Source organism: Acomys minous (assembly GCF_964271855.1).
Source record: "Acomys minous genome assembly, chromosome: 1".
NCBI classification, from domain to species: domain Eukaryota; kingdom Metazoa; phylum Chordata; class Mammalia; order Rodentia; family Muridae; genus Acomys; species Acomys minous.
Window position 1 is genome coordinate 3,476,785 of NC_140483.1, and position 140,914 is coordinate 3,617,698.

Sequence of the window (140,914 nt, forward strand, 5' to 3'; positions counted from 1 at the left end):
GCCCCATCTCCAGGCAGTCCTGCCTTCCACTTCCTGTCCTTCTGCCAGCTGATTGGCTAAATAGTGCTTTATTGACAGTTGTTACATCCACTCAAGACATTCCTCTACAATTTTCCTTTTTAATCTAATAATAAAAAACCTTTTACTTATACATTTATACTATTATACCAATATACAATATACATGCACAAGAACCACAAAAAATTCGTTATATTCATGTTATACTCTTCAACCCCATCAAAGACTTAAGAAGGAATAAAAATAATTAGCTGAGTAAATAGGAAGTGTAGGTTAGCAGCTTCCAAAATGAAAAAAAAAAAAATGACAGAGATACCCCGCTGCCTGAACAGTCACCCAAAACTTTCTAACACATTGGAGCATCATCTTCAGCCTTCTGGTCCAGTATATCTGACAGACATGTTTGTGAAGCAGGGGCTATTGAGGACTTGCCTACCCTGTTTTGGAAGAATTTGGCTGTCAAGTACACCTGCATCCAAGCTTGCCCATTTCAGGCAGAATTCTGTCTGTGGCACAAATCAATGACATTTTTTTCCATTGGCTGGCTTGCCACATCTGAAGTCATCTCCATAAGGAGGTTTCTTGATGCTCATTACCTTCTTCAGACAGGCTGGGTGTTGCCAGGAGTCAACCTGTTTCATTTTCAAAGAATGCTCAAAACAATAAAATTTTCTTTAAATGCCATATTCTGTAGGTCTCTGAGGTTTTTGAAGACCTTATCTAAAGATTTTTACCTTATCTATCTATTGAACCTAGGATGTATATTCTTGTGATAAAATTGAATAGTACAATGAATTAAAAATAAACTTATTTTACACCAATATATAACATTCTAAACCAATGTCTATATCAAGGTTTTCACACTTATATAAACTCCCATTTTAGAGTTTATGCACACCCTAGGCATCTTGTATGTGGGTTTTTACATTTGTTGCAGGTGCTTTTGTCTCACCCTTCTCTCCATAGGGGGTGGACACTTCCACCTTTTAAACCAAATGTCCTTCTCTAGGCTCTATGGCACCTGATGGATAGGCTAGGCCGCTACCTGTCTCCCAAGAAAATGTATCCTGTTTTTAGAGCCAAGCCGGTTGCCCTGAGCAAATGAAAAGACATTAAGGTTGCCCTTTTAAGTATATGAATTTTAGCCTTGAGTTTTGGGGACATAATTAGGCTGATGTGTACTTTGTCACCTGTAAGTCTCAGCGTCTTTTTGCATCTGGTGTGACTGCCACCTGTCCCCCATGAAAATAACTCATGTTTAGAGGGATAAGCCACCTGCCAGAGCAATGACACCTCAACTCAGCATACAAAGGCTGTGCATGGGAGGCATGCAGTTTGCATGTATATTAAGGAAAAAATTGTCAGTTTAAATCCTAGGCTGTTTTTGCAAGTAATTTATCAGCAGGGGGGTCAAACCCTATGGAGACCAGGGTGGTCTAGAACTCGCAGAGATCCACCTGTCTTTTCCTCCATTCTGTTAAGATTAAGGGTGTACACCACCGCCGCCCTGCACAAATATTTCATGTCAATTCCAGTCAAAATCTAAAAAAAATCTCAAGTAATATTCAAGAGTTAACAAAAAAAATTCTAAGTCTTGGGTCAGTTGCACCAATTTAGGCTTCAGTAAGGGAAGCCCTGTCCACCATCCTTTTGAATTTAGTTATTGCTAATTCCCATAGGTGGCCCCTTTCCAGAGAGAGCTGACAAACACCTTGCAGCTAGTAAGTTCTGAATTTCAGCTATCAAATTCTATGAATAAGAGTTTGGTTCCTTCTTCCCTTCTCATTGTCGGTAACTTAGCCTGGCATCTCTCAGCTTTCTGCCTTTCTCCCTGAACAACAAAAGCCAAGAAAAGGCCAAAGAGGATCCAGGAGCCTTCAGCCATAATGAGTTGGAGGGGAACCATATGGTCAATTTCTCCCACCAAACTATAACAAAGTATCCTTTTTCAAGGGTGTGGATACACTAAATATATTGGGCACCAATTTGTTACATTAAATTGAATCAGTTCAGCCTAGGAGGCCAGTAACTGACACAGGGTCTGACACATACTTTAAGGCTGCCAGCACTACACCGGGCAGAATCTAAACTGATTCTAATCTATTGGTAAACTAACACAAACTACTCTAAACCTCCTAACATACATATATGCCAAGCACTTGTCAATCGGATCCTGGGGCAGCTTCTCTCCACCTTCCTCATCAACTGTCAACCATCTTCCTTCTTCCCTTCAACTGTCAATCTTGGCTCTGCCCCATCTCCAGGAAGTCCTGCCTTTCACTTCCTGTCCTTCTGCCCAGCTGATTGGCTAAACAGCCCTTTATTGACAGTTGTGACAACCACTCAAGACATTCCTCTATATAGGCCCAAAGTAGAAATGACCGTTTGCACCTGGAAGAAACTGAACTGACTCACAGAGAACTTCTGACTAAGGCAGTGGGCAGAATGAGAGATGGCGCCCAAGGCTGTGAAACAGATTGTGGCCTCTGTCTTTTTAGATCAGGCTGGCCTCAACTTCACTATGTAGTTGAGGATAACCTTAAACTGTGCCTGCCTCTATCACCGAGTGTTGGGGCTACAGGCACACACCTCCATGCCTGCTTCTGCGGTGCTAGCATGTGCAGGGCTTCATCATTCCACCTGCTGAGCTGCATCCCTAGCCAAGCATCCACCTGCTGAGCTGCCTCATTTGGTGATGGAGCCATTGCTGCTGAATGGGGGTGCTTGGAACCCGAGCAGAACACAGCTGAGACTGAGTCCACTTCTACCTCCCTCACTTCATAATAAAAGCCATGAGGATCCAGAGCAGTTTATGCCTTGGCAAAGTTGAGCGAGAGCCTAGGATGGCAGAAATGCTGTCTGCAGAGAGGTTTATGACTCTAATGTGGGTCCTTCCTCCCTTTTCTATTTTGTTTTTGTTTTGGGGTTTTTTGAGACAGGGTTTCTCTGTGTAGCCCTGGCTGTCCTGGACATGCTTTGTAGACCATGCTGGCCTTGAACTCACAATGATCCACCTGCCTCTGCCTCCCAAGTGCTGGGATTAAAGGTGTGTGCCACCACACCTGGCTCCTTTTCTAATAATCAGGGCAGACAATCTTAATCTTACTTACAAGTCTTATATTTCCCTCTATCCCCTATGTTTGTCTTTCTCCCCAACAAACCAGCGTGTTTTCATCTCTACGCTTTTTACATCATTGCCAGATGCAGGAAAGCTTGGCTGTAAGTTTCTGCTCTGGACTTCTAGTTTGGGTGAGGGAAATAACTAGAGGAGAAGGTATTGGTAGGGCTTTGGTGTTTCTTTTTGTTCGTTTGTTTTGTTTTGTTTTGTTTGTAGCTGGGCCTAAGCTGCCTCAAGGAACTTTTGAGAATGAACAGTTTGATATTCTCTCTCTCTCTCTCTCTCTCTCTCTCTCTCTCTCTCTCTCTCTCTTTCTCTCTCTCTCCCCCCCCCCCCCCCCCCGTGTCCTCAAGGGGATGCTCACACTCACTTTGGTCCCATGCTGACCTGGCAAAGAAGGCTATAGAGCTCAACGCCCATCCAGTGCAGAGTTTTAGCCTTTTATATTCCACATGGCAGTTCTAGTTTTAAGACTTGGACAGCCTGATGGAAGAGACTCATATCATCTCCAAACTAACTATAAGCCCTGAGGAGAGAGCCAGCCCCATGTCTTCCTGGGGGACATCGTACCCCATTGACTAGCAGTGTTGGAGGAGGGTCTTGCGCACTGTGTTTTCAGATGATGATTTCAGCGTCCTGAGATCTGGTTACTGTCCTGCCGTGGGCATTGTTATGACTGTTGCACTGTCTCCTGCACCCATGTCTTGTTCTTATAATGCAAGAGTTGCCACACAAACCACTCGAGCACCAATCTCAGTGAGATATTGATGGCTTACTAGAATGCCACACCCCAACACTGGCCATGGTCAGGGACACAGAAAGAACTTGGGAGCCTAACTGTGACATCAGGCTGCTTTCAAGGCAGGCTTTTAATATGAAAACCTGTAACCAGGTACAACCAGCTAACCAGGCGGAAGCAAAGGGGAGGGCAGAATTGCATCACTTTGACCAGTTAAACACAAGAAGCAATGATGTTCTGAGCACAATGTGACCAGGTAGCTAGACAAAGTATTTTAAGCTGATTGGCTAGGATTTAGGGTAGGAGAGCTCTTGAGGGCTTTCCAGCTCTCTGGGAGAAAAGAACACAGCAGGACATTGTGGCCTTAACTCTAATAAAACATCATTTATCTTTAACCCAAGCAGAACATGCATTTGTCACCTATTGTTTTATTCTAAGCAGCAAGCACTGACCCTTCCTGGCTTCAGGCATGTAGAGCCTGAGAACTTGAACTTAATTTTACCTTATAATCAAAATGGAGACTTGGAGTCACAATGGCTTTTGATAGCTAAGAGCCGGTGCTTAACAGAGGAGCCACAGTTATTCTAGGAACTAAAGTAGGGCTCAGTGGAGGGGCTATAGAGTTTAAGCACATCCAACAACATAAGGAATGTTCCCCTAATTATCCCTGATGACTAATGAAGATGCTGAAGCCTATGACTGGGCAGAAGAGAGGTAGGCGGGCTTTTAGGTCCCTGGAGTTGGGGTCAAGAGAGCTTGAGGACAAGGGAGAAGAGGCAGAAGAGGTAGCAGGAGGAGAGGAACCCAGAGAGAAAGGAGTGGCCTTTTGGTGGGAGGGAAGCGAGGAAGGGTGGCTTGAGGTAAGAATGTCATCTATAAAGGACAGGTGAGCGCTGACATCGGATGAACTGAGAGTTTTGGTTTCTTTTAAAACCCGGTTATGTTACATGAATATGTTCTTGTTTTAATCCAAAGTGTGGGATATGGGGCTGCTTCAGATCGTCCACAGCAGCTGACTATGACACACCTCGTGGTGTGGCTGGGGTGGGGTTTGTGGCAGCTGCAGATGGTTTAACTCTGGGGACTCCTGAGAGGGTATAAATGGGAGCACCCCAAAGGGCCTGTGGTGGCTGCCCCCTCTGCGGCTGGTCCCTGCCCTTCTTGGCTCCTGCTGCTGTGTCTGCTATTGCTGGATTGCTAGATATTCTGACAGAGAAGACTGGACTTTCCCCTAGGAACCCGACAACCCTCATCATCAGGAGTAGTCGACGGAGGTCTACGCTTCCCCCCCCCCTTCCTTCTCTCCTCCTAGTGTTGGGGGGATGGGAAGGATTGGGGTGGAATAAGGGTTGAGAGACATAGAGATATAAGACCCTCCTTCATCATGTGTGGCATTACCGACATGCTCCCCCAAAGGGCTGTCCACCTCCTCACCTCCCCCTTGCGGCTAATACCAACCACTGAGGGTGCTCAGTAGTGAGCTAGGAGTTCACAGAGCTAAAAATGAAAAGGCAATTTCCTGTGCCTGGAGCAAGGGCAGGAGAAGTAGAGAGAGCCATTTGCAGTGTTTGCGGCATAGCACAAAAGAGGCTGTGAGACTATAGAGACACAATTTGTTTTTGAGACAGGGTTTCTCTGTGTAGCCTTAGCTGTCCTGGAACTCACTGTGTAGACCAGGCTGGCCTCAAACGCAGAGATGCGCCTGCCTCTGCCTCCCAACTGCTGGGACTAAAGGCCTGTGACACACTGCCCAGCTTGTGGTACAATTTTATGTGTCTCCTTCACTGTACACAGGATCATGTGTCACACTGAGTGTGTGTGTGCTCTGGATGACATTAGCATTTGGGGCAGCAAGCTGAGTAGAACTGATTAGCTTTCGTTAAGAAAACAGGCTCATCCAGGACTTGAAGGTCTCAACAGAACAAAACAGCCGACCTTCCACCCAGTAAGAGCGGGTGTTTCGTGTGTAAAAGCCTCCACTCAACCCCCGGCACTGCTCTTCCTGCTTCAGGTTTGCCAGAGAGTAACACCACCATTTAGCTCTGGTGGTCCTCAGGCCTTCCCAGCCCATGGGCGTGACATCATCAAGTTACCTGAGAAGCAAGCTTGAAGACAGAGGCGCTTTCCAGCCTCTCAAAGGCAGTTCCTGACATATACACACATTGTTGGTCTGTTGCTTTGGGAAGTACGGTTTGATGAAAACAATTAGAAATAACCCTTTTCTCAGGGTTCTCATAAGTATTTGCTGATTTTAGAAAACAAAATTATAATCACTCTGTTCCCTAACTGGACTCCAAATTGAAATTGACCTAAATTTAAAATAAATTGTAGAATCCAAGTGATGGATAGATAAATCCTCACTGTGTAATTTCCACCACTTTTCTATTTGGTAATTTTTATGGCCCAATATTTGGAGAAATAAATTATTTTTAAGTGCATTGAGTGTAAAGGAAAATTTTACACTAAGTAAGAAAGATACTTTAAAATAAACAAAATAAATAGAATAAAGTATTACAACCTTATTGGATGTGACAGCTTGGACCTGAGTGTCCCTCAAAGGCCCATGTGTAAAGGTTTGCCAGACTGTGGCAGGATGGGGAGGACATGGAGCCTGTAGGAGGTGGGGCCTAGAAAGGAGAAGGGGGTCCCCGGAGAGGGCACACACTGAAGGACATACTAGCATCCCCGGCTCTTTCCTGCTCTCTTTTCCCCACAACCATGATAAAGGGAGCAGGTTCCTCTGTCACACACTCCCTCTGTAATGTTCTGCCCTGCCACAGGTCCAAAAATAGCAAATCAACTACCCAGGAAACGGGACCTCAGAAACTATAAACAAAAACGAAGCGTTCTTCCTTAAAGCTTAATCTGCTCGGACATTTTGTCATAGCAATAAAACCTAGCACATGAGAATTTTAGGTAAAGACTGGAGAGACGGCTCAGCAGCTAAGAATACTGGCTGCTTTTCCAGAGGACCCAGGTTCGATTCCTAGCACCACATGGTGACTTCCAACGTTCTATAGCTCCAGTTCCAAGGAATCTGACACCTTCTTCTGGCTTCCTAGGGCACTGGCACGCGCATGCGCGCGCGCGCGCACACACACACACACACACACATACACACACACACACACACACACCAGAGTGTAGCCATACACATAAAAATAAGTAAAATAGTTTAAAATTTTTAAAATAAGGTTAGTTTATTTCAGATGTTCCTAAGGAACAAAGGAGAGTGTCTTGGTTGGGGTTTTATTGCTGTGAAGAAACTGCATAACCACAGAAACTATTATAAAGAAAAACATTTAATTGGGGCTGGCTTACAGTCCAGAGTTTTAGTCCACTATTATCATGGCAGGATGCAGGCAGACATGGTGCTGGAGAAGGAGCTGAGCTCTGCATCTGGATCAGCAGGCAGAGAATGCCAACTGGGCGGCTTGAGCACCTGAGACTTCAAAGCTTGACCCCTAGTGACATGCCTCCTCCAACAAGGCCACACCTCCTAACAGCGTCACTCCCTATGGGCCTATGGGGGACATTTTTATTCAAACCACCGCCATAAGGTATGGCACTTTCTATAACTATATGCCCCTCTCAAAATTCTGCTCTAATCCTGACCCACCCTCTTTTCTCAGTTAATGGCCTTCTGTCATTCATCACTGACAAGGGGGGTGTCATCAGGAGGACCCTGACTGTAAACTTACTTGGAGACATCTCTTCAGCTTTGCCTGGTCGCAGGGATCAATCAGATAGCCTGCTTTTCAAGATCAATTCAGTGGCCATGACCTGGCGCCCTTCATTTTTCAATCTTGCTCGCTCTGTCACACTTTTCTTCCTCACAAAGTTTGTGAACTGATAACCATTTTTAAACTACCCTTTTGTCCCACATATTCGAGAGATTCCTGCTGCGGTGGTTGGTGGGGAGCCGCATCATCCTGTGGGCTGAGATCCCAGAATGAAAGTCATCAGAAAAACAGTTCACGTGACCAGCTGCCTCACTCTCCTGTCACCACCACTCATTGCCAGTTATGGGAGCTTTTGAAGTGGGACGAAAGACATATTATGATGTGGCCATGAGCCTATGGGGGCCAGAGAGCGGACTATGGTGGTTTGGATGAGAAATGTGTCCCACAAGGTCCTGGTATTTGAACACTTGGTCCCTGGTTGGTGGTGGTGGCACCACTTGCTGCAGTTATGGGAGGTGGTGCCTTCATGAGGAAGTGTGTCACTGGAGGCAGGCTCTGAGCATTAAAGCCTTACCCCACTTTCAGTTCACTTCCTGCTTTGTACGTAGTTAACGATGTGACCTCTCAGCTTCCTCCACGCTTGCCACTTGCTGCCCCTAGCCCTAGAATGACTCTATTCCCAGTGGAACTGTAAGCTGACACAGACTCTCCTCAACTTGCCTTTGGCAACAGTGTTTTATCAAAGCAAGAGAAATATAACATGCCACCATCATGGCTGCACCCTCTAGCTCTGAGCTGGAACACACTCTTCCCACAGCAGTGGGGAGAGTAACTAACACAGAGAATGGCACTGAGACGTGGGGCTACACTCCCATGAGAAACCCAGTGAGCTTCATGACCCTTGGGAATGTGTCTTTGGGAGGACATGAAAGATCTTGGAGCTGTTAGCCACAGAAGCCCTAGCAGAGCTTAATGGGCCATTATAGCGGGAGATCAGAAGACTGATGTGGCAATATAAAAAAAGTGGGTGCAGGCTGGCCTAGAGGCATCAATACGATGAGTGATACATGAGGAAAACCACGCATGCTAAACCACCCAACTAGGTGTGCAGGCCAATCACTGACCACCCTCAGGGCCATGGGCCAGCCCTGTGAAGGCCAACATACTGAGTCCACTACAGGTCAACTTGGCCCCAACCAACTCCCAACAATTTGGTGGAAATAAATGCATATTGTGCAGTTCTCCTGAGCTGTTCTGCATCTTCATTGGTGACCCTTGTCCTGGGTTGGCAACATGTACTATAATGAGTTACAACGATTTGAAAGCTATTGGTTAAAGCTCTGTGGTTCTCCCTCATTCCTTCCTGTTTCGTGAAGATGAAGTTACCGAGAAGGCTGCTCACAGTGGTGGACATTGCAGCATCTTAGGGTGTTTATGCCTCGACAAAACATCATGACCAAAAGCAAACTGGGGAGGAAAGGGTTTAATTCAGCTTACACTTCCACATCGCTGAGCACTTCTGAAGGAAGTCAGGACAGGAACTCAAGAAGAGCAGGAACCTGGAGGCAGGAGCTGAGGCAGAGGCCATGGAGGAGAACTGCCTACTTGCTTGCTTCTCATGGCTTGCTCAGCCATGAGAACCCAGGACCAGCAGCCCGGGGATGGCACCACCCACAACAGGCTGGGCCATCTGCATCAATAACTGAGAAGACGCCTCACAGCTGGATCTCATGGGGGCGTTTCCTCAGCTGAGGCTCCTCCTCTCCGATGACTCTAGCTAGTGTCAGGGTGACACACAGTTAGCCAGTAGCTGCGGCCACACAAAACACTGAAAGGAGGCGAGAGGGAGGATGTCAACGCACTCTGACTTTACATCGCTTCAGGCCATTTCAGGAAGATGTCTCACTTGAAACTTAGTGTCAAGTTCTTTATAAACAGTATTCAGGCCTGTTTTCTTCACTGGTAACTACATTCATACTCCATCTCCCTTAGGAATTCGAAAGAGTATGTAACATTTAATATTGGGGGCAAAAGTAGCAATTCTCCCCTATAACTTAGTTTACCTTAATTATTTCAAAAAAAAAAAAAGTATGTGTATGGGTGTTTTGCCTGCATATACATCTGTGCATCACCTGCATGTAGTGCCTTCGGAGGCCAGAAGAGGGCATTAGATCCTCTGGACCTGGAGTTACAAGTGGCTGTGAGCTGCCATGTGGGTGCTCAAAATTGAACCTGGATCCTCTGGCAGAGTGTCCAGTGCTCTTAACCTGAGCTATCTCTCCATTCCACAACCTAACACATTTGTATCTGTTGATATATAAAACGTGGGTTGCTCCAAAGAGGCTTTCAGTATCTTACAATTAAAAACTGAATTTTGAGGGCTGGAGAGATGGCTCAGAGGTTAAGAGCCAGAGGTCCTGAGTTCAATTCCCAGAACCACATGGTGGCTCACTGATGCCCTCTTCTGCCATGCAGGCAGAACACTGTACATAATAAGTAAGTAAATTAATTAATTAATTAACTTTCAAAATGAACTCATGGCTCAGATGCCATCATTTCTAATAACTATATCAATAACGTCACATATTACCCTCCTTATTTTTGTTTGTTTGCTTTTTAACACCTCGTTCTGGAGAACTGTCCTCTGGGTAATCACAGTGGCTGAGTGACCTACAGCTAAGTGACAGTGAGAGGGGTAAAGGCTGAGTCAGAGTTCCTGAACAGGCGCTGAACAGTCCATGTCTTTGGGCCTGCTACACCCAGCAAGAGCTGAGCAGCCTTGCTATGAGCAGTTTCTGATGACAATATCAAAGCTTTAAGGGCCTGAGACCAGGCTTTGACTCCCTTAAGGCAAATAAGCATTTTTTTTTTTTTAAGAACTGTAACTGCTGAGAGAAGGGGAAAGAAGGCTGGGGCATACATTCCAAGTTCTGAGAGCCACAAATTTGGCCTGGGTTGAAACAAAATAACATTTTTCTGATAATCAAAATTAATGGAATAAAGTCAAGACACGGCTGAAGAGTCCTGTATGTGGGGACATGGGTGGTGGTGGTGTGTCTGCATGGGCTCTGATGTCACAGCTGGAAGCAGCTCATTAGAAACAAAACCTTAATACATACCAATGAGATCTCCAGGGAAACTCTTTCTTGGTGTTATCACACAAGATACTTCTATTGGAGAGCAGAACACTGTACAGATTCAAAGTGCCATCTCCTCGGTTCCTTCTGAAGAGCGGGCTCAGTGTCCTGAGTTGGAACGGTCCATTCTACAGGATGCTCATTAAGACTCAGGAAGCTCAGTGGTCCTCAGCCTTCCTAAGGCTATGACCATCTACTACAGCTCCTTATGTTGTGGTAACCTCAGCCATAAAATTATTTCTTTGTGCTACTTCCTAACTGTAATTTTGCTACTGTTAAGAGTTGTAATTTAAGTATCTGTATTTTGTGGTGGTCTTAGGAGATGCCCGTGAAGGAGCTGTTCAGCACCCAAAGGGGTCACAACCCACAGTCTGAGAACCGTACCTGAGCCTGTACATTTTCTTGGCCATCCTTAACCTTTACATTTTTCCCTAGAATCAGCTTGTCACTTTATACACACAACCTAAGATTAGACTAAATCTACAGATCCCAATCGGGAGGAAATCTGATCACTGCGTATGAACTCGGTTGGTCTCCCCTTTCTCAACGGCATTACTTTCAGTACGGAGTTCTTGGCTGTCTGTCGTAAGACTTGTTTCTAGATATTACATGACAAGTCATCCCAAAAGATAGTGGCTCTTAATCCCTTGGCCTTCTCAATGTTGTCTTATTTGAAGCAAAGGCCTCCCTAATCCTTGTTTCTGGATCGGACACAGCAAGAACAAGCCCGGGCACTCATAGGTAAGCACCTACAGCTCAGCTAGTCCCCAGTCTTCACCTGATCTCTAGTCTTGGTAACTCTGAGAAAATGTTAAAACAGCCATCAGACCATGGGGTGTGTGTGGAGTGGGGGGTGTGGGGGTATGGAGGTGTGGGGGGCTATTAACCCTTAAAACTCTCTCTCTGCCCAGGGTTCCGCCTCCTAACCACTGAGAAGTCGGCATTCTCCAGACTTCCTCCCTAGGGCTTCTCTTCTCTAATGTCCTCACTACCTGTCAAGAAACCATTTTAAGGTCCATTATTTTCATCCTTCTGCTTAAGAAGTTTTCCTTTCCTTGAGAAGCAAAACAGGAATTTGCTTTCCTTAAATACTTACACACTTTCACCTCGGTTCCTTAAATACTTACACACTTTCACCCCGGGTTCCTTAAATACTTACACACTTTCACCCCGGGTTCCTTAAATACTTACACACTTTCACCTCGGTTCCTTAAATACTTACACACTTTCACCCCGGGTTCCTTAAATACTTACACACTTTCACCTCGGTTCCTTAAATACTTACACACTTTCACCTCGGTTCCTTAAATACTTACACACTTTCACCCCGGGTTCCTTAAATACTTACACACTTTCACCCCGGGTTCCTTAAATACTTACACACTTTCACCCCGGGTCCCTTAAATACTTACACACTTTCACCTCGGTTCCTTAAATACTTACACACTTTCACCTCGGTTCCTTAAATACTTACACACTTTCACCTCGGTTCCTTAAATACTTACACACTTTCACCCCGGGTTCCTTAAATACTTACACACTTTCACCTCGGTTCCTTAAATACTTACACACTTTCACCTCGGTTCCTTAAATACTTACACACTTTCACCCCGGGTTCCTTAAATACTTACACACTTTCACCCCGGGTTCCTTAAATACTTACACACTTTCACCCCGGGTCCCTTAAATACTTACACACTTTCACCTCGGTTCCTTAAATACTTACACACTTTCACCCCGGGTTCCTTAAATACTTACACACTTTCACCTCGGTTCCTTAAATACTTACACACTTTCACCCCGGGTTCCTTAAATACTTACACACTTTCACCTCGGTTCCTTAAATACTTACACACTTTCACCCCGGGTTCCTTAAATACTTACACACTTTCACCTCGGTTCCTTAAATACTTACACACTTTCACCCCAGTTCCTTCCCCAAGGGCGACTGTGGCTGTCTCTGCTCTGTCCCTTCCTACATTCCAGCAGAACCGTTTTACTCCCAAGGCTTTACTAACCAAAACTGTCACAAAGATCCTTGAATCTTCACAGTTTTTTATCTTTAATCTATATTCCGATTCCTTTCTACAAAAAAGTGCATGGCAGTGTTTAGGGTTAGGGTGTTGGGAAGCCAGCCTGTTAAGAGGCCTCAGTGGGTCTTTCTGGTTTTTTGGTTTTTCTTGGATTTCCTCTACATGGGGTCTAGCTTTTGTGTTCCCAGATCAAAGGAGCTGATGTTACCGGACTGAGATGAGTCACCTTCATTAGAAGCTGAAATATAAAAAAACAAAATATCAATGTGCAATTCACAATGAAAAGGTAACAGCCAAAGCTATTGTTGTTCACTTCGTTTGTCCGTAACATTTCCCTTTGCAGAAAATATAAATCATAGAATTAAAATATTCTTCGGGGATGTCTCTAAGAAATTGGCCGGGCGTGCTGGCACACGGGAGGCAGAGGCAGGTGGACCGCTGTGAGTTCGAGGCCAGCCTGGTCTACAAAGAGAGTCCAGGATAGCCAGGGCTACAGAGGAATCCTATCTCAAACACACACACACACACACACACACACACACACACACACAAGGCAGGTCACCTGTCTAAAGCGGAAGTATTTTGCCCAAGTGTAGATTCTGGTTCTGGTAATGGGAACGGTTGATTTTCTCCATCAAAGTCTTATGTGTCCATTTAATTATTTGAATCTTAACTCAACCCATTTCTGTCGTTTTCCCCTCCCCCCTCCCCACCCCCTCCCTTTTTTGTTTGTTTGTTTTTGTTTTTCTCTTTTGAGATAGGGTTTCTCTGCGTAGCCTTGGCTGTCCTTGACCTCACTCTGTAGACCAGGTTGGACTTGAGCTCTGAGGTCTGCCTGCCTCGGCCTCCCAAGTGCTGGGACTGACGGGTGCCTGGGCCACCATCCCTGGCTCAAGCGGTTGGATCCTAAAGAAAAGAGTGGAATGAGGGGCTGCAACAGGGTCTAAGTTACACGTGGAGAAGGACCCTCACCTCCCTGGGTGCGGCGCTGCAACTCAGTAACACAATTCAACAATCGTTTCAACCGTCAAGATGGTTTTTTTTTAACTGTTGCTACCAAATTCTGCAGGACACACACCTGCATGTAAAGGCCTCCCTCTTCCTCCTGAGACAGAAAGGCTAACAAAAAATAGCACTGCTAGGCCAGACAGCATGTCATAAAACAGATATCCTTAAATCTGGTGAGGGAATGGAGTTCGGCGGAGTACTACTACCCAGCCAACGGATGGAACCCAACGGAAGGCAGCAGCCTCACCTCCCCGCAGGACTCCAAGCCACCACCTCCGCCACAGACGACCCAGAAGGCGCTCGCTGGGGAGGGCAGGGTTCTGTCCTTTTATTTCCCCACTCTCAGCATTCATTCCTTAGACAGCAAAAGAGAAAGACCCAGGTGGAAAGACTGCGCCATTAGTCCCTCTCGGATGCGAGTGCAGAGGTGAGCTGCCTTGCCAGGTCCTTAGGGCTGGGTCTCCTTCCACCACTGTGGGGCTCGGATCCCAGGAACCCCGTGCAAGGCCACTACGAGGCGGGAGGGAGTGAACAGGTCCCACATCCAACCTGATGTTGCCACCCCAGGACGTACCTCACCGGAGAAGCTGCTGTCAGGGGCCGCCATCTCCACCTTCCACCCTACCCTACCCCACCCGACCCCACCCCATGCCACTGGACCCCAGCTCACCGGAGCACCCGGCGGTCTGAGGCCGCCATCCTCCGTCCGGCCTCACCTGTCTAAGGCCACCATACCCTGGCCCTCTCTCTGCCTGTCCGGCGCTGCCATACCCGGCCGCTCGCCACCGGGGCAGCTCCAGTCTGGGGCCGCCATCCGGTGACGAGCGGCTCCTGGCCACCACGCTCCTTCGGCTCGCACCGGACCGAGGGAGTCTGGCTCCCTGTCCTCCGTGCCGCACGCCCGGCAGCCAGGCCGGAGCCCCGGCCTCGCCTGGGCCGCGAGCTGCCGCGCGCTCGGGAACGCCGGGTCGGCCGGCCGAGGACGCACGGGGTTCCCGGCCCTCTTCTCTCCGCTCCGCGGCCGGAATCTCCCGAAGGGCGGAGTGATCCCGGCCGCCCAAAGAGGAGCGCGCGGCCGCGAGGGGCGCTCGGCCGGGTGGCGCGGGGCGGCGGCGGCGGCGGCGGGGGAGGGGAGAGAGGCGGGGCCGGGGCGGGTTGTTGTGGGGCGACTGCGCTACGGGCCGACCGGGGCGGTGATGGCGGCTCCATATTAACACCTCCCCCCCCCTCCTCCTCCGCGCTCCCGCCCGCGCCCGTCAGCCGTCTCCCCCTTCCCTGACGCCACCTCTCCCCCTCCTCTACCATGCCCGGCATGATGGAGAAAGGGCCCGAGTTACTGGGGAAGAACCGATCGGCCAACGGCGGCGCCAAGAGCCCTGCGGGCGGCGGCGGCGGCGGCTCCTCGGCCAACGGCGGGCTGCACTTCTCGGAGCCCGAGAGCGGCTGCAGCAGCGACGACGAGCACGGGGGTACCTCGCCGCGCTCCCCGCCCCGCCCGCCCGGCCCCCTCCCCGCGCCCTCCTCCCCTCGGAGCCGAGCCGTGGCCGCCGGAACTCCCGGTGCCGCCGCAGCCCGCGACCCGCGCCTCCCCGCCCCCACCCGGCCGCGGCCTCGCCCGCGCTCCCGCGGCTGGAGAGCCTCTGCCTTGCCTTTCCCCGCTCCTCTCCTTATTTATTATCATTTTACCATATTTCTTGGCATTGCTTTGCAGATGTTGGGATGAGAGTCGGAGCTGAATACCAAGCTCGGATCCCTGAATTCGATCCAGGTAGATATATTTGCTCACAGGAAAACCCCGTCTCTCTCTCTCTCTCTCTCTCTCTCTCTCTCTCTCTCTCTCTCTCTCTCTCTCTCTCTCTCTCTCTCTCTCTCTCTCCGGGGCTTGCTCTGGGGTGGCCGGCGTCCGGGTGTGAAGAGTTACGGGTGCGAGTGTGGGGAGTACCGGGAGAGGGCCGGTTAGGGCAGGGCATCGCGGGTGGGGAGGCTGGCTGGCTCGGCTGGGCAGTGACACAGGGCGTGGGGGTAGATGCGTGCATGGCAAGGTGAACATGGTTTCCTCCCGCGGCACTTGCACGCTGCTGGCATCGCACCGAGGTCGTGGGTCCGAGGCCTGGGGCGCGGGGGCTGCAGAGCCGAGGGCTGCAGGAGAGGGCTTACGGTCTGTGTGTGCATTAACCTACCCCAGGTCAGATGCCGTACCGACCCGCCCTGGGAACCCGGAGCTCCGCCGCGCTCCGCGGGGCCATGCTCGGCAGCGGGTTGCTGTCATCCGCCCCGGCAAAGGGCGAGCCCTGCGACCCCGGCGCACACACGCGGGATCTTGATTTTTCTTTCTGCCGTGGCGGTGTGGACCTGGGCGGGGAAACGCCCGTGGTCGACACCGAGCCCCCTTCCCCCCACTCGCCGACCCGGCCCAGGGGAGCCAGACCACAGGACAGCGGCCGTGGCTGCCAAGGAGACATTTTCTCCGGAACAGCCAGGTTCCAGCGCCCTCCGCCAGCGCAGCTTGCGGGCTCCCTCTCTACTTTTCTCCAAACAGGCTCCCCGGCTGTCACGGGATGTGAGGCTGCTCGGGGATTGGGCGAGAGTTCCGCATATGGAGGCGCCCTTGCTGGAGCCTCTGGGCCTGGAGTGCTTGGCTGCTTCCACCCAGCCAGACTCGCCACTGGGTGGGCTCTGCCCTGCCTGAACCACCCTCCTACTTTTCCTGCAGTCAGTTTTTATACAGAGCCTGTTCTTAACAGCTTTGCTGGAGTCAGACACTTGAGTTGTAGTTAGCTATGCACAGAGCTTACTTGTAATTTCACAAGGAAAACAGTGTCTGTTTAGTTGTTAGGGTATTCTAGAGGCCTTCCGTCCTTCTCCCTGTTAAAATAATACAATATATGATCTTTACCAACTAGATAGTAGCGCTCTCCCCCCCCCCCCCTTTTAGAGGGAGAAGGGTAATAGTTAAAAGCATGAACAGGACAGCGTGCTCACCTGATTGGGGTCCCCTTCCAAGTGACACAGCTGTTTGGCCATCCTGTTGGAAGACTATGGTGTGCTCCGCGGTGGGCCTTCAATAGTATTAAACGTTTGTGGAAATTATTTTTCTTGTTGGCATAGCTAGCTAGTCGGTGGGTTCTTCCACATTGCGACAGTTAGGCTTCAGGGCTTAGTTTGACATTGGATAGAAGTCATCTTCACTTTAAGGATAGGCTAGATTTAATTCTCAACTGTTGTTTTGTGCTCTGAGCAGGCCACTGGCCTTGCCTGGGCTTCAGTTTTCCTAGCTGTAAAAAGCCCTTGCGAGGAATTCTTGCCAGGATTAAATGACTAGGCATATGGCAGTTACTCAGTAAAGATTAGATTTCATAATTATGGAGAACGATTTGGAGCTTTCATTGGTACTCAATTTTTAAAAAAATATTGGTGAAGTCATTTCCAGATGGAACTCAGCACCTGAGTTATGTCAAAAACATACCTCTTTTTCTGCCCCACTGGGAGCAGCTCAGTCAATGTCGTCTCCTAGCTTAAGTGCAGTGGTGAGCTTCATATGCTTCAGTGCCGAAGCGTTTGTTGTTTTTAGATAGAATTTGTGCATCGAATTTCCAGCTAGGAAGGACAGTTGGTCTGTTTAGGTGGTCTCGCCTGTCACTGTTCAGACTAACTGACCTAATGGATCTTGCTTTGCTTGTTCCATGTACATAAAACATTTGTGAAAAATGACAGACTCCACTAAAGTGTTACTGTTTTTAAATTAGCGGGCTAAGGATAAACCTCACGTTACTTAAATTTATTGACTTTGTTTAACAATGTAAACCGAGGATACAGTTAGAAGCACTTACCATTTGTGTGCGTCACTAAGGTGTTTTTCTCAAGGAAACACTGTGCTTCTTGTGCCTCTTGCTGTTTTGTTCTAAGTATTGTACTATTTTTCGAAGGTTGTATTTCATGGTAACAGTATAATTAGATAAAATTTCAAGCATTGCTTTGGAAAAGCTAATAGAAGAAAAGGGAAATTTTCTAGCTAAGGATAGAAAGTGAGAAGTTGTAAGCCCTCCTTTTTTTCCTTCATAACTCCCCCACCACCACCTTTTGTTTGGTTTTTTCAAGACAAAGTCTCTACATAACCGTAGCTGTCCTAGAACTCACTCTGTAGACCAGGCTGGCCTCCCACTCAGATCCACCTGCCTCTGCCTCCTGAGTGCTGGGAAATTATTCACTGTAGCCTTAGATGTGGCCTTAGATGTAAGGCTGAGACTCATGAGAACATAGAAAGAGTAAGAGTTTTCAGAAGAGATAATGATGGTCATGGTAGAAATTACACACATGAACGAGTGAATGACTCACTCTTAGGGTTCAGAAACACGGGACAGATGGCTGAATATTATCCTGGGGCCGACAGAGTGGAGGTCTGTGTTGTGGAGCTCCTGAAGTTTGGCCGTTGGGGAAGGAAGGCTTACCTTAAGTGGCGATGCTCACATCTTTATGGCTTACTAACTGGATTCGATTGTTACCATTCCCTTGTAAATCAGTTGTTCACTAGTTCTGAAGGTTTTCTGTGCTCACTAGTCCTTGTGGTCGCTGCCTGACTATGCTGGCCCCTGAAGAGCATCTTTGCCTGTGACCTCATGCCCTTAGGCGTCTCTGGCAGTTAGTACCTGAGATGAACTCTGATTTCTCCAGCCCTGTTTCTTGTTCATAGAAAAGAGATACTGTTGAGTACACTCCAAGATTAGGTAAGAATATATATGACTCAGTGATTCACAGACCCATAAAAAACCTCAAAGAGACAAAGGCTTACATATTTTAAAGTTGACATCTCTCATTTGTTGTTGAGTTCAATAATTGATAAATAATGTAATCTTTGGTTGTTTAAATATTAATACTTTGAAATAAAATTATATTCTTTATTTCAAATTTATCATTTATATATAAACATTAATGTGGTAATATCCATTTTATAAAATACATGGATATTATTTTTGTTGTTGTTGAAGTCATTTTTGTGCATATTCCCCACAGAATCTCCCATGTCTTAAAAGTGCTCTGTTGTGGGCCAAGGAGATAGCTCAGTGCAGAATAACACTTGGTCTGCTGGCGAGAACACTTGGGTCTGAGTCACCAACATCTACATAAAAGCCAGACCTTACTGCACATGCCTGCAACCCCAGCCTTGGGAGGCTGAGACAAGTAGTTCCCAGAAGCCCCCTGGCCAGGCAGTCTAGCCATAATGGCGAGCTTCCAGTGCAGTGAGAAATGGTCTCAAGGCAATGAGGCAGGGAGACTCAGAGGTCCTTGATGTCTTCCTCTGGCCTTCACAGGGGCCCGTGCTCCCTGACAGACACATGAAGTGTGTTACTGACTGCCTGTCCGACTTTTCCTAACACATTATAGTGAAAATAAAGTTCTGAGTGTTAAATCTCTGGCTTAAGTTAGTGCATAACTGATTAAACCTGTAGTAGCTGTGGCTCCCTCAGTAAAGGAGAGCTTTAGTGAGAAGCCTGAGCCCTGGAAGTGTTAAGCGTGCGTGTTTAGCCTGGGAAGACAGTTGCCGTGGGGTGCTAGCTAGACTGCCCATGCTGGCCCCTCCGCGGGGACCGAGTGGAGCTGTGTCAGAGTTCATGGTGCTGTTCAGACTGCTGTGCAGCCGAAATCCACACAGCCTTCATTTCTGGCTTCGACCTTTTAGTATTTTCTAACTGCAGTTGATCAGAGGCGGTGAAACCTCAGATACAGGAAAGACCACAGTGTAGCTTAGGCCTCAGGTAAGTTTTCAGGCAGATTATACTGAGAAAGAAAGCAGGAGACTTACATCTGAAAATCGAATCCCTTGACCCTTATGGGGCTGGGAAGGTAGCTTAGTAGACAGCGTGCTCACCGGCTTTAAAAGCATGAGCACCTCGGTTCAGATTCTTGGCACCCACAGAGAAAGCCAGTGCTGTAGACCACTGTGGGAAGGGAGAACAGTTCCTGGTCCCGTTGGCCAGCCAGCCTGGCTGATGTAGTAAATTCTGGGTTCAACGAGAGATCTTGTCTTTAAAAAAAGAAAAAAGAAAAAAAATTAGTCAGTGTGGTGGTGTATGCTTTTGATACCAGTAGAAGCAAGCAAATCTCTTGTGAGTTTGAAGCCAACCAGGTCTGCACGGTGATAGGGAGTTCCAGAGCGCTTACAGCTACATGGAGAGACCCTCTGTTGACCTGCTTGCCACATGATTCATGCATACACACATAGGCATATGCATTTGCACACACATGCATATACCACACACAATTTATTCATGCAAGTCTTTACGCCCTATTTGAAGATACTGTACCAATAGTACAATACGGAACCCAGTTTATAAATAGTTTTTAAGTGTTTAGAGCATGTTAGTCTCAGGATCTAAATTCTTTCAGTTTAGTGTGTTTGTTCACCAAAGCCCCTGGTTTTAGTGCCTCAGAGGGAGTCTTTAAAGGTCACAGATGGCTGGTTTTGCACTTTGAACTTGGCTATTGCTGTAGAAATCCTACCTTACTCCTTACACTCTGTGTCTTAGCAGTTGATTGTCCTCTGTTTGTACATTTTCAACTCATCAATTTCATTTTTGAAAAGCTCTGAAGTAGATAACTCATATCATCTCAGTTGTTATAGATGAGGGAAACTGAGGCACAAGAAGGTTTCTTCAAGGTGGCATGCTTGCTGTGACTGGGAGTTTGAACTCTTTAATATCTGCCTGTAACCAGTACACTAAAATAACTCCTGTGAGCGCCGTCATTTCTTGGGTCTAGTTGACAGGTGATGTGTGATTGAAAAGGTTGGGGTCCATCGTTAGGGAAAGAACATTGTGAAATGACCCATTAAGCATGCTCTGTTGTTAGGCCACTTACATAAATACCTTTACCCACAGTAGAAAAGCAGTGAGTGGCCTCAACTTTGACACTGTTTTCCATCATATTGGACCCTTAGTTACACTGTTGAAAACTTTGAGGAGAATCATAACTGGTATTTTAAGTGAAGAAAAAAACAATACCTGTTTAAGAGGAGATGTCAAATGAGACACATCTGACTTTCCCTAACCCAAGAATGAGGTCCGTGGGCTGGAGGGATGGCTCAGTGGCGAGAGGGGTTTGCCACCAAATGTGGGTTCTATCCCAGGGGCTCACACCAACGCTGTCCTCTGATTGCATATATCGTCTGTGGCCTGTACTCAGCAACACACGTCTACTAGGGTGGAGTAGTGTTCTTAAAGAGCAGAGTGCAAAACTGCATTTATTTGTCCTGGAATGCAATCAAGTCAGGAGACTTAGTGGAAGCTGTGTCATGTTGTATTAAGAAAGATTTTAATGCTCTTATTGTCATAATTCATTGTGTAAAAATAATTGAAGTTATGATACTCACTAGAAACATTTGATTTTCTAAGTAAAGGCTTATGGCCAGCTAAGGTGAGATTTGTTTCATTCCCATTAAATAACTTGACTTTTGCATTTGTAAATTCTCTTTTACCTGCCAGGCCCATGACTAAAAATTAAATGTCTTAATATTGAAACTGTTTTGTTTTTTGGTTTGTTTGTTTAACCTTGCCGTTTGGCATTTTGTCTGCTTCCTTGTTTGGTTGAAAGATTTTTACTAAACACTCACTGCACAAGCCTGCTTCAAAGTCTGCGTCTTTCTGCCTCCCCCTCTGCTCCTGCGCGGACACACGCCCTGCTGACACTCCAGTGAAACTGTTTGAGGACAGCGTTCCTTTGTAACCCAGGCTGACCTTGCACTCCAGTCCTCCTGTGCTACCTCCCAAACAATCCCAAACAAAGAGGTGACAGTTATACACCAATTTTACAAGATTGTCTCAAAGTTTGTGTTTGTTGACTGTACATTTTAATAAAACTTCTGGCTCTGGTATTTTGTAAAGATTTTAAGTTCCTCTTTTTGTCACCTTTTTCTTAAAAAGATGCAATACAATATAAATGTTTTACTTTTAGATGTATTTTTGTACTTGTGGTTTTCTTGGTACTTAGATAACCTGCTCACCATCTTTAATTTTTTAGATCATAACACTTAGGTTTAAAATAATTTCAGCACACAGGAGGTCACAGGAGGTCAGATGAGACTGTCACCTATGCCAGGTGACAGGAGTGCTCCCTTCAGGAAGTCTTTAAAGTGGTAGCAAGAGCTTTACAACATTCCTTAGTCCTTCATTTCCCTAAGTGGGCAATTTAGTGTCTTTCATGTAAATCTTTCCTTTCTCTTTTCCTGTGTCTTCTTTGCAGGTATTGTACTAAAACAAATAAAATTTTGCTTGTGTTTACCTGGAATATAAGTAAAAAGCTATCCTATTCAAAATAATTAATTTTTCCTCAGGTGCTACCAAGTACACAGATAAAGACAATGGAGGGATGCTTGTGTGGTCCCCGTATCACAGTATCCCAGATGCCAAATGTAAGTTTTTTTTCTGAGATTGAATGTTAAGATTAGCAGGGAATCAGCCTGTTCAAAGTGTGATTTACATTTGCCTTTTAGTCTTTTAGAATCTCTTAAGAACTGAGTTACCTGTGTTTTCTTTTGTAATGGAAACCTCGGCTGTATTAGAACGTTTCTCCTTTTGAAAGACGGTGAATGTGATCATTTCAGCTTGTGTCAGGCCCGTGAAGAATGCAGAAACCTAGGATCTGATGGCTTTGCTGCTTAAATCTTCAAGCAGGCGAGGGGGTTACTATTTAAACATCTGCACAGGCTTTTCCTCGGCCTCCAGACCTCAGGGAGCCCACTCTCGTTCCCATTTTAAAGAGGGAAGGTGAGAGGAGTCACTTCAGCAGCCACCAGGTCACCTTGTGCTCTCCATCTCTGGACGGAGACCTTCTGGATCCCTGACCATGCACTTCTTGAATCATGGTGTGGCTTTAGACTTCAGTGTGATGTAGCGGACCCGAATCCTTTGCGGCACATCAGATATAGGAAACACACAGGTAACAACACTAAGATCCCTCCATGCAGCTATCAAGTTTATTAAATAACAACAGCAGCTACACTGGCCAGCCATGCTAGCAGACATAAAATAAGCTCTTCCTAGCATCTTATGAACTTATGTCTTGTTATGATTACTTAATCTTGAGGAAAATAGCCATGTCCTATCTGTCCTGTGCATAGAATCTAATCATGCTAATCGATGCAATTGGGAGCTAAAAATTGCAAAGGGGCATGAGCCTGCATAGCGTAAAAGCTGTAACGCGGTAGGTAAGGCTCCACCCGCGGCTAAGCTGGGGTCCTGCGCGCTGGAGGCCGTCCATAAGGAGCATGTAACAAGAGCCTCAGAGAGATTTGCCTCTTCCGGTTTGCTCATGGTTACATACAGAGGTTTCACTCATGAAACAAGCGTCAGAGTGTCGTAGAGTCTCGCTGTTTTGTACAATGGTACATCTTTATCAAAGTGAAAACAAAATATAGAAAGGTAACATCGGAGGGTGGAGGGTTCCGTGGGGGCTGTCCAGAGCATGCCTGAGTCGGGGGTGGTGGTGGTCCGTGGGGCTGTCCAGAGCATGCCTGAGTCGGGGGTGGTGGTGGTCCATGGGGCTGTCCAGAGCAGGTCTGAGGCCGTGACCAACCCAGCCGACGTTGTGTTAGATCCCTCAGGGAGCTTTGTCTCCAAGTTATCGGTGTCTGATGTGGCCCACATCTTAGAAGCAGCGCCTGGGCATCGTCTTACGGCTCCTGCCTGCCACGTTCTAACGCCCAGGCAGCACTGAGGCCGCTTTAGCTTAACTGGGGTTTCTTAATTTACTATCTAAATGTCTGTAGTCAATGTTTGTTACATTTAGTCAGCGTCTTTCTAGGTCTGTAGTGTACTTAAGTGGATTCTAAACAAAATATAATAATATGAGAGGCTGTATGGGCTTAATCATAAATTTAGAGCGGGAACCTAAGGTACGAAAGTTGAAACCGCTGCAGCAGAGCATGGCCGGAAAGGCAGGTTCAGGTAGACAGTAGCCATCCCAGGGTCAGACGGAGTCCTTACAATTCCTGCTTCCTGGAAATATGTTTAAAGAACTAATTACATATACATGTTGTAATAAGTAATTTTAAAAGGACAAAGGAGTGACTGTGGACACTACATAAGAGTGAATCCCGCATGTCGAGAGTGCGGGGTAACGAGGCCGTGGGATAGCCAGCACATCATCGTTAAAGCTGCGCGCTTGGCTTATTCTGCTCATGTAGTTGCATGTGGAAGATAAGTGAAAATAGAAAGCAAAGCACCGCAAAGCAAGCAGAAGCGCTGAAGAGAGCGTTCGGGCGTTGAGGCAGAGGGCCGTTCCTCTGTACAGCTGCAGAATTGTAGGCCCCATCCTTGTTTATAAATTTGAGAGAGGGTCTTACACAGCCAAGCATTTCAGGTAAAGGCTATAATTGAAAATCAAGGATTATCTCAGTATTTTACAGTGTAATTAGGTTCAGCATGCAAAAATAATTATAGCAATGTCACTTAATTTAGTAATAATTATGTCATAGATGATCATAGGGTTATCAGGTTAAATGAAATTTTAACCAGGCAAGGAGCCACTGATACTGTTTATATGTCTCTTTCGGTAGCATTTCATGCATAGCAGCTTTGGCTATTTTTTTTCCTCAGAGCAGTAAATTATTTTACCATGTTAAAAAAGAAAAATAAAAAAACTAGCTCTGAGAAATCGAAGTTTATGAAAGTAACGAAATACCATTGTTCCCTTGCAGTGGATGAATACATCGCCATCGCAAAAGAGAAACACGGCTACAATGTTGAACAGGTATGTAGAGAAATAGGCATGCGTGCGTGTCTGTGTGTGTGCTTACATGTGTGTGGTGGGCATGTACCCATGTGGGGCCAGACTGGCACCTTCGATTGCTCCTACCTTTTCTCCCCACAAAGAGACAGATCTCATGCTGTTGCCCAAGCCAGCAGCCCCCTGCCTCAGCTGTCCCGGTAGCTGGGGCGGTAGCTGAGCAGCACTACTTCCTGCTGTGAAGCAGAGATTTTTAAAGCTGAGTATGTCACCCTGAGTCAGAGTTATGAGCAGAGCAGGTGGGCTGGTGTGGAGAGAGCAGAGAGCAAGTCTGTGTACGCGGATCACGGGACTCACCCTCAGTGCGAACCTGAAAGTGATCTTTTTGAAAATGATGCACTTATCTATAGAGCTAAACACAAATTAACCACTTTGGGGTGTTTTTTAAAGCTTTTGGTGACCTGTTTTATGGTCTTAGTTTTTGTTTGGTTGTTTGGGGAGTAGTTTTTATTTGATTTTGAGACAGTGTCTTGCTGCATAGCCTTGACTGGCTTGGAATTTGGGGTGATCCTCCTGCCTCTGTCTCCCCAGTGGTGCGATTAGCTCCCTGCCCCTGTTCATTTTGTTTGTATTCCTTCTTTGTTGTCTGTTTGAGACAGGGTCTCTGTGTAGCTCTGGATGTCCTGGACTCACTCTGTAGATCAGGCTGGCCTCAAACTCACAGAGATCCTCCTGCCTCTGTCTCCCCAGTGCTGTGATTAAAGGTGTACGCCACCACACCTGGCATGCCTTCCTTATTAATCTTTGAGAAAGTTAATCTTTCAAAATATGAGTATATATTGGCTTACTTTTTTGTTTAGGTTGAAATTTTATTATCAAAATACAGAAATTTATTTTTCAGCTCACCACTAAAAATTCTGTGTCCTTTTGTTTCCAGAATAAATGTTTGCTCATTAAGTAATGCTTAATGCCTAATAGTAAAGAGAAAACCTTGCTACTCACAATAGATGGGAGTGGGTAATGACGTTTTTAGAAGTGACTTGCCAATCAGGCCCTTGAAGTTACCTAGATGACTTCCAGTAATTACGTGCATGCATGCATTATGGTAACAGCAGAGTAAATGTGCAAATAATTTATTAAATATGCGATACCATAATTAAATTGAATAGTTGCAATGGAAGTACCTTAAATCTTAGAATTACTCAGCCTATAGCATAATCCTAACAGGTTAACACTTGACGTTTCCCTGCTAAGTGGTAATTGATCCTTTTATTCGGTTGGATCACAGTCACTCACTCAGCAGCTTGCTTTTAGACTATTTCCCTGACATAACGACAACATGACGTAGGATGAGTAGAATCGTGCATGAGCCTGCAACCCTGCTTAGAGTCGGTCACTCAGCCTGCAACCCTGCTTAGAGTCGGTCACTCAGCCTGCAACCCTGCTTACAGTCGGTCACTCAGCCTGCAACCCTGCTTACAGTCGGTCACTCAGCCTGCAACCCTGCTTACAGTCGGTCACTCAGCCTGCAACCCTGCTTACAGTCGGTCACTCAGCCTGCAACCCTGCTTACAGTCGGTCACTCAGCCTGCAACCCTGCTTACAGTCGGTCACTCCAACTCACCTCTTATTCCATAGCAAATGCTATATACAAGTACTTGTTCTGAGGCCCAGATTTAAAATACATAAGTAGCCTGTTACCCTTTTAAAGGCCCCAGACTGAGTTTGTGGTAAGTCGAAGACATAGTCTAAAATGTTTTAATCTGACTTGTGTTTAACTCTTAAGTGTGGTGGAAATAAACCCATTAAAGCCACAAGGGGATGGTCTCTCTCCAAGGCACTCACAGGGGATGGTCTCTCTCCGGGGCACTCACAGGGGGATGGTCTCTCTCCAAGGCACTCACAGGGGGATGGTCTCTCTCCGAGGCACTCACAGGGGGATGGTCTCTCTCCAAGGCACTCACAGGGGGATGGTCTCTCTCCAAGGCACTCACAGGGGGGTGGTCTCTCTCCAAGGCACTCACAGGGGGGTGGTCTCTCTCCGAGGCACTCACAGGGGGGTGGTCTCTCTCCAAGGCACTCACAGGGGGATGGTCTCTCTCCGAGGCACTCACAGGAGGATGGTCTCTCTCCGAGGCACTCACAGGGGGATGGTCTCTCTCTGAGGCACTCACAGGAGGATGGTCTCTCTCCAAGGCACTCACAGGGGGATGGTCTCTCTCCAAGGCACTCACAGGGGGGTGGTCTCTCTCCGAGGCACTCACAGGGGGGTGGTCTCTCTCCAAGGCACTCACAGGGGGGTGGTCTCTCTCCGAGGCACTCACAGGGGGGTGGTCTCTCTCCGAGGCACTCACAGGGGGATGGTCTCTCTCCAAGGCACTCACAGGGGGATGGTCTCTCTCCAAGGCACTCACAGGGGGATGGTCTCTCTCCGAGGCACTCACAGGGGGATGGTCTCTCTCCAAAGGCACTCGGCATGTTGTTTTGGCATAAACACAACATTGAGAAGTCCCTCGCGGACCTCCCGAACTTCACGCCCTTCCCAGATGAGTGGACGGTGGAGGACAAAGTCCTGTTTGAGCAAGCCTTCAGTTTTCACGGGAAGAGCTTCCACAGGATTCAGCAAATGGTACGCTGGTTTTGATATTACCCGAATTATCATTATGATAACTTCCTTATGATACTGACTACTACCTACTTACTACACATAAAATGTTTTCACTTAGGTTTAACATTAAAAGTATCTGAGATGAGTGTATTTGCAGCTGTATTTTCTGCAGTGTCCGTGCATCACAGGTGTCTGCTATTTCATTAATGAATCATTTTTAGCTGGTCTCAAACGTGTGAGTAATAGTTATTAAATTAATTTGATGGTTTTTGTGGGGGAATAATTTAACTTTCTTTTTTAATGTTTTGATTTTTAACTTCAGGACTCTCTTTCATCGTGTATATGAAAGTCTTTCTTTGTTTAAGTTTTGAGAGAGTACATGAGCACCGCACCCAGGATGCTGCTTCCCCCCGCCAGCCCCCACAACTCCTTCCATGTTTCTCACCTCCCTTTCCAATTCACAAACACTTTAACTATTATTGTTACATTTATGTGTGTATACATGCACACACATGTACATGCAACTTACTGAGACCCCTTAGTATTGCTCATATCTACATGTGTCCTGAGCTGACTCCATGAAATAGGATAGACTAATTAAAAAGCAGGGTCTGGACAATACTAAAGTAACACGGAGAGTGAGAGGTGAACTTTGGTATAAAGACTGCCATAATTCCAACATGAAAGTCCGTCCTAAACTTCCATTATGCCAATGTTGTGTGTGTCCTGTGTGTCGTGCCAGTGTTGTCCTGTCCTGTGTGTCGTGACAGTGTTGTCCTGTCCTGTGTGTTGTGCCAGTGTTGTATGTGTCCTGTGTGTAGTGCCAGTGTTGTCCTGTCCTGTGTGTAGTGCCAGTGTTGTCTGTGTCCTGTGTGTAGTGCCAGTGTTGTCTGTGCCCTGTGTGTAGTACCAGTGTTGTCTGTGTCCTGTGTGTAGTGCCAGTGTTGTCTGTGCCCTGTGTGTCATGCCAGTGTTGTCTGTGCCCTGTGTGTCGTACCAGTGTTGTCCTGTCCTGTGTGTAGTGCCAGTGTTGTCCTGTCCTGTGTGTAGTGCCAGTGTTGTCAGTATCCTGTGTGCTGTGACAGTGTTGTCTGTGTCCTGTGTTTCATGCCAGTGTTGTCAGTGTCCTGTGTGTAGTGCCAGTGTTGTCTGTGTCCTGTGTTTCATGCCAGTGTTGTCAGTGTCCTGTGTGTAGTGCCAGTGTTGTGTGTGTCCTGTGTGCCGTGACAGTGTTGTCCTGTTCTGTGTGTTGTGACAGTGTTGTCCTGTCCTGTGTGTTGAGAGTGTGGTCTGGGTTCTGCTGGGGTTGTTGGTGCTTTTTGGCTTTTGTTTTTTCAAGGAAAAATGTCCATTTCGCTATCGCTGTCTGTATTGCCATATTGTCTAGATTGCTTGTTGTTAAATTTCTAGTGTTGCACCAAAACAATGTACAGTTCACACCTTTGTGTATTTTAAGCAATGTTTCTGTATCCACGTGACGTCTCTAATTGAAGGAACATTTTGGTAGGTAGTTCACATCCTTAGTTGGCAGTGTGACACACGATGCATGTGATGGTCAGCCACTGTAATATGCAAAGGCTGTTCAGTGGTTAAGATCTGTTGTGTTATTTACTAAGATGTAGATATAAAACTAAAGTGATTTTAGAAGCTCATCGTTAAAAAGTCCTGAGTAGTTGCTACCTGAGAGAGGACAGATCAGAAGACCTCACTGTACGGTCCATGGAGTTTACGCTGATTTCCTTTATGTACCAAAGGCTCTAAACTAGAGGAAGACAATTGAGTTATTCTAAGGAAACAAATGCTGAGTGCTAGCTTGGCCTTGCTGGTGACCTTGGTGGGCAGTCTCACTAGGTTAGTTTGTAACATTTTCCTCTCCCGAGAGCCAGCAGGAACGTGATTCAGCAGTGTCCGTGACACTAGAGCATCCTGCCTCTAATTCGCCTCCTTCACAGTGGTACCCAGGACCTCATTTTCGCTTACACCTTGACTATCAAAGAATAGGATAACGTTATCCATTTGTGATCAGAGTTTATGAATTAAAGTTTCCAATAGTAACAGATTTTTTTTTTAAGCTTCCAGATAAGACAATTGCAAGTCTCGTAAAGTATTACTATTCTTGGAAAAAAACTCGCTCAAGAACAAGTTTGATGGATCGCCAGGCTCGTAAACTAGCCAATAGACACAGTCAGGGTGACAGGTAGGTAGTGTGTACCTTCCCTCTGATGCACTGTATTGTGTACTTTTCATAAGACCAAAAACTGCTACTGCACCGTGTACTATGAGGAGCCGAGTGCTCAGAGCCTTCCCTGGGAACTTCCTCCTCCGAGGCTTCCCTCAGTGTTGCTTGTCCGGTGTAGTTAAGGACATCCAGGCGTGTAACTCAGTGGCAGATCACTGGAGCCTGCAAGGCCTGCACTCCATCCCAGCCCTCCACACACACATATAGTAAAGAGCATACTCTGTGTAAGATGGCCTTGACGTTTGCTGAAGTATAGTTCCCGGGCAGCTAAAGTCCCCATCGCTATAATTGTGTTGTCACTCTTTACACAAGTACAGAAGTAAAGTTACCAGCATTACCCCAAACTGCATGCATGCTGCCCAAAGGGTGCTTCAGATTTTTTCCCCACTGAATCTCTTATTTAGCTACAAATGTTGCCTGAATGATTCTGTAAGTCCCAAAGGATGAATGTTTCTCAGAACTGTAGGGATCCAGACTATAAGTGCTCTTCCTAGTGAGAACTCCCACGCATACACAGTAGTTGCTAGAAGGCCCACTAATCTTGTGTCTTTCAGTGATGATGACGTGGAAGAAACACACGCCATGGACGGGAATGACAGTGACTATGACCCAAAAAAAGAAGCCAAAAAAGAGGTGATGATCTAAGCCTTCGTACTTGTTATGCTAGCCTGCTCTGAATGCCTGACTTGACACTTCATGTTAAGGGGGTAAGAGGCCTAGAGGCAGGTGTGGCGGCACACATCCTTAATCCCAGTGCTTGGGCTGCAGAGGCAGGTAGGGCTGTGAGGTTGGGGCCAGCCTGGTCTACTTAGAGAGTTCCAGGCCAGTCAGGACTACACAAAGAGACCCTGTCCCAGAGTAGGTTGGAGCCATGGCTCGGGGGCTAGGAGCACTCTCTGCTTTTTCAGAGGACTAGGGTTTGGTTCCCAACACTGAGGTCTGGTCTCTAAGTGCCTGTAACTCCAGCTCTAGGAGGTCCAACATGTCTGGCCTCAGTGGGCACCTGTACTCACATGTATGCACACACACACACACGCACACACACACACACACATACACGTAATTAAAAATAAACATACCCACATATACACACACAATTAAAAATAAGCCTGCATGCACATGCACACACAAGTAATTAAAAATAAACCTGTACACACACATGCACACACACTTAGAAATACATCTTTGGGGAAAAGAGGAAAGACTTTGTATAATGATGGTTTAGGAAGTAGATTTCAGTGGGGATTTGAAGCTTGGAAACTACTGTAGTGCGTGGAACCTCTACTAGCCACCAAATAGCAGTATTGGTCACCTCTAGTCACAGGTGAGGCAGCTCGGCCGCGATATTAATCCTAAAGCATTAAAATAAACTTGTCTTCCCATGTTAACGGCTGTTAGGTAAAACTTTAGGGTTTCTGCTTTTGTTACCCAGTTTTCCTCAGAGCTGTTTTTCCCATGTTATAACAAATTAGATAGTGGCAGGTGTATGGAGAGCAGTGCACACTGAGTGGCCCAGGGGGAGGTGGGAGACTCCAGAGTGCTCAGCTGCCCCAGTGCGCTACCCCAGAGTGCTCAGCTGCCCCAGTGTGCTACCCCAGAGTGCTCAGTTGCCCCAGTGCGCTGGCCAGAAGGACACGTACAGTCATTAAGAAAAGCCTAACCTGGTATACAAGCTGTTCAATAAGGTAAGGAACTACGCGTTTGTAAAATGTTTAGAGTCCTGCCAGGTGAGGGCATGAGCTGAGGCAGCTGGCTGCAGTAGGAATAGCACTGAACTGGAGGCTGCTGAACCGCTGTTGTTCCAAGTGGGTGACGTGTTTTCCCCAGCAACTGCCACTGAGTAGAAAACTCTGCCCCTCTAGACCTTACTATCCTGTGAACTTTCTCCACTAATGACATTTTAAAATCTTATATTACTTCAACTTGATGTTTTCTAACTTTCCTAATTTTTAGATTTTAATAATTTTCAAGTACCAGCTACTTTGAGATTCCTAATTTCTTCATCTGCTTTGCTTTTGCTTCTGCTTAAGCCATGAGTATTGTGGTTTACTTTTTTTTTTTAATTAAAAAAATTTAATCACATACATGTATATGTGAGTATGTGCAGGCACCTGTAGAGGCCAAGAAAGGGCACAGGGTCTCCTGAAGCTGGAGCTGCGGGCAGCGTGAGCCACTCAGTGTCGGTGCTGGTGACAGGACTCAGGTCCTCTGCCAGAGCAGGACGTGCAATTAGCTCCAAGCCGTCTCTTCCAGCCCGTGGCTCACGTTTGGTGGGATTGTTTTCTTCCTGTTTCTTTAAATTCCCCTTTTCCCTCTTCTGCTGTTCCTACTATAGCCCTCTTAGAACCGGATTGCTTAGTCAGGTCTGTCTGTCTGTCTAGTGTACTCATACGTGTCTCCAGTGTAGAGGCCAGAGGTCAGTGTCAGGCATCTTCCTCCGTTTGTGTCCATCTTTCTCTCTTTCATTTTTTGAGGCAGGGTCTCTCACTGAGCTTGCTGCTTTGACTGGTCTGGCCAGCCAATGAGCTGCCAGGATCCCTGTCTCTCTGGAGTTGTGGACTTGTGCTTCCTGCTGTACCAGGGGTTCACCACCCGGGTCCTCACACAGGGTCCTCACACAGCGGCGCAGCGCGCACTTCCCTGCCTGAGCCCATCCCCCAGCCCTGCCTTTTGCTGTCCGTTTGCCTTGCCTACTATCCTGGCTTTTGAAGTGTGAACGTAAATATTCCATTCTTTCATTCCCGTGTTTTGCTCTTGTGTACTCAGGGGGGCTGTCTCCTGTATTGGGGCCACACTCTAGTGCAGTGACTTACCTTTACTTGCTTTGACTCCAAACCCTGCAGACGTGTGATTTTACCTACAGTTTTCATCACATCCTGTTTTTTGTTTGTTTGTTTGTTTGTTTAACTTATTCAAACTTAAATCCAGTGTTCTCTTTTTTCAATTTATGTGTAAATGTACTGATGATCGAGGTCGTCTTTCTTTCTTGACGGGACCTTCCTTTGTGCAGACTTCTCTTTTCCCTGAGGACTGTCCTTTAGAAGTTCACGTGTGTCTGTGCGACCGCTGAGACTGTAGTGTGTACCTCCCAACAGCATCCACACTTGCTTCTGCTGGGTTCATTGCCATCATTTTTAGAATAACTTTTTAAAAATTCTTGTGTGGCCTAAACTGATACCCAATACTTGGATGTGGAGTTGTACTATATACAAGCCACATACACACATTCGACATTATTTATACCATGGAAGACAAGGTCACCTTGTGTCCGCTCTAGAGGCAGACAGTGTTCTGAACTCCAAGTGAAATAAAACCCTGCTCTTTCCGCATGGTGGCAGTGCACACCTTTGATCCCGGCTCTTGAGAGGCAGAGGCAGGTGGATCTCTATGAGTCTGAAACCAGCCTGGTCTACAGAGCGAGTTCCAGGACAGCCAGAGCTGTTACACAGAGAAACCCTGAAAACAAAATAAAAAAAAAATTTAAATTCTCTTTTTACATGCTGCCGAATGTGCCACATGTAATTTCTAAGTTGTGGTTTTCTTGTTGCTCTTTGTGCAGACCTTTGTGTGATGGTTTGTAGTTTGGGGCAGGTTGTTTCTCTGCACTTCATTCATAAGCAAATGGGAAGAATTTACAGTAAAACTTTTTTTTTCTGTATTATAGTCCTCAGGATCTAGAAACCAAACATTTTTTATTGAATTAGTCACAAATATAATTTGTCATGGTGTCACACCCCAACTTGTGTGTCTCCTTTAGACTTGTACGTAATAAAACTGGTTGGGAGTATTTTTCAGTGCAGATTTTTCTGTTGGTGGTAGATTGTCCACTCTGTATTCATTTGTGAAAAACAAAGGCTGTGTTCTTCTGTTCTCTAGGGAAATGCTGAGCAAGCTGTCCCCACCAGCAGGGTCGGCCTGGGGAGGAGAGAGCACCAGAGCCTGCAGCACCGGCACCACTCTCAGCGCTCCAAGTGCCGCCCCCCTAAGGGCATGTACTTAACCCAGGAGGACGTGCTGGCTGTTTCCTGTAGCCCCAACGCAGCCAACACCATCCTGAGGCAACTGGACATGGAGCTGATCTCTCTAAAGCGCCAGGTATCCCGTAAATTCCATGATGCATTTGTTCATCTGCTGTTGTTTAGATTGAGCTCTGTAGTTCGCATATGTTTTTTTCTAGAAGTTGCGACCTGTGGGGTTTCAGGGAGTGGTGTTTGTTTTAGGGTGCATCAGCTGTGGTCCACTGCTCCTAAGCAAACTCTCTAGCCAGTGTTACTCCTTACAGTTTCTCACTTACAGCTTATGGATTTCCTCTGCCTGTAGATACACATCCAGCTCTGTGCCCTTCACACTGACCCTGAACACATCCTGTAGCTCACTGCCTGTAGATACACATCCAGCTCTGTACCCTTCACACTGATCCTGAGCACATCCTGTAGCTCACTGCCTGTAGATACACATCCAGCGCTGTACCCTTCACACTGACCCTGAACACATCCTGTAGCTCACTGCCTGTAGATACACATCGAGCACTGTACCCTTCACACTGACCCTGAGCACATCCTGTAGCTCACTGCCTGTAGATACACATCCAGCGCTGTGCCCTTCACACTGACCCTGAGCACATCCTGTAGCTCACTGCCTGTAGATACACATCCAGCGCTGTGCCCTTCACACTGACCCTGAGCACATCCTGTAGCTCACTGCCTGTAGATACACATCCAGCGCTGTGCCCTTCACACTGACCCTGAGCACATCCTGTAGCTCACTGCCTGTAGATACACATCCAGCGCTGTGCCCTTCACACTGACCCTGAGCTCATCCTGTAGCTCACTGCCTGTAGATACACATCGAGCACTGTACCCTTCACACTGACCCTGAGCTCATCCTGTAGCTCACTGCCTGTAGATACACATCCAGCGCTGTGCCCTTCACACTGACCCTGAGCACATCCTGTAGCTCACTGCCTGTAGATACACATCCAGCGCTGTGCCCTTCACACTGACCCTGAGCTCATCCTGTAGCTCACTGCCTGTAGATACACATCCAGCGCTGTGCCCTTCACACTGACCCTGAGCACATCCTGTAGTTCACTGCCTGTAGATACACATCCAGCGCTGTGCCCTTCACACTGACCCTGAACTCATCGTGTAGCTCACTGCCTGTAGATACACATCCAGTGCTGTGCCCTTCACACTGACCCTGAACACATCCTGTAGCTCACTGCCTGTAGATACACATCCAGCGCTGTGCCCTTCACACTGACCCTGAACCCATCCTGTAGCTCACTGCCTGTAGATACACATCCAGCGCTGTGCCCTTCACACTGACCCTGAGCTCATCCTGTAGCTCACTGCCTGTAGATACACATCCAGCGCTGTGCCCTTCACACTGACCCTGAGCACATCCTGTAGCTCACTGCCTGTAGATACACATCCAGCGCTGTGCCCTTCACACTGACCCTGAGCACATCCTGTAGCTCACTGCCTGTAGATACACATCCAGCGCTGTGCCCTGCACACTGACCCTGAGCACATCCTGTAGCTCACTGGGCTTCAGATATCCTGGGAAATAAGGCACAATAGCCACCCTGTTCTGCACAGTGTTGAAAGCTGTGTGCAGTGATGTGCGTAGGATGTTTGGCACCTTGTGAGCCCTTAGTGTGTCATCATAGCGACAACATTTTAAAATGTCCTCGTGGCTTTTTAATGCTAAGACCCTCGTATGTAGACTTGAATGATATGCCATAGTGCCCTGTGAAAATATACTGGTGATCTCTCCTGCTGCTGTTACAGTGACGTGGTTACAGTTAGGAACCACCGGGTTACAGTTTGTCACTCTGGCTTTGCCTTCGACTTGTCTTCCCTTGGGGGCTTTCTACCTTCTCTCAGCTTCTGTGTCATCCAGAAATGAGTTAGTGTTCAGGGTTGGAAACAAGATCACACATGGTGAGAACGTAGAGCCGTGTGTGACGTAGTAACTTGGTCACGTGGCCACATATGGTGAGAATGTAAAGCCGTGTCTGATGTAGTGACTTGGCCTCATGGCCACACACGGTGACTTGTCCACGTGGCTTTTGAGCATCTGACCTTTCTTAGTCCTCTTCCTGTGTTTTGTTTTTGCTATCAAGCACTCCATCTTTCAAACTGCAGCACTTCTCCATGGAAATCTTCTAGAGCAACAGTCCTCAACCCTCCTAACACTGCACCCCTTTTCTACAGTCCCCTGTGTTGTGCTGACCCCCAACCATAAAGTTATTTTCAGTGCTACTTCATAACTGTGTTTTTGCTACTGTTATGAATCATATTGTAAATGTCTGTGTTTTCTAATGGTCTTAGGCAATTCCCATGGAAGGTCATTTGACCTGCAAAGGGTTGTGCCCACAGCTGAGAACCGCTCTTCAGTACTTTGCCTGTGATCTTCTCAGAACTTGTAGGAGGGAGGGGAAGCCCATTATCTACATCTGCCACTCTGCTTCTCTTTCCTCACAATTTATTTTAGCACTTATTTATTTGTGCTTTTGCATGCCCACAGCACCCTTGGGGAGGTCAGGGGGCAATCTGTAGGACTCAGCTTTCTCCTTACATCTTCACTGAACCAAGGTCATCAGCCTTGGTGGCAAGCACTTAGCTGCTGAGCCATCTTGCCAGCCCCTCGCAGGCCATTTTAGGTTTCCTTCCTTGGTGATGCACTTGATGCATGACATAGTTAAGGTTTGTACCAGTAGCAACTCAGCTTACACTGAGCAAATGGCTGCTGGTCACACTTCCCCAGCATCTGCTTTTTGTTAGTTTGGGGTTTTTTGTTGTTGTTGGTGGTTTTGTTGTTGTTGTTTTCTTTTGAAGACAAAGTTTCTCTTTGCTGGCTGTCCTGGAACTTGCTGTAGCCCAGGCTGGCCTTGAACTCAGAGATCCACTTAGTCTGCCTCCTCAGTGCTGGGATTAAAGGCATGTGCTGCTACTGCCCAGCTTTTTTCTTTCTCTCTCTCTGTCTCTCTTAACTAATAAATATTTTATTTTATTTTATGTGTATGAATATTTTGCCTGTGTGTGTACATATTTACCACATGTTTAACTGGTGTCCAAAGCGATCATAAGATGCTGTCCAGTTCCCTGGAACTGGAACTGCAGACAGTTACGAGCTGCTGTGTGGGTTCTGGGAATCAAATCTTAGACGCTCTTCTCTCCTCCTCCTCTCTGGGTCTTCCCAACAGGGCCAGCTAACTCACTAGAAGCCATCCTTGCTTTATTCCAGATGAGCTGGCTAAAAAAGTGATGAGTGGCCTAATAGTATTTGTCTGTCCAAACTGGGGGCATACAGCCAAAAGGGAGGGGCTAGCAAGCACAGTCTACATGGACAGTGACGCTGCTCATAGAGTAATGGTTTGAGGCTTGGATTCCATCTAGATCACACCTCTTACATATATGACCTTGAAAGATTTTCTAACTTCTGGGCACCTTATATTTTATTTTTTATGTATGCTTCCAGCGGAGGCAGAGTCAGGCCTGCTCAGCTCCTGTTTGAAAGCATGTTTGTCCAGGGGCATCTGATAGACTGACAAACAATTTGAGCATAGTGTGAATTTTGTGTTGGCCAATATATGATTTTTCTGTCAGCGAAAAACTACACCTACTTGACTGAACACATTTGCACACCTCCACTGTGTAGCAGCTGTGTCAGTTCACTATGTGTTGGGAATCACACACATCTGATGTAAAACTTGGGCAGAATTACAAATAGCCCTCCTTGTACCATGCACAGTCGCTGTGAAGCTGCGGCCCGTTTGACATCTGTCTTCACACAAACCTGAATTATCTTTATAAGGTCAGGGGCCATCTTTATTGTAGCATTTATCCATTTCTTGGCCATTTAGAGTATATAAAATTATGTTCCCGTTTTTATTAGATCCTTGTCTTTTCATGTTTGAAAAAGGTTTTGAATATTCTGCCCAATAGGCATCCTTTCCCATAAGGTACAGGTTTTTATTAACTGCAGATTTTATATAATATGGTAACTTCTAAGAATATGTATGTCGTATTATGCAGAGCTAGTTGTATTTGCCACACAGAATGGTTGTGAGAATTGAGTGGTTTTGATGTATCAAGAATGATGTTTTATACCTGGCAAATACTAGTGACTATCATCATCATCATCATCATCATCATTACAGAAACACTTGCCACTTGGTCGGAACGTGACGGTGATAGGGTTGATCCATCTACAGAGCCTGTGTGTGACACTTAGGTCTATCCTCCTGAACTCACACCCAAGGTGGTTGTGCTGTGTGTGTGTGTCCTGATCGCCTGTATAAGGCGGTTGTGCTGTGTGTGCTGATCGCCTGTGTAAGGTGGTTGTGCTGTGTGTGTGTGTGTCCTGATCGCCTGTATAAGGTGGTTGTGCTGTGTGTGCTGATTGCCTGTGTAAGGCGGTTGTTCTGTGTGTGCTGATCGCCTGTGTAAGGTGGTTGTGCTGTGTGTGCTGATCGCCTGTGTAAGGTGGTTGTGCTGTGTGTGCTGATCGCCTGTGTAAGGTGGTTGTGCTGTGTGTGCTGATCGCCTGTGTAAGGTGGTTGTGCTGAGTGTGCTGATCGCCTGTGTAAGGTGGTTGTGCTGTGTGTGCTGATCGCCTGTGTAAGGTGGTTGTGCTGTGTGTGCTGATCGCCTGTGTAAGGTGGTTGTGCTGTGTGTGCTGATCGCCTGTGTAAGGTGGTTGTGCTGTGTGTGCTGATCGCCTGTGTAAGGTGGTTGTGCTGTGTGTGCTGATCGCCTGTGTAAGGTGGTTGTGCTGTGTGTGCTGATCGCCTGTGTAAGGTGGTTGTGCTGTGTGTGCTGATCGCCTGTGTAAGGTGGTTGTGCTGTGTGTGCTGAACACCTGTGTAAGGTGGTTGTGCTGTGTGTACTACCCACGAGGATTTCCTAAGTGCCTGACCTGACTCATGTTCTGTTTTTTTGTGAAGGTTCAGAATGCTAAGCAAGTAAACAGTGCACTTAAGCAGAAAATGGAAGGTGGAATTGAAGAGTTCAAACCTCCTGAGGTATGACGCTGAACACTTGTGACTAAGCGCCTGTTCTTCTGAGTTGCCCAGTGCCCAGGTTTTATTCAGGTCCCTTTTGAAGGTTTCACATAACGGACAGTTTATCATGCCTAACTTTTCATTTACATAGTTCATCTTTTGAGTCTTGACCGGCCTTTTTGTATTTAAATTAACTCATTTCCCATGCCCTCAGCAAGTCCTTAGGAAAAGCTGCAGTAAGAGCAAGCCTAGTGTCTAGGCCGCAGGAGGGCTGCTGTGCGCCGAGGCATAAGCAGGGTTTGCTCAGAGCCCTTTCTGCCTGTGTGAATTGGTAACACTGGAAGGATAAATCACAAGGGTTCTCTTACACAAAATCATATTTTAAGATACTTGCTTTGGCTCAAATTTCAATGGGGATTTTTTTTCTGTGTGTATTTTACACTCTGCCTGAAAATACAGAATCTCATATATAAAGATATATTACCCATTTTTCAGCCTTATTTGTGTTTTGTTTCTTTGTTCATGGTATTTATAGGAGAACGTAAATGCCCCTAAAATCCAATCAAGTCTTCATACAAAATTTTGGCCTTTCTGTGTATATAGTGATCACATAGTTGCATGTGTTCCTGTGGGGCCTGCCTATGCCTCCTGCGTTTGACTACATAGCTACAGATGAAAAGGAGGTGGGGCTAGGGAGGAAGCTGTAGAGCAGGGGTAAAGGAACATTGCTCCCCACATCAGCTTTAGGTTGTGAGGAGCAATGAGAAATTCGTAGATCAGATATAAATCTCATTCCAAGCCCCATAGGTAAACTGATATACTGTTGTGACACTGAATTAAGGGAGCTCTAGTATAAAACATTTTATTGTCCTGTATTATTACAAAAGGAAACTTTAAATTTTGAATTGATTATTTTAATTTGTATTTAATCATATATTAAATATATATAAAGCAAAAGTTTCAAATACTAATTTAAAAATTACACAAGTATAGCAGGTATTAAAAGCATGGCAGGGCTGGATGTGGTGGTGCAGCCTTTAATCCCAGCACTCAGGAGGCAGAGGCAGGTGGGTAACTGTGAGTTCAAGGCCAGCCTGGTCTACAGAGTGAGTCCAGGACAGCCAAGGCTACACAGAGAAACCCTGTCTCAAAAAACCAACCAACCAACAAACAAACAAAAGCATGGGGGTACACACCTTTAATATCAGTACCTGGGATGCAGAGGACAGAGGGACAGCCTGGGCTACACAGAGAGATCCTGTCTCAAAAAGAACTTGGCAAGGCGTGGTGGTGGGGTGCTGTAACGGGATGGTCAGCAAGTAAGGGCAGTGTAAGGGCAGTGCTGCCAACACTGACAACCACAGTGTGATGCCCAGAACCCACGTGTTGAAGGAGAGAACTGAGTCCTTAAAGTTGTCCTCTGACCTCTATCCATGCACTATGGCATGCGCATGCCCTCACTAAATAAATAAATATTATTGGGGCTGGAGAGATGGCTCAGTGGTTAAGAGTGCCACCTGCTCTTCCTGAGGCCCTGAGTTCAATTCCCAGCAACCACATGGTGGCTCACAACCATCTGTAATGTCATCTGATGCCCTCTTCTGCAGATAAAGCACTCATATGCAATAAACAAAATAAACAAATATTATTAAAAACAAACCATGGAACTACTAGGAAGAATTTTTATGCTGAAAGTTTGAAATTTTAGAGGCTAGAGAAATGGCTTGGCAGTTAAGAGCACTGACTGCTTTTTCAGAGGACCTACATTCAGTCCCCCGCACCCACGTAGTGCTACCCACCCATCTGTAACTCCAGTTCCGGAGGACTGGATGCTGTCTTCTGGCCTCCTCAGGCAGCAGGCATGCACTTAGTACACAGACACACATGCAGGCAAAACACCCACACACAGAAAATTTTAAAACAACAACAACAACAATAACAAAAAGGGTTGAAAATTTAAATGAAGTAAAGAATTTCTAGGAGCTCCCCTGCTAAAATTTCCAAATGATTAGGGAAAGGCTGAATAACTTACAGTCAACATTTTCTTTCACAAGAAAAAAAGCCCAGATTCTTTTACAGAAAAAGTACCAAATCTTCAAGAAAGAGTTAATCCTAACCTTAAATATTTAATAGTACCACAGGATAGTTTCACTCACTACCATGGCATAAAGACATGACAGTGCTGTGAGCAGTGACCCCTGTGCGCCTTCTGATCATTATAGACAGGCAACTGAGGCAGGTACAGCTGCTGTATGAGAAGGACAGGGCTCAGGGAGGTTGCCAAGGTGACCAGATAATAACCAGCAGCTCAGGGTTTTAGACCCTATTGGTCAGTGTACGTTACACTAATATAAACACTCAAAGTGTCACAGAATAGCAAAATTGTTTGGTAGGTTCACATTTTAGGCCAGCTACTGGAGTGCAAGTTGTCAAGCATTTATTATATCTTTTGATATAAGAATGAGCAAAATAAAACCACCGAAATCCGAGCCTTGAATATGAGCTCACTGAGGTCTGGGTGTCACTGGGTGACTTAATGATTTCATGTGACTCGAAGTGTGTGAAACACCAGAAAGTCTCCACAGTGTGTTTGTGTTATATTTTTGTTGCTGTCAGAACAGGGCAACTCGAATGGATCTATTCTGGAACACTGATCGTGTCACAGGAAAGACACTGAAGGGTGGTCCTTCCCCCGTGGGCTAGACCTCACCTCATACAGAATGTTGTAGCCTTTGCAGGGGTCAGGTCACTAAATGTAGTGCTCACCGTTGCTAAGGGCTTTGCTCACTCATTTGGTTTTAAGTTTTTATTTTATCTAGAGTAACATTTGAAGAAGAAAGCACATTCACCTCCACAACTACTTACTGTTTCATGTAATCAGCACACAGGCATTGTGGGAAGTGTTAGGGCAGTGAGAACACGGGGAGATAAGGTGAGGGGTTTTTTCCCCACCTGCTTAAAAAATACTTGTAGTCTGTTATATGATAAACTGGTGGAAGTGTAGACTTAGAAACAAATGCTCTAGGAAGGCAGCTGGGCGTTACTCACCCTGGCCGAGTGGTCAGGAGAGGGTTTTTCTGTGAGGACGGTAAATGGGGGTGGTGCACAGATTCAAAGTTCCAGCGAGAAGAGGGTGACCCCCGAGAAGAGCAAATGAGCATTCAGTGCAGAGCAGTAAAGCCAGCCAGAGCTGAGCTGACACTGAGACTCAGGGGAAATATGAAACACATCTTTTCTCAAGAGTCTTGTCCGCCTAGCAGTGAACACAGTGTGAGAGAGATAACCAAGGGTGTTAATAGGGATCGTTAGGCAGGAGCCAGGATGTAAACGGTTTTTGTGAAAGCTAGAACTAAGCTTTAAATTAGGTACAAGGAGGAAAGCCCTGCAGCAGCCTCTTTACCACAGAGAGTAGGCGATGGAATGGTGTCACAGGAAAAGTGTTTTGGCGGTATCAGAATAGGCAAACGTCCTTGCGCTAATACGCGGGGCGTGTGTAGGTTGTACAGTGAGGGGTGAGTGGGGTAGGCTAGCCACAGGGCTGAGAACAAGAGGCAAGTCCATTGCAGAGTTAAAATGCATGTGTCTCCCAGAGAGTGTGTGCGTGTAGGAGGCATTTGGTGTTAGCTGTGGCAGGGAGGCGGAGGCAGTGAGCTCCATGGTCCGAGAGGAGAGGAGAGCAGAGGCTGAGAAGGCAGACCTCGGGTTCCCAGGCCCTGCAGAGGCTGAGAAGGCAGACTTCGGGTTCCCAGGCCCTGCAGAGGCTGAGAAGGCAGACCTCGGGTTCCCAAGCCCTGCGTCTGCCCCTGTGATGGAGACAAGGTTCCAGCCTTGAGCAGAAAGCTTAACTTTGTAACTTTTCCAGCTCTTGTGAAATAGTATGAACTTACCACTGACAAAATGGAGAACAGATGAAGACAGACTGATTTAACAGGGAGCCCGCAGGGCAAGTGTCCCGTATTTAAACTGTCTGGGGAGACCTCTAGTGTTACTTTTATTGTCTTAGTTGGAATAGTTACTTTCAAAATGGAGTGTTTAGACTAGCGTCTGCTGAGACAACTGCAGAGTTTAGTTTTTGTTCACAAGTCATATTCTGGTTGTCTTTTCATTAAATTAAGCTCTCTGGTGTTTGTGAGAACTTAAAACCAGTAACTTACAAGACTGCTGTGTATCTAAAATTCCTTGTTCTATTTCTCTTCAGTCTCTCCCTCCTTCTCTGTCTCCATTTTGTCAAACAGTTTCCATATCCTCCTTCCTGCAATTTCCCACCAGAGCTACAGTTCAAAGGCTATTAACTTGTCGCTGAAGGCTGGACCCACAGCTGGAAACTCTGGGGTCCCGGCCCTGTCACTACGCCCCATTTTAGATGGTTGCCCTACTTGTCCTTCTCCTCAGCGGCTGAGATACTTCCTTCTCTTGTTACTACTTCATTCCCTCAGTGGCAGCTTTCACCCAGGCGTGATCTAAGTTCTACACTCAGAATTCCTGCTCCCTTCCCCTCCTGGATGTCCATGATCCCGCCCCTCCACAGTGTTGAAGTTCCATCACAGATACTTTAAAGCCAGCAGGCCTGGGTGGTAGCAGCACCCACAGCAGTGCTGCCGTTTCCTCCTGAGGACATTCCAGGAGCTACACCCAGGGCGAACATCGTGGCCTGGAAACCAAGTCCCATTCGTTCAGCTACTTTTCGGCTCTCACACAGCTTGCCCACGTATCCCTTGGGAGCCATTATTAGTGTTTAGCACGTCTTTATGCAACACGGTTCAAATCTGTTCAACAGCCCTATTTGGGTTCAGCTACAACCTAGTGCAGTGCTGGTGCTGTGTGTGAGAAGTGTCTGTCCACAGCTACCTCTGTGAGGACACAGCACTTTTTAAAAAAGCACTTTATATTTATGTAATGTACTCATGGCTCCATTGTCATAAAAGCTTCTCAACCCTTCCGTGATGGTTTGGGTACATGAATATTATGTTTTTGTCCGCACAGACCTGAGCTCTGCCTGAACGTCCCAGCGCCTGGTTTCTAGTGTAACCCATCCTCACTTTACCTTCCCGTCTTCCCTGCCTTCTGCCGCCTCTCCAGGCGTTAGCGGCTCCTTCTGGTTGAAGTCATGCTGCACTGCACATGCGCTGACTCCTCACCCCTTGACTCGGCTATTGCTTGTTAGCTTAGTGCAGACATGCCAGCCTTGGTCTGGTTTCCTTTTTTCAAATCCTGCAGAGTGGCTGGAGCACTTGGCCCTTCCTCTGCCCCCCCACAGACCTGGGGACTCTGCACATGGACTGTGCCCTTCAGACACTTCTAAGGTTTAAATGAAAATGCACACTTACAGCGTACACGTTTCTGTGTCATTTTTGTTCCCTTTTCATGGTATTTGTCCCTGAGTCCATCAGCTCTCACTGTCTCAGGCACCATCTCCAGGTTTAGTTCATCCTCAGAGCAGTTTGTGAAGTGTTGCTGTTTGCCTAGGAGAGCCCCAGAATCAAAACTCTGCAGGAGAAGCTGGCCAGCGAGCGCGTGCTCCCCTGTGGCTTCAGACGCTGCCTGCGCAGTCCCTCCTAGCTAGCACTGCGCCCATCACTGCAGTTAATAAAATGCAAACACAGCACAAACCAAGTGCAACCCTAGATGCCCAGGTGAGACCCTGGATGATGTCTGGGCAAGAGAACAGCTCCTGTCATCCACACATTGTTGACAGCTGAAGCGAAGTTGGGGAAACAAAGACAGCCAAGTTCTTCAAAAAGAGCTAAAGGGCTTGAGGGAAGTACTGAAGCCTTCAAAGAGCAAAGCCCCATGTTATAATCACACGGTTTTCAAAACCAAAGGATACTGTTTCACTCTTTAGTCAGAAGAGCAACACCAAAGGCGGTGGAAGCCTGGTGACCAAATCACTAACAGCCTCAGAGGATGAACCAGGCCCTCAGGAGGCCTCGTCCGGTGGAGGAGCTCGCTACACGGGCCTGGCAACCTGAGTTTGGTCCCTGGGCCCCACCTAAAGTTAGAAGGAGAGCGTCAACTCCACAAAGTCACCTCCACATATCCACATGTGTGCATGGCACAGACACGCATCTTACATATGATCAAAAACAAAAAACTTTGTTTCATACAGAGAATGGGCCAGTTTATAATGCTTGTGTTTTCCAGGTCAGATTAAATTAGAATAGGCCATTACCTATTCACCATTTGCTCTGAAGCATTTGGGTCCATTTAAAATGGTTCCAGTGCTGACCTCCAGGAGCCAGCAAGGGTGCCGCTGGACACCTGTCCAGTGTCTGCCGTTTCTTCATGTGCTCTTTTCTGTGCCCCTGCCTGAGTTCGGGGCTTGTTCTATTGATTTCTTTTCCTCTGAGGGGAGCATTCCGGGGACTGAAACACTCTCCGTCCCCTGCCCTCTTTGTGTACTTCGTTTTGGGATAGGGCCTCACTACATTGTCAAGGCTCTTCTTGACCATTAGTGTGGAACTTGACATCCTCCTGCCTCAGCCTCCCAAGTAGCTGGAACTACACCCCTCCATCTGAGGCCCCGCTGACGACCTCTTACTGCTGCTTCCGTGCGTCTCAGAGCCTGTGCTCTGCTGCCCCCCTCCCTTGGTGTCCTTTTAGCACGCTGTCCAGGCTGCCCATGGTCCCCTCTCATCTCCTGGGATTTAGTCATGTCGGTTTCCAATTTTTTTTTCCTTCCTTGCTCTAGATCTTTTAAAGTTTTTTCCTTTTGTCTTTTCAAGGTTTTGTTTCTGACTTTGAAGTTGCTTCTTCTTTCTGAATACCTGTTTATAAGGAGGTATAAACCTCTTTTCCTTGGTGTTCCCCAAAGGTGAGAGCTGATGTCCCTGGGGCCATCTGTGAACTGGGGCACCAGTCTCTCTCTCTCTCTCTCCCCCCTGATGTACTCAGTGGCTTGAACTGCTGAAGTCTGGCTTGTGTTGGACACTGTGGGAAGAATCATTTGGAAATTGTGGGGTTAAAAAAAAATTCCTATCAATGGATCATTTTTCTGCTTCAGAGATTTAAAGAAATGCCTTAGGACTTAGGCTTATCCTCCATTTGAGTCGAACTTGTACAACTATTGTAAGAGAAAGCATTATTCAATGTGAAGTGAGAAAATATTAGAGGCAGAGACTCTCTCTAAGGAAAATGATCTCTTAAATGTTAAAAACTGGGCTAACACCAGTCTCTGTGGTTTGTAATAGGAACATTGTAATTGAAAAGTGAGTGAAATATCTGTGTTGTTCAGCCTCCCAAATGGGTTCATTTTTCTTTCATTATCTTTCTGTGTGGATAAAAGGTAACTCAAGATGTATTTAATCCTTCTGAAATGAAACTCCACGAGTCGGCATATTAGTCTCATATCTATGATTTGGTGAAAAGTTTTTAAAAAGCAAGTTGGAAAAATGTCTGTCTTCATATCCTCATTAGGAAACTTCTTTTTAATTTTGTAGTCAAATCAGAAAATTAATGCCCGTTGGACCACAGAGGAGCAGCTTCTAGCAGTGCAAGGTATACTAAAGATAAGCAGTTATTGTCGTTCATCATTGTGACTGTCATGAGGGTGACTGCGCAGTTCTTCCTCCTGTGGAAGTGGCTCGAGACAGGGCTGCATTCCCCACAACCTCCCCGGGGACCAGGGACTGTGTGCTGTGTCTGTGGGTGTGGCGTACCGAAGCTGTACACTTAGGCCCATACGGACCACGGCAGGTCACCCAGTGCTCTGTGGCTCAGCTTCACGGTGTGTCCCTGTCACATCAATGAGTTGCTATGAACATAAACCATAAGTTTCTTATTTGTCCAATTGCTATTTGTTTCTCTCCTTGATAAGTGTGAGGTCATGCAAATATTAATGATGTGCCTTAGGTGTGTCGTTCCTTACAAAGAGATAGGTCACTGAGTGCCTTCAAGAGACCGCAGACACTGAAAGTGTGTGGCCGTGGCCAGTGCAGCTCGTGAGCGCTCACTGGCATACACCCATGGGCAAACGGGGAACATGGTAGACTTGGGTCTTCTTCTGTTTGATCTGCTTAAGGGCAAATTGTATATTTTTATTTAGGATAGATTTTGTTTCTCTTTAAGATGAACTATCTGCAGACTTTGTTGTGTAAATGAATGTGGTCTGCTTACTGTTTGGTGAGCCTCACTGTCTTGAGCAGAAGAGCTTTCTTATCAAGGTTAACTGCTGTGAGGCATGGGCACAGAGTTCCTAACATTTCCAAACACGCATCCTTCTCTTTGCTTAGAAGTTGCATCGTGTGCATTTAGAACTGTGGCTTGGAACTCTGGCAGGACTTGAGCGGGCCTTTCTTTTGTCTGCGCACAGCCTGGTTTTCTCCACTGCAGCGTTGCGTGATAAGAACTGACCCCGGGTTCCCAGGGTTTGTTAATATGCTAATTCTGTCCCATGGTATAAATTATCCCAGCGAAGGGTTTTCTCATGAGACTCCAAGGGAACCTTGAGGTGACCTTTCTTCACACAGCACTTGAAGTTTGACAGTGTTGTGCTGTCGGGGGCAGAGTCCACCAAACTGAACAGTTTGTTTGGACCATGCAAAGCTGCGTTCAAGGAAAGGGTGGCAGTGAGGTCCCTGTGTACAGCCTGAGCCGTGTGTGTGCAGCCAGCTTAGATGTATGGAAGCAACAGAAGAGAGCGTCGATGCTTCGAGTCAGACATTTCCTTCCTGCTGAGGCACGGGCGGTGCTCTCTGTGCATATCTAGAAAGTCACCTCTAAATAAATTACTCTAAGGACCGTTTGAGGGGAAGTATGCTTGTTCTCAGGGTTTTGAAGGTCCTTCTAAAATAATACATTAATACCTCATTTTTAGTTCTGTAGACTAGAAAGTATTTGGAATTTTTATTTGGCCATTTTGTTTCTTTTTTTTTTTTCTTTTTGGTTTTTTGTTTGTTTGTTTGTTTGTTTAGTTGGGGTGTTTGTTTGTTTGTTTGTTTGTTGAGACAGGATCTCTCTGTGTAGCCTTGGCTGTTCCTGGACTCGCTTTGTAGACCAGGCTGGCTTTGAACTCACAGAGATCCGCCTGCCTCTGCCTCCCGAGTGCTGGGATTAAAGGTGTAGGCCACTATGCCCTGCTTAGTTAGGCCTTTTGGTTTCCATTGTTAGTACATAAAGTAAAACAATATGTAGCGATTTGTGTCTAAAGTAGTTGTTTTAGAAAGGACTAAAAGGTGCCATTTTGTCCTGTATGCTCAGACATTTACATGGTTACCTAGAAGTAAGTCTTAGAAACAGTGTACAGGAGTGGTGCCCCGTGCCCAGGGTGTGTGTGTAACTGTAGCGTGCTTAGGGTGTGGATTTTCCTAGTATGCTACTTGTCAAGCACTGCTTTTCCTTAATGTTTTTGAGAGACCTTTACATGGTAAATCCTGTAACAGCTGCCTCAGTGTTGCAAAGCAGTCATCAATTTTGTTTGATATTAACGTGTTTCAGTTTGTATGACACACACGTGTCTACTGCTGTGATTCCCTTTGTAAAGCGCTTTGCTTTGCTCCTAATGACTGTCACAGTGACCTGGAGAACAGAGTGCTTCGTTGCTGGGATCAGGGAGTCTGTCTGAACACACTCTGCAACTCTTTTAAAGCCTACAAGAATACCAAGATCGGTCTCATTCTAAACCGTATCTCGCACCGTCCCTGTTGTTGCCGGCTGGGTGCTGGCAAGTTAGGAGTTCCCTTTCCTTTCTCCCCTGGTGGAAAGTGGGGAAGGGGTCAGTCAGGTGTGCAGGGATCTGTCTGTGCTTCTGCAGCTGCCCTATGTCCATTCTTGTTCTGCTGTGGTCTCAGTGATGTTCTCTAGGAGTCCAAGTGGGATGTCATTAGTGCCAGTAAGAACGGCCCTTCTGCCATATGTCCGTGTATATGGCCTTTTACATGGGATGCAGCAATTATTGACTATTGTCAGAAAACCCTGCGTTGACCTGGGAGCGCAGAAGGAACATGACATGCAGTGTTTGCTGATGTTATTTTAGTCCACCTCAGAAGAATATGCATTTCCTAGTGCTTAAAAGATTCAGCTCTCTAATCTTTATACTATTTCAGGAAAAACAAAATTTTAGCAAGATGTCAGCTTTACATTTCAGTTTTCATTTCCCTCCATGGCATCTGGAACAGGGAGCAGGTGTCCTGTGCCCTGACAGATGCTGTCTCCTCAGCACCTCATACTGCCCATCCTGTAAAGGGAAGCAAAGTAGCAAATATGGAAATTGCCTTTTAAGATTTATCTATGGCTAAAGCCCCAAAACTAGAGTGGCTCATAAAGTAGGACTTGGCTTGACCATTGCATAAAGTGTAAAAGGTGGTAAATACAGAGCATGAGTAACCAAAAGGAAGCGGAAATGGGAAACCAGCACCTTTGCGTCTTAAAGACACCCCTGTTTGTATGAAGTATTTTTTCTGTTGTCAAAGGCTGTGAGAGTGGACATCTTGGAGTCTGTCAGCCTCTGGTACACCACTTCAGTGATTAATCATTCAAATCCCCCATTGGTTTTGGAGTGGAACTGAACTTACAACATAGAGATGTGAGTGCAGGGAGCAGAAAGAAGTGGTAGACAGTGAAAAGGAAACCATGATTTGGGCTTGACTGTCTGCATAGTCCTCGCTGTCTGGTTGCTGAGCTAGTAAGGAAGTTGCCAGGAGATGACAACACCCATCCCCAGAGATGTGAGTTTAAATGAGTCTTAGTTATAGAAGAGGCCACATCCTCAGAGTGTCTAGGTACTGAGAGCAGTGTCCATGCTAACTTTCTGGCTTTCTGAACCGTGACCGTAATTGGGCAACACTCTCCGTGTGCTCCTAAGGTAGACACGTCCTCCAGCTCAGAGTTGGGGGTTCTTCAAGGAGTGCCTGCGTTGGTCTTTAACAAAAATAAAGAATGGCTAAAAATACGTGTGCAGTGGTCTATACATGTTGGGTAATATGGAATAGAGATAGGAAAATGTGGGCCACGTAAAGTGTGATGGTAACAATCACCTGCTTCCATTTGTCTTAATTCCCAGACAAAATTGAAAAATTCTATCAAGTATTTAAAGTAATTCCTTGCAAAAATGGGGAGTTTAGAAACTTGACTAAAAGCAATGTTTTCCTCTCTAGAAAGTCACAGTTTCGGTTCTGGAGGGGTCTCCAATGGTCATTCCACTGACCTTAGAGGTCAGCTGTCCATTCAGATGTGCCATCAGCCGGTTGATGGGTTTAACCACCATGTTCAACTCCCTTGTGGAGAAAGCAATAGATTGCCTGGTTTGCTACAGACCACATAAAGAGCATGGGCCACCTCCCCACCCCCCACCCCCCCAGAGTACAGAGTGGAACTCAGTGGCTATTCCGTCATGTCACTGTTCCTCATCTCTGCACTGCACTGGTTGTCCTCTGGATCCCCAGATGAGACTCTTCTGGAGGTGTGATCCCAGCACATCAGCTGGCTGCTCTCCATCGCAGAGACCTCAAGAGTTTCATCTCCCAGGCAGTGTGTTGAAGCCAGCTTTGTGAAGATCTTTAAAGGATTCTTTCTATCTTCTAGCCAACAGAGAATTCCTACGAGTACAAAGATTACAAATCACTGCACCATTGGCCAGGGGAATGGATCAGTCAGTAAAGCGCAAGACACAAGGACCTTTGTTCAGCCCCTAGAGCCAAGGATTTTTTGGTTTTGTTTTGTTTTAAGGTACGGCAGTGTGCACTTGCATGGAGGCTGTGGCTGGCAGATCCCAGGGACTCTTTGGCTTGCCAGCCTTGCCTGCCTGGTGAGTTCCAGGACACAGAGAGATCCTGCCTTAACAAAAAAACAAAACAAAACAAAACAAAAAACAGGATGCATAGTACTTGAGGAACAACATCTGAGCTTGTTCTCTGGCTTCTGTGTGCATACATGTGCGCGCGCGCGCACACACACACTTCAAGACACCCTGTATGGCCCCCATAGTTTGAGTAAGAACAAGAGAAATAAGCAGAAAAATCCCATTTCCTGGCTTAGCTTTACAGTAACACTGCATTTCACCAGATTTTTCCACATCGTGGAGAGAAAGCCTGGAGTTGTCAGAACACAGGACCAGGCAGGTGGGACTGCCCCAGGCTAAGAGACCTAGGAACTGCAGCTAGCACAGAGCCCAGCTGGCCTGCAGGCTGAGGAGATTGTTCCAGATACATTTGTTCTCAGGACGCCAGTTGAGATCATCCACCAAACCAGAGGGGTCTGCATGGTGCTGAGAGCCTCTCTTGAGGTCATCAGAAACACGCCTGGTGAATAAGAGAAGTCTCTGGCACCGGACACTTGAGAAACACTGCCCTCTCGTGGGAAGCAGTCAGCTTAGGGTCTGTAATCCTGCAAGTGTGACAGTGCTGATGCCAAAATAAGGCTTGTTAAACAAGCGAAGATTAGAGTCAGGCAGAGTCCAAAGTAATCAAATTCTAGGAGAGGGAGAGGGAGAGTGTGAACTGAGGAGCCCTTGTGAGAATTAGCACCGAGAAAGCCCTGTCTTCTAATTGGTTTCTCTTCCATGCAGCTATCTCATGTTTGTATTTAAAATTGGCACAGAACCCGTTAAAAAGGGTTACTTCCTAAAGAACACTTCATGGAAACTACTTGAGTATTGACAGTAACTATTATGGGTAACCTGGGATTTCTGCTGCCATATAAACCCCCAGTGTAAGTAGATCACTATTAGAATTCATCTTGAACCATGAAATTCAGTTTGGATTTAAGCTTTATGACTGATGTCTGTGTTGTCACACATGCCTTTCCTTTAGAACAGAGCACATGTGAACATAGCTTGTAAATCCAAGTTTCTGTTTAAAGTGAGATCTAGCTAAATGTTAGTGTCAGATTTCTCATCCCAAAAGCTCTAAAGCAAGGGAGCTCCCCATCAGCCTAGTGAGGCAGGAAGCAGGGGAGCTCCCCATCAGTCAAGCCCAGCGAGGCAGGTTTATTTGGAGATATTTGTTCCCAAATACTCAGCTCAAAATAATAAGAGTAGAACTTAAAAGCCGAGTCATTTCCCCATGTGGTGGTGTGTTAGATGTTTCTTCCAGTAGCAGCTGCAGTCTGAGCAAGCTTTCCTCTCCTGCTCGCATCTCTGATTACATTAAGTGGTGCTGATTTAAAGCCTTCTCCCCCGGCCCCTTCTCATCTCTTTCATGAATGGTTATTTTCTGATACAATTACAGTTATCAAAGTATAAATTTAAAGCTTCTTAATTGTATTTTGAACAAGGTACACCTGTTTCTAAATATGAATCCTTGTATTTCTTTTGGAATTCAGCTCAACAGGTTGTCACCCATCTTAAGTTCTGAAGCACAGTTGTTGGTCTCAGTGTCATAAGTCAGCTACTGCCTTTCCTTACTGGACACATGTCCTAGTCATGGTGTGTGCACAGAGCTGATTCTCCCAGAAAAGCATAGTTAGGAGTTCTCAGACAGGGTCTTAGAGCATCGGGTGGGCCAGATGTATCTCCCCTTCCCACAACCCATCAGACTGTGGTAATTCTGAGTTCACAATTTAATGATTTCCATTTGTTGGTACCCTGGTGGGGTAGGCGAGCAATCACGGCAAAGTTACTACTAAGCCTAGCATCGTGGGGGAACCGTGCGGCCCACCAAGCCCGTTGCGGGGTGAAGGGATGACTCCTTCCCTACCAGCTTTGTTTACAAACGGTGTTGCTCAAATTTAGGTGACTGGCTTCTAGGGAAATAAATGAATGTGGAATTGAGGATGGAACAAAGAATTCAATGCTTTACAATAACTGGACTGTATTTGAGAGTTCAAGAGAGGATTGGAGAAAATGACTGAGTATGTAAACCATGGTAAGTTTCTGATTGTTCAGTTGAAGGCAAGTGGCTGGCTCGAAGACATGACATAATTGACGGTTGTCACCTGTGACCCTGATTGTAGCTTAGCCTCTGTCTCAGAACTGAGCAACGAGCAGAGTTTATCAGAAAGCTTGTTCATTGCTGGTATTTGTGTGAGCATGATGTAAGTGCACACAGCTCTCCTCATTGATCCTTCACAGGTGTGTTATTTACTTTGCCTTCCAGGTGTCCGCAAATATGGTAAAGATTTTCAAGCTATTGCAGATGTAATTGGCAACAAGACTGTTGGCCAAGTGAAGAACTTCTTTGTAAACTACAGGCGTCGGTTTAACTTAGAGGAGGTGTTGCAGGAGTGGGAAGCAGAGCAAGGAACCCAGGCTTCTAACGCTGATGCTTCCGCTTTAGGGGAGGAGACAAACAGTGCTTCTAATGTGCCGTCAGGGAAGAGCACTGACGAAGAAGAGGAGGTGTGTTTGTGTCTGGCATCTGAGCTAATCTGAGCTGAGGAGTCACCCTGCCGTGTGGCGTTCTGTAAGGGTCATGTGTGAGGGCTAGCTAAATGAGCATGAGGCTGACAGTACACTTCCCCAGTGACACCTCTCTCGCGGCTGCTAAGTCGTAACGACACGCTGACTTCTGGTCCTGGCTGGGCGGAAGGTGTATTATTCCTACTGTTACGCTGTTTACTAATAAGGATGTCTGTTTGGTAGCCGTGTTGGGTTTTGTTTTGGGGTGGGAGGAGGGGTTGTTTATTTTTTGTTTTGTTAAAAATAAAAGAAGCTTGTGCTTCCAATAAACACTGGCGTTTTGTTTTGTTTTGTTTTTCTTTATTTTGGTTTTTTTCCTGTGACAGCCCAAACTGTATTGCAGCAGGTTTGCTCGGACTTGAATCTCATACACGTGTTTTTGTCTCCTCACCTCTAGGCACAGACCCCACAGGCTCCTCGGACTCTGGGTCCATCACCTCCTGCCCCGTCATCCACTCCAGCCCCACCTGCCCCCGCCGCCACTCTGAACCAGCCTCCACCACTTCTTCGTCCAACACTGCCTGCCGCCCCCGCTCTTCACCGACAGCCTCCTCCACTCCAGCAGCAGGCTCGGTTCATCCAGCCCCGGCCAACTCCCAATCAGCCTCCACCGCCTCTCATCCGCCCTGCTAACTCCATGCCACCCCGCCTGAACCCAAGACCAGTGCTGACCGCGGTTGGTGGCCAGCAGCCGCCTTCCCTCATTGGGATTCAGACAGAGTCACAGCCCTCACTGCACTAGTTAAATCGGACAAAGTGGCAGTAATCTCTCCCCCGGCATTATACCAGTGCTCATCTGACCGATCCAAAAGAGGAAAACTAGTCCTTCCTAGATACCGAAGCTGCAAAGCAGTTCTGTGGCAGTGGACTAGCAGAAGTGGGAGTCACACAACCTTCCTTCCCAGGGCTCACCGGCGCGATCTCGCGGGAGGGAGAGTAGCCTATATGCCAAGGGGTTTCGTTTATTTCTACTGTATTTATTTCGTTGATGTTTCTTATTTTCCTGCCTCTTCGTACTCAGAGCTATTAGTACAAAAATACTGACCTAGGAATTGTAAAAACCCCTTAAGATCCTTAAGGGTGTTTAGCTCTTTCTTTCTTTTCTTTTTCTTTAATTTAAATTTTTTAAAAAACACACACTTTCCTATGTTAGGAGTGCAAGAGTAAATAGCCTGCATTTCAGATTTTGATATGTTCATATTCATATTTAAGAAATTATAGCTTCATATCCCTTTTTTCAAAATATGTTGCTTTTTTTCTAAAGGAACTCTAATATATTCCTTTAAAAGAAAGCAATTAAATCAATTGCAAAGCAATTATATGAAACCACAAAGAATGTATTGAGCCTTCTAATCCTTTAACATGGTTTGGGGCCCTAGTGCAAAGTTCCTTGTGTAAAGGTCATTGACCCTGTATCTATCAGTAACATGCACAAAGAGGACTTAACATTTGGCGAGATATAATGTTTTTAAGTTCTTTAAAAATGTTAATTTTGAAAAAAAATGTTTGTAAATGCGATTTGCTTTTACCTAGCCTCTGCCTGTGTTGGGAATTTAGACCATCCTTTTGTCAGTTTCGTAGAGATGGTGGCTGTGGAAACCTTTATTCCGCTTGTCTTCTGAACTCAGCGTTGCCCTCACACTCACTAATAGGGCCTGCGTTTAACACGAAGGGGGTTTTTCCTGATAACTCTCTGCTGTACATCTGGATAAGTCTGAGTGGGCCGTGCAGCCAGCCCGTGCCTGTGGTTCGATTAGGGCTGTCATCGGCGTCACTTGACTAGATGAATTTGAGAATCTGTTGTATTATTGCAATAATTGTGCCATTAACTAAAGTACTGAGACCCATTTTTATGAAGAAATAGAGACTTAAAGCCTTTTAATTCCAACACAAACCATTAGCACCCACAAAGAATAGTTCACTCTGGTCGCATTTCAACAGCGTTGCTGACAGTTTTGATAGACCGACTTCATATTGGAAGCCTGGCTCATTGTTGAGAGGGACAGATGGCAGGGCCTCGGACTGCCCACGGCAAAGGGCCATCTCTTCCCTAAGTATTGGGAAACAGTCCTCACGGGTTCTCTGGCCTTAAAGAGCCCTAGGTTTAAATTCACTGGTCAGTTTAGTTGTCAGGTTTCCCTTCATAGGGACCCTCCCTTCTCTCCTAACTGAAGGTGGCTTGCAGGAGAGGCCCTTTTTTTCTCATTGGGTCACCTTAATAGTTTATACCCCACATAAAATGCAACTGATTTAAAATAACATTAAAGTATTTATTCTTATTTTTACTTTAAAAGCCATGGAAGACGGTTATGTATCGTAAGCTGTCCAGAGCATTTTCTAAAAGCCTTGTCTTGTGTGCGTGCATATTATACCTTGACAGCTCTCATTGTCTCGTGTCTTGTCAGTAAACCTTCGGTACAGTCTGTGGGAGGATTCAGTCAAGTTGGTCAGCAGCACCAGCATCTGTCCAGATGTTCAGTGTCTTGTGGTTCATTTAAAGTCTGTTCTGTCCCAGACATGGGCCTGGGCGTGCTGTAAGCCGAGGGACGTGTTGCGGTTTTATTTACAAACACTAGAGCACACGGTAGGAGACCGTAGTTTCATTAGTGACGATACGACACATGTATATAGTGAGATGTCTTTATTGTGTGCTTTGCGTATTTTGTAAATATTTTGCACGTCATTATTTTCCTTTTTTTGTTTGAGCAGTGTTTGGCCTGGAAGAGTAATATGCTTGCTGCTTAAAGGATTAAAGATTTAAAGGTGTCCATGTCTTCTATCTTTATATAACCTCATGTTGTGTAAGAATTTAGGACCTCTTCACTGTGAAATTAAATTACTGGTTTATATATACATATATAAAAAGCAAAGCCTAGAAATCTCTTAATGACCGTTTTCGTTCATTCTAAGGTTATCTTTTTTAAGAGGTCTACACCAGAGTGTTCTTATAGCTGAAAGTAAATCACACTGTTGCTACACCTGCTAAAGTAAACAAAGAAGAATTCAGTTCCACTATGGTGTGGATGGAAACAAAGGTAACTTATGATCAAGAGTAACCTCACAATTTCATAAGTGAGAGCATACAAGGAAGTGAAGGAACACAGAGTTCTGTCTGATGTGGACCTCCGTGTCATCAGTCATAGATGGAGGGAGGGAGGAAGGAATTTGGTTAAAAGCACAAAGTTCAGCTTTTAGTTGGGTATGTTGTAAGGATGTTCTCTCCTGTCCCTTAAGGAAGCTGAACCCTGGCTGAAATGGTGACACCAGGGCCCTAAGGAAGAAGGTGGCTCAAGCTCTGCCATTCTCTGTGCACTTCTCCAAAATAACCCAGCCACGTTCGCATTGCAGGAAGTATGCCAACAAGAAACTAAGATGTGTTGATTGGTTGTTGTTTTTTTTTTAAAGCTAAACACTTACAGGTCACCTTATTTGTAAGGTTGTAGTAGCTGAATGCAGAGAGAACCCCAGTCAAGCTCAGGAGCCCTCCTCTGTTAGTACAGCAACGGTTTCATGGTCACTAGCATGGGACTGCATAACATTTGTCCATTTATGTGGGGCGTTGTTCGAGTGGATTACAGGCAGCGTTCTGAGGAGTTCCCACAATGGCTGTCTCCTGACAGAAAGGCCAGGAATCCAGTAGTTGTTCAGCCACAAGACTGGATGTCTCAACAGTGCTGATCTTGGAGTCCAGAGAGCTGCTGTCTTCAGTCTGTTGCAATCCCAAAGAAGTAGGTTCTGGTACCATTGACGAGACACCTCAGCAACAGGATGGCTGAATTTGCCAGCGAGAGTGAGGTCAAGCAGGGAAGAGTGAAAGAAAAGCTACCTTCTCCTATGTCGTTTGATGTGGGGTGCCATCAGAAGGGGTGGCGCAGGTTGAGGTGACTCTCCCCAGCCAAGAACATCCCTCACAGGCAGCGTGCCCAGATGTGGTCAAGTTGACAGCCAAGATGAGCCGTCGCATACGGGTTCGCGCTAACTCATCTCTGTTAGTCGTAAGGAAGGAAGATTATGGCACCTAGAGGTCTTTTGTTTGTGTTTTAAGTGTCACAGCATTTTCAAGCGAACCTTGTCACCCCATCAGTGCCTTCCTTGGATCGATGCACCCCCTTTTCTGTTCTCATGTCACATGTCTCACTCCCCCCGCCCTTTCCTCAGCATCTTTTTTTTTGTCCCTGAACACTTAATAGGAAGCAATGAAGGGAGATGGTGTTTGCTGAGGCGCTTGTAAGCTGTTTAACAGAGACTGCTGACAAGGGGTGGGCTTTCCTGATGTGAATTCTTAAGGACTCTGGCAGGACTCTGGTGGTAAGCAAGGTTTCTAGGGACGACGATGGTGGGCTGTTAGAAATGAGTCTGAGATCTCAGAAAAAAAACCACACAACCCAAAGTAAGTCAGCAAGGTAAAAAAAATTTTTTTTACTTCTGTCAAATCGGGCAGGCAAGCACAACCAGTGGGGGTCCTGTTGGGTCCTTATTACCAGCTCAACACGCAGGGGTCTTAAGCTTTAACTCCATGTATTAGGCGGTCCCACAAGCCTGCTTCTAGGTTGCCTAGCAACTGCTGATGTCATCACCTGCCAATGCCAGAGGCATGCCAGGTGTGTGCCTGATAAAAATGACCTGCCAGCCTTTTTCTCACTCTTACTCCTACTTCTCCTATGCTCTCCCACTGCCTGCCTCCCTCCCTCTCTCTCTCTCTCTCTCTCTCTCTCTCTCTCTCTCTCTCCCCCCCCCCCATGGCTCTGTCCCACTCTGTCTGCCTCTCCACATGTTCAATCATCTCCTACCTCTTCTCCAGCTTCCTCCGACCTTCCCTTCTCCCCAAAATAAACTTCCTTCCCTTATACCACTGGTATGTTGCATGGTGGCATGTTTATTCATGTGATATAACACTATTGTCAGTTTGGCTGTGCGCTGTTAAGTACGTGGCTGACTCAGAACAGACAGCATTGAGGAGAAGGGTACAGCTTGATCCCATGAGTGCTGGCCCTGAAGGAACGTGAGTTTCTGCCAAGAGTCTTCTTTACAACTTTTAAGTGGAATTTTGTCTTATTTAACCCATTGATGGAAAACACAGTTCATTTGCTTATATTTCCCACGATCTGAGGTCTTCAGGGGTATACACATTTCACTGGGTATGTAATGACAGCCGGCCTAAACTAACAATAAGACCCCTAACTAAAGTGCTGACTCATTCAGACACAAGTGGTGTGAAAAGAGGGGACATACAGATTCAGTGTGGACACCTTTGAGCAAGCTCAGGAAACAACAACGCAGCCTGCTTTCTAACGCTTGGTGCCGGTCACGCAGTGCTAGCGGCAAGGCAGGGGACCAAGGAGACCCGGCCACCGTATGGGTTATAAGAACTGCAGTTGCTGTGTGCATGCTGGGGCATGTGTGTGTCTGTGCTACTGAATACAGTGTTGGGTGCAGGATCCCCTGCGCTGCAAGCCGCCACAGGAGCTCTGGGGAGTGGCCCTGGGTCCCAGCTCTAGCTCCAGGGAGAGCACTCTTAAAAACAAATTCTATCAGTTTGGAGAGATCTGCCCTCTGCCCCTCCCTCTGCCTGTCTTTTTGTGGTAGTCAGCCCATGGACAGGCAAAGCAGAGGGCAGGCGTGTTTGGAATGGAAAGGCTCCTCTGTTGCTGGTCAGAAAGACCCCCACAGGTGTTGGTGCAATGCACATGTGATGAGCACACTTCCCACTGTAGGCCATAGTGGCGGAGGTTAGATGCGCAACTTCAGGCCAGAGGAAAAGATGTTTCCTCCTTGCCTAGTCACATCTATCACCAGGTAATAGAAAGTATTCCTCCCCCACCCCCCAGAAAGTACTATTTTACTGGTTCTTTGGGATTTTCACATCATACAGTCAGGTCACACTTCCCAATTCTTCCATGTCTCATGTCTGCGCCCCCCCAACCCCTGCTCCCCTCTCCTAGCCCTGCCCCTGTCCCCCTCCCCCACTCCTACCCCTTCCCCCGCCCCTGCCCCCCTCCCCTGCCCTTGTGACCTCCTCACAAACAAACAAACAAGCAGAAAAGGTCCAGCTTGTGTTGTCCATATATACTTACGGGAACATGGTCAAACGCCCAGTGGCCAGCCCCCTAAAGAAAGACGAATCCTCCTCCGCCTGCAGCCCCTGCCAGAAGCCATCACTTGTAGGGAGCTACACGTCAGCATCCTTTTCACACTTTATAAGAGTTCTCTTAAATTAAAAAAAAAAAAAGTTCTCTTTGATGGCTTCCTGTTTTGGCTATGACTTTGGCAGGGAGGGGCTGAGGGGAGGGACTGAGGGGAGGGGCTGAGGGGAGGGACTGTCAGAGAAGCCTTGTATGTCCCTCCCTCTCATCTGTGCATCTGTGGACAACGGCATCGCTGCCAAAGTAGCTTCCCTGTTCCATACAGTCAACTGGAGCTGGGACCATGGCCTTCCTTGCGGTTTCCGGCAACAGCACAGACTACGAACATGGCTTCCTGCTGCAGCAGGACCATGGGCCCAGACATCACCACGGCCTCACTGGGCAGCACAGGCCCCTCACATCAATGTGGTCCCTGGAGGCAGCAGGGCCTGCAGATATCAACATGGCTTCAAGACTGCTGCATGGAACACAGACATCCACATGGCCTTCTGTGGTTAACATGGGCCACAGACATCAACACAGACCCTGGCTGCATAGGAGCACGCCCTGATGTGGCCCTTAGCGGCATCATGGACCATGGTGTTTCTTCAAGGAGGTCCAACCCAGAAAGTGAACGGTTCCCCATCTCAAGGGCTTAGCCATTGCCCAGAGCCAGGGCAATATAGTGGCTGGGCAGTGTGTGCGTGTGTGTGTGTGTGTGTGTGTGTGTGTATGTGTGTGTATGTGTGTGTGCGTGTGCATGTGTGTGAATGTGTGTGTGTGTGCATGTGTGTGAATGTGTGTGTGTGTGTGTGTGTGTGTGTGTGTGTGTGTGTGTGTGTGTTGGGGGACAGTATGCATCACTGTGACCAAGCAACTAAAAACCATCCTCTCACCCCACTGGGCAACAACATGTTCCACTGTCAACTTCAGCCCTTCTTACGTGGTCACTGCCACCAGGACTCCAGTGCCGAGTCACAGCACACACACTGCTCTCCCTGTCCCCAGCACACACTCATTCTGTGCAGTGGCCCCTGCAGGCCGAGGACAGCCTTCGCCTGTGCTGAACGTATGCTTTTTAGTTCTCAACTAACACATCTCACCAGTCTTGACACCTGCAAAGACATCCTCACTTGTCTCAAAACAAATCAAAACAAAACATTAAAAACAACAAAACAAAACCAAAAAAAAAAAAAGGTATATGGGAAGGATAAAAAAAATAATGTACACAGATAAGAAATAAAGCTGGAAGTGGCTGTGTGGTGCAATGGATTGCGCATTAGACGTCTAGGGCAGAGCACAGGGTGACTTAGGGAAGAGTTGAGGAACAGAAGGACCTGGGAGGACAGGAGAACAACAGAGCCAACAAACCTGGGCCCAGGGGGGCTGCAGAGACTGATGCACCAACCAAGGACCACGTGTGGCAAAGACCTAGACCCTCTGGCCAGGTGAAGTCGATAGGCAGCTCAGTCTCCTTGTGGGCCCCATAATATGGGGAGCAGGGGCTGGGGCTGCCTCTGACACGGACCCTGTTACCCACTCATTGATCGCTTCCCCCTGTGAAGCGGCCATGCCAGCCCACAGAGGAAGAGGATGTAGGCAGTGCTGATGAGACTTGAGAGGCTGGCCTCAGATGGTAGGGGAGGAGGGCTCCCCCTTTCTAAGGACTAGGGGAAGGAGAAAGAGGGGGCTAAAATCGGGATATAAAGTGAATAAACTACAAATAAACAAACTCGGGGCTGGAGAGATGGCTCGGAAGTTAAGAGCACTGTCTGTCCTTGCAAAGGTCCTGATTTCAATTCCCAGCAACCACAGGGTGGCTACTATGAGAGCTGGTGCCCTCTTCTGGTGTGTAGGCACACATGTGGGCAGAATAATGTATAAATAATAAATAATAAATCTTTAAAGAAAGAAAGAAAGCTGGGTGTGATGGTGTCCGCTTGTGGTCAGAGTGCTCAGGAGGCAGAGGGAAAGAAGATCATGAGTCCCAGTCAGCGGTGGCTGCACAGCGAGGGTGAAGCAGCCTGGGCTACAAGAGACTGACTCTGCGATCAACAGCAGGTGCTGGGAACATGTCCTTCATTTCTGGCCACTACCATGTCAGCACTGAGCAGGGCTGCTCTTCCAGAGGACCTGGGTTCAATTCCCAGCATTCACATGGTGGTGCACAACTGTCTGTGACTCGGGTTCCCTCTTCTGATCTCCTCAGGCACCAAGAACACACTTGGTGCACAGACGTACATACAGGCAAAACATTTTTTCAGTGTGTGCCACCACACCTCCTGAACAACAACAACAACAAAAAACCCAACAACAACAAAAAGGCCTATTTGTCCTCATTTAGGCTTCTGTCTGTGGAGTCTGGTGGCCACCACTTGGGACATGATAAGGATTTATTCTACCCCATCTTGGTTTTCATCATGTCAAGACCTTGGGTCTCAGTTTTGGAAGAGATTGCTTCATTCAGCTGGTCAAGAGAGACAGGAGAGTCATAGCTGAGCGTCATAGCTGAGTGTCATAGCTGAACGTCGAGACGCAGAAGCACTGAGCATCCCAGACATGGCTCTTTCCAGTTTGTGTTGTCTGTTTCCTATGGTGTTGGACGATACATAGGCTGTATCACCTTGCTGTAATGTAAGGGGAAGTGGAGAGTAGGGCAAATAGATGTCCTGTGTGGAGGGCTAGTGGGGTGGACTTGGGCCCAGCCTCTCTCAGCTCTCACAAGAGTAAGCTGGTCCAGAGTGCCAAAGCATGCCCACAGGACCACCTTCCCCATGGAATGTTTAATCTCGCTAACCAAAGGTTTGTGTATGGATGTGGGGGCTCCTGTTGGCTGATCCACCAGACCTCACAACTGCTCCCTAAAGCTGCTGCCCAGATCCAATGCATGCCTGTGTCCACTCCAACATACCGTGGTAACGTCTCTTACTGATGGGCGGTTGATGCTCAGGACCGCTAAGTACTTCCCACGGTTGTCTGACTTAAAGAGGCTAGAACTGAGATGCTAGCCCGCTTCATTCACGCAGGCTGCAATTATTGAGAACGCATAGAGCGTTCTCAGGAGCGTAACAGCCTGTGTTTAGGAGTTGGGAGGCCACGATTCAAGTTCTAGCTTTGGGTAGACCCACACAGTTCATCTCTAGAGCTCAGAGAGCTCTCGTAGTTCGGGCACGCTCCACCAGGTGGCTCTGAAGACCAGGAGAGCTGTCTGCGAAGCTTTCGACAGAAGAACTGAGTCTGAAAGACTGCAAATGTAATGCTAAGGGCAGAACAAGGGCTGGCGGACTTGTACTGCTCTGCGGGAAGCTCCGGAAAGAAGTGATTTGAGCCAGACCCCTGATTTTGGGCAAACTCAAGGTTTGGGGGCGCTGGAATTGAAGAGCGAAATACATACAGTTCAAAGGCACATGAGTTACTACTGATGGCTCTAGAAAGAGAAGGCTAGGTTTCTAGGGTCCGGGTGACTCCTAGCCTCCAGGGGGATACTTGGTCGAGTTCAGGGCCACCACTCTCAGGATACTCACGCCCCGCCTCTTGGGCGCCCCGACCACGCCCCACTCTCGGTCACGCCTCTTTGGCGCCCTAGCCACGCCCCGTTCCCGGCCACGCCCCTCCCAGAGCCGGCCGCTGAGGCTGGCGGCGCCTGCAGCTAAGGCGAAACAGCCAAGTGCCCGCAGCCGCCCTAGGCGCCCGTGGAGCCCTACGAGCCTCGCAGGTAGCAAGGGCCGATTGAGCGGACCGTCCCAGCTACTCTGAAACCGAAAGTGGCTCAGGCCGGCAGGAGGCGTGAGTTACCGTAGCGGGCCGACTGGGACTACCTGGGAAACCCGTGCCGGCCCGGGAGCACTTTTGCAACGCTCGCAAGCAGAGCAGTTTAACCTGAGCTTAATGCCAGGGACCTACACCGGTGCTATAGCGTGTACTCATTTGGAGACAGCACCTGATTTTCCAGAAGGTGAGTTCCAGATTTCAGTAGACCCAGGCGCCTAGAGGTAAGCACCCACAGCAGAATGGGCGGAGGCAGTGCTCACACCACTGCTAGACGCCCTTGCTACCCAAACTGCAGGGTCTGACAGTTCTGAGGACTCTTGTTTCAGGTCCCTCTGGGGCCGCTTTGGTTGGCTTCTTTCTTCCTCAGCCTCTACATTCTGCCCTGCTGACTTTCCATATTTGGTTATTTCAGATTTACTTTCATGAGAACTCAGTTATCTCCCCGCGGCAGGCGCGGGGCTGGTCGGAGCTTGGTTGTGGGCTGAGGTCCGGGAAATGAAGAGAGGCTCCCTTCTCCCCGACCCTCCGCGCCTGTGAGGAGACATCCAGCCACCAGCTCATTGCACTGGATGTTGAGCATAGGTGCGGTGAAACTGGATTACAGCCAAAGAGGACAGTTCCTTTTTCCAGGAACATATGCGTTTTTAAAGTGTTCAGGAAGAGTTAAAATGGAAAGAAATTGGTTAAAGCATTTCTGAGAATAGAACTTGTTGGGTGTGTGAGAGATAATTTTAGATAGCAAAAGCCTGGGTTAACAGGACTTTTCCAATCCAGTTGCCACTGTCTGATCTGCCTCATACAGCCCAAAGCCAGGTATGTTAACACCGCTGAGGGTTTGGGTAAAAACCTGCCACCTTGGACAACTGATTTGAACAACAGCAACAAAACAAAACAAACAAACAAACAAAAACAAAAAGCCAGAAATTACAGAAGGGGTGACCGATGGGAGATGAAGGTGGAAATGCCTGGGAGATAAATGTTTCTTCATGTGGTGAGTTCAGGACCGTAGTTACCCTGGGTCTCTTTGTTGGGCTAGCTGTGGCAAAGAAGGGTGGCTCTCTCCGGGTCCCCGGCCGAGGCCTGTGTTATTGGGAGAAGAGTGGCCACGTCAGTGGAGAACCCACTGGCTGTGGGCGGATGACATAGGAGCCCAGACACTGGGAGTGGGAGCTTTCGTTTCTGGGTGTCTCGGGGTGACTTACAAAGTGGGGAGGCAAAGCCTCCGAGCCAGCCAGTGCTATCAGACCAGCAGGAGGAACCAGCCTTACTTAGTCACAACCTCCCCTTTACTGAGGGGGACCTTGAAGAAGAAAAGAGCTTCTGGGTGTAAAGCTGGTCCCTTTCAACCAGTGTGCCCACCACTCATGTCACTTTGTTCTCATTTTGTCCCCCCACGACACCCCTGTGAGTCAGGGTGACCTTCCACATCCCCCAGGCTCTGAGGGGAAGCACCGAGTGTCAATAGCCACACACACACACACACACACACACACACACACACACACCCCGCCCCCAGCTCTGCTGCTGGCCAGCCGTATTCTGCTTCAGGTCTGTCACCTTGGTTTCTCAGAGCCACAACTGCCTACCTCCCCTCTAGTCTGAGGGGTCAGCAAGAGGACCCGGTGTCCCATAAGTGCCCAGAGCATCCATTCCCAGCAACATGGGTGAAGCTCTGCTGGAGCCCTGCCCTGCCATTATGGGAACAAATGCTGCTCTGTCCGTTCAGCCAGCCAAGTGACTGGGACGAGGCCTCAGTCTGATTTTGTTTGTAGCCTGGAATCTGACATTGGTTAGCTTAAAAAGATGCTAGCTGAACTGCCCTCGTCTTATTTGGGGTGTGTCTCCCAGCACGGAGGGTGGGTGTTAGTGAGAGTCGATCCCAGGAACCAGACTAAAGATGCTATAAATAGCCCATCACATCAGACCAGCTTCTCTCTCCCAGGGAGAGGGGAGAGACTCCACCTGACTGCAAGCTGGAACTCAGAACTGATGAGAAAAGTCTCACAGCGAGGAATGGGCAGGACCCAAGCCTGAGCCTTCTGACTCAACTCCTATGTTCTTTCCAGTAAATGTTGACGAGAGGCCAAGATTCTTTGGCCCGCGATAGCAGAACCAGTGAGCTCTTGGCCCAGAACTACAACCCTAAAGACTTAACAAAACAGAGGAAGGGGGCACAGGGACAGCCTCTAAGCACTTCCTCTGCCTGGGTCCTAGATTTCCCAGGGTTCTTCTCGGCAAGAGCTGGTGCTTCTACTACACGGTTGTGGTCAAGGTGGGAGGGGTGGCAGGTGGGATATCTGGCATCGTCTTAGAGACACGGAAAGGTGATCCATCCTAGTGGACAAAAAAAGAAACCCCAAGGGCGGGGGTGCCTGCCACCGCTGCCACCACTGCAGGGATGGGGCCAGCATTAGTGTGTTGCTTTGCTGAGAGAAAAGTACTTGAGGAATTCCTACGTCTGTACGGCCTCCGGCAAGCCTTGTCTAATGAGGAAGTAGAATGGCAGACCTTGAAATAAAAGTGAAAACAGTCACTTGGCTCTGACAGAAACTAGCCCCCAGCACAGTTTGCACATTAGTATCTGCAGGCAGCTGGCTGTGATTTCTAGCAAGAGCGGTGTGCGCCCCATTCTGCTGTGCCCTGGGCAGTGCACTCAGATGTACAGGTGGGTCCTCCTCATCAGCCCAGAGGACAGCTCTCCTTTCAGCAGCTTGTATTGAGTCACTTTCCCTAGCTTCTTCCCTCAAGGCCAACCCAGCCAGAAACCTGCCCCTTCGTGAAGAACGTCCTGTCTGGCTTCTCCCCTCTGCTGCTCCCTGCTCCTCAGCCTTCTGTCCGCTGCTGTTGACCTAGAAGGCCATGTGTTTCCCAAAGTTCCTCATCTCCCATATTTACTAGAAGCCTCTGGAAAGAGCTGTCTGCTCTTCTGCCTCCCTGGGTTCCCTGCACCTGCTGTGCTGCTCAGAGGCCTTAGGAGGATTCCTGAGGTCTGATAATCCGCTGTCGCCAGCAGGCGCCATGCAGCTGTCCTCCAGCCTGCCCATCAGCCAGTCTCCTTGGAGCCCGCCCTGTCCCCGCTGGCGTTCCCAAATGTGGTTGTGTCAGGAAGCTAATTTTTCTGTCCTGGAGTTCTTTGCCACTCTAAGGCTTGAAACCTACTCTTACACTTGGCTTCTGTAGTACTGGCCGCCTTGGTTAACGTGGTGTCTCAGGGGCTCTCTAGACGCTCACGTCAGCCACTTTCTCCTTCCAGTTCTCCCAACTGTAGCAAAGTCCGCTGCAGTGTCACTGACCAGGCCCAGAGCCTCTTTCCTGGACGGCCTGAAATACCCATTTATTGCCATCAGGCTCCAGGTGTGCCTCTGTCCTCTTTTCCTTTCCACACTGCTCCAGGGGGGTCTCCTTAAGAATCAGCCTGGCTAACACATATGGCCTTTGCTACATCAGGGTGGAGCCGTGGGTTCAAATCTGGATTGCTTTCTTTTACTTTTGAAACAAAAGTCTCACTACATAGTTCAGGCTCAGTATGTAGGCCAGCCTGGCCCATACTTGGCAGCAACCTTCTTCCTGGCCTCGGCCTCCCAAACGCTGAAATTGTGGGTATTTGGTGGCCCAGCAAGTACTCAAGAAGTACAGAAGTAGTTTTGACTTTCTGGGTGTGTCTGTGTGATCAAGGCGAGTTGCCCAATGCTCCTGAGCATCTGTAGTTCCTGCCTCGAAGAGGTGGTGATATCTGCCAGCTGTGACTGCCGGACGGGTGAGATGAGCCAGTCTACACACCCAGGCCAGTGCCTCAGAGCTCAGAGACTGTGTGTTCGATGGCACCGGAGCTGTAAGGTCTCTGGAGAGTCGGGGAATGGACGCCTGGCCTAAAGGCATTCAGGGTTAAATAAAAAGCAAACACAGACTAGCAGGTGTGTCATGTGTCAGGGTAGCCAGGTCACTGCTCAGTCTAGGCCGGAGGCCTCAGGAGCAAGGGTGGGTGGGTTTGTGGGCGGGGCAGGGGGACAATGGGGATTAGCTAGACTGAGTCCAGGTCAACTTCAGAGGCTGAGGCTCAGGGTCTGGGTTCAGGATTCTAGGTCCTGGACCTGGGATTCTAGACTTAAACCAGGCTGCAACTTTGAGGACAAATAGCATTTGGTAGGAGAGGGAAATAAAACAGATTAAAGAAGCAAACCAGAGGCTCCAGGTCACCAGGAGCAGGCAGCAGCAGGACCAGGCCAACGTGTCTCCCTTCTTCCTTGTTCAGATGTGTAGCTGGAGGGGGAGGGGAGGATGGGGCTGAGGGGGAGGGGAGCATGGGGCTGAGGGGGAGGGGAGCATGGGCCTGAGGGGGAGGGGAGCATGGGGCTGAGGGGGAGGGGAGCATGGGCCTGAGGGGGAGGGGAGCATGGGCCTGAGGGGGAGGGGAGCATGGGGCTGAGGGGGAGGGGAGCATGGGCCTGAGGGGGAGGGGAGCATGGGGCTGAGGGGGAGGGGAGCATGGGGCTGAGGGGGAGGGGAGCATGGGCCTGAGGGGGAGGGGAGCATGGGGCTGAGGGGGAGGGGAGCATGGGCCTGAGGGGGAGGGGAGCATGGGGCTGAGGGGGAGGGGAGCATGGGCCTGAGGGGGAGGGGAGCATGGGGCTGAGGGGGAGGGGAGCATGGGCCTGAGGGGGAGGGGAGCATGGGGCTGAGGGGGAGGGGAGCATGGGGCTGAGGGGGAGGGGAGCATGGGCCTGAGGGGGAGGGGAGCATGGGGCTGAGGGGGAGGGGAGCATGGGGCTGAGGGGGAGGGGAGCATGGGGCTGAGGGGGAGGGGAGCATGGGGCTGAGGGGGAGGGGAGCATGGGGCTGAGGGGGAGGGGAGCATGGGGCTGAGGGGGAGGGGAGCATGGGGCTGAGGGGGAGGGGAGCATGGGCCTGAGGGGGAGGGGAGCATGGGACTGAGGGGGAGGGGAGCATGGGGCTGAGGGGGAGGGGAGCATGGGGCTGAGGGGGAGGGGAGCATGGGGCTGAGGGGGAGGGGAGCATGGGGCTGAGGGGGAGGGGAGCATGGGGCTGAGGGGGAGGGGAGCATGGGGCTGAGGGGGAGGGGAGCATGGGGCTGAGGGGGAGGGGAGCATGGGGCTGAGGGGGAGGGGAGCATGGGGCTGAGGGGGAGGGGAGCATGGGGCTGAGGGGGAGGGGAGCATGGGGCTGAGGGGGAGGGGAGCATGGGGCTGAGGGGGAGGGGAGCATGGGGCTGAGGGGGAGGGGAGCATGGGCCTGAGGGGGAGGGGAGCATGGGGCTGAGGGGGAGGGGAGCATGGGCCTGAGGGGGAGGGGAGCATGGGGCTGAGGGGGAGGGGAGCATGGGGCTGAGGGGGAGGGGAGCATGGGCCTGAGGGGGAGGGGAGCATGGGGCTGAGGGGGAGGGGAGCATGGGGCTGAGGGGGAGGGGAGCATGGGCCTGAGGGGGAGGGGAGCATGGGACTGAGGGGGACGGGAACATGGGGCTGAGGGGGAGGGGAGCATGGGACTGAGGGGGAGGGGAGCATGGGACTGAGGGGGAGGGGAGCATGGGGCTGAGGGGGAGGGGAACATGGGCCTGAGGGGGAGGGGAGCATGGGACTGAGGGGGAGGGGAACATGGGGCTGAGGGGGAGGGGAGCATGGCACTGAGGGGGAGGGGAACATGGGCCTGAGGGGGAGGGGAGCATGGGGCTGAGGGGGAGGGGAGCATGGGGCTGAGGGGGAGGGGAACATGGGCCTGAGAGGGAGGGGAACATGGGCCTGAGGGGGAGGGGAGCATGGGCCTGAGGGGGAGGGGAGCATAGGACTGAGGGGGAGGGGAGCATGGGGCTGAGGGGGAGGGGAGCATGGGGCTGAGGGGGAGGGGAGCATGGGGCTGAGGGGGAGGGGAGCATGGGGCTGAGGGGGAGGGGAGCATGGGCCTGAGGGGGAGGGGAGCATGGGCCTGAGGGGGAGGGGAGCATGGGCCTGAGGGGGAGGGGAGCATGGGGCTGAGGGGGAGGGGAGCATGGGGCTGAGGGGGAGGGGAGCATGGGCCTGAGGGGGAGGGGAGCATGGGCCTGAGGGGGAGGGGAGCATAGGACTGAGGGGGAGGGGAGCATGGGGCTGAGGGGGAGGGGAGCATGGGGCTGAGGGGGAGGGGAGCATGGGCCTGAGGGGGAGGGGAGCATAGGACTGAGGGGGAGGGGAACATGGGCCTGAGGGGGAGGGGAGCATGGGCCTGAGGGGGAGGGGAGCATAGGACTGAGGGGGAGGGGAACATGGGCCTGAGGGGGAGGGGAGCATCGGGCTGAGGGGGAGGGGAGCATGGGACTGAGCTAAGCAGGTATGGCAGAGAGCCTTCTGAGAGAGAAGCTAGGAGCACACCTTGGGTATGGACAGCCTAGGGAACCTTGTTGTAGCTCCCAAGTCAGCATAAATCAAAGACAAAAAAAACCTCAGCAGGGCTAGGGAGACAGCTCTGTAGTTGAGAGCACTGGCCACTCTTGTAGAGGACCAGAGTTCAGTTCCCAGCACCTACGTGGAAGGCTGCTCTTGATGGTCTGGGGCTCTTGTTTCAAAGGATCCGATGTCCTCTTCTGGGCTCCGCAGTTTGATGCTGGAAAAACACTCGCACACATAAAAATAAATGTTTTTTGTTTTTGTTTTTTAAAGAAACAGAGCAAAATGACAAGACTAGGAAATCAGGTGTGGTTTGAGGGACATGGGCAGACACGGGTGTCCAGCTGACTTTGTAGCTAGGGAAGAGAATGGACGTTCACCTCCAGGTAATTCTGCAGAAAGCTGTCAGGGCAGAGCGCTCTGTTCCGTTTTGGACGTGGTGACTGACTTCGGGCTGTTTGAGGTCTGCAGTGGTGCAGGTCAGTCTCTCAGGGAGGGGGTCTGGGTTCAAAGGGAAGGGTGGGCCTCATCACAGCAGTGTGCACTGTCCTCCGCGCCGCTCAGCGTGGCTTCAAGGAAGCTACACGTTCTTACATGGCTGCTGTTAAATCTGCGCAGTCCAGGGGTTCACTGTGTCACATGCTGCCTCAGGACCTGATAAGGGGAAGACCAGAATGACCAGTGAGTGGTACTGGTGAAGTCACGAGTGGCCCTCAGGAGAGAAGTCCGGGGGAGGCAGGAGTGTAACTTCTTCTAGAGATGCTGAGGCTGTGTGTAAAGGAGAGACATGGAGATGCGGAGTGGTGGGATAGCCCACCCAGGGATCCTGGGGACAGCCGAGAGTGGTGGGATAGCCCACCCAGGGATCCTGGGGACAGCCGAGAGTGGTGGGATAGCCCACCCAGGGATCCTGGGGACAGCCGAGAGTGGTGGGATAGCCCACCCAGGGATCCTGGGGACAGCCGAGAGTGGTGGGATAGCCCACCCAGGGATCCTGGGGACAGCCGAGAGTGGTGGGATAGCCCACCCAGGGATCCTGGGGACATCCGAGAGTGGTGGGATAGCCCACCCAGGGATCCTGGGGACATCCGAGAGTGGTGGGATAGCCCACCCAGGGATCCTGGGGACAGCTGAGAGTACGGAGGCTTTGGCTTTCCTCAGTCCTGTGAGAGAGACTTGGGACTGAATGCTGAAGGATGGAGCTGGCTGGTGTGAAAGGTTGACGGCAGGTGAGCTTGGGTGGGAAGCCACCACAGGCAGTGCCCAGGAGTAACCAGCTGAAATTAGAGGTTACCTCTGCAGCCCGGGAGAGAGGGCTGGGGCAGATGGGGGGTGGGGGGGGAGGAAGGGGCATGCACGGAGACACACAGGTGTGGTGGCAGGAAGTTGAGGCTGTTCTGGTCTGTTGACTTCTATGCTTTTGTGTGCTGTAGGAAGTGAAGTTTCCCCGGAGAGGCTGGAGGGAGTGGTCAAGGCTTGTAGATAAGAGAAAAGTTTGAAATAGATATTGAAGACACAGAGGGGTGAAAGCAAAAGGCTGGCCTCATACTGTCGCCACAGTGAGCTTGCCTGAGAGGAACCCTGGCAAATGGCATTTGAGACCTAGCGCCTCATGTAGTGAATACCTCGGGTTGTGGGGTCCTAGATGAGAGCCCCCCCTGGACTTTGGTTGACTGGACTGTTGCCCGTCTGTCCGTGTATGCCCTTCATGGCTGTTTACTCTTCACCCCGGCTCTGAGGCTGGGCTTCCTCTTTGGGAGTGGAGAACATAATTCAGGGTTCAGTCTCTCTGCCTGCAGCCCACTCCATGTCAGCCGCCATTAGCCAGCCTTGCTATACCTGTGTGATATCAAGGTGTACAGATAGCTGGCATAAAAAGTCTTGGGCCCTGCGGGGTGTGCTCTGTGGTACAGAGGCCACTGCTGGCTAGGAAGTGGCATCAGCTCTTCTTGGGCGGCCCTCGGAACTCGTGCATACGGCACTGTTATTTGGGTAAGGAAGTCGGAGAGCAAAGGCATGACCATGTGACAGGTGGACCCAAGCGCTGCACAGAGGGCTACAGTGGGGCTGGGGTGGCTGGCAGCCTTGGGTTTCTGTGTTGGCTGTTGAGGTGTCCTGGAGGCAGAGGAGCAGGAGGGTGTGGCAGGCGGAGCAGCAAGCAGACGGCAGTTCTGCTGCTAAAGGGCACACAGGACCGTCGTGGCTGGAGTAGAAAACAGGGACGCAGAATGAGGGTCTCGGCCCAGCAGCCGTGGCTTCTAAGGACACTGGCCCCTACCCTGAATGTCAAGGGGCCTCGGGGAGCTGAACAGCAGCAGAGCCAACTTCTGTTTTTCTTTTTTCAAAGATTATAATACTTAATTTCTCACTTCCCTTTTTGCCCTCCCAACCTTCCCATGTACAGCTCCTTGCTCTCTTTCAAATCCCTGGCCTCTTTTTCATTGTTACATGCATCTATGTAGCTGTACATGTATGTGTGTACTGCTAAATATAACCCGCTCAGTCTGTATAGTGTTGCTCGTACATATGTTTTCAGGGCTGACCGTTTGGTATGGGACATCTGACTGGTGCCCACTCTCAGCATTCCTGAGTTTCCTCTAGTTCTTTGTGTGGGGCTGAGTCTTCACGCTCCACCCCGACCCCAACTTCAGTATTTGGTGTTTTGCGATAGAAAGGAGGCAAGGATAAAGCCCAGGCTATAGCTCCAGCCGAGAAGGTGAGGCATGAGGTGGTGACCTTTCACCGGGCTGTGGAAGAACTAGCAGGAGCAGGTGGAGTGTGGAGTGAGCGTGGGGTGCTAGGCTTGGGCGAGGTCCTGGACATGGAGCTGGGGTTCGAGGGAGGAGCTCAAGTTGCATAGGAGCAGAGCAACTCGGGGCTGAGGCACAAAGATGCCTGGGCTCCAGAGCGAGCGAGTTCAAAGCTAACCTGGACAGCTTGGTGAGACCCCGCATCTCAAATTGTGAAAGAAAGTCACACAGGCTCAATGAGAGAAGATTAATTTAGCTTATGCGAGGCTTTCGATCCAATCACCCGCAAGTGTGCACACACATTCTAGAAGTTACTTCCAGGACACATGTATAAGGTGTTTATGAGACATAAATGAGTTTTTTTTTATTTAAACTTGGATCCCATTTCCAAAATATCATGTTATGTATATAAAAATGCTTCAAAACTCCAAAATGTTAAAAATAAATTAAAATTCAAAATCTAAACGCACTCCCACCTCCAAGTGCTTTGGATCAAGGATGAGCAAACTGTGCTTAAATATCTACTTCACAGCCTGGAGAGATGGCTTGGTGGTTAGAAAGCACTTGCTGCTCTTGTGGAGGACCTGGGTTCATTTCCAAGCACCCACTGGCAGCTCAACAGCCGTCCATTAACTCCAGGTCTAGGGTGTCTAGCACCCTCCTGTGGCCTCTGTAGGCATTGCACACACTGTAAACAAAAATCTCTTAAAAATGTAAATCTGAGGTGGGCATGGTGGTGCACACCCTTAATCCCAGCACTCAGGGAGGCAGAGACAGGCGGATCACTGTGAGTTCCAGGCCGGCCTGGTCTACAAAGTGAGTCCAGGACAGCCAAGGCTACACAGAGAAACTCTGTCTCAAAAAGAAACAAAAACAAAAACAAAAAAAACCATACATACATACATACATACACACGTACACAAATAAATTAATAAATAAGTCTCTTCCCCACTTATAGCTGTATGATTTGAGGCACGTTATTTCGCTACACAGTTAGTTGATGCCTAAGTAGAGACTGTAAAAGTGCCAGCTGTAACATGGAGAGTCGGGCGACAGGGCCTCGGTTCTCAACCTGTAAGTGGCAATCCCCAAAGAACCATGAGAAAACACAGATATTTTACATTGTGATTCGCAAAAGTAGCAGCAGTTACAGTTATGAAGTAGCCGCGTGGGCCCCTGAGGTGTGTCTGGGCAGTAGACCTCCGAGGCCTCTGCCCCGCTCCATGAGGCTGGGCTGTGACTGCCACCTCTGGTCCATCTGCTTTCTCCATGGGCAAGACTGGCCCTCCCGCCAGTTAGAAGGGGTTTTCTCCATCTGTCTCTCTCAGAGCATAGCCTCATTTTCAGCTCGTTTGTGGCCAGCTTCCAGTTATGGAGATGGGTATGTGTTACAGAGCTCGGACAGAGGCATTGCTGAAAAGATGGAGCTAGGATCTGGCCTTTGGTAGCTGAACAGCACCAGGAGTCAAGCTAAGGCGTCCGAGTATCAGAGGACACCTTCCGAAATGCCCAGTGGGAGCCTTGGATAGTACTGAACCCGTGTCTACTGCGTTTTCCCTATATAGATGATTGAGCTTAATTTGTAAATTCATCACAGTAAGGGATGAGCAACTAATAATAATTAGAACAATATGCTATAAAAACTGCCAGTGTCACTGGGCATGGTGGCGCACACCTTTAATCTCAGCACTCAGGAGGCAGAGGCAGGCAGATGGCTGTGAGTTTAAGGCGAGCCTGGTCTACAAATCGAGTCCAGAACAGCCAAGGCTACACAGAGAAACCCTGTCTCGAAAAAAGCCAACCAACCAAAAACAAAAAAACAAGAAACCCTGCCAGTGTCATTACCTGTTTATGCGCAATAAACTTTACTTGGACAGAAGCTCTGAGGAATCATAGCTGTTAGTCTGATATCAAAACAGCCGTCGGATGACTAATGGGAGGGTAGTGTGTACAGCACAGCTAGTCTGCACAAAGGGAAGGTTCATACCCCAAGCATAAGATTGAGTGGGAAGGCATAAGATGTCAACATGCTACTAAAAAAAAAAAATGGTGTGTGCAGCTTAAAACTCATGAATTATTTATTCCTGGAAATTTCCACTTAATGTTTTGAGACATTGGTTGACCACAGGTAACAGAAACCACAGACAGCAAAACTGCAGATCAGGAAGTCCACTGCACTCTCTGTCCTGTCTTCTGGAGCCTGATTAGAGTGGTCTCCCCTTCCTTCAGAACACCCCCAGACCATGGAAGGTGACCAGGGGCCCAACCCCCACTTGATTTGTTGTTGTTATTGTTGTTGTTGTTGCTGCTGCTGCTGTTGTTGTTGTTGTTGTTTGAGACAGGGTCTCTCTGTGTAGCCTTGGCTGTCCTGGACTTGCTTTATAGACCAGGCTGGCCTCGAACTCAACAGGAATCCTCCTGCTTCTGCCTCCCGAGTGCTAGGACTACAGGCGTGCGCCACTGCACCCAGCCCAATCCCCACTTGATAATGCTTCAGAATTCTAAACTAACTCTAGCATGTTGGTTGTTGACTGTGTGTCCAAGCTCTGTGTCCAAACGGCCACTGGAGTCTCGCGTCCCATGTACATGTGTCCTGTATGTCCATCTGTGTAGATCTGTACGTCTGTGCTGGTAGCCCGACCGCTCAATGCAGTGGGCTGCCTGGCTGCCTTCAGAAGCAGTCTGGCTTCAGAGCGAGCCTTTTGGTGAGAAGTGGGAGCTGTGCACAAGATCAAGGGCAGAGAACTCAGCCTGTCTGGAGAGCCTTGCAGGAAGCAGGATGCTGGGGGGTGGGGTGGGGGAGGAACCTCTAAGATGTGGTCAGCCTTGGAGAACCTAAGAATTCAGTGTCCCCACAGCCAGAGGGATTGAAGAGGGACAGGCCACAGGCCACCAGTGCAAAGGGCAGGAGGAGTATGCTTACCCCTCACCCCCAGATGGCTCAGCCTCACCCCCAGTTTATTCAGGAGTAGAATACAGATGTACCCAGGAGGGTAGGGAAGATCAGGTGCTGGGCGTTTTATTAGGGATGTGGATCTGCTAGTGTGTGCCCTAGCTCCAAACATGAGAAGGAGGCGTTCCTGGTGAGGCCTGAGGAGTGGGAGGTTGGGCCCAACTCAGTGGAACATTTGTTCCTAGTGCATCTGTAGGGTGGATTCTTAGCAGAGGGATGGTTTCTAACCCTAACCCTGCACAGCAGCTGACTGAACGGCTGAGCCGTCAGATAGTCCAGTGTCGCTGAGTTCTAAACAATGCACTGTGTAGGGGGACAGACAAGTGTGTTGAAAAGATAAAACAGAAGTGAAAACAGAGGCATCAGATGAACAACTCAGATGGGAAGATGCTGGTCTAAATATAGTCCACTCCAGATCAGTGAGAGACCCTGACTTAGAAAACAAGGGACAGCTCCTGAAAAATGAGCCCTGCGGTTGACTTCTGAACTGCACATGCACACACACGTGGGTACAGGTGGGCCTGCATCTGGGGAGGGGAAGAGGGTGGGCTGTGTGGCTGTGGGGGACTGCTAGTCTGAGGTTGGCCTGAGGGCAGGACACACCTGCACACACACACACCTGTACACACATGGCACACACCTGCATGCGCGCGCGCGCACACACACACACACACACACACACACACACACACACACCTGTATACACATGGCACACGCCTGCATGCGCGCGCGCACACACACACACACACACACACACACACACACACACCTGTATACACATGGCACACACCTGCATGCGCACACACACACACACACACACACACACACACACACACACACACACACATTCACTCACTCACCACAGCTCTGGCTAGAAGGGAAACAGCTTACTGTAAGGAGCCAGACGCAGAGAGCAGCTCTTGGACTTGTGTAGAGGCGGCAGCAAGTACCAGATGAAAAGTTCCCACATACGTCAGGACCTAGAGAAACCCTAGAATTACAAGTGTCCCACTTTCAAGTGCACGCCAGCCAGCAGGGAGCAGCGCCTCCCAGAGGCACAGCAGTGGCCCCAGTCAGTCTTCACAGAATTCCAGACTTGGTAATTCGACTGTGATGGAACCTTACCTGCCCATCACAGTCTCTCTGAGTGCTAGGGGAGAGGGGCACAGCAAGACACCACACTTCAGGGCAGACAGATGGTGAGGAAGCGAGGCATGAGAAGTTGTAAGGCATGGCACGTTTTTGCTGAGACTTGAACGGCATCTTTGGGAAAAGGATGTAGGCCATTTTCCCGGAACTCTAAACAGCTCCCGGTGTCTCTCTCTTCACTCCATCTTTCCCCCATTTGATTGGATGCCAGAACCTCTGTCCAGCTGTGGGGCTGACATCCTACAGCCAGCCTTGGTTTCTCCGGGGCCCCACGCCCCACATCACATGGGCCTGCCCTGTCCCTTCTCCACCTGGATGGAGTCAGCTTCCTGATGGTTCTCCTGGTCCTGCTGACCCTCCACCATCTACTCTCTGCTCAGCATCTGGAAAGGTCTATTGAGACCAGAGCAGCCCAGAGGGGCTCATCAGTGTGCCCTCAGGGTGAGCCCGAAGGCTCTGCTCCACCTGGCTGTGGCAGCGTGAGCTCCTGCCCTCTCCCACCACCCTCCCCCCACCTGTGACACTTGAGGAGCATGGCCTCCCTCCTGCCCCTCCCAGCTCCTCCTTCCTCCTGTTTCCTTCACACTCTGTAGTTGCCACCTTCATTTGCTCCTGCAACCCCTCCACCAGCTTATCAATGGCACAGCACCAAGCTGGGCCGGATATCCTGGTTTTTGGTTTTGATTTCTTTCCTTTTTAAAGATATTTATTTATTTCAATTAATGTGTATGAGTGTTTTTGCTCAAATGTGTATCTGTACACCATGCGTGTGCCCGGTTCCTGCAGAGATCAGAAGAGGGTATCAGATGCCCCGGAACTGAAGTTATGGATGGTGTGAGCCGTCACGTCGGTGCTGGGATTCAAGCATGGTTCCTCTGCAGGAGCTGTCAGTGCTCTGAAGCACGCAGCCAGCCCGCCAGCCGCTTCTAGTCACTTTAGATTCCTGAGCCTGGTAGCCTGGCATGTCAGGCAGGCATATTATCCTCACAGTGATGGGACATGGATCAGTGGGGGTGGGGTTGCTTCATAATCTTCAGAGCCTTTGGAGCACGCTGTGTGCCCCCTGTTGGGTGCTTTTCATGTAGGGATGGGTCAGCAGGCTTTTCCCACAGAGAGAAGATGGGCACTATTTTAGGATATGCACTGCACACTCTGTATTAGCTTGCTTGGCTCTGCTGTGGTAACATGTGCAACAAACTGACCTGATAAAATTTTATTTACAAAAGCAGTTGGCAGGCCAACCATCTCCCAATGCAGTGTTACCTTCCTTCAGAAGTCTTTTGAGAAGCTGGGCGCAGTGGCGCACGCCTGTAACCCCAGCACTTGGGAGGCAGAGGCAGGCAGATCTCTGTGAGTTCAAGGCCATCCTGGTCTACAAAGTGAGTCCAGGACATCCAGGGCTACACAGAGAAACCTTGTCTCAGGAAAAACAAACAAACAAACACAGAAGTCCTAGGAGGTCACCACGCTGTCACCCTGTTAAACAGAGAGGCCTGAGTTCATAGGATTATGAAGTGTAAAGCCAAGACTGGTCCACTCCAGAGTGCACGGGGTGCTACCCGAATACACTGCCTCCCTGTGGGCCATGAGGAAGCGGTGGGGGGCATGGAGGAACCCCAGCTCTTGCTGATCCCTCGGGAGCATTGACCACTTCCTGGAGTAGGACCCCTGTCAGCCTCAGTTTCCCCGCTTGAGAAGTGAATGATGCTAACAGATATGTCATGGCAATGCCGGGGTTAAAACAAGCTGGGTGTGCAGGCTAGCGAGCCACCGACCTTGGGTTCCGTGCATGTTTTTCTATAGTATCCCCTCAACTGGATCTGTCCCGGATCGTCTTCACGGCCCTGCACCCAGCAGCAGCCGCTTTGCACCTTGACCTCATGTTAGCACCCCCACCCACCCATCATCCCTCAGCCAGGTGCTGCTGGCTCTGAGGGGCAGGAGAGTACTGAAGATGGCTGTCCCGCGCGGGAAGTCTGTAGGCAGTGAGGACAGGGCGGAGCTGAGGCTGTGGAGGAGCCAAGCAGGGCTTTGAGGGGAAAGCTTTGCTGTGGCTTTTCCTGGTGACTTAAAATGTTCCTGGATGGCACTGGCTGACGCGAGGAGGGCGTAGTGTTCTCCCAGAGGCTTCCCGCCCAACTAGGGGAATGAGGCAGCAGGGGCTCAGGACCTACCTGTGGGCGACAGGCTCTAGAGATGCCCTCAGACCTGCACCCACATCTTGTCACCATCGCTGTCTGCTGAGCTGCTGGAAATGAGGAAGTGGAGGCTTCCTGACAGGTCCTGAGAGGACTTAACCCCCTCCCTCCTGTCTCTCCATTCTCTCCCGTCCCTGCTCAGCTCCTCTGGCTGCTGAGGCATCCCTGCCTCCCAGGGCCTCCCTTGTGGCTCTGTGGAGAACGGAAGGGTTGTGTTGGGTCTAGCTAGATGTGGGTCAGGGGTAGAACTTTGGGAGAGGCTCAGTGGCTCCCTCAGTGAGGACCTGTGATGTGGGACTGTAAGCTGAAGTGAACCCTTTCTTCCCTGGGTTGCTTTTGGTCATGGTGTTTTATGGCAGCGATAGAAACCCTACAGAGGGCCTGGTGGGAAAGGACCTGGCCTCTCCATGGTCCTGGGCGAGACTTTTCTAACCCAGTCACTCATGGGATTCTGGCATCTAGAAAATGGTCACAGGAGACCATAGGAGAGACTCTTGGGTCCAGTCACAAACACCTTCGACAGAGACTGTGTTGTTCCCCAGTGAGTGTGAATTCAGAGATTTTGCCACGTGCTGTCCTGGGAGGGCAAAGACTAAATCTATTGCATCAGATGCCACCACCAAACATGAAAATTATTTGTAAGGTGAAAAAAAAATCTTAATTCCTTGAGCATAGTTTTGTAATTGTTTTAAGGTAAATTCTGCATCTTTGCTGTAACTTCCTGGTATTCTTAGGCATACTAAGAATGTCTTTATATCTATATCTATATCTATATCTATATATACACATAAAGTGAGGTTCACATGACATGACACCCCTACAGATGTACCTCAAAGTGATGTGCTGAGCAATCCTTGGGCAGCTTTTAAGTCAGACCTTGATATTACGGATGGCACGTGACCTTGGAAGCTGAAAGCAGATAAGAGTGTATGATCTGAGGAATCATGATTTACTCTGGCAAATCTGTGTGTGCACGCCTGTGTTCATGTGTGCGGGAGTATATGTATGTACACGCACGCACATGCGTGTGGAGGCTGGAGGACAATCTCAGGTCCTTTTCCTCAGGTGCCATCTGCCTTGGTGTTTTGAGATAGGGTCTCTTACTGACGCTGTACTGCCAAGTAGTCGGGCTAGCTGGCAGGTGAGCCCCAGGGATCTACCTGCGCCTCCCTGGTGCTGGGGTTACATGTGTGCATCAGTGTGCTTGGCTTTTATATGTGGGTCCTAGGAAGGCAAACTCTGGCCGTCGTGCTTGCAAAGCAGCGCTGTACCCCTGGATACAGCTCCCCGGCCCTGGTGGTTTTATAATATGAACAATTATGAGACTTACTCTGAAACAAGACACATAGGATGTCAGCTGGCTCGACTCACAGTTCACCCATCCCACTAAGATGGCCTGGAAGGCAGCCAGCCCTCGGAAGTCTGCTGCCAACACCCTTGGCTTCCTCCTCATCCTGTGTCACCGCCCCTCACTTATTGTTCTCCCCTGGAACTGGGGCCTTGTCCTCAGCTTGCTTCTCTCTCTCACCCTCTTTTCCAATCTGCTTCTAGATCTATGCGTGTGACCTCAGAAGTGAGGTTCCCAAACGAGGGGTCCTACCTTGGCTCAGCAGGGCTGCCCTGTGCCCCACCATCGTAGTCTTGCCCCATAATTCCCACATGGCCATCTCTCACATATACCTCGCCTAGCAAGATCCAAAACCAGAGACAAGGTGTGATCGTCCTGCTTGTGGCGTGCACACAGGCTTCTCCGTCTGCATGCTAGTATCTCATAGACTCCTAGAGCTGTTTCTGACAGTGAGTTGAGTTATGTAGGAATCGGGTTCGCGGGTGCTAGAAGAGCTGAGAGGCCAAACAGGAGGCCCGGGGAGGCTTCCAGGAGCTGAGCTCTCTGGAGCTGTGGGCACAGGTGGTGGTCAGCAGTTCTTTCGGTTACCAGCTGGGACCACGCTGAACCAGCCTGGTGAAAGCTCAGCTGTGGAGTGGGCCACCTGGCATTGGAACCACACAGATGAGGTCACATCGAGGTGCTGGGGTGCTGCCTCATGGCTTCCCACTCATTCCCCTTCCAGGAAACAGAGTTTGTGGTGGCAGCCCTCTTCCCCACCTCCTGGTACCGACCCCAGCATCTCGAGAGTACAGGATGGATTAGGACAAGCAGCAAACGGCTGGTCCACTGCTTTCATTTCACACTGGGTGCAGTTTATTGTTAACCAATCTAGAACTTGTATGGTGCCCTCTGGGAAATTCCTTTGTGCTTTCGTCCGTAGCATGCCTCCTTGGGTCCAGCCAAGCTGCTTTGTTTGCGAGCTCAGCAGAGACACGTCAGCAGACTTGCTAAGCCTCATCCAGGCCCCAGAGGTCCTCTGTCAAAGGCTCTTTTGGTGACACTTGCCAGTGAGATGGTGTCACTTTCCATTTTCTGTCGGAATCCTGCCCTTGTAGGGCCTCGAGGACAATTGACTGTCACAGGCCCACGCTCTCTCAGGGCCTGATGCAGGGTCCAGCACACACCGTTCCTATGTGGGAATTAACGGGTGGGCAGTCTGCCAGAGTCTGGGCGTCACAGCTGGTAAGAAGTGGGCAGGGACAGTGCCCCGTTGCCGGCCTGTGGCTGCTCCTCTTTGAGATTTGCCCCAAGGTCCTAAATCTCCCCTAAGAACTGGAGCTCTGAACTCACCTGGGCCTCTGTCTTAGGATCTATGGCCCAGATGTCTGAAAACACTTCCAATTTCTTCAAATACTTATCAATCCAAACAAGGTCTTGGGACACCGGTGGTGAGGTGGACAGACAAGCAAGGACCCGTTTTACTTTGTTAAACCTGAGACTGAGACAGGTGACATTTTTGCAGAAAGCTAACTGTTCACAGCGTCCACATTTGAGAGTGTTCATGTGCTCCTAAAAATTAGTCAGAAAAAAAATAATAACGTGAGGTGCAAGGAGACCGTAAACTGCTGGGAGACAGAGCAGTGGATGCGTGCTATAAGGATGCATGCTCCTCATGGGCGGGAATTCAGTTCCCATTCCCCATGTCTGGCCGCTCACAACCTCAGGTCACTCAGCTCCAGGGGATCTGATGTATACACACATACACACTAAAATATTTATTTTAAGCATTTACAGTGTGATTTTTCATGGCTATCCTTTGGAACTTCCAGAAAAGATACATTTATGAAATGGAAAAAATGAAGGTTTTAGAGAGCAGATGGATCCAATTTCTTTCTTTCTTCTTTCTTTCTTTCTTTCTCTCCCCCCCCCACCCCCCCCCCACCCCCGTTGGCTGGAACTGGTAATTACCCAGCAATCTGTGCATTCCATCGCTGGCAGAACAAGCTGCTGTTGGTAGCAGAAAAGCTTTCATACTCTGTGATGGTGCCATCTTCCTTTTTGCTAAGAATTGGGCTCCTTTGCTGGTCCGTTCCAGGGCTCTGACAGCACAAGGGGCCGGTGGGTCCTTACATGTCCCCAGTCACCCTGGAAGCTCCGCGCTAATGAGGGAATGTTAGGTGAGTAGACACCCCTGGCTGTGGTTCTGCTGGGCTTTGTGGGTGAACCGAGTGGGTGGAGACATGAGGAAGTTCTGGAGGAAGGAGCAGCCCCCCACCTTAGGACACACCCCACTTCCTTTCCTGTATAGGAACGCTGTCCTGAACTATCAGAAGTCCCTACCCAACAGCTGAACATGCATGCTGAGTTTCGAATGTGTGATGAGGGAGGCCAAGGCGGTGCTTGGACTCAGTGGTGTCGGGCAAGGGCGTTTGGAACAGGTCTAGGAAACACAGAAGCAAGTGGAGAGAGCAAAGAAAGACATTCGGTCCTGAGACCCCTGCTCTCCATCCACCAGGGCCAGGAGAGTGTCCCTGAGAGTAAAGACTGATGGCCCTGCCAGCCCCCTAGCTGAGAGGACACAGTCCCAGCAGTCAGATCAACCGTGAGTCCCAAAATGAGCTTCCAAGGCCCCTGGTGCCCCAGCAGCTTCCACTGACAGAGTCGCTGCTGGCACTTGCCAGCTTCAGATGAACTCTAAGAAGCAGCCGTGTGCCTCCTCCCCACCTGGAGCCTGGTGGCCTCTGCCTCTGGCTTCTGCCCCAGTGGGAGGGGACTGGTGCGGCTGTGCCTGGGGATGCCTGATTCCTGTTTAAGGCATCTGTACCTGCAAAACCATAATAACCCAACCCATTGGCCACCTCTGCCCCCCCTTCACAGACGCACAGATGTTTCCCTGAGGTGAGATGCTGTAGGTGCACAGGTGAGCTGTGGCCCGTGGAGCAGGGTGTGAAGGAAGTGGGCAAAGTGTGAAGCAATGTGACTCTTTGTTGGTTTTATTTTTTTGTAAAAATAGTATTTTTGTTAATATATAATTTGTTTATGTTAAGGTGAATTAATGAAATATTTTTAAATGACTCTGTTTTAATCTCAACTATATTAGGAGAGAGAGAGAGAGAGAGAGAGAGAGAGAGAGAGAGAGAGAGAGAGAGCCACGTAGACAGGAAGCCTTAGGCATCCTCCTTTTACTAAAAACAGATTTTATTTTAGAGCAATGTTAGCTTCACAGAAGAACTGAGTCAGGACTGCAGTGAGAAGAGCACACAGGAAAGACAGGCCCGCAGATGACCTCAGCAGAGGCCACTCACCTCTTACCATGCTTGTCAGGCCACACAGCTGCTACGGTGGAGCTGGGCCATCCAGCAGAGTGCGTCTGCAGGACAGGCCATCCTGACCTGCCCATGTCCGAGGATGAAATCCCCTGGGACCACCCAGGAGGCTCCTGTGTTTAACTGTTTGCTAGGTTCTGAAAACCACTACCACGCATGAGCTGAGCGGCCACATTCATTCTGGGGGTCCACCACTCCTGGGGAGGCCGCCGCTCCTTACCTGGGGGGCCGGGTGCACTCAGAAGGCCCCGTGTATGTATGCGTGGATCATGGGACGGGCAGACAGTTTTCACCACATCTTCAACAGTGGGGTAACAAAGAAGGTTAACATCGCTGTGTTGGAGCCCACCACTAACACAGCTGCGTCTTAAAAGCCCTTTCAAAGTCACAGTCTCAACAAGCACTGATCTAGTCCCCATGCCAGGTGCTGGTCAAGGAAAACAGTGTGGCTATGAGCAAGACCAGCTGTGACTCCGACCCCTGAGGGACACAGATATCAGTCACGTCACCACGCAGATGTGCATTTCATCTCTGGCAGGGACTGCTCTGGAGAGGAGCCTGGTGGCTGGGCTTAGCTGGGTCAGGGTTTGTTTTATGTGTTTATTTTTGATTTGATAATGCACTCTCTCAAAATTCAAAAGGGATTATATTGTGGTAATCTTTCCTGTTACCCCACCCACATTCACAACCACCGTGTAAGGGCCGTGTGCATACTTACAGGGGGTTCAGTCGCCTTCTGTAACACCAGGAAGACTCGTGAGAGCTTCCCTGAAGATGACACACCCCAGATGCCAGTGGAAGTCCAAGTGAGCACTAAGTAGGGAAACCTGGACGGGATGTATGCTCCCGTGGGACCAAGGACAGACCAGGCTAGCATGGTGAACCTGTGAGTTTAACTGGGGTCACTTAGAATGTGAGGCGTTGCCTCAGGAGTGTGGCCGCCCTGTGAGCTGCCACACCACCAGAGAGTCCTGTACACTAGCAATCCTTCAGCGCTCACACGGCCTCGCCTCACCTGAGCCCATCAGGAGCCCCTCAGGGGCAGCCCCCTATACCTCGTTGAGGGAATGTTAGTCACCCCAATCTTGTAGCTAATGACAGTTGCTTTGATGTGAGGCAGCAGCAGCCGTGTGGTTCCTAGAGAGCGATGTTCTGCATCGGGGCACAGGCCCTGTGGTGGAGGTGAGCATGTGGATTTAAAGAACTAGGAGAATTCTGTGTAGCTGGAGTGCGGACAAAGGCAGCGGGTCCTGCGGTGGGAGGGGTCGCTCTGTAGCCTCTTGAGCACTGTAGACTCTTTTCTTTCCCTCAAAGCTAAAGCCATTGTCGCAGAATCACAGGATGCCGGGTGTACAGCTTGGAGAGTGGATTAGAGGAGAAAACAGTTGATGGCATCTTGCTTAGTTCAGGTGGGAGTTGATGCAACTCGGCGCTGTCCTGGCGCTGTGACTAGCAAGGTGTGCTGAGCCAGGCGGCTTTGGAGCAGCTTCTGTTCCCCAGGGGTCTGAGGACGGGGCATCTAGATAAGGTTGAGTTTCTCAACAGAGGGCCCCTGTTTCTGTGGGACAGAAACATTCAATAGACTGCAGTGGTAAGCAGGTGGGGAGCGAGAGGTTGAGATTGGTGGGGAAAAAAAAAGTACAGTGTAAGACTGTCCCGGGATGTCTTAGCATCTTCGATTCTCTCAGTCTTGGAAGCAAATTTTAACTGCTTGCCTATGATGCAGTCAATACCTGGTTGTGTTTCGTTCAGCTTATGGCCCAGCTGACGGGATTGCTTGGTGTCCTGTAAAAAGCTGATAGACAAAGATCTATTCTGGTAAAGTGTATTTGTAATGTGCTCGACCGCTGTGGCCAAATACCTGATAAGAAGAAGCAAGTCAAGCGGGAAAAAACTTTATTTGGCCCGTAGTTTGGGGAGGGCTACGGCACATTATGGCAGGCAAGGCCCAGCAGTGGTGAGGCATGGCACTCACGGCTACACGGATTTCGTCAACTGGCTTTCTCCTCTTATTTTTTTTAGATCTATCAATTAATTTATTGTTTTGATACAGTATCCTGCCTGCAGATCAGCAGGCCAGAAGAGGGTGCCAGATCTCAGCGTAGATGGTTGTGAGCCACCATGTGGTTGCTGGGAATTGAACTCAGGACCTTCAGAAGAACAGCCAGTGCTCTTAACCTCTGAGCCATCTCTTCAACCAGGCCTTCTCTTTTTATATTCAGCCAGGATCCCCATCCACAGACAGTGCCGCCCACATTCAGGGTGGAGCCTTCCCTCTCAGTTAAGGCCTTCATGGTGGGGCTAAACCAGGCAGAGGAGGGGCCATCACGCTAGAAGCCGTCTGCACCCTGGCAGGCGCCCCGCTGAGCCAGGAGGTTGATAAACCCTGACATTATGAACGCAGTGATTCTAATTAGGACCCCCGTGTGGGGTGGCTGCTGTTGTTAGGGCTGTCATTTTACAGTGAAGCATTCTGTCTCTCTGACTTCCCAGAATGGCTCACTCAGAGGAGCAAGGGGTTGTCCCCTGTGCCTTCATCCGCCAGAATTCGGGCAACTCCATTTCCCTGGACTTTGAGCCCAACACAGAGTACCAGTTCGTGGAGCAGTTGGAAGAACGCTACAAATGCGCCTTCTGCCACTCGGTGCTGCACAACCCTCACCAGACCGGCTGCGGGCACCGCTTCTGCCAGGACTGCATCCTGTCTCTGAGGTGAGTGGGCGGGGCCTGCAGCTCTGACCACAGCTGACCAGCACCAGATGGCAGCGTTCCTGGTTCCTGGCATCTGAATGGGCTGTGGCCCCTGGGCTGTAACTGAGGTTTGGGGAATTGTTGTGGTTTGGGAAATGCTCTGCCAGGCTCCTGGCTGAGAACCAAAGTGCGATCCTCTTTGCCTGCCTCTCCGTCGTGGACACTCATCGCTGCCTTAACGTTTACACCACAGCTGTCCTGCAGATGGTCTGTTACCGCTGTCTGCTGGGGAGGGCATGTAGCTCATGGTGTCTGAGGTAGCAGGGACCAGACTGGCGCGAGCTGCCCACTGCCAGGGCATCTGGAAAGCCTGCAGTAACATCACTCCATCAACATACTCAAAGTAAATTAGATTAGAAAGGGTCCGTTTTGACTCATGGCTTTGGAGGTGCCAGTTTGTGATTGACAGGCCCACCACTTCCGAAATGTAACCACACGGGCACATGACCCTGGGAGGACCAGCTGGAGGCCAAGCACTCACCTCCATCATCTGTGAAGGAAAAGAGAGGGGGAGAGAGGTCCATGGGGCCTCTCTCCCGTTTGTGGCCACACCCTCATGAGCTCCACCTCTCCTGGGCCCCTGTATTAGGTTCTCTAGGAGAAGCCATAGACTGAATACACAGTAAGAGGGGCGTTACTGTAGTGGCTTTCCTGGTGCAGCCTGGGCAGTCCTGCAATGTCCGCCTGCCCCAGACAGGCTCTGAAGGCTCAGAGGAGTCCCAGAGTGCCGCAGGTCTCCAATACACATCAGAAGGTTGATGAAGCTGAGGCCTGAAGCAATTGAAGCAGGTGTCAGCAAACAAGGGGCAGCAGTAACAGCAGGGTAGCTGCACTAACCGTAAGAAGGGACTGGCAGGCAGGCAGGCAGTGCGGCTTTCCCCTGGGACCGCTTTGTGTCTGGGCTGGAAGGTCTCTGAGGGAGGGGCTGCCCCACCCAGGCACAGGCCTCTTACTGATTCCAGAACTAATCAAAATGAGTTGTGACAAGGGCCTCCCAGCAGGCAGCACCTGGGAGACTTCTCCTTTATTTAACTCGTAGGATAAGGGAGCCACTTAACATCAAAACCATAGCAAGCCGGGTTGTGCCACTTGGAAGCAGGCTTTGGGGGCTTCTGGAGATGCACCCGCCAGGCTCTGGAAGGGACAACAGGGCACATCTCACTCACCTGGTCTGCTCTGCTCAGGTGGGCTCCGGGTTCTGGAGGTGACGAACCTGGGCTGTGTGGGCCTGATGTGTGCTCTCTAGCAAGCCCCCCTGGGAGGAAGGCAGCAGTACAGCACAACGGACAAGGGACGGGGACAGCCCCTCGACGCTGGGGGGCTTGGTTGACGGCACGCTGGTGGGTGGGTGGGCATTTTCCAGGAAGGCTGTACGACCATGAGGTTGCTGAGGTGAGGTGCAAGGCTGCCTTCTGGGGAGAGTGCACAGCTTGTGCCTTGTGCCGATTTACAGAGCCTGGCTACTCCGGGCCAGTGAGCAGATGGCTGCTCTTGGGAGAACTGTTAAGGCTAAACACTTAACTTCGGCCCCGTTTTTGTTTTCCTCTCCAGGGAGTTGAACGCAGTGCCCATCTGCCCGGTGGACAAGGAGGTCATCAAGCCTCAGGAGGTGAGGAGGGCATGGATTGTTTGGTCTTGGGGGTCGGGTAGGACATCAGGTGACCTCCAGGCTGTAGCAGGACGGTGTTTAGGGGTCTTCCTTATTGCTGGTTGTCCTCTGCTGTGGCTCAGGACAGACTCTCCTCCTGTCCCTTTGCAGTGTCTGTGGGTTTTGCTGGCCACACCACGCTAGGGCTCACCCCTTCCTACACTAGCTCCAGCCACACCGAGCTGCTGGAAAAGGTAGAACACCCTGTTTGGGGGGTCTGGCTAATCCCTAAAACATATTGTTCTGCTTAATAACAACTTTGATGTAGTTTATATACTGTAAAGTTTACCTTTCACATGTCTGGATCAGGAGGTCTTAGCGTTTTTCAGAGTCATGTAGCCACTGTGACGTGTAACGACCTCCAAGAAGAAGTCCCATGTCCATGGGCTGTCACTGTCTCACACCTCCCCCGACCATGAAAATCACAGTCTAGTTTCTGCTTTGGTTTAGCTGCATTTTGCATGTCTCACAGAAGTGGAAGCCTGCCTTTCCTGTCCGAGTTCCTCCACTCAACATGTTTTAAAGGCTCATGCACGTGGCTAAACGGCTTTGGCATTTCATTCATTTTTCTGCTGTACACCGTTCTGTTGTGTGGAGATGCCACATTTGGCTTCACCACCAGCTGTTAGTGCACTCTTGTGCTGTGTCTGCCTTCTGTGCTACCATAAATAGCGCTGCTGTGAGGATGCCTGTGCACAGCTGATTTTTTAGGCAGTGGGCTGGAGAGATGGATGCTCAGTTGTTCAGAGCCCCCTGGCTGCCCTTCTAGACCAGTGGGTCAGTTCCCCTAACCTACATGGTGGTTCACGGCCAACTGTCACATCAATTCTGGGGGCTCCAATGCTTTCTCCACAAGCACTGCACAGACATACATGAAGACACATATAGATGAGATATGCCAGCACTTGGAGAAAAGCTGATATGTAATATTGGGAGCTTAGGGTGTGGGTTAGTGCAGGCTCCTGTTCATCAAGCTGGGACTCAGTTCCCAGCCCTGGACAGAACAGTTCGTTTACGTGCCTCTATCCTACTTAAGGAAGTTTCTGGCTTCAGAACGTGTACAGCTCAGATGCTCAGTCTGTACATACACCTGAGAGTGGAACTCCTGGGTAACGTGGCAACACTGGGTTTAACATTTCAGCCACTGCTAGGCTGTTTGGCTCCCCACTTCGTACCTTCTTGCCACAGCGCATGAGAGTTCTGTGGCAGCAAATACCCGTCAAAATATGTTCTTCTCAGCTTTTCCGATGCACCTTCCTGATGGGCGGCAAGCCTTATCTTTCCGGGGTTTGAGACATGCTTCATTAATGCTTGGTGACATCATCAACTTAGCAGAGCAGCTGTGTGTCTTCTCTATAGGAATGCCTCCTAAGATTTATTCTCTGGGGGGTAGGGGGAGCTGGAGAGATGGGTCAGTGGTTGAGAGCACTGTCTGCTCTTCCAGAGGTCATGAGTTTGATTCCTGGCAACCACATGGTGGCTCACAACCATCTATAATGTGATCTGATGCCCTCTTCTGACCTGCAGGTGTACATGCAGACAGGGCACTCACATACATAAAATAAGTAAATAAATAAATAAATAAATAAATAAATAAATAAACTCTCTCTCTCTCTCTCTCTCTCTCACACACACACACACACACACACACACACACACACACACACACACACACACACACACACCTCTCATGTCTATGCAGTACCCATGGAAGCCAAAAGAGGGCATCAGATCCCTTGAAGCTGGAGTTAAAGGGGGTTGGAAACTGAACTCAGGTCCTCTGTAAGAGCAACAGCTGTTCTAACCACTGACTGAATCATCTCTCCAGCTCCACCTCTGCCCATTTTAACTGTTTCTATTTTCTCTCTAATTGTTGAATGGCTGTAAGTTCATTTTTATATTCTAGGTACCAGGGGTTTTTTGTTGTTATTGTTGTTATCAGATTTGCCGATGTTTTTCTCTTACTACATAATTTATTCCCACTTTGTTGATGGTGTCTTTTGAAGCAGATTGCACCCCATTTGTTGACACTTAGCTTACCTGTTTTTCTTTACTTGTGGGTCTTGGTCTGCTTCTCTGTTACTGTGATAAACATCATGATCAAAACAACCTGAAAAAAACAAAAACATTCACCTGACACACACATGCAGGTCACAGTCCGCCATCTGGAGAAGTCAGGGAAAGAGCTCAAGGCAGGGACTGAGGGCGGCAAGTGGGCTACTTCCCACTTTGGTCCTCAGCCTGCTCAGCCTGCTTTCTTATACAACCCAGAATCGCCTGGCTGGGGTTGACACCTCCCAGGCTGGGGGTGACACCTCCCACAATGAGCTGGACCCTCACACACCAATCACCAGTCAAGAAAGTGACCCCCCACACTTGCCCACAGACAAGTCCCACAGAGGCTGTTCTGCAGCTGAGGCTCTAGGTGGCTCTAGTTCATGTCAAGGTGACAAAAAATGCTAGCCAGCACAAGTGACACGCAGATCCTCGCTATTAAACCATAACCATCCCCTTTTATTGTGTGCCCAAGATTGTTAGTGCTAATATCAAACAAATAAAAACAAGTCCTGCCATCTTTGAAAACTTCAAACACATTACAAGTTCGGCATCTGTTTAAAATATCCAGTCTCTTGCTGTGGGCACAATTATAGTCAGATCAAGGCAGAACCAAATTGCAACAGTGTAAAGAGTTCAGTGTCTGATGTCTGGGGCTATCCAAGTAAGTCTGTACTAGAAAGGCTTGGGCAGTCACGTCTTTGGCTCTGCTATCCACGACACACAGTCCAATGGGCTAGGGCTGTTCTCTTGGTAATCTTCCTGAGGTCCTGGCTCTCCAGTAAGCTGAGGCTGCACATTTGCCAATGGCCTCCTGGCTTCTCTTCATGGCTTCAGCTCTGCTGCATAGTGCCAAGCTTCGCCTGCTCTCGAGCCACCAAAACCATGGAGTGACACAGCTTACTCACTGGCCACTTCTCCTGGCTCGCTCAGCCTCCTGTCTTATACAGCGCAGGCCCAGCTGGGTAGGGATGGCACTGCCCACAGTGGACTGGGCCCTCCCACAGCAGCTGGTAATTCAAAGATTGGCTCACAGACTGGGCCTCGGGCTTATCCTCCTGGCAGTTCTTCCATTAAGGCTCCTCTCCAGGTGTCTCTACTTTGGGTCAAGTTAACAAAACCTAGTCAACACAGTTGTTGTTTGTTGATCTTTCGGTGTGGCTTTGTTTGTTTCCTGTCCTTTTCCTGTGTCTAAGAAACCATTGTCTAACTCAGAGTCATGAAGATTTTGTCCCTGAAAATATCTCTTCGGGTCAGTTTTCTTTTCTTCTTTGTGTTTCAGAAACTCAAAATCCGCCTCCCCCTGAAGCTTTTCCTGAGCAGCTGGTCGGCTCACAGCTGACTGCCTTCCAAAGGGCCGAGTGTTGTCAGTGCGTGTGCAGCCCTCTAGCTCAGGGACAAGCATACTACAACCTAGGGACAAATTCTGCCAGTTATGCCTGGCCTCTGAGCTAAGAGAATGGTTTTCACATTCTTAAACGGTTATGATAAAAGAGGCACAAAATTATGCTATTTTTGAAACCTCTTGTGGGTGTTAAACTACTTTAAAATAACTTATTTTTAAATTCAAGGGGGCTGAAGCAACAGCTCATTGTTAAGAGCATTTGCTGTTCTGTTTTGTTTTGTTTTGTTTTGTTTTGTTTTTCAAGACAGGGTTTCTCTGTGTAGCCTTGGCTGTCCTGGACTTGCTTTGTAGACCAGGCTGGCCTTGAACTCACAGAGATCCGCCTGCCTCTGCCTCCAGAGTGCTGGGATTAAAGGCGTGTGCCACCACACCCGGTGCTTTTGCTGTTCTTGCAGATGACCTGGGTTTGGTTCCCAGCACCCACATGATAGGTCACAACTGTCTATTACTCCAAGTCCAGGAGATCTGATGCCCTTTCTTGGAATCTGTAGGTACCCGGTGCTTGTAAACTTGTGCAGGCACATACGCATATACAAGTAAGTAAAACACCTAAAAATGTAAAATCAAAGGATAATGTTTTGTGGCACATGAAAATTATATTGGAGTTTCAGAGTTTTACTGGAGCACAGCTGTGCCTACTCGTGTAAGTGTTATGAATATCAGAGTTCAATATGGCGGCGCACGGTTGCCGCATGGCCTGCCAAGCTGACAGTGTTTGTCCTCTGGCCCCTCGTAGAGGAAGCACACCTCTACACAGTGCATGCTGAAGTCACCAGTCATCACGGCTTCAGGGCACCAGCACTTCACTCCAGACAGGGAAACAAAGGCTGCACCTTGGGCCACAGCCCCCTTGTGACATTTTTGTTTGTTTGTTTTTGGAGACAGGGTTCCCTTGTGACTGTGTCAGGTCAACTTCACCCTGTCCTTCCCCAGATGTAGCCTGCTGTGTCAAGCATTGGGAAGTAATATGACTTGCCAGAAGTGTGTGTCTGAAAGCCTTTACTTTCAGTGTGGTCGTGTGACATTTCCGTTTCAGCCACTGCCTGGAAGTTTCCATCTGCTTGAGGCAGACTCAAAGGCCAATCTTGCCGCCGCTTCCTTTGCACTCTGCTGTGGCACACTGACCTCTGTGTGTGCGTGTGTCTTTTAGGTGTTCAAAGACAACTGCTGCAAGAGGGAAGTGCTCAATTTATACGTCTACTGCAGAAACGCCCCTGGATGTGCTGCCAGGGTTACTCTGGGGCGGTTCCAGGTCGGTATCACACGCGGCCAATGTTGTCCGTGCCGTTCTTCTGCGGCACCCACTTAACCTTTCTGTGATGTGAGGGGCTCCCTGCGTTCCTCTCAGATTGTCCCCAGTCCAGCAGTACCGTGGGCACTAAGGGCCGAGGGATAACAAAGCGGTCATTCCGTAGCAGCAGGAGAGAGCGTGGTCTGCACTCTGGGCCTAAGTTAGGAGATCATTGAGTCAGAAGAGGGTGTGGGACTCACCAGGCAAAAATAACACTCCAAAGCCAGGTGGTGGCACCCCTGGCTTTTTAGTCCCAGCACTCGGGAGGCAGAGGCAGGCAGATCTCTGAGTTGGAGGCCAGCCTGGTCTACAGAGTGAGTTTCTGGGTGGCCAGGGCTACACAGAGAAACTCTGTCTCAAAAAAAAATTAAATAAAAATAAAAATAAAGCATCCATCAAGGATATATTGTTCTGTGGGGGTTGGGAAGGGGCTGGGAACCCTGGGGTGGGAGGCAGGCATGACCAGCACAGGGCACAATTGTGAGGGTCAGGCCCTTCCCTCTGAGCATTTGCTCATTTGCTTTGTCTCTTGGTGCTGTGAACTCTGCGTGTGTGTATATGTGTGTGTGTGTGTGTGTGTGTGTGTGTGTGTGTGTGTGTGTTGTATGTGTATACATGTACATGCTCGTGCTCTGGTCTAATGCTTGTGATCCATGAAGATCACAGGGCAGGAGAGGACATGCTCTGTAAGTGAGGCCCCAGTGGAAAGTGAGCAGAGTGTCAAGGGAGGTGCAGGCAGAGGGGAGCGGGATCCGGTCAGATGCAGCTTCATGCAGCTGGGGAAGGCACGGCCCTTATCAGGCGCAATCGCAATGCTCTCAAGTGACTCAGCCGCCTCTAGCTTCCAGGGAATTGCCTGGCAGCTGCTCAGAGTTCCCCTCACACCCACACAGTTTGGAACATGCATATCAGATGACTCAGGCCTTTATCAAGCCTCCAGAAAACTCACACGTGTGCACGTGCACACACAGAGACACATACATATACAACATAGACACATATACACACAGACACATACATATACACACAGACACATACATACATACACACCACACATACACAGTATACACACAATACACACATACACACACCACACATACACACACAAGTTAGTGCCGGGTTTTCAGTTTTCTTACTACTGATGGCAAAGGAAGAAAACTTTAATCTTTATCCTGAGAAAGAAAGAACTACTCAGCTGCTTTTCATTGGGAACAGGCAGAGAACTGCTTCTGTTAAGAGGCAGCACTAGAAGCCAGGCGTGGTGGCCCACACCTTTAATCCCAGCACTCGGGAGGCAGAGACAGGCGGATCTTTGTGAGTTCGAGGCCAGCCTGGTCTACAAAGTGAGTCTAGGACCGTCAAGGCTACACAGAGAAACCCTGTCTTCAAAACAAAACAAACAAACAAAAAACGAGCCAGCGCTAGGGCTGGAGTGATGGCTCGGCGGTGGAGCACCAGCTCTTCCCAGGGACCCTTGTTCAAGTCCCAGCACCTACATGGTGGCTCAAACCATCTCTAACTCCAGTCCCAGAGGACCCAACGCCCTCCTCTGGTCTCCTTAGGCACCAGGCACAGATGTGGTACACAGACAAAGTACCCTCACACATTAGAGGATGGATATATAGGTAGATAGATAGATAGATAGATAGATAGATAGATAGATAGATAGATAGATACACACATACATACATACTTAAATTAGGCTTTTCAGGCCAGCAGCACATCTTCCCCAGTTCATGAGTTCGATTCTTAGAACCTACATAGGAGAAGGAAACTGACTTCTACAAGTTGTCTTCTGGCCTCCCCAACACACGGCATGTTGCCTGCACTCCACCCATCACAGATAAATAAATGTAATGAATTTATTTACTTATGTTTTTAAAGATTTATTTATTATTATGTATACAGTGCTCTGCCTTCATGTACACCTACAGGCAAGAAGAGGGCATCAGATCTCATTACAGATGGCTGTGAGCCACCATGTGGTTGCTGGGAATTGAACTCAGGACCTCTGGAGGAGCAGACAGTGCCCTTAACCTCTGAGCCATTTTTCCAGCCCAACTTATGTTGTTTTTATATATATATATAGGGTCTCACTATGTAGCTCAGGGCCAGCCTGGTCTCTATAGTGAGTCCCACTATATGGCTCATAATGAGACCCTATATTAAAAAACATAATGTAGCCCTGACTGACCTGGGACTCACTATAGAGACCAGGCTGGCCCTGAATTCAGAGATTCACCTGCCTCTGCACCCTGAGTGCTGAGGTTAAAGGCGCACACCCCATACCTGCCACTTAAACAAAAGAGCCAGGCAGTGACTGACAGATTTTGCAGGCTCTGCATGGCGCCCATGTCCTCCTCCCTCCCCCTCCAGAGCAACCAACCACAGCAGTAGGTGAACGACACAGATCAGAAAAAGGTGGCTACACACATAGGTAAGCGCTGGGCCACATCTGGCCTGTAGGCTTCAGCAGGCCAGCTGTGTGATGGTGTGGTGTCGCCTCAGCAGCATCACAGTAACTTGGAGTGGTGAGGTGTTTCCTGTGCCTCCCCCATGACAAGCCCTGAGTGAGTCTGTCAGTTCACTCTTGCCCTGACTTAGAGCATTGCAGATTGTGTAACTGAATAAAATCTGAAGAGTGAGTCTCCTCCTGCAGGAACCTGCCTTCCCTCTCCTCTTCCCCGACGTGTGTCTCCCCAGTCACTGCAGTCTGTATGCTCCCTCCCTCTCTCCCTCCCTCCCTCCCTCCCTCTCTCCCTCCCTCTCTCCCTCCCTCTCTCCCTCCCTCTCTCCCTTCCTCCCTCCCTCCCTCCCTCCTGTTTTACCGCTGCTGTGCAGAGACTAATAGGAGGTGAGATGAGCAAAACCACAAAAGAAAACAGAAATGTCACAGAGACGCTCACTGCCGTGCTCACCAGCAAGGCTGAGAGCATGTGTGACCTTACACCTTCACACAGGAGCAGGCCACTTCGTGTTAGTGTCCCCCAAACCCTCTCACCCACCCCACCCCCCCCCTGCTCTGTCTTTATGTCTCTCCTAACCCCCAACAAGCCAGCCAATCAGCTGTTCTGCCCTTGTCCTCGGTGGGTCTCCCTGACAGCTGGGGAGAGGCCGGCCCACCTGGCACTTAGCTCTCTGCCCAGCTTGCCCACCCCGGCCCACCTCTGGGGCTGCTGTCGTCACTGCAGGACCACCTCCAGCACTGTTCCTTCCAAGCTGTGCCCTGCCCCAACGAGAGCTGCCGGGAAGCCATGCTCCGCAAAGATGTGAAGGAGCACCTGAGCGTGTACTGCCGGTTCCGAGAGGAGAAGTGCCTTTACTGCAAAAGGGACATAGTGGTGACCAACCTGCAGGTGAGGGCGGCCACCCCTGGTGGCCATGCGACGCAGATGGACCCACGAGGGGCGTTCTCTGCTTATCTGTGCTGAATTTGGACTCAGAAGGGGTTTGTCTGGCATGCAGGAATTCGGTCTTGAGCTGGCGGCTGCCAGCCCTCATTCCAGCCTTTAGAGACAGGAGGATGAGCAGTCCATCCTTGTCATCTTAGCACTATGTAAGACCCTGATGTGCATCGTCCGGGCTGTAGCTGTAACTCAGTCGGCCCCACGCTCGCCTAACATTCACAAGGCCATAGATTTGATTCCACCACACAAACCAGGCAACAGGTACCTGGGCTCTCGGAGCTCGCAAAGTGGAGGCAGGGGATCTCAGGCGCGAGGGTGGCTCGTCCTCGGCTGCCTAGATAGGTAGTTCTCAGCTAGGGAAGAGGTAGGAGGTAGTTTGAGATTCTGCAAAGAGCTCTATGCCTCTTCCTTGGGGGGACTCGTATATTGTTGGTGAAAATAGCACTGTGGCCCCTGCTGCAAACTGGAGAGGTGAACCGCAGGCCTGAGCCACATGGATGCGGTGATGACAGCTGCTCTCTGCATTCTGTTTTCTGCCTGGAGAGGCAGGATCAGCACAGAGACACAGACGCTCTTACACGTGCAGAGGGGCCTCACTGGTAGATCCTCGGGCCCCAAGCCATCTGATCTCCCAGACACTCAGAAATCTTCATGTTGTTACCTGAATTAATTTGCATCGAGCAAGCAGATATTACTGATCTGTTTTTTGGAAGGGGGCTATAGCTTTCTATGGAGAGCAAGCAACAAGACATGTCTCTCTAGAGACACATTATAAATACCTCGGGGCAAGAGATCTTGGCTTTGTTTCCCACCACTCTGTGTTTCAGGACCATGAGGAGAACGTGTGCCCTGCGTACCCGATGTCTTGTCCCAACAAGTGTGTACAGACTATTCCGAGAGCAGAGGTGAGTAAGCAGCCCTCCCTGGAGAGTGCAGGGAAGTGGTTAGAACCCCGTGCTGTGGGGTTGATGGGAACCGCGGCCAAGGGCCTAGGGCCTACACGATCATGGTGTCGTCAACTGCGCCTGTCTTCCGGGCCCTCCCTCACACACCCTTTGCCTCACCAGGGTCTCTTCTCCTGTCCCCCCACTTCCTCCCACGTCACCCTCGGTTCCCTGATTCTACCAAGTGGTTGAAGAATCCGTGCGTTTCCACAGCACAGGCTGTCTGTTTTGCAGGTGCATGAACACCTTACTGTGTGTCCTGAGGCTGAACAAGACTGTCCCTTCAGGCACTATGGCTGTACTGTCAAGGTAGGTGTGGGCCACCTTCATCTCTGCCTCTGTAGTTTACTGGTGAGTTCACTTTACTCTCTAACTCCATTCAGGATATGGAAGTGTGGAAGGACACCAGAATTTTAAGACTACAAGGGTATTAGGGCTCTCCAGAGAAACAGAACTTCTATATGTGTGCATATTTGCATATGTATATGTTATGCACATATAGATGTGTAGAGAGACCCAACCTGCCACTGTGGGGTCCATATGCACCACATCTGCAAGCCAGCCCAGCAGCCTGGTCACTCAGGGGGGGCTTTCTGTGTTGTCGTCATGAAAGTCTGTGGCTTCAGGCTTTGCTCCTAGGCCTCCAGCTGATTGGACAAGGCCCACCCACCTTCTGGTTGGGTCGTCTTTACTTAAGGTTGACCAGTTGTAGTAACTATGTCTACAAAATATCCCCACAGCTACACCCAGGCTAGTTTTCATTGAACATAACCTAGCCAGGTGGTCACATAAAACCAACCATGGCAATGATTTTTTGTCAAATTCTGCTCTGTTGTGTCTACCAGGGTTAGGAACCCTCCAGAGTCATTCTTCCCATGATGCCACTAAGTGTTTTGATACAAAGAGCTTGAGGCGGTGGGTGTAGGTCTGTGTAGACTACCTGCCTGGCTGGGGTGAGGGAGGTGCTGGGTTTGATTCCCAGCACTGGGGAAAGAAATCACTGAAATAAAGTGATTTTAAATTGTGTTTTTAATATTTTTCAATATTTTAAAAACCCTTTATAGCCGGGTGTGGCAATGCACACCTTTAATCCCAGCACTCAGGAGGCAGAGGCAGCCAGATCACTGTGAGTTCAAGGCCAGCCTGGTCCACAAAGTAAGTCTAGGACAGCCAAGGCTACACAAAGAAATCATGTCTCAAATAAATAAATAAATAAGTAAATACCTTTAAAATAATTTTTCAATAAGTTGTACAAAATAAAAATAAAGAGAACAAAATTTGACTTCTATTTCAGGCCTTTTGGCAGATTCTAGTCAATCAGAGTAGGAGACTGAAACGTCATGGTGAGCATAACCCATACATTCCATAAGTCTAAAATTGCTCCAACTACATTTTTAACACAGGCACATTTTTAGTTTAAAAACTATTTGACTAGTTGGAATATAGTTTGGTGGTAGAGCAGGTTGGGAGCAGGTTGGGAGCAGGTGGTAGAGCAGGTCGGTCCCCAGCACCACCCCAACATGTATCATTAGGACCCTTTGAAGAGATTGTGACAACTGCTGGTTGTGTTACCTTTCCCCTGGCACCATTGCTTCCAGTGTTGGAAAGACTGTTTACTGTCAGGCTCCACCTCCAGCTGGGAGGTGTCCTAGCACTAACTGTAGGCTCTGACCTTTTCCAAACCTACTTTGGTTGAGGTTCTTTAACGCTTATACCTCCCTTCCAATCCACCTACCTTAGACAGGAGAGAAAAGAAGTTAATGGGAACAGGAGAAGTCGACCTTCTTAGACTCCGTTCCTGGGAGCAATTCCCCTGGCTTAGTCAATAGGATTTCAGCAGACCAGCAATTCAACCAAAGTTGCTGCTGGAACCTGGAGCCCTGAAGTGTTCTATAAAGTGGCCCTCTCTAGGAGTGTCTCCAAGTGGAGCGATGAACAGCCAAACGATACCAAGACTCAAAAAGTCCCATCCTCCTGTTTTGGGCATATACATACATACATACATACATACATACATACATACATACATACATACATCCTCCAGAGTCTGCACTAAGATGTGTTGCAGCTGGCAAAAACCAAGCCGCTGCATGAAATGGTTCATCTTTTAGTGGATAAACATCAGCTGTTCTCTCACAAGTCTGTTCCCCACTGCACACTTGGGATCAAAACAAAAACATGTTTACATCCACTGTATATCTCCTTTTCTTTTAAAAAATAATAAACTATATATAATAAAAAATAATTGTGAGAATTATCCAGTAAAAGTTACACTTACAAGGACCAGTCCATTTGCATTTGACAATCTTGGAGAAACTATTCCACTGTTTATCCTATCCTCCTGAGTCCTAGCATAGTGTCCAAAGTTTTCCTAAATCACTTTATAATTTACATTTATCAACCTCTAAACATGTTTTTAGCTTTTAAACTAATGCGTACAGTAATACTATGGCAGCTAGTCTTCAACCCCATCAGAGACTTAAGAAGGAAATATCCACTATGAAGGAGGTGCAGGCAAGCAACTTCCAACAGTACAGACAGGACAGAGAGAGTTGACTGCCTGGACAGTCACAGGTTTTTCTCTGTCATTGGGGTGTCCAGTCTTCAGCCTCCCATCTCAGAATATCTGACAGATTGTTCTGTGAAGCAGGACTTTTGAGGGACTGACCCACCTGGTCTCTGCAAAGCTGGACAGCCAGTTTCTCAGTATCGTGCTTGACCATAGTGGACGGTCAGTCTGTTATCAGCAGTAGAGATAAGAAGAGTTCCTCCGTCCAGGGGCTGCTCTGCCACGCTTGTTTCTTTGATGCCCCTCATCTTCACTGAAGTAGACTGGATGTGCTGCCAGGAGCAGATATGTCTCCCTGTCAGAAAAGCCCTTTATTATTAAATGCCATCTTCTGTAGATTCTAAAGTGTTTGAAAACAATCTATTTACTATAGTGCAAATCATATATGTGTCTATTCTATCTATGTATCTATGTATTATCAATTGATCGACTTACCTATCTGCCCCATTCCCAATAGACACGCATTGCTTGTTTTTAGCTATGTACTATCTGCTTAACCTTGAAAACATACAAGAAACTAAATGAAGCTTCTTCTGTAATTAACTAAACTAGTATCTAACAAGACTACAAATGAAATTTACAGGCGACTAACTACTAACTTGTATCTCCGTCCTGAATAGTTTGTAATAGTTAGCTCTCCTAAGACTAGAACTTTACATCATGTATTTAAATGCACAATATGTTAATCAAGAATTGAAAAAAATCTATCAACATACAATATGTACAATACATAAAGCGAAAGCTGAACAAAATAATCTTAAATTTCTATCGATCTACAATACCAATGTAAAATATTTGAGCCTAATTGATTCAATAATCTACCTTTTATCCTACAATTCTATATCGTCCCCTTTTATCTTTCCCTTTTTCCCTCCTTTCCCCTAACACTAGATAGGATAGAAAGAGAGAAAGAAGGATGGAGGGCAGAAAGAAAGAAATCCCTAAATGTAACCTTTATGAACTTATGACCAACCCCCTAGGCAATAACAAACATTTGTAACCCACCAAAAACACCCACCCCACCTATTGGGAATGGGAGTGTCATGTTCTCAAAATTACTTTTTGCTGTCTTTGGGGTAAAAACATCTTTTGGGTACCCTTAGAAAATAAGATATTGGCTAAGTACTGGAAAAGCTAGCTGTATCTGGTTCTGTCCAGTCTTTTTGGGTTTACTCCTTTGGGCTAGCCCTTTTAAAGCTGACATGCACGCATGAGGAAACAGTAGCTGAGGCAGTCTTTCATGTTGAATCACCTGGGCTACCTGCTTTGTCCTCATTATTATCTGGGTTTTTGCTCTGAAAATAAGCAAACTTTAAAAAGTATTAGTATAGGTGCATTTCTACATATATAAGGAATGTGAAGGTGTACAAATTATCTAAAGATAAACATCTGCCCAATTTTTGAGCAGGTGTAAGACATCAACTTCATACATCTGTTAGAGCTGTAATATCCATGCTGTATGTAAGAATGGCATGTCATAAGGACCAGGCGGCCCTTGAGATTTCCCTGCTATATGAACACATTCATATTTTGGTAGTAGTAGGAGGTCTTCCCTGGTCAGATCTAATCTTTATAAGTTTTGTCGGTAACCATATTTTTTCCACTCCCTGTAGATACATAAGCATAACCATGTCCCCATATCATTATAATATGTTGGTTGTCCTAGTTCCTCAGTTTTTTTCTATGACCCAATGTCTCTCAGCTGCTGTTGTTCCTTTTTCACCAACATTAAGAAAACGTGAAGTCATCAAAGCATTATTTAGTCTGTCCCTGGGGGTCTTTAGCCTTCCTTTTTGTTTAATAGGCATATCTTTTAAGGTATGATTAGCTCTTTCTACAACTGCTTGTCCTGTAGGATTGTGTGTGGTATACCAGTAATGTGCTTTATATTATAATATGCAAAAAAATTCTTCATCTTATTGGATACATATGCAGGAGCATTGTCAGTTTTAATTTATGCAGGTATCCCCATAATTGCCATTATTTCCAATAAGTGTTTAATTAAATAATCAGCATTTTCAGAACTTAAAGCAGATGCCCATTGAAACTCTGAGTATGTGTCAATGATATGATGTACATACCTTTGTTTTCCAAATTCTGAAAAATGAAGCACATCCATCTGCTAGATTTCATTCCTTTGGGACTCCTAGGGTCACTTCCGGCAGGCAGTGGAGTCTGGTTATACAAAGAACACATAGGACACTTTTTAATTACGTCATTGGCTTGTTGCCAAGTAATGGAGAATTTTTTCTTTAAACTTTTACTGTTTGGGGTTTTTTTTGGGGGGGGTTGTATTTTTTTTTTAAGATTTATTTATTTATTATGTATACAGTGCTCTGCCTGAACGTACAACTGCGACCAGAAGAGGGCACCAGATCTCATTACAGATGGTTGTGAGCCACCATGTGGTTTCTGGGACTTGAACTTAGGACCTTTGGAAGAGCAGACGGTGATCTCAACTTCTGATCCATCTCTCCAGCCCTAAACTTTTACTGTTAACATCATGCTTTTCATGAAAAATTGAGGCTTCTAACACATTTCCTATTAGTAATTGGTCAATTTCCTTATTTCCTTGTGCCAATGGACCTGGAAAACCTGTATGAGACCAAATATGAGTAATATACAATGTGTAGTTTCAACTTCTGATGGCCTGTTGCTATTCCATAAATAACAAAGTCAATTCTGAGTGATCAGGAGTAAATTCAGCAGTTTCAATATGCAAAACGACTCTTTCTGCATATTGAGAGTAATTATATTAAGAGATTCAGGAAAATCTAACAGCACCATAAGGATTGCATACAATTCTGATTTTTGTACTGAGGTAGATGGGCTTTTGATCATGTTAGTAATTTTATCTGACCTGTTTGCATCAGTATAGAAGGTTGGTGCCTCTGGAATTGGTGTTCTCTTTACAATACAAAGAAGGGTCCAATTAGTTCTTTTTATAAACTGCTTACATTTGCTTTTCAGGTATTTGTTATTAATTTCTCCCAAGCAGTTACTACATGCTCTTTGCCAATCTTCATTGATTACCCATCATGACATAATCTCAGCATGGCTCTACAATTTCCGCCAGGTCTGTTCCTGACAGTTGACACAGTCTTAGTCTACCTTTTATAATTAATTCAGAAAATTTTTCTATGTATGCCTTCAATTTTTTACTTTGCTTATGTGCTAAGAAGATCCGTTCCATGATTTTATCCTCCCTTTGTATAATGATCCCCATAGGAGAATGAGTTGAAGGCAAAATAACCAAAAAACAATCAATCTTAGAGTCAATTCTACTCACGAATGCATCTTGTAATCTTTGTTCTACCAGAATTAACTCTTTTTCTGCTTCAGCCATTAGACACATTGGACCATTTAAATCTGAATCCCCTTGTAATGTTTGAAACAAGTTACTTAACTAATGAGTAATTAATCCAATTATAGACCTCAGCCAGTTAATATCTCCTACCAATTTTTGAGAATCATTAAGAGTTTGCAACTGGTCTCTACGGATCTGTACCTTTTGTGGTCAAGTTTTTTGTTGGGTTATTTGATAGCCTAAACAGGTAATTGAATCTCCTATTTGTATTTTTTTCTGGAGCAGTCTGTAACACCCCCCGCCCCAGCATGGCAGAATTCCTTTTATTTCTTTAAACATTTTCTCTAAAGTATCTGCATCAAAATCAGTCAACAAAATATCATCCAGGTAATGGTGTTAGATTGAGGAAATTGCCAACAAATTATTTCTAATGGTTGTCGCACAAAGTGTTGACATAAAGTTGGACTATTCAACATTCCCTGTGGAAGTGCCTTCCAATGATATCTCTTCATTGGACCACTACTGTTCAGAGTAGGCACTGAGAAGGCAAACCTTTCCCTGTCCTGCTGATGCACAGGGATTGTGAAAAAAGCAGCCTTTTAAGTCAATTGCTACTGTAGGCCATGACCTAGGTGACAAAGAAGGTGAAGGAATTCCAGGCTGCAAAGGGCCCATTGGCTGAATTACTCTGTTCATTGTTCTTAAGTCCGTTTTCATCCTTCATTTCCCTGATTTCTTTTTACAACAAACACAGGGGAATCCCATGGCCTGGTAGACTATTCTATACGGTGAGCCTCCAGCTGCTCTTGTACCAGTTCCTGAAGCACCTGCACTTTTTCTTTTGCTATGGGCCACTGCTCTTGCCACACAGGTCTGTTTGATACACATTTCAGGGGCAAGGCTGTTGGTATATCAGCAGTGGCCATTTTTATAAACTTGAAAACTCAATACCTGTGAAGTTCTGTGTTTTGGCAATGGACACAGCTTGTGATTGCCCTTGATTACACGTATCAATACCTTCCCCAGGAGCATCTACCATCTCACCTCTAATTTCATCATTGTCTGTCTCTGTGATTGCAGCAATATTAATATGAGTATCCTATTGTTGTAAAAGATCCCTTCCCCATGAATTTATGGGTATGTCAGCCACATAGGGTCTCAGCTTCCCTGTTTGCCCTTCTGGTCCCACACACTTAATCCGCCATACACTTTGTCTTATTTCAGATAATTTACCAATTCCTATAAATTGTGTATTAGCCTTCTGAAGTGGCCAATCTGGCTTCCAATATTTTTGAGAAAGGATCGTGACATCTGCTCCTCTATCCACCAAACCTCCTGTTTCATTTGTACCATTAATTTAGGTCTCTGATCATTAACCCCTGTTTGCCAGAACACAGGTCTCCAGTCCTCCCAAATACACCCGTTCTTTCTACTGGAGCGGCTTTGCCCTTGATGTAAGGAAACAGTAACAGCTGAGCAATTCTATCCCCTACATTAATTTGCATCTCCTTCTTTACATATGCCATGATTTTAATTTCTTCTTTACAATCCCCATCTACAATACTGGAATGCACAATAAAGCCTTGAGAAGCTAATCCACTTCTTCCCAAGGTTATTTCTACTGTGTCCCTGAAGATAAAGGACCATAAACACCAGTGGTTATTTTGTAACATTCAGTCTGTGGAGATAGTGTAAGATACACACCTGAGGCGAGATCTAAAGCTGCGCTGCCTTCAGTAACATGCATTAAATCATCAGTACCCAGTCTTCGTTTTCCTGTGAGTTTGTTACCTCCTGGCTGACCAAAGAAAGACGGATCGGCTCATACTGTTTGCTGAGAGGCCTTGAGCTAACAGACCCCTCCTTCCATTTCCTGCAGGCATGAGATTACCTTGTACGTCTCTCTTGCATTGACAATCCCTAGACCAGTGTTTCCCTTTCCACAGTGGCTACAATACCCTGGAAGTCTTGGCACATCATCACCATCATGGCCAGAAGCGCCTTGTACTCTTCTACAAGAAACATTTACTCTAAAGTTAGTGCTCCTGTTATTTTGAGGTCTGGAACTTTTAACCTTACAGTCTCTTTGCAAATGGCCCAATTTACCACAATTAAAGCACCAGGTGTTTTGATATCTGAGACCTCTAGCTATAGCTTGTCCTATGACACTGTTTTGATGATCCTGAGAGATAGTTTTAACTGTCTCTCCTACCCATCCATCTAATGGGCTCCCCATGATTTTAATGGTCTAGTTGCTCTCTTACACTTAGTATTTGCATTCTCACACGCCATGATCAGTGTCAATGCCTGTCTGCTCTAGGATCTGCTGTGGCTCTATCTAGAGCTGAGCCCAGTCTCTGTAAGAACTCTGTGACGGCTTCTCCAGGGCTCTGAAATACCTCAGTAAATGAAGTGGTTGTTTAAACAGGCTCCTCAACCATATCCCAAGCTCTTAAGGCTGCAACACGACATTGATCAATTACTACATCTTCAGATCGGGTTTGCTCTCTTAAACCAGCATAACGCCCTTCACCAAGAAATTGATCTTTAACAACATTTAGCCCCCTTGTCATATTTTGTTGTTTTATTCTTGTGGCTTCATTTTTCCCAACACGATAACTACTGTAACTGTTGAGCAGCTTCTAACACAGCTGACACCAATCCCTTCCAATCTTGGGGAATAGGTCTATGCTACATAGCCCAGTTACTTAACATTTGTTTAACAAAAGATGAATTCATTTCATAACATTCAATAGCCTCTTTAAAATGCTTTAAATCTAGCATCTCTACTGGACGCCATGCCATCTCATCATAAGCCTCACCACCATCATTAGCAGGGAGATGTTGCACAAAGACTGAAAAAGCTGGTGGTGTCTGTGCAGCCCTAGAGAATTCCTCTATCGTGGCACTTGTCTCCAAAGCCCTTTGGCCTGTCTGCTTTCCCGTTCCTCTAGCGTCTTTACAGCCTCTCCGGCTTCCTGTTTTTCCTTGTCCCCTTCCGCATGCTGGTGCTCTGGACACCTGGTACATGGAGCAGGGTTGGGCGGCAATTGTAGGAAACACTGGCTCTCAGTTACCAGGTGTTTTCCCTTTACCAACAGCGCTTTTTGCTTTCCAAATGCTTCAACCTCTACCTGCAAATTCTCTAGTTGTACAGCCAACTCTGCAATCTTTTCTAGAGTGATAGGATTTGCTGACTCTTCCAGTTTCCGTATCTTATTGGTCTTCCAATCTTTTTTAAAATGTAATGCAGTAAAAAGAAAAAAGAAAAACTTCTCTTTGGGTATAAAGCAGGAAAGAACTTTGCCACAGCAGCTGTGATTTTGCTGACACCCTGAAACAGCATCTGTGTGTCTTCAAACCCTGCATCTTCCTCCACAGCATTAGAAGTTAAGTTGCCCATTATGCCCAAAGCATGTTGGGCGCCACCTGTTGGCTTCAGCCTTTTCCAAATGTACTTTATTTGAGGTTCTTTAATGCTTATACCTCCTTTCCAACCCACCTCCCCTAGATAGAGAAAGGAGGTTAAAGGGAAGAGGAGAAGTAGACCTTTTTTGGACTCAGGACCTGGGAGTGATTCCTCTGGCGTAATCGGCAGGATTTCAGCAGACCAACAATTCAACCAAAGTTGTTGCTGGAACCTGGAACAGCAACCGGAACCCAGAGCCCCAAAGTGTTCTCTGAAGTGGTCCTCTCTAGGAGTGTCCCAAAGTGGAGCGATGAACAGAAAAACAATACCCAGACCCAAAAAAACTCCATCCTCCTGTTTTGGAGATATAGATAGATAGATGGACAGAGAGACAGATAGATAGATAGATAGATAGATAGATAGATAGATAGATAGATCCTCTCAGAGTCTGTACTAAGATGTATTTCAGCTGGCAAAAACCAAGCCCCTGCAGGTGGTTCGTCTTCTAGTGGATAAACATCACCTGATCTCACATAAGTCTGTTCCCCATCGCACGCTTGGGATCAAAACAAAAACGTGTGTACACCCACTGCAGCTAACCTTAGTATCAAGGGCTGTGGAAAGGCAGAAGGGTTCTCTGAAAACTTCCTTGGAGCATCCTGCTACTAAGGGGCCAGCCCTCAACTGAGGGGAAGCTGTGGTGGATGTTTGCCTAGAGGCATGTGGTGATGCGGACCTTTTCTTTTATTAGCAGTAGAGTCTATCTGCAAATAAACAGTGTGAAGGTCAGGGGAGAGGTAACCACTTCTCTCTCACGTGTAACTCTGAGTGGAACAAAGTTGCACAGGCTGGAGTGAAAAGCCGCCTTCCGGCTCCCTGTGGCAGGGTAGTATAGAAGCGTGCATAGGGAGCTGGCGCAGGCTTAACAGCAGCCTGCAGGAAAGATAGGCTGTGCATGGCGACAGCTGAGAGGCGGTCATAGCTGCACTTCCTCTTTTAGTCAAGGCAGGAAGAAAATCAACACAGAGAGAGTTGCTAGCAGGCTGGTTGCTTGTCAGCTCGTTTGGTCCTGGCTACTGGACAGTTCGAGGGAAGGAGACTATGGAGTCATTTTTTCCTGCAGTTCTCTAGAAAGAGTGCATGCCCGAAACTAATAAAGTTGCTGAGACTCTGTAGCCAAGTACTTGTCAGGCACCTCCTTTGGGGCGCTCAGTAACTGGACTTCCCTTTTGCTTTGTGTTGAAGGGTAAGCGGGGGACCTTGCAGGAGCATGAGCGGGCGGCCCTGCAGGACCACATGCTGCTGGTTTTAGAGAAGAACTTCCAGCTAGAACAGCAGGTGAGTCGTGGGCCCACGCGTGAAGGGTCAGGAGCATGGCTGACACCGGCTGCTCTGTGTTTGGTTTGTTGCATGCTCGCTCTGGCTCCGTGAAAGCTGACAAAAGGCGCGTACTTTTCCACTAGTGGCCAGATACACTCTTGATGTTATAGAACCTTTGAGCTGGAAGGTGCCTTGGAGTTCTTTGTGTTTGCTGCCTCCCCTGCACATGTGCTAACTAAGATCAAAGAAGCTTGAAGTCTGCTCTAAGTGGCAGACTGGGTCTCAAACCCGCACTCTCGATGGCTTCCCATCAGCTCCACAGCTTCCTACCTACCAGCTGTTTGACATTTTTAAATTAAATCAGTCAGAGCCTTTAGCAGTCGATGGCCTGTATTACGGGCTTTGTGAACTTTGATGTAAATCTAAACTGCTTTGGAGCTTTGTAACTTGATAAACATATACTAACTTTAGTCACTCACCATGGCTGTCAAGCTGTCAGGCTCCTGGAATGTTCATCGAAGACCCCCATAAAGGCTGGCGCTAAGGAGCAGCTGTATGACAGTGAATTAGCTTGCAGGAGTATTTCCAGAGGCGTCTCAGGCCCGCTGTCAGTGAAGCAGTTTACCACTGCAGATTATTTTGTGATGTCTGATTCCACATTACAGTCGATGTGTGCCTGTCAGAGTCACAGCCAGGAGAGAATTTAAAATGCTGACTCAGCAGTAACTGGTTTTCTTCCTCACCCCCCTCTGTTCCCACCGCCACCCCGTCCCCTACCCCATCCCCACCCCACCACCACCACCACCACCACCACCACCCCCTGGCACCTGAGCACTGCAGGTTCTTTCTGTTCTCACTATGGGGCCATTACTGATTAAACAGACAGTATTGCCTTGCTAGAAGCACTGAGTCATGCTCAACATAGCCTCTCCATGAAAGATCACGGGAATATAAATAGATAAGTGTCTGGGCCTTCTGGAACACAATAATGCTGTGCGGGATACAGAGGCTGCAGCAAAGCACTCTGGGAAAGCTGTGGAAGGCTTTTCAGGGTAGGTCACCTAAGCTGTGCCTTTGTGTATGACATGTGTGCGCATGAGTGCATGTGTGTGAGGAGGCCAGAAGAGGGTGTCAGGTCCCCTGGAGTATATGAAGCTGTGGGCTACCCAACATGGGTTCTAGAAATTGAGCTCAGGTCCTCTGCAAGAGCAGTGCTGTTCTTAACTGCCGAGCCCTCTCACCAGCTCCCTAGGCTGACACTGGAGACAGACGGTTCCGCTGAAGTGAAAACAGGGTGAGCAGAGGGAGGGCTTGTGCACAGACAGGCTGGCATATTAGGGTGCCTGGACTCCCGAGTGGGAGACAGGAGTGTCTGGAGACTGAAGTGTTGGGTTGGGACAGCAACAACCTCCTGTGAGCAAAGATCTGAATACTGTGTGTTCATTTAACTCATGTGTCGTCTGCCTTGTCTCGGAAGAGATTTAATCAGAAGTTAAAACTAATGTTTTTTGGTGTTAAAAAGACTTGGCTATTTGTCTGGCTTTTTGAAAATGAGGCGTCTGGTAACAGAGTGGCAGTGGCTGACAGGCCTGAGCCTGCAGCCTGCTCACCCACGCTGGTTCATGCCTTCCTGTTCCCATTTCCTCATTGGCAAATAGGGCCGTGGTGGGTGGGAGTGAGGGGATGTGTTAGCGCGTTCAGCGTGGTGCCTGGCACTCAGAAGCATTCCAGTACTGAGAAGGAGCAAGATGCTGGCAGAGGTGGTGACGGAGGCGCTATGCCAGCGGACTGCAGACGGCGTGGAGACTTTCTGAGGCTGAAGTGGCACGCTTTACGCTTGGGAGGCAAAGAACCTGGGGCTGTTATTTACTGAGCTGGGTACCACAAGAACAGGAACAGGTTAGACTCAAGGGTGGGGAGAGGGACTGGCGAGTGTGTGTGTGTGGCCACTTGTGCATTCCTTCATCAAGCACACACATATCCATTGTCTTCCATGTAAGGCACCACGCTGGGACCAGAGAGTAAAGAAGTGTGACACAATCTCAGCAAACACTCTAGCGGAGGAAAAGACAACAATAAAAGCAAGCTCTGCGGCGGATGAGATGGGTGATGGGTGGAACTGGAAGGGTCTGGGTGGGTGGTGCAGGTGAGGAGATATCCTCAGGGGCAGCACTTTGCGTGGCTGCACTGAAAAGGTAGTTTCCGGCTGAGGGAAGTTCCCTGTGAGAGCCAGATACTTAACAGTCTTGGTGGATACATGTGAGCCAGCTAGGTGCTGTATGGCTGTTGTACAGGATGCACATGGGCTAGCTAGGTGCTGTGCAGTCTCGCTGGACAGGATGCACATGGGCTAGCTAGGTGCTGTGCAGTCTCCCTAGACGGGATGCACATGAGCTAGCTAGGTACTGTACAGTCTCGCTGGACGGGATGCACATGGGTTAGAAATGAGCATGAAGCCTCAAGGGACTCAGATAATGTAGAGCCCCATGTGCCCTTTTTAAAAAAGCCACCAAAGAAATTGGAGCAAGAGAAACAGATGATCAGATTTTTCTTGGTTTTAGTCATGGTGTGGAACGTGAACTGGAGGAGAACATTTGCCAGTAAGCAGCTGTTTTTTTAGCACCCGCTGGAGCCAGGATCCATCTAGTTGCTGTGAGATCCAGGCTGGTCCCAGCTTCCACAGAGGAAACACTCCTGTGTGAGGGTAGAAGGTCTCAGGATAGGACCAGGTGGAAAGTGGCACACCCTAGGTAAGAATTAATGAAGACTGAGAGCTAAAATAGATGGGACGTGTGTGTGTGTGTGTGTGTGTGTGTGTGTGTGTGTGTGTGTGTGTGTGTGTGTGTATAAGTCTATATGTATCAATATATCTATATGTGTCCGTGTCTGTGTGTATCAGTATATGGTATGTACCTTTGTGGGGTGTGTGTTTCTGTCTAACTGTGTATGTGCGTGTGTGTGTGTGTGCGTGTGTGTGTGTGTGTGTGTGTGTGTGTGTGTGTGTGTGTGAACACCTGGGAGGTGGAAGCAGGAGGACTAGGTCATCCTGAGCTATGTAGCTAGTTCCAGGTCAGCCTGGGCCATACCAGACTCTTTTTAAAAAACCCAGAAACCAAATAAACATGCAAATGAGATGAAGTGAGAAGTGGATGCAAGAGCCTGGCTGTGTCTGATTGCAAGAGCCTCTCTGTGTCTGATGTGCAAGAGCCTCTCTGTGTCTGATGTGCAAGAGCCTGGCTGTGTCTGATGTGCAAGAGCCTGGCTGTGTCTGATTGCAAGAGCCTCTCTGTGTCTGATTGTGCAAGAGCCTCTCTGTGTCTGATGTGCAAGAGCCTGGTTGTGTCTGATGTGCAAGAGCCTGGCTGTGTCTGATGTGCAAGAGCCTGGCTGTGTCTGATGTGCAAGAGCCTCTCTGTGTCTGATGTGCGTGGAAGCTGCCCAGCATTCAGACAGAACAGGGCCACTCTCTTAGGTTTTGGTTGTTTCCCTCAAGCAGGTTACAACTTGTGAGCTTCCGGGGTGGCTGAGTGGGTTTGAGTACTTGCTGCTGCACAAGCGCCAGGACCTGCATTCAGGTCCCAGCCACACAGGCATGGTGCCAGGGCCACCAGCCTCGTCCAGGTCCCAGCCACACAGGCGTGGTACCAGGGCCACCAGCCTCGTCCAGGTCCCAGCCACACAGGCGTGGTACCAGGGCCACCAGCCTCATCCAGGTCCCAGCCACACAGGCATGGTGCCAGGGCCACCAGCCTCATCCAGGTCCCAGCCACACAGGCGTGGTACCAGGGCCACCAGCCTCGTCCAGGTCCCAGCCACACAGGCGTGGTGCCAGGGCCACCAGCCTCGTCCAGGTCCCAGCCACACAGGCGTGGTGCCAGGGCCACCAGCCTCGTCCAGGTCCCAGCCACACAGGCGTGGTGCCAGATGGCCACCAGCCCCGTCCAGGTCCCAGCCACACAGGCGTGGTGCCAGATGGCCACCAGCCCCGTCCAGGTCCCAGCCACACAGGCGTGGTGCCAGGGCCACCAGCCTCATCCAGGTCCCAGCCACACAGGCCTGGTGCCAGGGCCATCAGCCTCATCCAGGTCCCAGCCACACAGGCCTGGTGCCAGGGCCATCAGCCTCATCCAGGTCCCAGCCACACAGGCGTGGTGCCAGGGGCCACCAGCCTTGTCCAGGCCCAGTGAAAGCTGTAGAGGAAGCGCCAGACACACACGTGTGCAGACATTGCAGATGCGTGTGTGCGCACATTGACCATGATGTCTATGTTTTGCTCCTGGCTTGGCTGCACTTGCATGTGTGCCGACAGTTACCTGAAGGGCTCTTTGGGTTCTCGAAGGGCAGAGGCAGAAGGTAAAACTCAGCGAGGTCTTGTGTGGCACTGATTGGTGTCCTGGGTGTCTGGCAGCACACACTGAGAGAGTACACCAAGCCAGTTCACTGACGTCTGCCACCTGGCACTCGTGACCGGCTAGCCCATCACCATGGGTGAGGGATGGGACGTCCTCTGGGTTGCACGGGACTCTGCCTGACGACGATTGCCTAGAAATGCACATGGACTGCTCCCCTCTGGAAAGCCTCACCCCAGTAGCCCGTGTGCACACACTTAATGACTCGTCTTTCCTGCCCTTGTGCCATTATTAGATCTCTGACTTATATCAGAGTCTCGAGCAGAAAGAAAGCAAGATCCAGCAGCTGACGGAAACTGTGAAGAAATTCGAGAAGGAGCTTAGGCAGTTCACACAGATGTTTGGCAGAAACGGAAGTTTCCTCTCAAACGTCCAGGTAAGGGCTCCATAGATGCCGGCCCAGGGATTGAAAGCGCTGGCTCAGCGGCTCACACCCTGTAAGTCCAGTTCCACGCAATCGATGCTGTCTTCTGCACAGGCTGCTGCACACACGTGCTGCACATGTGTACACTCAGGCACACACACACACACATCCATATAAAATAAATTATCTTTTAAAAGAAAGGCTGGAGGAATGGCTCAGCAGTTAAGAGCACGTGCTGCTCTTGCCGGGGACCAGGGTTCAGTCCTCACGTGGGGTGCTGCATAACTACCCGTAATTCCAGCTCCAGGGATCCAGTACCCAAAAATGTGACCTCTGCAGGCACCTAAGCATGGATGAGGCTCATACAAGGTTTACAGACACACATGCAGGCAAAGCACTCGCATACAAGGTTTACAGACATACATGCAGGCAAAACACTCACATACAAGGTTTACAGACATGCATGCAGGCAAAACACTCACATACAAGGTTTACAGACACACATGCAGGCAAAACACTCAAATAAAATAAAATGGACAGCCGGGTGTGGTGGTGCAGGCCTTTAATCCCAGCACACAGGAAGGCAGAGGCAGGTGGATTGCTGTGAGTTTGAGGCCAGCCTGGTCTACAAGGTGAGTCCAGGACAGCCAAGGCTACACAGAGAAGCCCTGTCTTGAAAAACAAACAAAACTTAATTATAAATCTTTTAAAGAAAGGTAAAATAACCCAGATGAGACATGGCTTTCCCATTCAAAGCTGATTTTGTTTTGTTTTGTTTTTCAAGACAGGGTTTCTCTGTGTAACCCTGGCTATCCTAGACTCTCTTTGTAGACCAGGTTGGCCTTGAACTCACAGCAATCCACCTGCCTCTGCAGATGTGCCACCACACCCAGCAAAGCTGATTTTCTTTAGTCAGCAGTGAAGGGTTCTCTTAACTTTTAACATGGAAACCATTTCAAATGCACAGAAATGCTGCCAGAGTTAGGTGAATGCCGGAGCCCCTGCACAGCCTCACACCTTTTGTCCCGTTGGTCTGTGTCTGGGCGTGTGGCCATGGACCACCAGAGAGAAGACTGCACGTGTGTGGCCCTCTGTCTCCAAGAATAACACCACCTCTTACGTGACCCAGTGTATTTACCAGTGCCGGTACATGCAACATTTATACCATACTTTCAGAGTATGTGTAGAAATGGGCGGTTTAAGTAAGGCTGGGTTATATTTTCTGCTTGAGAACATTGAGAACATAGTCTGCATTCTTGCAGACAGCGAATTAAAATCATTAATCACTCTGGGAAGGGCACGCCTTAAACATCACTTGGTGGATCCACAATCAGACCCTAATGAATAAAAGTTCTCCTATGATGAGGTTTGTGGTGGAAGATCCTAAGACATATAATGTGGGCAATATATTTGAAATTTATATTGTTCCAGAAAAATCTAGGCCACAAAAACTTTATATTTGTTCAGTACATCACGTTCTGTATGTGCTGTGCTTGTATGTGCAGCTGTGTGTGCATACATGCATATGCATATGTGAGCATGCCCACCTAGCACACCATGAGTTCTCATGTTTTTTCTAAACAGAGACCAACAGGGCGGGATTAAGACTATATGAGCACTTGGCTGGCAGATTACGGTCTTCCATGTGAGCGATCCACAGAGCTTGTAGGCCTCTTCCAGTCCTGTGGCCTGCTCAGCCTCCTCACAGTGAACAGGTGGGCCTGCTGCTGGCCGGGCTCAGCCTCCTCACAGAGAACAGGTGGCTGGGGGGATGGCTTCTGGGGAGAAGGAAGTACTAAAGTGAGAGGAGCAACAACTGAAGAGCTGTGTGTAAGTGGAGGGGACTTCAGCTGCAGGAAGCAAAGCGCAAAGGTTCAGACTGGAGAGGAGGAGGCAGAAAACTCTGCCGCGCTCACCGGATTCTCTCTCTGGACTGTGTCACTTTTGTTTTCTTGGTGGATTATTTGTGAAATGTCTGTGCTAAAATTCAGTCTGAACAAATTACAAATCTGTTGTCTAAGTTCCAAAATATGATGCTCTTTTATGTACCTCAAGGCTCTCACCAGTCACACTGACAAGTCGGCTTGGCTGGAAGTGCAGGTGCGGCAGCTGCTGCAAAGAGTTAACCAGCAGCAAAGCAGGCTTGACCTGCGGGCCTTGGTGGACTCCATTGACAGCGTGAGGCGCAAAGAGTTAACCAGCAGCAAAGCAGGCTTGACCTGCGGGCCTTGGTGGACTCCATTGACAGCGTGAGGCAGAGGATTACCCTGCTGGAAGCCAGCGACCAGAGACTGGGTAAGTGTGGTTAGCAGTGGCCCCTCTCAGGACCTCCAGGGCTGCATGCATTTGTCACGGGCAGCTCTCCTGGGATGCAGAGCGCTGCATCCTGTTGGTGAAGCAGCCTGACACTCACCTGCCTCAGAAAAGGAGGGTCACCTGAGTGTGGGTGGAGTCAAGAGACGGAAACAGCCCAGGAGTAGTGTCTGTGAAGAACATTGGGAGGATACTCAGCTCAGGATGACGTGGGTGTAAAAGCTGGGAGAGGGCGTGGCTATTAGCCGGCACCCTAGGCCCAGTGAGGTGGCTATGCCAGTGATTACAGTTACTTTTCTGAGGCTGTGATAAAGCGCCATGACCAAGGCATGTTAGAAGCGTGGCGGCAGGCAGGCATGGCGCTGGAGCAGCAGCAGAGAGCTCTTTACTCACAAACAGAAAGTGAGAGCTAGTTTGACATGGCACAAATCCCTTGAAACCCCAAGCCTAGTGACACACTTCCTCTAACAAGACCATACTGTCTAATCCTCCCTAAATAGCCACCACTGGGAACCACGTAGTCCAATGTCCAGAACTCAAGGGACACAACTCAGTTAACGATAACACCCAGAGCTCGACTTCTAGAGCCCACACAGAGGAGGGAAAGAGCCAACTACTGAAAGTTTCCTCCGAACCCCACATGTGTGCTGTGGCACACACATGCCTGCACTTACACACACACACACACACACACACACACACACACACACACACACACACACACACCACATGTTTGCTGTGGCACACACATGCCTGCACTTACACACACACACACACACACACACACACACGCGATAACAACAACAACAATGACAAACCTTTTCACATGTAAAATACATTGAGGCATAATAATAATAAAGCCATTTAACTGTAAAATGTGTCACAGGGGCAGGGGAGATGGTTCAGTAGGTATGCACTTGCCTGGAGTTGACTCACGCACTAGAGCCACGTGAATGCTGCCTGTGTTTGAGGGCTACCTGTAACCCTAGCTCTCTGGGGGCTGAGACAAGGCCTTGATCCCCAGGACAAGCGAGCTAGAACAGCAGGGAGAGGTTCAGGGAGAGGCCTGCCTCAGAAGACTGAAAAACAGTTGAGGAAGATGCCCTGCATCAACCTCTGGCCTCCAGATGCCACTGGCACCTCACACCCAGGCACGCACACAAGCGAGCATGCATAGACACGTGCATCACGCCCACACCCACACCAACCATCATAAGGCTCGGATGTCTTATCTTAGGCAAGCTTTGGGTTAAGAGGGTAGGGTCCCTGTTTGCCTGGTGTCAGCTTACCAAGGTGTGGCACCCACTGAGTTCATGTTAGTGATGTGTATGTTACATGTGTGTGTTACATGTGTGTGTGTGTGGTACGAGTGTGCAGTATGCATGTGCGGTACATGTGTCTGTGGTACATGTGCGGACACTGTGCTCAGTTCTTCTTGACCACGCCTGTGTTTCACTGGCTGTGTTTAGACTGTAGCCCCTGCCCTGGCTTCCTTTCAGTTGTCCTGGAGGGGGAGACCAACAAGCACGACGCGCACATTAATATGCACAAAGCACAGCTGAACAAGAATGAAGAGCGGTTCAAACAGCTGGAGGGCGCCTGCTACAGCGGCAAGCTCATCTGGAAGGTGACAGACTACAGGGCGAAGAAGAGGGAGGCAGTGGAGGGCCACATAGTGTCCGTCTTCAGCCAGCCTTTCTACACCAGCCGCTGCGGCTACCGCCTCTGCGCCAGAGCCTACCTGAACGGGGACGGGTCGGGGAAGGGGACGCACCTGTCCCTGTACTTTGTGGTCATGAGGGGTGAGTTTGACTCGCTGTTACAGTGGCCATTCAGGCAGAGGGTGACCCTGATGCTTCTGGACCAGAGCGGCAAGAAGAACCACATCGTGGAGACCTTCAAAGCTGACCCCAATAGCAGCAGCTTCAAAAGACCGGACGGGGAGATGAACATCGCCTCCGGCTGTCCCCGCTTCGTGTCGCACTCTACCCTGGAGAATGCCAAGAACACCTACATTAGAGACGACACGCTGTTCCTGAAAGTAGCCGTGGACCTCACCGACCTGGAGGACTTGTAAATGTTGACTGATAAGGTGCCCTCTGGCACAGGGGACAGAGGTGACTGGCCTGAGCACAGCCCTCTGGACTGAACGTGCCTTTGTTCTTGTCTAGTTGCCTTTAACGTCTGAAGTGTCACCTTTCCATCTTGGATCCTTTCCCGGGTTGAAGCTTAAGACACTCAGAATATTGCTGTTATTTATATTTTTATATCTTCTGAAAATTATAATAATCTTGACAGTAAGGCTGGGCCCCTCTCTCTCACTAGTGTTAGGGAGACGTTTCCAGGGGGTCTGGAGCTCAGTGAGCACTCAGAGGCAGGATTGGACATTTATCTGCTGCCTTACTGCTCTGCACCTGACATCTTTTCAGAGGCAGGCAGGCTGTCGCCGCCCCGCGTGGGTGATGTAGCCACAGGCAGTATGCTGCATTTGGACCACAGTCCTTCAGCTAAGTACAAAATCCTTGGAAACCGTATTACCTCTCTGTATTTTATTTAAGGTTCACCAGCAGTCTGCAGCACCGTTTTCAGAGTTGCCTAACAGTTGGTGAATGGGGTGAATGCGGTTAGCACTTTATCCTCCTGACACAAAACAGAAGGCATTGTCGGATAGCATGTGTCTCAGGCTTATTGGGGTTGCCTAGGTAAAAACTATCTTCCTGGTCCAACAGTCAACTATACCAGTTTCACAAAGCTTACTCAAGCAGCTTTTGTATAATAGCAGGTGTGAAGATGAGCAATAGAAAAAATATGAGAAAAAGATAAAGGGGATTCCATCTGCCATGGGTAGCAGCTGTCCAAACACACCTGTTCTTTTGGAAGAACATTTAAATTAATACACTGACCAGAAAATGGGCCCGTGTAGAAACTTATAGTTTCCTGTCAAAGTCCCGAGTACTTTGCGACCAGAACTGACCAGGCTCTGGCGTATCTGTCTACTGCAGGGGTTTTCACCCTGTGTGTCACAACCCTTTGAGGGTCAAATGACCTCTCACAGAGGTCACCAAAGAACATAAGAAATCAGATGTTTACATTACAATTCATAACTAGCAAAATTAAAGTTATGAAGTAGCAACAAAAATAATTTTATGACTGCGAGTCACCATAACATGAGGAAATTATTAAAGGGTCATAGTATTAGGAAGGTTAAAGCCACTGGTCTTTTGGGTCTATGTCTAAATACAAGCCATGATATGTCATTCAGCTCAGTAAGCCTGAGGCTGAATCGGCCAACTGTCCCTGATTGGAAACACAAGCTCTGCCATGTAGCCAGCGTTTGCTGCTTTGTGGGTTCCTTACTCTCTTCCACTATTCTCCACCCTAACCCCACCCTTCCAAGCCCCCAACACTAGGAAGGAGAGAAAGGATGGTGGGGTGCCGTTATCGTTCCCCTGCCTCCTGCTGGTTAGGGGCATCGAGCTCTGCAGGGCAAGTTTGATCCTGGCCAGCAGGATATTCAATTCCTTGTCTTTTTGTGCACAACCACTTGACAAACAGCAACCAGAAACCAGACAGTAGCAGCAGGCGCTGCCCCTCTCGGGCTCCACATTTATATAACCCCTTAAGAATCCCCAGACTTCCAAATATCATACACTTCTGAAACTATCTGCAGCTGGCAAGACCACACCCCTGCTAGAGCATGAGGCAAATCACAGTCAGCTGCGGTGGATGGTCTGACGCATCCCCATAGCCCACACCTGGGGTTAAAACAAAAACAGAGTCCCATAACATTTCTGGTTTGTTTTTTTTTTTTTTAACCAAAAGCTCTCACTACAGTGCTAGCCTCCTTGCTCATGCAGTTGGCTCTTAAGCACAGAAGGACAAGTGCCACGGCCCAAGAGCCACTTTCGAGCTCACTCGATGGTGGCCATGCTCTTATAATTGGTGCTTAACCTATATAAGAAACAGAGCCTGGGCTGCAGGCATGGCTCAGTGGGTAAGAGTGCTTGCTGCTCTCCCAGAGAACCCGAGCTGTGTTCACAGTGCCCTTGTCAGGTGCGTCGCAACCACCTGTAACTCCAGCTCAGGGTTTCTGATGCTCTCCCTCCAGCCTCTGTGGACACCTGCGTTTACACCTGCGCATGCCCTCACACAGACGCTCACAGGTACACACCTGCGCATGCCCTCACACAGACGCTCACAGGTACACACCTGCGCATGCCCTCACACAGACGCTCACAGGGACACACCTGCGCATGCCCTCACACAGACGCTCACAGGTACACACCTGCGCATACCCTCACACAGATGCTCACAGGTACACATAACCAAAAATGAATCTTAAAAACGAAACATGGGGCTGGAGAAAAGGTTCAGCAGTTAAGATCACTAACTGCTCTTTCAGAGGATATAGTTTCTTTCTTTTTTTTTAGTAGATTCTTTTTTTTTTTTAAGATTTGTTTATTATTATGTATACAGTGTTCTGCCTGCATGTACACCTGCAGGCCAGAAGAGGGCATCAGATCTCATTACAGATGGCTGTGAGCCACCATGTGGTTGCTGGGAATTGAACTCAGGAGCTCTGGAGGAGCAGTCAGCGCTCTTAACCTATGAGTCACCTCTCCAACCCCCAAGAGACACAGTTTCTGACATGGTGGCTCACAACTACCTATAACTCAAGCTCCAAGGGATCTGATGCTCTCTTCTAGCCTCTGTGGGCACTGCATTTGTGTGGTGCACAGACATGCATGCAGGCAAAGTACCCATACACATAAAATACTGGTTTTAAGTAGAAACAACTTACCTGGCTGGCTTCTGGGAGTCCAGGAACTCTCTTAATCTCTTCTGTGAAAGTCAAGACACAAGAGCCTTGCCACAGAACTTGTCTCAAAGGATAGAACTTGAAAAAACAGACGTAACATAGAAATACACTATAGCATGGCTGCCGGCGAACAGTGATGGGCTACCCACAGCCTCAGAATGATCCACAAGTGTTGCAGTTGCTTTTCCTCCCAGCCCCAGGCTCCAGCAATGATGACTCGTGATACTCAAATATATATTTACAAATACTTAGGCCATATAGCTAGGCTCTTCTCTGACTAGCTCATAACTTAAAATAACCCATTTTATACTAATCTACATTCTCCCATGCGGCTGGTTACCTCTGCTCAGACACTATGCATCTGTCCTCCTCACAACTTGCTGCCTGAATCTATCCCCTGACTATACTCCTGGCTCTCTCCTGAATCCTTTCTGCCTCCCGGATGTCCCACCTCCTATTTCCTGCCTCAGCTATAGGCCATGAGATTTTATTGACAGGTGATGCTTCCATACAGACACAAGAGATTCCTTCTACGAAGAAGCCCAGGCTGTAGCCCACATGGCCAGAGTGGGGCATTCTGTGGCTTTGTTCACTAGTTCATGTCTGTATAAGCTAGTGTTATCTAGCACAGCAGAATTTATAGAACATGTGTGTGTGTGTGTGTGCGCGCGCGCAGCGCAAGCGTGTGCATGCGTGTGTCAGTTGTGCAATGAACCCCGAGGCATCCCTCTTCATCAGTGGAGTAGTCTGTTCATGAGGCCTGGCTGGAGGAAGTGGGCCACTGCGCTATGCCTTTGAAGGGCATATCGTGACCTGGCCTCTTTGCCTGGCCCTCCCTCCACTTTCTCAGATCCAGTATGCCCTTCCACCACAGTGCTCCGCCTCACCACAGGCCCAAGTCAGCGAGGCAGTGAGCATGAAGCTTCTGAGGCTGAGCTGAGCCCTTCCTCCTGAGCTGTGTCTGGGGTAGTACAAGCAAGCACCACCCGCCCCCATTTTCCATTCAATACAACTACTCACCACATCCTTTGTTGTGTTTTCCAAGATGTGCTTGCAAATAGCAACCTAAAAACATGTCCTTTTGCCTCCAGCCTTGACTGGGCCTCATAGTAAAGCTGGCTCTGTCCGCATAAGTGTGGGTGTGCTGGCCCCAGGGCATGAGAACCAACCCTGCCTCTTATAGATGGAGAGGCACTGGGTGACCAACCGGAGCAGGGCTAGAGAGCTCGCCCTGGTGGTGTGGATAAGGAAGAGCGGTGCTGGAGAGCTCCCCCTGGTGGTGTGAATAAGGAAGAGCGGTGCTGGAGAGCTCCCCCTAGTGGTGTGGATAAGGAAGAGCCAGTGTCCTTGTACAGCTCAGCTACCACCTAGGCTCTGAGTTGGCCCACACCAAAATCTACATCACCTACAAACGTTTAGGCTGTGTTGAAAGGGCCAGTTTTGCTGATCCAAAGCTGCAGGATCTCCATGCCACAGAGCACCAACAGGATAACTAGGAGGAGTCCTGGCAAGGATCCAATATTGACGTTGTCACAGAAGTCAGGGACCTCAAACCACACCAATGACTAAATGCAAAGAATATTTGCAAGTAGAGATGTGGACAGAGGGACACACTGTGGGGCACACTGTAGCTTCCATGGTGCGGGGTTCTCTATGCTTGTGTGTGTGTGTGTGCGGTTGTTGTTTTACTGTATTGGGGGGGGGCAGAAGAGGAGGTTGCAAGAGCAAAGGGTGGATATGAGGGAATATGGGCCAGGGTACATGTGAAATTCTCAAAGAATCAATAAAAAGTTAAAAATATACACATAAACAGAAGAATGGGGCTGGGGGGGAGGAAGCACTTCCTCTTTCTTCTCATTTACAGATAGAACATTAAAATCCATCAAAACAATTCAGGGAAAATATCCACAACAACAAAGGCAGGTAATGGGGGGAAGTATTTTATTTTATTTTGTTTTGTTTTGTTTTACTGTGGGGTTATGGAGGAAACCCCAGGCCTTACTTATGGTAGACAAGTGAAGACTGTTGATCTTCACCCAGCCTGTGTCCCTGTCAGATGCCCTCGTCCACCATGTGGTTAAATATTACCGGGTTGGTGTTCACCCACTACCCAACAAAGCATGCTACTTTAAAGTTTATTTGACAAATCAGTTTTTAGGCAATCATCTGTGTGTATCTGTGTATGTGTACCCACTTCTATGTACAGGTGCACATGTGCATGTGTCTGGAAATTAGCCTCTGCTGCATTGTATTAAATCAACATTGGAAGATATAAAGGTGCTAACCTAAAAATATCAACACTTGCTAAAAGTTTTCATTGCCATAGTTAAAATTAAACTAACAGATAGTTTTTAAAGGTTTCTGAGTGTTTCTATTCCTGAGAAAAATGTTCACGAGCCCACAGAGGCTGCATTTTCTAGCATGTTCCGTAATGTTGTTCAGCTTAAGTGCAGTCCTCTGCTGAAACAAGCTCAGCATTCCAAAGCCCACTTCCTTGTCCTGGCTAGGATTTGTCGGGGAGGTGGGGAGGGCGTGGGGATCCGACGAGACCCGGACAGGAGGAGGAAGACACTCCGGGAGCAAGGGCCTCCTCTCATCCTCAGCTGAGACCTGTGCTGCTGGCAAGAGGGTTCTGGTCCCTGCTCGGGCCAGGTCCATCTGCTGGAGTCTCACCAAGCATCCAGGCTTCAGAACTCAGGCCAAAAGCAGTCACAGGCAGAAGGGAAGCAGAGCTGACCAACAGCGCTGCCAAAGGAGTTGGGAAAATTCATCTTTTCTCCAAGTAAGCCAGCTGTGACACTGCCAAGCACAGAGAGCTGCCTGACAGGGAGAAGTGCCCATAAGAACTTCTGCCTGACAAAACGTTCAAAGTTTCCACAGGAATTCACTTTTCAGACATGATTTAACGAGTGCCCCTCAGCCACTGAGCAAGCATCTGTAGCTTGTACACTGGCAGAATGGGGCAAAAGCTTATGTTGGGACCCATTTTGAAAATAAAGCATCTTGAAATAATTGGGCATCAGGAATGCTTGCAAGTATCCCTTAAAGAAGGCAGGGGCCTTCTGCACAGGCTACTGTGTCACAGCAGAGAGGAGGAGTGGATGGGACAAGGCTGTGGCCCTGTCTGCATAGCATCAGTCTGCTCAGCCCAGCCCCGACCCCGAGTGTGTGCAGTTGTCTGTGAACTTGGTGCCCGGAGCCTGTTGGTGAGGAATGTCATCTGCCTAGCAACCTGTTGGCTTGGCCACTTCCCAGGGAAGGCGTCTGGGGCTCTTTGAACCTTGCCAGCAGAAGCTGTGACTGCTTCCTCCACACTCGTCACCACCCAGCAACAGCTGGAAGTATCATACAGCTTCTGGCAGGCAACTTCCTGTAATAAACTCAACAGCAAAAACAAAAACTAAAAAATCTTCTGCCTGGCCCTTACAGTTCACACAGCACCTCCCTGTCTTCTCAGGAACTGACAGGCGCTGGGCCTCACCTGAGGTTACAGGCCAACCGGTCTGGTTTCTGGGGGGGTGGGGCCAGCATCGGTACTGGGGCTCCTCAACCTGCTGCACCCCTGTCTGCAGTGCACTCCCTCGTAGAACAGCCTAAGAAGCATCGTTATCTCTGTGCTTATCACCCAGGGATGGAAGTGCACCTCCCTCCCCCCACCCCTTCTTCCCACCCCTCCCTACCCTCTCCCACTCCCCCACCCAATTCTCCCCCCCCCCACGCCTGCCTCCAGTGTGTGAGCCTCTGGTGCAGGGACCTTTTATGGCCCTGTCTCTTCCAGACACACAGATGAAGGGTGAACATTTGGATCTCAGCACAGTTTCCCCAGAGCAGGAGGCGCAGGGAGGAGCAGGAGGCATTTCTGATGCGTCTGTATCACGCCTTAGATTGCTGGTTCTATGAGGCTAGGCTCTGTGACTGACTTCAGCTTACAGCTCACAAGTTATGGCTGGTACACAGTAGGTGGCCAAGGCACCTGGTTCTATGTCAAGCTGACACAAGCTGGAGTCATCTGAGAGGAGGGAGCCTCCACTGAGACAGTGCCTCCATAAGATCGGGCTGTAGCGCATTTTCTTAATTGGTAATTGATGGGGACGGCCCAGCCCACTGTGGATGGGGCCATCCCTGGGCTGGTGGTCCTGGGTTCTATAAGAAAACTGACTGAGCAAGCCATGGGGAGCAAGCCAGTAAGCAGCACCCCACCCCTCCCCTGTGGCCTCTGCCAGCAGCTCCTGCCTCCAAGTGTCTGCCCTGTGTGAGTTCCTGTCCTGACTTCCTTCAGTGATGAGCAGTGACATGGAAGTGGGAGGCTTTATAACTTGCTTTTTGGTCATGGTGCTTCATGGCAGCAGTAGAAGCCTGACTGGGCCAGCACGCACCTGGGAGATGCGTCAGGGGTGGGACAACCTGAGTGTTCCACCAGAGGAGAGAGATAAGTGCCAGGTTCTCTGAATTCCTCAGAAGGCTGTGGGAGGAGGTGGGGTTTCCTAAGAACAGATGACAGGTGTCTGTGACGCAGTCTGGGCTACTACACCCTTTAGCGTCTTTCCTGCTCACTGTTGCATCTTCTTGACCTCTGGGGAGAGGCAGAGGACCCTGCAGTGCCCAGTGCTGATGGACGCGTACACAGCAGTGGAAACACTCCTGGGCTGTGTGGGTATTGGGTAGTGCCACTGGCAAAAGTGACCGGCTGGCTCCTGTGTGTGCTGCGCTGATGCTGTTAGCATAAACAGGTAAGAGCTGCAGGCAGGCTTCCCCTGAGCCCGCGCAAGAACCCCAGAGGAGAGCCTGGTTAGCAGCCCTGTGTGTACCGTTACCCTGAAGCCATTTCAGTGGGACGGAATGTGGAGGTGGCCCCTTAGTGACTGTAAGGTCAGCAGGTGACAGTCTCCATGGGACGGAGCCAGGGCAATGTGCATGTTTATGGCCTAGTTTTCAACAAAGGTAATAATAATAATAACAATAACAATAACAACAACAATAATAAATGTAATAGCATAAAAGCTTACCAAAGAGGATATAAAGAAATGCTTTGGGATCTGGAAAGATGGCTCAGTGGTTGAGGCCTGACTACTCTGCTAGAGGACCTGAGTTCAATTCTCAAGACCTACATGGTGGCTCACAACCATCTGGGACTCCAGTTCCAAGGGATGCAATGCCATGTGGCCTCTGTGTGCACTAGGAACGCATGTGGCACATATACATTCTTGCAGGCAAAGCACTCACACACAGAAAATAAAAATACATCTTTTGGGGAAAAAAAAATCCAAAATGTGTGGGAGGTGAACATCTGAGAATGTCTGAGAATTCCATTCTGCTCTCAAAATAACCCAAAATTATTTCCCCACCTCTGGTTCCATGGGCATTCGTTTCAAACCTTTTTCCTATCTTCAGCAGTTTTACAGTTTACAAGATAAAAGCCTTATTAACCTTATGGCTTAGTTCTTTACGGTTCCGTTTACTTTCCTAAGTCAGAGAATTTTTCTGAACATGTAACTCTGGGAACGGAGAGGCTGGTATCTCCCAAGACTGAATACAAAATGTTATACGAATGTCCATTTTACTCCCAGAGCGTGGGAACAGCTTTCCTTACGTGTTCACAACGGTGTGACTTTGAGCTTAGTCCTCCTCTGTACACCAAGCACACGCTGTCTCTCACTCACTGCGCCCAAACCTGGCCGGACAGCCTCCTGTGGGCCGGGGAGTGCTGGAAACTTCCCCCGGGCACGACAGGCGGAGTACGGCGGGGCGGGACTTCCGGGCGCGCCTGCGCACACCCTCAGAAACGACAAGAGGAGGAGGGCGGGACCACGGCGACTTCCGTCAGGATCTCTGGGTTGCGGGGTGCTTCGGGCTGGTGGCCCCTCGGAGAGCCTTTCCACGCGTGGCGAGCAGCCGGGCCTTAGGCCCAGGTTTTGTAATCGTCTGTGGCCAGACGGTGAAGGCTCCCCCAGATTTGAGGCTGCACCTTTTTGCGGGTTAATATGCCCAGGCTTGATGGCCACTTCGGTCTCTCTTTCCTCTTCAAGGGAAGTGATTTTTCCTCACGTTTTGGAGTGTTTCTTTGAGTTTGGCTCTGGCGGGTTTTGTCGTACTTTACTACAGTGTGGAAGTTTGGTGGCTGACCGCCCTGCTTTCTTTATTCTACCTTTGTATTCTTATTGTTGACTGGTAGTCGTTTCTTAATTTTGTTAATTAAACAACAACTTTGACTTTTCCCAGGAGTCCAGTACCTCACTGGATAATACCCCTAACGGCACTTTATGTTTCTGGTAGACAGGCTTGTTTGTTTGTTTGAATTACAATGTTCATTTCCTCTGTGAGTCGTTTTTATTAGTAGTATTTTTAAAATGAGAAATGACTAAGGCGTCCCAAATATTTTCAGTATCCGTCCTGGAGGTGATCTTACATCTTTTCTCCGTTGTTTAAAATAGTAGCTTTTCCAGTGGGGAGCCCCCAAGTGCAGAAGATGACTGTGAATCAGGGCACCATGCTGATGGAATTCCTAGGGATGCGGAGACAAAAACAGACGGTGCAGAGTCTGCCGCAGATGCAGCAAGGAAGTGTGGGAACCCATGGGCCAGCTCTGCCAGGTCTTGACTGAGAGGCAGGAACCTGCAGCCTGTCACCAGCAACGTCTTTAACAAGAGATGCGGTGGCCTCAGCCCCAGGAGCATGTGTTTCCGAGTCAGGCTCAGCCTCCACACCTACAAGGGGAGCAGGCCCCCGATTCTGTCTCCAAGCAAGTGTGTTCCCCACAACCTGCCTTTCATGCACAGTCCCAGTTCTCACTCCAGCCTGGCCCTGAAGATGTAGACTCAGACATTCACGCCGTATTCCTGGACTGGCCACCGGCCTTAGGGAACAAGGCATCTTGCCGGCGCAGACCACAATTCCAAGTTTCCTCAGCTTGCTAGCCCACAGGCCTGGCAGACCTCCTCAGTGTGAGTGCAGAGCTGACAGAACCAATAAGGCAGATGAGCTCAGAGCTCTCACATACAGCGCAGAGATGTTATAGTATTTTAAGACTTCGTAAGAAATCTTGAAGACTTCTTATCCTAAAAGACGACTTCCCATGGAACTTGTAATAACTGCTCAGTAGCTATTTGTGGCTTAAAGCAAACATGCAGGCTGAACCTGAGAGATAACAGACTACAAAGAATGTGGATTTGTTACAGCTCGTTCTCCTCAGCCTTTTTCCTCCTTGTGTGTGACTCAGGTGTGCACTGGGACGCTCCTGAAGTATTAAACCAAGCATGTGGCCCCTACCTTGCACTGCCAATAGCTTTTTACTATTTCATATTAATACAAACATGTAATATTAATAGCTATGATTTGCTGGGTGCAAATGGTTGCCCCTTTTTGCTATTTTCCTCATTTATGGAAGAATTAAGAAACCTGCTGGGCATGGTGGCATACACCTTTAATCACAGCACTTGGGAGGGAGAGGCAGGTGAATCTCTGAGTTCAAGGCCAGCCTGGTCTACAGAGCAAGTCCAGGACAGCCAAGGTTAACACAGAGAAACTATGTCTCGAAAAACAAACAAACAAACCTAAAGCCAGGGGACAAGAGACTAATGTTATTTAAAATCTCCCTCCCTCTCTCTCTCTCTCCCTCTCTCTCTCTCTCTCTCTCTCTCTCTCTATATATATATATATATATATATATATACACACACACACACACCAGCCTCCACTGTGGCATACATCCCTGTCCCTAATAGCCTTTTTCTACTGGCAATATGATTGTCTACAACACGGACTCATGTGCGCACATGCAAACCGTTCCGTCCCACTACAGTTGTGGACATTCCTTCTCAAGTATTAGGGAATCTTGGTTGTGCTAAAGAGGTGTTATCTAATGGCTGCAGTGAGAATCGGAGCAGAGTGCATCTTTACTGACGTATAGTTACTTGCTGTTTATCATAAACAGTGCTCCACTGTAGAATTACAGAACACTATATGACTGAGTATAAATAAATCGTAATATTCAGGTCCATGTGTGGATGTGTAGGATTTGATGAGAGCCACACCCTCAGACACAAAATGCAGGAGTCGTATGTTGGGGAAAGTGGGCAATTCAAGTTTTGACTAGGTATCAGATAATATGAAAATTTGTGTTAATTGTATTGGTAGTTAGAACATCAGTGTGTATGTGTCTGTGTGTCTTGGTGTGTCTGTGTGTGTGTTGCAAGACAGGGTTTCTCAGTGTAGTGCTGAACTCACTCTGTAAACCAGGCTGGCCTCAAACTCAGAGATCTTCCTGCCTCTGCCTCCTGAGTTCTGGGACTAAAGGTGTGTGTCACCACATCCAGCCATATATTTTTTTTACTACTTCACATTAATAAAAATATGTAATATTAATAGCTACTATCTGCTGATGCAAATGGTTGGCACTTTTTTGCTATTTCCTTATTTATGGAAGAATTAAGAAACTTGCCAGGCATGGTTATGCCGGGCATAAAAAAATTTATATATTTTTTTAACCCCAACATATGGGATGTTCTCTTTTTGCAGAGCACACAGAAGTATTCAGGAAGAATCATATCTGGGATTCATATTAAAGTATCTGCCACATTTTTTAGTTGAGATATTAAAACATGAAATATTAATAACTACTAAAGCTTTTTTTTCGTTCTAGTACTGAAAGTTTTCACAACAAGTAAAAAGCACCACACACACACACCAAAAAAAACAAAACAAAAACAAAATGCAGCCGTCAGGTGGTGCAGCTGCAGCCCCAGCTCAGGAGGTGGAGGGTCCATCTTTGTCCTGGGCGCCCCCTCCAGCCTCTCATCAGACACTTTCACTTGTTGTCCCTGAATTTTAAAGTAGAAATGGCAGCAAGTGCTGTTAGTCCCTTCAACATCCTGGGTGCAGGATGGGCTGTGGGACCCTCTGAGGCTTCAGTCACAGTTGTGAAGGGACAAAGCAGGACGGTACTGAGGAGGCTGGCGGGGACAGCAACCTCAGCTTTCCCTTTTGTTTGAGGAGAGCAGAGACCTGAATGGAACCATAGCACAGCACGGGTCAGTTTGGACCTCCACCCAAAGTTTGGCATCTGAGTAAACGGCTCTGTATCTTCCGGTAAAGGATGCGTTTAAGGTGCTTTTATTTAGAAGAGATTATGCTAGTGAGCAATCAGCTCCTTCATCCTGACAGCGGTGGGTAAGAGGGATGTGCCATCCTGTAGTCTGCAGATCCCAGGCAAGTCCCAAAACCAGATCACTTAAAAGGAACACCTGGTCCGGAGCCTCAGCACTCAGGAGGCTGAAGCAGGAGAAACACTTGACCAGCAAGCCTTGGTGAGAGCCTGTCTAGAAGGGAAAGGAGGGAGAGAGGGAGGGAGGGAGGGCAGAGGAGAAAAGAGGCAAGGCCTTCCCACTGAGCAAGGACTGCATGCTTACTAGGTTGTTTTCCTCCCCTGGCGTTTTTATAAGGTTCACTTGTGTTTTCTGGGCACACACTGCGTGCTTGAGACAGACACTTTGCTCACCCTCTCCCCTGCACCCTATTTCTGCTCTAGAGTGTGTGGTGGGGCGGGGGGGGGGGGGGGGGGAGGGGGCACGGAGAGGGACAGGCAGCTGGCCTTCCACTCATGCACCATCGGTTAGAGCGTGAGCTGCAGGAAACTACTTGGGACCGGTTCACCAGGGCAGTGGAGGGGAAAGCTGGGGAGCAGGTGTGGACAGGATCAGAGGCCTCGGCTCAGGCAGCAGGTCTGGAGGGTTCTAAGCCCTGACTCTGGACTGGCCACACTCCACATGATGACCCTGTGGGGTGGGAGTTGCGGTCATCCTGTCTACCCACCCCTAGCCTTGGCCCCACCCTGACCCACTCGATGGTACGGAACAGGAAAGACCACAGCGCGTGGAGATGCACTCACTGGTCCTGTCTCATCATAACCCAGTATTCAAGGACTCAGAGGCAGGGACAGTCTCACACTGGAGGGATCAGGCTTAAGGCAAAAGCAGGGAGACCCGTGTGAGTCTCATTTTTCACTCACTAGCGGGACAGTGGGTTGAACAGTCTCAGGTCCAGACCAGCTGTGGTGGACCCCGAGGATACGGCTCCCTCGCAGTGAGTGTCATCTGGTCACCATCAAAGGTGCCCTGAATGGATAGGGTGAACGGGACATTCCGGAAGTTGGGGTGAGAATGCAGGCCTTGCCCAAAAGGCAGACACTTCCTTATTCCAGACAGTGGTAGGAGGTAGGGAGAAACCCGCTCCAACACCAGGCCTTTAGTCTACAGCAGGCTGGGAAGTGGAGACCCTATTGGGGAGGAACAAGGCTCAAGTCCTGACTCTGCCCTGCAGCCAAGCAGGTGTGCTTTCTGGGGTAGGTGGCTCGGTGGTCTAGCAGAGCTACTTGGTAGGTGGGGAGGCTCCAGCACCGGCAACCTGGTCACCGGCCCGTCATTCCCTCCTGCAGGTCACGCCCAGGGCGGTCAGTCTGCCTGGGGCGCCCTGAACTCTGGCATGCTCCAGGTGCGCGGTGGGGGTGGCGCATCGCGCTCCACGTCCTCCGAGATGGTCCGGATGTCACTGGCGAAGGGCGCAATGCGTGCGCGGGTCTTGAAGGAGGACAGGCTGCCTCGGGGCCTCAGGCTCCACTGACGCGTCAGCCTATGGGATTCCTCCTCCTGCTTCGTCTTCTCCAGGGCCTCCTGCAGCACGGAGCGGAAGAGCCTTGCCACCTCCTGCACCTCTGGCTCTCGTTCGGCCAGCAGCTGTCGGAACCTGCGGAGGGGGGGGGGGCATGACATAATGGGCTGAGCACCCCTTTGCCAGAACATCCCGCCTTGCTCTTGTCAATCGTGAGCTCAAATCTCAGATTTGTTCACCAATGAGCCTCAATTTCCCAATCTGTAAAAGGCAACACCTGCCTTTTCACAAGGGACGCACTCATATGCAAGTAGCCTGACTAAGCTCTGTAAGCCATGGGCTGACAGTCCTCAGAGATGCGCACAGCAGTGGCAGCCTGGCTGTCTGTTCGCCCCTCTGCCTCTTCCACCTGCCCCGGGATGGAGCTGAAATGCATATCTGACTGTGTTACTGCGTGTAGTCATGGAGACCATCTCTCTCAGCTGCGTGTCTTTTCAGGGTGATGGACACGCTCTTGGTCCTGTGTGTCTCCCTAGCTGTTTCTTCTGTCTGGAACATTTCTCCCTAGAGCTCAGGTGTCATCCATGAGATCTCTGCCTTCCTCCATCCTCAACAGCAGTTGCAGTAAGGAGTCCCCTCACTGTGGGTTTGGCAGGCAGATCAGGCTCCCTCTGGCACCAGCGTAGGAGTCTATGTCAGCTCCATCTTCTCTTCTGAAGTAAATAGTTTTAGAGGTCTCTGTCATATAGACTCAGAAAAATGGGAGAGCTCAGTCTAAAAGGAAGGCAGCCAGCAATAAGACCACAAAAACCAGAGGGAGAGATAAGGGCAAAGTCCTCCTTTTGGGAATTTCAGAGAGCACACGCTGGGCACTGTTGAGGGGCGTGGGAGGAGTCGGGTCAAAGCGTCTGGCTGTAGATTCGCCCTTTACAAAAGGAAAGGCCGGCAAGGAGTTCTTTTGGAATCATCCCTGGTTTTGGACTGACTCGGCCAATTCTGTGGGGACGGAGGTAGGCGGCAACAGCCTCAGGAAGGTGTTGTACCCAAGCTTTACACACGTGGTGCCCTGAGCTCACACACACTTGCTGAGCCATACTTGTTCCCTCTTCCTCATACACACACTCAGACCTCAGGCTGACCAGTGTCAAAGTTGACCGAAACAGAATAATTAAGACACCAGTTTTAGAGAGATTGCCTGGGAAAGTTCCTAAGGGAGAAATACTGCAAAATTGCTGTGAATTTGAGACCAGCCTAGGCTATGTAGTGAGTTCTAGGCTAGCCTGGGCTAAAAGTGAAAGAGGATATGCAGCAGAAGTAGGAGACATTAAAGATAAACAGAGGACAAAGGAGCTGGCACCTAGGTGGTTCATAACCACCCAGCGGGAAGAACACAGAACTTAGAGGCTTTGAGCCCCACCCACCAAAGCCTGAGCCCCACCCACCACAGCTGAGTCCCACCTATCACAGCCTGAGCCCCACCCACCACAGCCTGAGCCCCACCCACCACAGCTAAGTCCCACCTATCACAGCCTGAGCCCCACCCACCACAGCCTGAGCCCCACCCACCACAGCTGAGTCCCACCTATCACAGCCTGAGCCCCACCCACCACAGCCTGAGGTCCTCCAGGATCTGCTTCCCGCCCCAGATGAAGTCTCTCAACAGGTCATAAATGACTTTTGAGTTCCTTTTCCTGTCTTACGCCCTCTATTATTACAGGTGCCACTCATGCCTTCTGGCTCTGTTCCTAGTAGTCTTAGGCTTCTGCGATTTCAGTCTCCTTCTGTGGAGCCAGAAGGGTCTTAGTTGGTTCCCAGCCCAGTGCCACGTTACCTGAGGATGGCAGGCCCACAGTAGGATGGGTGGATCTTGGCACACACATCCTCCAGCTGCAGCCGCTCTCCGGGGCTGAGGTCATAGGTGGGCCTGGGCGTGCTGGCCAGCCAGCTGTAGTCCACACCAGTGCAGATCTTCCTGACAGCGCTGCGGCGCTCCCTCTGTTGCCTCTCCACTTCTCTCAGCTGCCCTGCCAGTTCCATCATGAGCGTCTCCAGCACCATCTCGGCGGGGCTCCGGGCTGACAACCTGGGTGGAGCGTCATTCCACCGGAGCCATGGGATGAGGGACATGGTCCCCCTAGGTCCTTCTGAGACAGAGAAGTAGGTCTTCTCTGTGCACCTTGTCAGCTAGGGAAGAATCCAAGAGACCAAGAAGAAGACAGGAGAGTTGGACCTCCGCTGAGAACATCTGTTCCCACCCCCACTTCCACCCCTTACAGCTGTGTGCCCTCACATAGGTCACAACCACTCTGAGAGAAATTCTTAATTACGGAAAACAAAATAGGGCCATTTTAGGAGCAGTTGTGAATTAGCTTGGTTCACATAAGCCTTACATAGGTGTAATGTATGTAACGATGGTGATATTCCTGAAATCACTGGGATGACTGGACCCAGAGAACTTGTTCCCCAATCTCACCAACTCAAAACAAAGCAGGAAAGAGGACATGCTGAGCACAACAATATCCTCACAACCTATGGGGAAAAACACACACAACACAAACATAGAGACAGAGCAAACAACATACAACACACAGTACACATGTATAACACACACACCCATAATACTTAGAGCCTCTGCCAGCCAGTCCAACAAGAAAACACTGTATCAAACGCCTCCAGTGTAAGGATGTGTGAGTTGACATTTCCCTGGCAAACCTCAACTCCCCCACCATTCACAGTTCATCAATCCAGTAGGCATTCGCCAGGCTCAGTGGAGGGACACAAACATGAAAGTATTCGGGCCCCTGCTCTCCATGAGACACAGACACCATGACTGGTGAAGAGCACCTCAGTTATCTACAGGGATGGGGGAGGGGAGGGGATGGTGAAGCGGGTCAAAGGAGGAGTTTATGCATGAGCAAGGTGAGAGTGAGGGCAGATGTCAGACACAGGGCTGAGAGAGCTGATGGCCTGGGTGGAAAACCCAGACTTAGTCCAAGGTGTACACAGGGCTGCCTAAGCAAGGACAGCACATTAAAAAACCAACTCTACATTGATCAGACTTTAATATGAGACCTGAAATCAAACAACTGTTAGAGGAGAAAGTAGGAAAACACTTCAGACATAGCTATAGTGAGAGGTTTGGTTTCTTTAAACTTGATTGTATTGTGTGAATGTGTTTTCCCTATTTATATTTCATATGTATTTTAGGTGTGGGATATGGGGCTGCTTCAGATTGTCCACAGCAGATAACTGTAATGTGTTTTGTGCTCTGGTAGGGATGCAATTTGTGCCACCTGCAGGCAGTTCAATTCTGGGATCTCTCGAGGAGGTATAAATGGGGGATCCCCGAGAGTACCTAAGCCACTGCTGTTCCTCTTGTTGCTGCCCTCACTGCTGCTGGGGTGTCCTGCTGCTGGGGTGTCCTGCTGCTGAGGTGTCCTGCTGCTGGGGTGTCCTGCTGCTGAGGTGTCCTTCTGCTGAGGTGTCCTGCTGCTGGGGTGTCCTGCTGCTGGGGTGTCCTGCTGCTGGGGTGTCCTAATGCTGGGGTGTCCTGCTGCTGGGGTGTCCTGCTGCTGGGGTGTCCTGCTGCTGGGGTGTCCTGCTGCTGAGGTGTCCTAATGTTGGGGTATCCTGCTGCTAGGGTGTCCTGCTGCTGGGGTGCCTAATGCTGGGGTGTGCGTTTGCTGGATATCCTGATGACAAGACTGAACTTGCCCCAAGGGACTGCATCCCTATCAGCAGGAAGAAGCCTATAGAGGTCTACACCCCTCCCCTCTAACCTTCTTTCTCTCCTCCCTAGTGTTGGGGGGGGGGGGTTGGAATGGATAGGGTAGATAAGGGTGGAAGGGAGGTAGAGGTATAAAATAGATTAAAAAAAAAACAAATACTCTAACACATAGCAAAGACTTTCTCAGTAGGACTCTAGTTACTCAGGAAATGAGGCCCACAATTGACAAAGGGACCCTGGAGAGATGTCAAAAGCTCCTATACAGCAAAGGAGAGTTATCTGAGAGGAGAAACCTACAGAACAGGAGCAAGCCATGGACTTGACAGCCTCACACGTGACATCGAATTAATATCTAGAATACACAAAGAATTTAAAAAACCAAGCAAAAAATTAAATAACAGCCAGTAAGAGGGCTGATGAAATGACTGAACAGTTCTCAACAGATGAGAGGGCCAGTGAACACAGGGAAGCGTTCACTCTCACTAGCCAGAGCTGGTCTCAGGAGCGGCCTCTGCTGCCCTGAGCTGCCCTGTGGAGGCAGATGTTTTCAGGGGCTAAGACTGGGTGGGCCTCCTGAGCCCTGTGAACCCTAAACTTCTGGGGTCCAGCTTGAGGGTCTCACTGGAAAGACGGCAGTCTCAACTTTCCTCCCCCTACCCCCGCACTCCCCCTCCACACTGGCCCTGATCCATCAACAGCAAGATTTTGGCTGCAGCTATTTCTGTCCCTGGTGCCAGCTGCTTCCCCCAGGAGGCTTCAGGGCCAAGCCCGATTAAGTTCTTAAGGCTACAGGGTGGAGAGGGAGGGTGGAGGAAGGGAAAGAGTCTGTAGACAGCTGCCAGCCAGGCAGACTCCAGACCAGCAAGGCTGTGTGTGACCTGCCCTGGGAGACTGTGGCTCCACGTCTCCTCACTGCCCCCTCTGGAGGCTCACCTTCTCTCAGGAGCAGACCCCTGGCCGGCTTCCAGGCTCTCCTAACATTAGCTCAGTACTGGAGCCTGTGACAGGGCCTTGGTGACCTCAGAGCCTGCTCCCCACTCAGCCTCGGATACAAGCCTGGGCTTGAGGATTGAGGTGAGCTGGAGTTAGGACACCTGTGGCCTTCCTGGGTGTAAAGTGGTGCTGGGGTGTGGGAGAACATCTAGGGACGATGCTAGAGTTCATGGATGTGGGCAGTGTTATACACCAACCATTCAGACAAGCCACATCCATGTGTGTTTACATGCGCACATACAAGCATGTAACTCCAGCATATAGCAAAAACAACGGTTTTATCTGAGGCTTTGTTTGTTTTTTGGTGTTTTGTTGTACTTTTGTTCCAATTTCGCTGCATGTCGGCACATGTTGCTGTGGAATTCTCTACCAGCAGGCACAGGCTGTGGGCTGGCCTGGCCCGAGATCTCAGCAGTCCTGGGGCCTGTGCCACGGCCTCCACTACACTTGGTGTGAGGATCCCTCAAGGAAAGTGTGTTCGAGAATAGGTTTGGGGAAGCATGTGATCCAAGCACTCTGGAGTCCGAGGTGGGGGTCTCTACAGAAAGCCACTGTGATGTTTCCACAGGGAGACAGCGCTCCTGGATGGAAGGCACCTCGGTGTGCTGCCATCTGAGAACCACACATTGCCTCATCCTCCTGACCAGCCAGGCCTTATAGCCCTCTACTACACACAGGGCAGACACACTGAGCCGCACGGTCCCCAGAGTGTCCGTGGTGCACAAAGGAAGCCGTGTCCTATGCAACGCCTGTGTCTGCCATCTCTGGAAGCGAGTGCTGCCTCTGCCTGTCGGGTGCCTGGGAGAATGGGCCCAATGCTGGCCCTGTCTGTGGTGAGCCAGAGTGAGCAGAGAAGAAATGAAAGCCAGTCAGGATGATACACCGAGGGACCCAAGACTGTGGAGACACCCAGGGCTGTGGTCTGTGAGAATCTTGGGACTATGTCACTCCCATGTCAGGGAACCTGGGCAGGATGGATGCTGCCCTCTGCTGACAGCTCCCTGACCTCCCTGTTATCTCCCTGAGCCTCTCCTGGTAAGGAGCACAGCCTGACCCTCCCTTTAACCTCAGACATGCCTGGTGGACTGGTTCCCCACCCCCACCCCCATCCCTTTGCTGAATTGCTGTCTCAGATGAGGCATGCTGAGGCTGGGGAGAGAATGCCAGGTGTACCTGACACATCTAGCCTACTGACCCTCAAGCCAGCAAAATCAGAAAAGGCCCAAACAAAAGCTTTATACATCAGAAGGGTGGTCCACCTGTGGCTGTCACTGGCCCTTAGTGCAGGGACTGTTCCTGGGGTCCTAGGAGAATCATGTTATACACTTGGACAACTTTGTTAGCATCTTTAACTTAAGATGTAGCATCTGGTGAGATGGCTCTGCAGCTAGGAGCACTTGCTGCTCTTGCAGAGGACCAGCACCCACAAAGTGGCTCACAATTCTGGGGTATCTGATGCATCCTTCTGGTTTCCACTGGCACCAGCCATGCACATGGTGCACACACATATGGCCACCGCATAATGCTGGCGCATCCACCCGTGACCTCTGTGACTTTCCCTCCAGCCAAGATGAAGAATATAGTCCTGACTCTTCAAAGTCCCTATCTGTGGAGCGTTGTGTGCGCGTTGTTACTCGGACACACAGCATTTATTACCCATGTCGCTAGCGTTTGTCATCTTACCTGCATCTAGGAAAGCACAGATATCACTATGTCATGTGTTGTTTCTACGGATGTGTTGGTGGCTACATTTCTGCAGAGCTGGTTTACGCTAATCCAACTCTGGTGATTTCACTTAGAAACACTTTTCAGAAAAATTGTGTTCTTGCTGACCCCCAAAGGTCTGGAGAACAGAAAGGAAAGCCTATCAATCCTGCCTCTGCTTCCCACGCCCCTTGGGGGTGACCCCAACCTGGCCCTGGCCTTCCCAGGCCCTGTGATCCGGTGGCTGTGTAGGGAGAGCTGAACCCGGTTCCTTCCAAGAGTCTAATCAGTCATGCTGGTCCACACAAAAGCGGCCCCTGGGAGTCGCTCTCCTCCCACCTCTGCCTCTCCCCTGCACTATACACTGTCACCTCTGTGCACACTTGGAGCCCCTCCTCCGGCCTATTTCTGGACATCCCCCAGGACAGTTTCACCTTAGAAACGCTCCAAGCCTGAATCCCTAAGGAACGAGGACTCAGGTTCTGGGCACTATGCTCACTAGTCCTACACAAAGGGGATGCTGTCCTTGATCCAAGAACCCCAGTTTATTGGTCCAGAGGGAGCCACACCCAGGGCAGCAGCTGCGGCTCTCCCCTTGTATAGCTGGGCTCCCCCACAGCATCTGCAGGCCAGGGAGGGCTCTGTTCCTGGTGACCCTAGGGCATAGGTTACCTCTCAGAACAAGCTGTGTCAGCTGAGGCCCAGGGAGCACATGTGACCACTCTCCTCTCTGACTAATTCTCTTCCTGGCTCTGTTTTTCTCTTGTTTCTTTTTGCCGTTAGAAAAAGTTTACCTATAATCCACCAAGCCAGGTGTAAACTGGCCTGGCCTGTGGGTCTTTCACCTACCTGGCAAAGACCTGCTTATCCCTCAAAACCACCTCTTAAGAGTCAGCTTCTACCTGTAGCCTGACCCCATTGCTCCCCATTGAGATCTCAACCTCTGTAATGGTGGGTGCATGGATAGATGCATGGGCTTCTGTGTGTGCGCACGGCTGGGCGGATGGACAGATGAATGAGAGTCAGTGGGTGGGTGAGTGAGTGGGTGAATGCGTGGGTGAGTGGGTAGGTGAGTGGGTGGGTGAATGGGTGGGTGAGTGGGTGGGTGAGTGGGTAGGTGAGTGGGTGGGTGGGTGAGTGGGTGAGTGGGTGGGTGAGTGAGTGGGTGAGTGAGTGGGTGAATGGGTGGGTGGGTGAGTGGGTGAGTGGGTGAGTGAGTGGGTGAATGGGTGGGTGAGTGGGTGAGTGGGTGGGTGAGTGGGTGAGTGGGTGGGTGAGTGAGTGGGTGGGTGGGTGAGCGAGTGGGTGAGTGAGTGAGTGGGTGAGTGGGTGGGTGGGTGAGTGGGTGGGTGAGTGAGTGGGTGGGTGGGTGAGTGAGTGGGTGAGCGGGTGAGTGAGTGGGTGGGTGGGTGAGTGAGTGAGTGGGTGGGTGGGTGAGTGAGTGGGTGGGTGGGTGAGTGAGTGGGTGAGTGAGTGGGTGAGTGGGTGAGTGGGTGAGTGGGTGGATGGATATATCGGTGAGTGGGCGGGTAGGTGTGTGTGTGGGTAAATCAATACGTGGGGCAATGGATGGATGGATACGTGTGTGGATAGATGGGTCCATAGATGGATGGGGGGCAGATGGGTGGGTGGATGGGTGGGTAGAGGATAGGTGGATGGATGGATGGGTGAATTGATGGGTCTCGGTTGGTTTTCTTCATATAGAGGCTGAGGTGCAAATACTCAGGTCTGACTATGGTAGACAATCTCCAAGAAACTCTCTCTTCCCCTCAGTGTCATAAGGAGACCATCTCCGTTGACCCCCTCCACACCTCCACACAGGTTCCCTCCCTGGTGTCTTACTAGACCTCATAGGCTCCCCTGTGGCGGGGACCACACCCTTCACCGTCTCTGCTGGATGCCTAGGCCAGACTCTGCACCTTAGAGGTGCTAATGTTGCATTTCTCAGACGGATGACACCTCTGATTCGAGATTTGCTTTCCACCCCCACTCCCCACCTTCCCCCACTCCCTCTGCATAGCATGAGGGAGACCACCGAGGCTGGTTTCTTTCAGAAGCTTGCTCAGCCCGCAGTGGACAACAGCTGAGGCTTCCTACAAGTTTATGAAGAAAAAATCCAGTCTGAGCCACCCAGGATCCAGCCCGAGTCCACTCATCTTTGGTTGGCGAGGTCTGAAGGGACCCCTCCCGCTGTGGCCACCTGGGTCCTGGAGCCAGCCTGCTTCCTGGTTCCCAGATGGCCAGAGAGCCTCCCCGCCAAGCTCAAAGCCAAGTGTGGCTGGTTGCTGGGAGGGCAAGAATCTGCCACTTCTGGGGAGACCCCTCTTACCTGAGGTCCACCTCCTTCAGGGCAACGTCACTGTCACTGTGAGAGTCCTGCTTTCTGCTTCCCAGTCTGAGAGAAGAGCGCTTTGATCTTTCCTAGGGAAAGTGGCATGTTGGGCGGCTACAAACAAGCGGAGGCGGAAGGGTGAGCTCCATCCACAGCCTCCCTCAGCCTCAGTCCACTGAGGGCGCCTCCTGGGCTTCCTCTCTGAGAAGTTTTACTGGAGGCTCCAACTGGCGGAGGGACGCAGCTGGGCTGGTGTTTGTGTTTGTGGAGTGTGCGTGTGTCCCTAGAGCCACAGCTCCCTGCAGAACCTGGAGGCAGGCCAGCCTCGGTTGCCATGGAGACCCACCTAAGCCTCTTGGCCCTCAGCAGTATTAGCTGATGAGGGAGGGCTGACCTGACACAGATGCCAAGGTGATCAGGCCCTGAGAGAACGCTATTCCCGGAAGGCTTCTGAACCCTCTCCTCTCCCTGCACCACCCAGTTTGGTGCCACCGACCTCATTAAACTCCGAGCACCTGTTCATAGCAGATGGTCCCTGAATGCAAATGCAGTCTTTCCTCCAGGAGGACTTTACTCTGGGCACCTGGGCCCGTGAAGATGGTTTCCACCTTTTTCACTTCCCTTACTCTGTCTTTCCTTCTCTCGTGACAAGCACAGGTAAAGAGGCACAGGTAAGTCTGGGGTGAAGGGAGAAAGCAGGTCCCGGGAAGTGACAGTGACGCCAGGGCCTGAGGGGCTTCCCGCTGTGCCCTTCACCCACTCACCACTAGGCCCCGCCTCTTTCCTCTCTGGAGGCCTCCTGGTTGCTGGCCAGGAGTCGTCCTGTTTGTCCCTCGCAGACGTGAGGAGGCACTAAGAAAGGAATGCTGCCCTGTGAAGGGCAGCAGCCTGCACGGTACAGATCCTGGGGGACGCTGGTCCAGCACAAGGGTAGGGAGCGGCTTTGGACAATTCTCACTCGGCTGTGTGGAAAGTGAACAAAGCACAGCCAAGAAGAACATGAGCCAGGCCTGACTACGCCGAGTGGAACTGCCCTCCTGGCATACTTGAGGTTTTTGGTGGGGCAAGGAATACCATGGAAGGATCCTCTGGCAGACGCAGCAGGGGCTCCTGACAGAGGCTGAGTCTTATATGTCTTGGGGCTAAGGATAGCGTGGAGATGTGTGGTGTAGCTGTGCAGAGATTAGGAGCTTGCCCTCTGTAAAATCTGCTGTCCGCTAGAACCTTCCAAATGGCAGCAAAGTTACTAGAGCTGTTGTTTTGGTTTTTTGTTTGTTTGTTTTAAGCCAGTGCACTTGGCTCTTTCCCAGGAGGTAAATAAATCAAAAAGCAATGGTGCTTCCTTGGCCTCACCCACCACATGATGAGAAAGAGCAGAGCTGCCCAAGCAACCACAGGAGAAGCCGAGGGCTACGGCCTGGCATCCAGGCTCCAGGAAGGCTGAAGCTAGAAACTCACAAAACAGTTTGGGGCTGTGCGCTGCTGCGACCGTCCAGCAACGGAGGAGCCTGCTTCAAGGTTGCAGATGCAGCAGCTGTGTAGAACAAAGGCAGCGATTATGGCAAAGCACCCTTCTATGTTCACCTTGGAAAAGCAGCAGCACCCCATGTAGACTGCATGTCATGCCAGGAGTGAGAATCAAGCTAGGCCTAGTGTCCGGGGTAGCGGGGAGGGACCTGAGCCAGGATCTGGTCCCTCTGCCACCTCAGACACTGACACCTGGAGTCTCAGGCCTTATCCCAGGTGAAGGAACGCTTGCACTCAGAAAGATTGTGCACTTGGCAGGGGAGGGGGACAGAGGCAGGCAGATGGAGAGTTCGAGGCCAGTGTGGTCTAGAAAGTGAGTCCAGGACAGCTAAGGCTACACAGAGAAACCCTGTATGTATGTGGGGGTGGTGGGGGTGGGGGTAGGGAGGACAAACAAACAAAGAAATAGATTAGCTTACTAGTTGCTCTAGCTCAGCAGATCTCAACCTGTGGGCCACAGCCCCTTCGGCAGACCTCATCTCCAATTCATTACAGTAGCAGAATTACAGTCAGTAAGTAGCAATGAAGATAACTTTATGACTGGGGTCACCACCACATGAGGGACTGTCACAGCGTTAGGAGGGACAAGAACCAGAGGACTAGGTGATGTCAAGCTTCCTCTTTCCCCTGGAAGCACCTCTTATAAGCATGTAGTGACAAGTTATTTGGTTCCTATAACAGGACAAAAAGAAAAAAGAAAAAAAGAAAAAGAGAAAAAAAAGAAAAAGAAAAAGAATGAAAGAAAATCTGGACAAGAAAAGAAATTGCACAAAACCAAAATGAAGGAACTTGGCCTTCCTTCCTTATGATGTCACCAAAGCAACATTAATTTGGGAAATCTAAACCCCTAATTCCTCAGGGCAGTCCATGCACCCTCACCATCTTGTATTTGCATAGGGTTTGCATACATTTGCATGTAATTGGCAGAACATTCAGCTATTCTCAAAGCACCAGGAGTGAGAGCTTTGTAGTCCAAGCCTGTAAAAGACAAATTTGTGGAAATCTATTTCCTGTCCTCTGGCGGCTTTTCCTCAGAGTTCAAGGTCCTCTGTTTGCCCGCCTCCTCCTAGGAGTGATCCTAGCACAGTCAGAGGCCCTGCAAACGAAGGTGGGAGGGAGGTCCTCTTCAAAGACCCACCTCTCAAGATCCAAATACAGTGTGGACACCTGTTTGCTGGCTGAACCTGTGACGATGCTCCAACAGGACTCTTGTGTGTCTCAACTTGACTGTCAGACTTTTGAAAGAATGGACCCAACAACATATGGCAATTTCCCCCAGGCCTCGCATGCTGAGAGAAGAAAAAGGCTAGAGCCAGACGGTCTGTTGGCGAGAGGTTCCACAGAGTTCTAACAGCTTGACAGTCCACCTCACAGGATGAGACTGAAGCTCAGACAACGATG

At 49.1% G+C, this 140,914-nt stretch overlaps 3 protein-coding genes and 4 long non-coding RNA genes across 14 annotated transcripts; 2 read left to right on the forward strand and 5 right to left on the reverse strand.

Moving 5' to 3' along the window:
• Nucleotides 1-7,074: 7,074 nt before the first annotated feature.
• Nucleotides 7,075-12,042, reverse strand: LOC311604828. 2 transcript variants are annotated; one of them, XR_014781697.1, is made up of 3 exons: nucleotides 11,991-12,030; nucleotides 7,577-11,959; nucleotides 7,075-7,398 (listed from the first exon to the last, which is right to left on the reverse strand). It is a non-coding gene; the product is annotated as an uncharacterized lncRNA (long non-coding RNA). The 2 variants fall into 2 exon arrangements; XR_014781698.1 differs by lacking the exon at nucleotides 7,075-7,398 and having other exon boundaries at nucleotides 9,027-11,959; nucleotides 11,991-12,042.
• A 691-nt stretch (nucleotides 12,043-12,733) lies between these two features.
• On the reverse strand, nucleotides 12,734-15,544 carry LOC311602481. The gene is made up of 2 exons (XR_014780767.1): nucleotides 15,423-15,544; nucleotides 12,734-12,966 (listed from the first exon to the last, which is right to left on the reverse strand). It is a non-coding gene; the product is annotated as an uncharacterized lncRNA (long non-coding RNA).
• On the forward strand, nucleotides 14,050-55,407 carry RCOR3 (REST corepressor 3). Of its 6 annotated transcripts, XM_084790067.1 has the most exons (13): nucleotides 14,050-14,163; nucleotides 14,997-15,205; nucleotides 15,448-15,504; nucleotides 22,063-22,140; nucleotides 24,427-24,479; nucleotides 26,923-27,084; nucleotides 29,136-29,260; nucleotides 29,857-29,935; nucleotides 33,179-33,397; nucleotides 38,256-38,333; nucleotides 45,749-45,806; nucleotides 52,340-52,581; nucleotides 53,039-55,407. In XM_084790067.1, exons 2-13 carry the CDS (start codon nucleotides 15,040-15,042, stop codon nucleotides 53,381-53,383), a joined length of 1,662 nt encoding a protein of 553 aa, XP_084646193.1. In that variant the 5' UTR covers nucleotides 14,050-14,163; nucleotides 14,997-15,039; the 3' UTR covers nucleotides 53,384-55,407. The 6 variants fall into 6 exon arrangements, with proteins under 6 accessions (XP_084646193.1, XP_084646192.1, XP_084646194.1 ...); XM_084790066.1 differs by lacking the exon at nucleotides 14,050-14,163 and having other exon boundaries at nucleotides 14,985-15,205; XM_084790068.1 differs by lacking the exon at nucleotides 14,050-14,163 and having other exon boundaries at nucleotides 14,985-15,205; nucleotides 52,520-52,581.
• LOC311602544 lies at nucleotides 53,733-58,847 on the reverse strand. The gene is made up of 2 exons (XR_014780776.1): nucleotides 58,716-58,847; nucleotides 53,733-56,627 (listed from the first exon to the last, which is right to left on the reverse strand). It is a non-coding gene; the product is annotated as an uncharacterized lncRNA (long non-coding RNA).
• Nucleotides 58,848-62,375: 3,528 nt separating this feature from the next.
• On the forward strand, nucleotides 62,376-120,988 carry TRAF5 (TNF receptor associated factor 5). Its single transcript, XM_084779737.1, has 12 exons — nucleotides 62,376-62,718; nucleotides 85,111-85,329; nucleotides 86,920-86,977; nucleotides 91,627-91,728; nucleotides 94,959-95,123; nucleotides 96,002-96,079; nucleotides 96,353-96,427; nucleotides 106,649-106,741; nucleotides 111,368-111,508; nucleotides 113,552-113,656; nucleotides 113,728-113,791; nucleotides 115,309-120,988. Exons 2-12 carry the CDS (start codon nucleotides 85,112-85,114, stop codon nucleotides 115,884-115,886), a joined length of 1,677 nt encoding a protein of 558 aa, XP_084635863.1. The 5' UTR covers nucleotides 62,376-62,718; nucleotide 85,111; the 3' UTR covers nucleotides 115,887-120,988.
• On the reverse strand, nucleotides 109,350-110,096 carry LOC311596394. The gene is made up of 2 exons (XR_014778815.1): nucleotides 109,982-110,096; nucleotides 109,350-109,906 (listed from the first exon to the last, which is right to left on the reverse strand). It is a non-coding gene; the product is annotated as an uncharacterized lncRNA (long non-coding RNA).
• A 6,196-nt stretch (nucleotides 120,989-127,184) lies between the features above and the next one.
• On the reverse strand, nucleotides 127,185-138,991 carry RD3 (RD3 regulator of GUCY2D). Of its 2 annotated transcripts, none has more exons than XM_084789916.1 (3): nucleotides 138,751-138,991; nucleotides 131,062-131,414; nucleotides 127,185-129,365 (listed from the first exon to the last, which is right to left on the reverse strand). In XM_084789916.1, the coding sequence occupies exons 1-3, from the start codon at nucleotides 138,985-138,987 to the stop codon at nucleotides 129,074-129,076; spliced, it is 882 nt and encodes a 293-aa protein (XP_084646042.1). In that variant the 5' UTR covers nucleotides 138,988-138,991; the 3' UTR covers nucleotides 127,185-129,073. The 2 variants fall into 2 exon arrangements, with proteins under 2 accessions (XP_084646042.1, XP_084646043.1); XM_084789917.1 differs by lacking the exon at nucleotides 138,751-138,991 and adding an exon at nucleotides 137,984-138,286 and having other exon boundaries at nucleotides 127,186-129,365.
• Between the last annotated feature and the right edge of the window lie 1,923 nt (nucleotides 138,992-140,914).

What these genes read in the sequence shown, in the direction of transcription:
- RCOR3 (XM_084790067.1), top strand. Translation starts at nt 15,040, where the DNA reads ATGCCCGGCATGATGGAGAAAGGGCCCGAGTTACTGGGGAAGAACCGA. An exon ending in CAGCGACGACGAGCACGGGG is followed by an intron (nt 15,206 to 15,447) that starts GTACCTCGCCGC and finishes ATTGCTTTGCAG; the next exon opens with ATGTTGGGATGAGAGTCGGA. An exon ending in AAAAAGAAGCCAAAAAAGAG is followed by an intron (nt 29,936 to 33,178) that starts GTGATGATCTAA and finishes TCTGTTCTCTAG; the next exon opens with GGAAATGCTGAGCAAGCTGT.
- RD3 (XM_084789916.1), bottom strand. Translation starts at nt 138,987, where the DNA reads ATGTTCTTCTTGGCTGTGCTTTGTTCACTTTCCACACAGCCGAGTGAG. An exon ending in GAAAGAGGCGGGGCCTAGTG is followed by an intron (nt 131,415 to 138,750) that starts GTGAGTGGGTGA and finishes ATTCTTCCCTAG; the next exon opens with CTGACAAGGTGCACAGAGAA. An exon ending in TGTGGGCCTGCCATCCTCAG is followed by an intron (nt 129,366 to 131,061) that starts GTAACGTGGCAC and finishes CCCCCTCCGCAG; the next exon opens with GTTCCGACAGCTGCTGGCCG.
- TRAF5 (XM_084779737.1), top strand. Translation starts at nt 85,112, where the DNA reads ATGGCTCACTCAGAGGAGCAAGGGGTTGTCCCCTGTGCCTTCATCCGC. An exon ending in TTACTCTGGGGCGGTTCCAG is followed by an intron (nt 91,729 to 94,958) that starts GTCGGTATCACA and finishes TCGTCACTGCAG; the next exon opens with GACCACCTCCAGCACTGTTC. An exon ending in AGCCAGCGACCAGAGACTGG is followed by an intron (nt 113,792 to 115,308) that starts GTAAGTGTGGTT and finishes GCTTCCTTTCAG; the next exon opens with TTGTCCTGGAGGGGGAGACC.